The 144,179-nt window shown below is 42.4% G+C and overlaps 5 protein-coding genes across 7 annotated transcripts; 2 read left to right on the top strand and 3 right to left on the bottom strand.

Annotated features, from left to right (window-relative positions):
* The first annotated feature begins 5,532 nt into the window (after positions 1-5,532).
* Positions 5,533-9,100, top strand: tob1a (transducer of ERBB2, 1a). Of its 3 annotated transcripts, XM_068749615.1 has the most exons (3): positions 5,545-5,622; positions 5,703-5,769; positions 6,919-9,100. In XM_068749615.1, the coding sequence occupies exon 3, from the start codon at positions 7,156-7,158 to the stop codon at positions 8,167-8,169; it is 1,014 nt and encodes a 337-aa protein (XP_068605716.1). In that variant the 5' UTR covers positions 5,545-5,622; positions 5,703-5,769; positions 6,919-7,155; the 3' UTR covers positions 8,170-9,100. The 3 variants fall into 3 exon arrangements, with proteins under 3 accessions (XP_068605715.1, XP_068605716.1, XP_068605717.1); XM_068749614.1 differs by having other exon boundaries at positions 5,533-5,769; XM_068749616.1 differs by lacking the exons at positions 5,545-5,622; positions 5,703-5,769 and adding an exon at positions 6,704-6,761.
* Positions 9,101-34,867: 25,767 nt separating this feature from the next.
* wfikkn2a (info WAP, follistatin/kazal, immunoglobulin, kunitz and netrin domain containing 2a) lies at positions 34,868-36,913 on the bottom strand. The gene is made up of 3 exons (XM_068750184.1): positions 36,701-36,913; positions 36,220-36,536; positions 34,868-36,068 (listed from the first exon to the last, which is right to left on the bottom strand). The coding sequence occupies exons 1-3, from the start codon at positions 36,911-36,913 to the stop codon at positions 34,868-34,870; spliced, it is 1,731 nt and encodes a 576-aa protein (XP_068606285.1).
* A 5,789-nt stretch (positions 36,914-42,702) lies between these two features.
* On the bottom strand, positions 42,703-45,078 carry ankrd40 (ankyrin repeat domain 40). The gene is made up of 5 exons (XM_068750333.1): positions 44,945-45,078; positions 44,330-44,478; positions 43,508-44,146; positions 43,014-43,195; positions 42,703-42,846 (listed from the first exon to the last, which is right to left on the bottom strand). Exons 1-5 carry the CDS (start codon positions 45,076-45,078, stop codon positions 42,703-42,705), a joined length of 1,248 nt encoding a protein of 415 aa, XP_068606434.1.
* Positions 45,079-45,903: 825 nt separating this feature from the next.
* On the top strand, positions 45,904-51,570 carry luc7l3 (LUC7-like 3 pre-mRNA splicing factor). Its single transcript, XM_068749805.1, has 11 exons — positions 45,904-46,075; positions 46,593-46,659; positions 46,755-46,794; positions 46,877-47,021; positions 47,113-47,187; positions 47,363-47,467; positions 47,566-47,727; positions 47,940-48,319; positions 48,828-49,066; positions 49,215-49,429; positions 50,929-51,570. Exons 1-10 carry the CDS (start codon positions 45,977-45,979, stop codon positions 49,394-49,396), a joined length of 1,494 nt encoding a protein of 497 aa, XP_068605906.1. The 5' UTR covers positions 45,904-45,976; the 3' UTR covers positions 49,397-49,429; positions 50,929-51,570.
* Positions 51,571-66,035: 14,465 nt separating this feature from the next.
* LOC137905417 (voltage-dependent T-type calcium channel subunit alpha-1I-like) lies at positions 66,036-139,988 on the bottom strand. The gene is given in 38 exon segments (XM_068749655.1): positions 66,036-66,764; positions 67,079-67,244; positions 67,246-67,288; positions 67,757-67,970; positions 69,563-69,697; positions 71,505-71,507; positions 72,063-72,212; positions 74,831-75,283; positions 76,792-76,913; positions 77,587-77,665; positions 79,062-79,132; positions 79,307-79,440; positions 81,541-81,650; positions 82,430-82,581; positions 83,200-83,392; positions 83,533-83,622; positions 83,751-83,876; positions 84,101-84,227; positions 85,095-85,273; positions 86,751-86,819; positions 86,939-87,062; positions 87,980-88,080; positions 89,065-89,805; positions 90,200-90,354; positions 90,861-90,951; positions 91,449-91,604; positions 91,696-91,813; positions 93,012-93,197; positions 93,754-93,905; positions 96,805-97,181; positions 97,372-97,696; positions 100,027-100,119; positions 100,227-100,575; positions 104,113-104,272; positions 108,173-108,270; positions 111,971-112,104; positions 118,164-118,275; positions 139,750-139,988. Coding segments are annotated over 38 exon segments (7,056 nt in total).
* Positions 139,989-144,179: the final 4,191 nt, after the last annotated feature.

The following is a 144,179-nucleotide window of genomic DNA, read 5'->3' as shown; positions in this document are numbered from 1 at the left end:
TCACAAACCCTGATCAATCGCCACTGCCTATCTCCCTCATCAATCCCAGAGGGTCATGTCGCCGACCTCATGCCTTCCTCATAAATCAACAAACGCAAACCAGACAGCAGCTCTCTCAACCTACCCGAGTTCATCTAATCCCTATCCACTTTGTTTCCCTAACAAAAAAATAATAATATTTGATTTGAATATTAATTTTATCGTGCACCGGAAATTACAACATGTACCACTCCTCAATATTAGTGTTGCCCAATGCAAGCCTATATGTTTGCACAAGAGTAACTGACAGATGGACTGTCACTCTCGCTCTGAGGCGATTTAAAGGATCAAAAGAGAAATGATGGAGGGGGGGAGCATGAGAAAGGTTTCCATGGCAACCATGCCATCATCGAGGCTTGTGTATTCTCAATGAGAGTTTTGTTTGTGCGGAGGTGAGGGACAACAACGGTCTTAAGAGAGCAGAAGGCAGCACTTTGTGATATTTAAGAGGCAGACGTGGCTCTCACGGCTTTTGGATGCTGAGGACAATCAAGACTTTTGAGTTTTTTGTGCTTCTGCTGCTCCCCTTCTTCTGCATGTCTCTGTTGTGAACAGCTGCTGTGACAGATCTGTGTTACGTCAACGTGCTACTAACTGCTAATGGTGTGGCTGTGCAGAAGGCGATTCCAGTCTGCTCAGTCATATTTAATTAAGATATTACTCTGAAGGGCAGATAAATAGGACAGGATCGTTAGGACAATAAAAGACTTGTGTGAACGCTAGCATTACTGTTAATGAACCGATGTTAATTAATTAATAATTATTAAATGGATATTAAATTAATTACATTTCAAGGAGCATTAAGGAAAAATTAAAACGAAACAAAAAACTAAAATCCACTTTAACTGTCAGTTACTCAAATTCAATCAAATTCAATTCAAATTCACAAATAAGAATTTACTTCTGAGGGCTTTACAATCTGGCCAGAGTAACACCCTCGACCCTTAGACCCTGAAACCACTATTATACGATAATAATATGTTAATAGCTGCACCACTCACGCACGCTCGCAGATCAAAAGGCGCTGTCTGGGATGTTTCTTTGGCCTGTTCCTGGTGTATGCTGGGATGCATTATTGGGTGCATCTTTTCCAAGCAATCAAGTTAACAGATTGAACAATGTTAGAGCGGCATCATTCAAATCAAATGCATGAGACTTTCCTTTAATTCCACAGAAATCCTGATATGAGTCACATGCTCCCAGCGACCCCCCCCCCCCCCCCCCACACACACACACACACACCAGAGCACCAGTTGTTGTGCAAAGTTGTTATCCTTGGCACCATTACATCAAAATGTGATTTATGAATATGTGTGTGTGTGTGTGTAAAGTAAAAATACATAACACGGCTGTCCTACTGACACGCTTAACCCGGGGGAGGGGTGAAGGCAGTTGCACCACAAACATTTCACGTGGGATCAGGGGTGAATGCAACTGATGCACTACATCATGCACCACCTTCAGCTCTAAACGATGGAAGCAAACGATCAGGTGTGAAGAGCAGCAGCTGGTCACTTCCTGTTAGTAGCTGCAGAGGGGACGTTTAGGGAGAGACGAGTGTTTTGAAGGGTGCTGCTTGGCTTTGACAGCAGCTTTAAATCATTGGAGAAAACAAAGGGTCTGATGGATGGAGGCATTTTGTGAGGCAAGTTTGAGGGCATTGAAAGGTTACGGAGAAGGAACTTGACCAGATGTTGCAGCATTTTCTGGGTCTCAGTCTCGATTCTTTGTCACTTAATTAATCTGAATTGCCAGCAATAAGAGGAAAGACACTTCAATTTGATTCGTGACACAAATCCGGAAAGAGAAGCGCCACTGGTCGGTTTATTTGTTGTGTCTACAGTACACTGACCCTTATGACTTTACAGGTACTACTTCAATTTGTATACAACAATGTGAGAGTACATTATGACCTCATATAATGATTGAAATGCCGCCCATATCTTATTTTGCAGAAATTGTGCAACAGATATTACTCTTCAAGACTTTTATGTGTTCACACTCAATAATGCACACACACGTTTGAAACAGATGTGCATGTACGGTAAGCACAGCGGGCAATGATTACATATTCTGGGAATGTGTGCCTGACATGACCTGCAGAGCGATGTATGAATGTGTGGGGATTTGAACGTACAGATTGAGGATAGTATTTCTCCCCAGTCATGAATACAGAGCAGCCTTATTCCTCTACGAAACAAGAGTGGGGTTATGATCCCTCTTTCTCTCTTTCTTTCACTTTCTTTCTTTCCTCTGTCATCTCGCACTGTCCTTCTCCCCATCTTAGGCACAACTCTTGACAGACGGCCCCTGCTATTTATGTAATACTTCTCTTTTTTGAATTCTAATTGCTTGCCCGTGTCTTTCCAGGGTCAGCTCTAATCTCAATAAATCGCCACGCTGCTGCAACTGCATTTTTTTTTGTAGGCTTTACCGATGCCAAGGTTTGTCCATTTTGCTGACTTTGTTCTTTGAAAGTAAATGAATATGTGTTATTTTATATTATAAATATGGTATTATGTTATTTTATAACATAATGCCATATGTCTCGTCTTTATTAAGCTACGAGGGCTCCACAAGCAAGTTCACGTCCACAAAATCCAGATGAAGGGGGGTTACAATCGATCACATCTAATATGCAGTGTAATCATCAGAACCCCACACCGGATTGTCCCGGGCCTGGGTCATCAATGATTTATAATATTTCTGGTGAGGGAATGAGAGTGGAAGGAGGTAGAGTTTTTGGAGGTGAGTATAGGAACTTTAAATCTTTGCATTATAAAGGAGAAAAGGGAGCGAGCTAGCTGACATGATGAAGAGGAGAAAGTTAAATATTCTGTGTGAACAAGAGACCAAGTGGAAGAAGGGAAATAAGACCACGGAGCAGTGAAGGTGGATTCAAACTGTTTTAATGTGTTGATGGGATGAGAAATTGAAAATGAAAGAATATTTCTGGAGTGAGTTAGATGAAGTGGTTGAGATCCCGCAAGGAAGAAAGATCGGTGGGTGGAGCAAACATCAGGGGGGCATGTAGCTGAAGGGAATAGAGAATAGGTGAAGCTATGACCTCAGGGACGTATACAATATGGTAGATTTTGCAGACAGGGTGGAACTGGCTGTGGTGAATATGTATTTTAAGAAGTGAGACAAGAACAGGGGGACCAATAGGAAGGAAGCTGAGGGTGAACCAAGGAAGGAGGAAGAATATTGCGTGAACTTCAGGAAGAAGTTGAGGCAGGTACTTGGTGTAAGTGAGGAGGAGGTGCTGGATGCCTGGGTGACTGCACAAACACATAAAAGTCTTGAAGAGTAACGTCTGTTGCACAATTTCTGCAAAATAAGACTGAAGGTATTTGACATGACATTTTGGCAGAGGAAGGAAGACAAGGAAACATGGTATGGGAAGCACGGGAAAGTATTAAAATGAACAGGTTGGTGAAAAGCCACAGGGTTGAAGATAGTAGACAGGTATAAAAAGAGATGTGGCACAATGTGAAGAGAGCTGTTAATGGCTAAATAAAAATGGTCTACCACGCGTGAAAGTGACAACAGCCATGAGGAATATTAAGAGTAGCCTGGATTACTGACTGGTGGAGGCATTGAAGTTTTTAACCAGATTGTTGCACAAACTCTTGGAGCGTGAGATGATGCCTGAGGAATGGAGAAGGAGCAGACTGGTACTGATGTCTAAGAGCAAAGTGGACGTGCAGAGCTGCAGCAACCATCCATCCATCCATCATTCATAAATGCATGTATTTTCAAATGAATCCAATTAAAATATTTCTATTTTTTATTTCATAATGCAGTATTTACATATATGTAAGCAAATATTTCTTCATTTCAGTAAAACAAGTTCATGCAGTAATCTAGTGGATGCAGTACAAAAGAAACAAACATGTTATTCTATTTCCTTAGATAATATCATGAGGCTCCAGCGAGAAAACAAGATTCTTTTTTTTCTCCGTAGCAGTAAAAGTCAGAATAAACTGAAAGTCTCAAGCTTGGTAGCGTGACCCCCCCCCCCCCTCTGCCTCATTTACTCTTCAAAGAGAGAAAGCATCTGTTTATTACGAGGAGCTCAGGGCACTCTGCAAAAGTTGTGTTAAGTAATAACAAGCAGTGACGTCAAAGGCTCTCCATCTGAACTGGAAAGGGGGGGGGGGCAGACATATGGATGAACATAAATAACACATTTGTATTTGAAACACTGCTGTGACCTCTGTCCCTGCTCCCTAAAAGGCTGACACATAAATAAAATCGCAATGATTCCCTCCCTCACAAACCCTTTTTTTCCTCAGTGATCGCCGAACCGATCAATTATGTTCTGTCCCACATCTGTCGCTGAGCATGATCGTTTACGTGGCTCTGTAACAGCAGCCTGCATGAACACTCTGTTCATCCTCAGGTTGATAAGTAGAGCTCTTGTGCTTTCATACTAACCTTCCATTTCATTTAGTAATAAATAGAAATGGCTTGGTAAATATTACGTAACCTCAAACCTTAAAGATAATCCATATAAAAGACCTATTTATATAAACGCACGTTTCCCTTTTGAACTCTTCCTGCAAATATATAAATCTGCACTGAATTTGTAGAACTTCAAATCACGCAAATGCACCTTTTTCATGCGTTCGTGCACTTTAAATCTGGGCAACAGCACGTGTTCAGTCGGGCAATGACGTGCGCAGCGCACATCAACGCCATAGATACGGGAACGCCATTCAGCGTCGGGCTCCTGCCCCGTTTTTAACCAATCACGTCGTGTGTTTTCTTACATCCAGCACCACCCACTCCGCTATAGGGAATCTCCTCTCAGGCGATATACATTTCGTCAGGACTCCCACGGAAGGTCACGGAAGGCAATGTCGTATGATGCATTATAAAATGAAGATGTTGTATAGCTGTAAATGAGATTAACACATAAAAGCTCCCTTTTAATGGATGATCTATGTTGCGTGAACGCAGCACGGTCATAAAAAAAGAGAAGCGGTCCTTCGTTTAGTCCGGATATCGTAGATTGACCAGTGGCCACGATTTTGTTAAATAGATCTTTAGTTATTTGTCTAAATTATTCGTAAAGTGAAAGTCTGCAAAAGACCAACAATATGACATTTTCACTTTGTTAAAAAGAAACAGTGATCCTATTTGGTTTGAAACAATTGAAAAACTTTATATAAAGCCCTTTCTGTCGTATCATTAAGTAATTTAGCCTTTTGCTGTCAGCGCAGACCTCGGTTATCTCTGACGCAAACCGCACATCAAACGCGTCTATCCCGTTTCACATAATCCACCGTCACGGCTTGCCAGTGAAGATCAGCCAATGAGCGCGCGACTAGCTCCGCGCTCCGGGGGCGGGACTGACACTTCGTAAGCCAATCGCGTTCGCTCGTATTGTTTTGACCTCTGAAACCGCATCACCGCCTACCTCGTGCCCGTGGCGGAGGAAATCTATAAATAAAGGCAACACTGGATCGCGAGGCGGACGAAGTTGCAAAACTCCCGTGGAGGTGGGAGCGACACGGAAGGGCTGCCGAAAGAGAATAATAAAAAAAAGAGTCGAACCAAACGGAAATCCTCTGAAATGTACCGGAATACTTTTTTGTAATTATGGTAGGATATTGTATGTGACGAAAGTATTTATACTTTTTTTCTATTTGCACTAGCTATCGGTACTTCAGAACTACTGAGAACCTTTGTGTTTGTGTTTTTTTTTTTTTTTTTTTACAAAAAGTAAGTATTTCCATCTGGCTTTTCTTATGTGTTCGTGTATTTAATGGCATTTGTTTAGATGACTGTCGTACTGTAGCTCTATTCATAAGATGATTTGATGCGTCAGTCCGAGTTGGGAGGGGTGCGTCCGTGCGCGTCCAGGCGCGCTGAGCAATAAAAGTGTTAAATGTATGCTTTTGCTCCTTTCTGATTTAAAAATGACCACGCTGTTCTTTTAAATTGGGGAAATTATAAATGTTCTCGTGACATATGGCGTATTTTGAATCCCAAAGCGTCAGTGCGCGCTGAAAGTAATTAAGATGTAAGCCTTTTACCGACGCGCTGCTAGTCTGTGACGCCGCAACAAGATCTATTTTACACTACAAAAGCCTGTATTACATTCATCGTTGTGCGAATTGTGTTCCTTCATAGATTAATGAATTATTTCAATGTCGGCAGGCAATTGAAATACATTGCGCGACTCAATTAATCGCTACTGTTTTCTGTTTTGTTTTTTTTGGGGGGGGGGGTAATAATAACGCAGCTATCTTTGAATCAGATTTTGACGTGTCGATTTTATCCAAGTTAATGTTTTCTAATTAAAACGTGTCCTTAAAATGATCGAACATCGCGTGTCGTAATGTTGGAAGACTAATCGTTGGTGCTTTACGCATATGAGACCGACGCGTTGCCTGATCTGGATCGTCCCGTATCAGCCATTCCTTTTGATATCTTCTCCGGCAGGTATCTTCCGTGTGGCTTTTCCTCTGACGTCGTTAGTCTTCCTGTCTCACGCCGTTTGGAGGCTGCCCGATTATGTAACTGGATTCCCGTTTCACTTTCTGACGCTGACCTTACAATATGTGCCCGATTCTATGCCGGAGAAATTCAGCGTCACGGTCTCTCCGATCTGGTTGCTGTGAATTTATCATTTTTTTTGCTCTGGTTGTGCTCATTGCTGAACTTCTGAGCCCCCCCCCCCCCCCCAGCTGTAAAAACTGCTACGTGCACTGGTAAATAATTTAATGACATTTAACCTGCACTTCCCTTAAAAGCAAACAGACCTGTCTGCTGTGAATATATAGCATGATGCTCATATTTGCCTTTTCCTAAGAATAAATACATATATTAAGGAATTAATGATTTAAAAAAATACTTTTGTTTTTGCAGAAGGACATTATCACACCCTGTGGGAGGACATCATTTCTTTGATTTTTTTTTTTTTTTTACCAAAGCAGCACTTTTGATTTCTATCCTGTTTTGTCCAAGTTCTGGTTGCTTTCCCCCCATCCAACTCGGAGAGCATCTGTGCTGCCAACCACGGATAAATCAAGCAGACAACAGTGGACACATTCAAGGTCAGACACACATAAGCCTAACGCACCTGATAAACTACAGCAGTTCGCTATGCAGCTTGAAATCCAAGTAGCTCTCAACTTCATCATCTCGTACCTGTACAACAAACTGCCAAGGCGGCGGGTCAATATTTTCGGCGAGGAGCTGGAGAGGCAGCTGAAGCAGAAATATGAGGGACACTGGTACCCAGACAAGCCATACAAGGGCTCAGGATTCAGATGCATCCACGTTGGGGAGAAGGTGGACCCTGTGGTGGAGAAGGCAGCCAAAGAGAGCGGGCTGGACATCGAGGACGTCCGCAACAACCTTCCCCAGGACCTCAGCGTGTGGATTGACCCCTTTGAGGTGTCTTATCAGATCGGTGAAAAGGGGCCCATCAAAGTCTTGTATGTGGATGACAGTAATGAAAGTGGAGCCAGTAGTGTGAGTCTTGACCTGGATAAGGAGATCAAGAACAGTTTCAATCCCGACGCACAGGTCTTCATGCCCATCACTGAGCCCGTGAACGGCCCCTCTCCGGGCTCAAGCTCACCCTCTCCTCCTTTTGGCCACTCGGCAGCTGTCAGTCCCACTTTCATGCCCCGCTCCTCACAGCCTTTAACCTTCACAACAGCCACTTTCGCCGCCACCAAGTTTGGCTCCACTAAGATGAAAAGCAACGGACGAGGCGGCAACGGCGGAAATAGTGCTGGGAACAAGGTGGCGCGTTCCTCTCCCACCAACCTGGGCCTGAATGTGAACAATCTCCTGAAACAGAAAGCCATCTCCACGTCCATGCACTCTCTGTACGGGTTGGGCCTCGGAGTGCAGCAGCAGAAGCCCTCAGCCCTGTCCCCCAACGCCAAGGAGTTTGTGTTCCCCAGCCTTCAGGGCCAGGGCAGTCAGAGTGCTGTCTTCCCCGGGGACAGCTCACTCAGCCTCAGCCCGTTGCAGTACAGCAATGCCTTTGACATATTTGCGGCCTATGGCGGCCTTAACGACAAGTCTGTTATGGATGGCTTGAATTTCAGCTTGAACAACATGCAGTATTCTAACCAGCAATTCCAGCCAGTTATGGCCAATTAGTACACATGAAGGTACTACTTAAGATATTACTTCAGACAGAAATGACCAGAGAAAGTGTGTCGGAAGAAAAACAAATGCACATTTTTAAAAAGTTTAATAAAAAAAAAAAAGTGTAAACAAGAACAGAATGTTGAGAATAATAAAAAAAAAGCAATTTGTCAGATGAAAGATCTGTGTCACAAGTCTAACAGCATGAACCCGAGGGTGATCGTCTTTGCCCCCTTGAGTAATACCTTCAGTGCAAGATGTCCAAGCTTGGTTTCCTAAACTTAAAAAGGCATTGCTGTTATTTCTTTTGCCAACCAAGCACAATTTCTTTTTTTTTTTAAATGTGACTGTTATAAGATACAAAAAAAGGACAAAAATACAACCACAAGTCATGGCCTCTTTCAGTATTTAAACATAACTGGACACCGCCAATTTTTCAAGAAATTGGCAAGAATAAGTGGGATTTCCTGGTCTTTTTTCTAATTGTATAATTTAATTTAGTACAGAGTTTGTAAAATATCAGAGTATCTATTGTTTCTACGACATGGTATTGCATTTATATCTTTTTACTACTCCAGTGATCTGTGATGGCTGCAGCAACTTAATGTTTTCTTTTCTTTTTTTTTATTGAATTGTAAAATGAATCCATCTTTAAAAGAAAACCCATTGACTATTCTAAAGCTTGTGTACAGAATATTCCGTAGTGGTGGGATTTAAAAATATTTGCTTTTTTTGGAAAACATAAGAGTTGTATTTTCTGTTAAAAGTTTCAAGATTTTTGCTATATTATGGAGAAAATGTAATCGTATATTAATTTTGTACCTACATTGTGCAATACTTGATAAAGCAAACGGTATAACAAAGTATTTGGATTCAGTGTCTTACATGTCAAGAGGGACTGATAGTTTATTAAGTTTGTATTAAAAAAGCTTGATAATAATTATACCTGTCAGTTTTTTCCTTTCCTCCTATACCCACGTTTATTTTAGCTCAGCTGTTTGTCACTGTGATGAGTCCTTAGATAGTATATAGACATAAATAGCTTGAAGACGAGAGCTGATTGGTTTACACTTTGACATCGGGCGATCCAGATTTCCTTTCGTTTTTTTTCAGTTCTGTGTGAACAAATAATTCCGATCTATTCAAATTCAACTTGAGTCTCAAACATAAGTGGTCCTAGAATGGATCCCATGTCTGATTTGTAGTCATTGAATATGAAGTAATGTCATGAGGCGTATTGTAATTTTGTCTACTTCTATGGAGTGCCGTCACCCAGCCAGCAGCAGTAAAACAAACAAAATGTCATGCAAACTTTGGCTACTAGTGCGTCGATTTTCATTTGAATGCCATGAGGCGTTTCAAAATAAGGCATTTTTGTTGTTTTGTGACGCAGGTGAGCTTATCAATGTGTGTTTTTGGAGACAGATACATACATATAAGGACTGTGAACCATCAAGATGGCCAGTTATGATCTGCGAATGTTATTTGACAGGTGCATTAGTGGTTTTAGATTCCTCAACACGGCTGCCTCTTATGATAAACATAAGTTGCACAGTTTGTTCCATCAAGCTGGCTGGCGGTTGCCCAAGGTCCATGCATCAATACATACCAATATGGGGGGAGTAGTAAATTGTAGATAGATGAATAGAAGAATCTTATCTGATGAAAATGGAAATACTTCAGGAGGTGCCGGTATGTTTACTGAGGAATTACAAATGCTTTCAGTTGTTCTGCCTGCATCACCGGTCCATCAGGCTGTTTGAAAGGTTCGTCTCTGGCGAAACCAAAGACGCATCCGAAGTTCTTCTGTGCTAGATGATGAATCCAGCTCTGGGGCGCTATTCCCCTGCTGTACTGGTAGTTGGGAGACCAGATCAGAAACTCCGAGGAGATCAGCAAAGTGACATATCTGCTTAAATAATGAAATACATTATATAACATTACTTAAGCCTGTTAGGAGAGCTGAACACCGAGCTGGTCACTTACATTTCACCCAGCCTCCTCAAGGATGTGGCCTGTTAATGGATAACTGGCAGCGTGCTCCATGCGAGCTGGAATTAGATACAGGTATGCACACATTCAGATTGAGTTGTAGTTTTACTGGGGCTGAAAATAAATGCCACAGTTTCTAACCAAAGACTACTAAAGAGAATCTTTTACTGTAACTTTGCTGGAATTTCTTCCAACATGTAACATGTTCCAAACCACGACCGGAGGCCTTTCTGCACTTGCATGTCTTCTTCCTGTAGTCGTCCACTGTTCACAAACAAGCAATGCAGGTTAATCTGTAACTCTAAATCACCAAAGGGGTGAAGTTGGGCGTCTGTTGTCCTCTCATGAACCGCGGACCTGTGCAGGGTCTCATACACGGTCAGCAGGGATAGGCTGTGATAGGTAGTGATATGGACAGATGGATAGGAAGGTGTCTGGTCACCGGACAACTTTACGATGTTGCTGCCGTTGCTTGTTAGCTTAAAGCATCCTGAGCCTGATCATATCCCCCCCCCCCCCCCCCCCCCCACCCGGTTGTGGATCATCATCACATGCCTCCTGATGTATACGGGCTTTGATAGGCTGTGTAAAGTTCAGTCTGCGTGGGGTTATCTCTCGTTGATACTGTCGGGACAACAGGCCGTTTTTCTCAGGCCGTTTGCAGGTAAGCACAGTGGTAAAACTGGTCATTCGGGGTGGGGGGCATGGTTAAAACATTTTACACACTCCTGATCCCTCTGCTCATTAATTTCATTAAATATTTTCAACATTACATCTTGGGCAAGAGAGACAGATTGAGGAGGAGGAGGAGGAGGAGGAGTCATGGTCATCGGCGTCATTGTCTGTTGTGCGTAGGGAGCGAATCAGTAAGGCGTTTTAGCAGTAGCTGTAGATGAGTCTTACACTCATTTTAATGATATTGTTATCTTCATATTAAATCTACTTCATTGATCATTAATCTTGTAATGACAGACATGCTTCTTTTTATGAAACGGGAATGTGATTGGGCAATCTGTTTGCAACCAAAGGTCATTTAGAATACAATCAATACAACATTAAAAAAAAAAACATTAACAAGGTGCGGGCAAGTGTTGAAATACAGATTTACTCAAACTGCTCCAAAAAAGCAACAACGATGAGGACTACTGGGTTCTCACAGTTCTGAGGTATATTTACTACCAGGTCCTGCGGAAGTTTAACGAGGAAAGGCCCCAGGCCTCCTCTATGTTCAGACAGTACAGAGTTGTTGTTACCTTTTAATCGACACTTCATAATCCAAAGGAGGGTCTGGGCTAATCAGACATTTGAGTTTTCTTCAGACACACCAACATCGAACAGATGGATATAGTTAAAACACTTGAATTGATTGGGGTATATCAAAGTAAAAAAGGTAACAAGAAGGAAAGTAAAAACACAGACTGGTTTGGACCCACAGCGGGCCTTCATCAGAGCGTGACTGGAAAGAGGAGTGATGAAACAAGCATGCATTATGGATTAGTTACAGTCGGCGAAAGACCCTGCATGCTGGATAAATGCAGAGTTCCTGTCTATGTCTGGGGATGTTATGCTCAATGCATCTAAATGAAGGAGGAGAGCAACTTAGCTGCTCACACGCAGCCTTTGTGTTTAGTGAGAATACTTGTCAGTTTCATTTTTACCAACGTTCCGCTGACCCTTTAAGCACCGGAGACACGAGTCGATAAATGAATACTACATTAAGGAACTTCTTTCACAGACGGTCCTTTGAAATGTTCTAGTAAGCTGCTCTTTCTCGTTTTTGTGAACCCAGTGCTTTTACATCATTTCAGCGCAAATGTGATCTTATTCGGATTCGAAATTACATTTCAAAACTTTAATTGCGTTACAGTTTTTGCAAGTATTTATCAAATCATGATTTGTGCCCTTCACTGTTTACATCCGTGCATGTGCCTGAAACACTGGCAGAAAGAATATGGAGTTAGATAGAGAATATTACCACCATAAAAATACCAACGTGGAAAATACAGGTCCTGCAAGAGAGCAATCAGAAAACAACCAGAGACAGAAGAGGGGAAGAAGGGTGCTGTGTGACTGGGGGGCGGGGTGTGGGTGGGGGGGAGAGAGTGAGAGTGAAACACTGCCAGTACCGTCATGGATGCTAATCTGGTGCCAAGCACACTCCTCACCCCCAGTCCCGGCTTCACCTGTCATAAAAACAGGTGGCGCTCATCTCAGCTGTTAACAGCCTTATGGTGGTGTCGCCCTCCCCAGCAAAAGAAAAATAAAGAAAGAAAGTACATGACACTTGGCATGTCCATAGTCCAATGCCTCACCCTTTGTATTTGAGGGAACACTGGCGCTGACTGAGCATTGATAAGCTGCAGGTAATTGTGCTTCCCTCATCGCATTACTTCTTCACCAGGTCTTATCTCGGGGGGGGGTTAGATCCATCTGCTTTACAGGCGTGCGATAAGTAACTCAACCCGAGCACACATTAACGACAAAGACGACATTTGCTAGCCGCTCTGCCCACCGACCCTGCGGTCAGCGTTGAGGCTGAGACGCACGCAGTTGCTTTGGCCAGTTGCTCACAGGCCCATTTGGAGTGCATGGCTGTTGCATGTAGGCAGAGAAGAGATGTTTTACGTCCAGTCAAATGTATTCTTGTCCTATTCTGCTAAGGCATGTAGCTGCACACTGCTGAATGTTGATTAAAGAAAAATAGGCCAAAGATCCAGAGTGTGGATTATATTATAGCAAGAATATTTTGTGCCTTGATAGATGCATCCCTTAAGTACTTAGCTACATTCCTATGCAAACACACACACACACACACACACAAAGTTATGTTAGAATTTCTGTTGCACAGTGGGAGTTGTCCGGTTTGCTTTGTATGCTGTAGCTATCCCCGGCAGACACTCACACACCCAGCCCTTTAAACCACAGATGCTCTTATCTGCAGAAGGAAGCCAAACAACAAACAGGCTGCGAGGCCTCCCCTCCTTCCCCACACCTCTCCGGGTGACGCACGCTGGCTTGTGGAGCAGTCAACCAGGGCACTCCCATCCCGCCTGATCCCTTTGACACCTCCTGCAGCAGCTAAGGTGCGGAGAGAAGTATCCGCGTTGCACTCGCAGAAACTACGGCTGTGCTATTTACGGCATTTCTAGTCACATGTCATCTGTCTTATCGGACAGAAAATAAAGATTTATCTCATATCTGACCTTGTTTTTTTTATTTTTATTTTATTCTAGACATATCTTTACTGCATATGGTTGTGTAAGATAGTCAGACCAGAGTTCTGCGATAACATGTCAGAGCAGGCCAGATGTAACATTCACAAGTACGACTGAAGCTGCAATCATGGCCTACAGAGTTCCTGCTTTTAAAAAAAACATTCACTGCAAGAAGTGAATAAGGTTCCTTTTGGAGAGAAAATGACGATAATACCAATCCATGAATCTGAATCAGACTATTATTCAGCTCTGCACGTCCGTGGCAACGGTGGTGCTAGAGGTGGAGGTGAAATATGATAGGAGCAAATGTTTCGGTGTCTCTCAGAGGTTTCGTGGTCAGATGAGGAGAGATTTCAGGTCATGCTCGGAAAGAAAGACGACAATAACACATCCACAAAGAAGAAAAGCACGCGCTTTCTGTACATGTTTTCAGGATAACAACAAAACTGCCATTAAGAAGAGAAGAGATGTGAATCATTCCAAACAATATGTTCATGTCAACCACCTAATCCATATTACATTGACACATCACCACAAAGTCTCCTCTGTTGCTGGGGAAACCATTGCTTTCTTAGCACATTTTAATTCTACTTAGAGTCTGTCTGGATTTACCTGAAGTTCACCTCAGAATGCTTTGAACAATTTTATGAATAATATTTACACGTAATAAAGGAAGAGGCCTGATAATGACCGGCTATGCAACTTTTAATCCCGAGAAGTACATTCTGTTCCCTTACATTCTTCGACTGTCTTTGCAGGTCTAAAATATTTTTGCTAATGTGTTCCCAAGCTGTCAGAGCGAGCTCTTTTCCTGTCTTTGACTAAATTCACAAGGATGGGATTGTTGGCAAGCACAGTTTGTATTCGAACTGGGCCAAGAAGTCAAAACGTCCATTGATAACGCCGTCTACGTAGCCTTCACTGACAGCGGAGCAGGACGGTAATTGTGAATGAGAACTCCTGTTTCAATATTGTCCCTTTTGAAAAGGATGAATTTCACAGCAAAGAAAGTAAAAGGTATATTTATAGCTGCCAAAGGAAAGGAAGTAAGACTTGCACTGATGGGAAACTAGAGTGGTAAATGCCACACGTGAAGTTAAGAATGTAATGAGCTCTAAGAATATGCTTTGTCGATGTAACAATGGCAACAATGTTGACTTTGTCAGGCCTCTCTTTTTTTTTGGAGTGAACCTGTTCAGACGTAACCAGGAAATGGAAGCACAGCTGCAGCAGCGTTGACTGACTGGACTCTGGAATTTCAACCATGTTTTTTAATGGGCTAACCTGGGATGCACCCTTACAGGCTTGAACACCCTTTTCTCTCTGACCATGTTTACGCCCGCTGTTACAGGTATCTCGTGTCATGAATCTCAAGCAGATGGCTCTGGTTACAGGTGTGGACGTAGGCATGACGCACAAACTCAGGCCACAATTTGGAGGCAGTCAAAACCACACGAGGACGTCTTTTTCCAGGAGTCTTTGAGAAAACGTATCTTTGGTCCCATGGAAGGACGGCCTAATACGTAATCGCAGGAATGCTCATTTTAACACCGATGGCTGCAAGGAAAAGCCAAACCAACAGGCAAAATATATTCATATATCGAATACAACTTAATCAGAATTGTTGTTCAAGTTTATTGTGTACAAAAGGTTCTCTCCTGGGATCTACCGGTAATCAAAAAGGTCATTCAGGACTCGATATTTTCGATATTTTTTAACAAGTTCCCTTCTTATCAACAAGAGCGACCCTTGATCTTTAAAATTGTAAACACCAAGATGTAGTGTAAGAGTTGTGCAACAGTAGCATGCATAGAAATGAGTCATCATGTCAGCAAACAGGGCAGTTAGTTAGTCTATCCTCAATGCGTGCTAACATTAGCTGTGAGAGAGTCTGGGACAGCAAAACCTTTGAATGAACTAAGATTTTAAGCTTTCACAGGAAAATAAAATACTGTACGTTATGCTATGAACAAAAAAACACAAGTTATTCAGTCTCACTTTAATGTGAGGAGAACTACGTTTGCAGAAAGGGCAGCATCAGAGATCCTCCGGCTGGAACAAGTTTTTTTTCCGGTGTTCTTGACTGTGCATACTTGACTTAGCCTGCTGGGTTGGGCGTGCGCCGCTCTGCAAATGACACAGTTCCCATTCATGTTAATTAACAAGACAATTATGCACCCCCCCCATTGATAGGTTAGAACTCTTAACTTGAACGTACCACAAACGTCACTGTTTATTGTTATCTTTCCATAAAAGCACATTTATTTCACTATTATTTGTGGTTCAATAAACAGAGAATCATTTTTAAGTGACTGTCACAAGATTTCAGAAGATATTAATTAGGATACCATGAAATGCCTTTCCATGATGAAATGCAGTCTGTTTCCAGCTACCGAGTCTGCATGTCTTTGTTTAATACGCACTCAGACTGTCATGCTGAATATGGGGCTGAAAGAAAAAAAAAGTTGTTATTGCTAAACATACATCAAAAAACAAAATAATAGAACAGCCACAGTTTATTTCATTATTTCAAACATATTGTTAGAATATCATTAGTTTCTGTCCTCTGTCCAGGTTCCTGTCAACATTAAATTCATTGCACAGCCTGCGGTTGTTCGGCAAACGTAAAAGTCGTCGGGTGTCATCCGGGCTTTCTGACAACGGCCTCTTCATTAGCTACACTTTTACATTTTCGTGACCCAAATAAAAAGAACGAACGAGTCGGCGGTTGTCATTGTGTCATGGAATCCAGTTTGGGCAGAGGCTGCCTCAGGAATAATGGCTGAATTAATGACTGCGTGGGGGTGACTACTGCTGCTGCTAATTCTTTCCTCTGGGCAATAAACACAGACGCATATGAGAACCGGAGCTGTGGAAGAACCAGTCCCGTGTCACCTCATCGTTAACGTAAAAGACCAGTTCATCAGACACGTGGCCTGAACACACATGCAGTGCGTGTTCACACGCTGAGGAGTGTGTGCTTCTGACGCGGCGCTCAAACATTGCTCATTTCTATAGTTGTTGGATTTTACATACATACATGCGGCGCTGCAGGTGGTTGAACCAGGTTATAGATTGTGGTCCTGAATCCTCATCATCTAGATCCACCTCACAATTAAATAAACTCTTTTAGGCTCAGGATCCACGCTTACACTTCTCATTGGGCCCTCCCACAAACTGACGACTTGTCCAGGGTGTATCCCACCTGTCACCCAAAGTCAGCTGGGATAGGCTCCTGTGTAAACCCATGACCCGGATTCAGATCTTCAAGAAAATGAATGAATGAATGAACCTTTCATGGGGCAGACAAACAAATAGAATCATATAACTTCCTCTAACCTTTAGGAGATAAAGCGATGTCTGCTGCTGTTTATTTCCATGTATAATCGTGTATTTCAAGATGCATTGGGCAAAACTCCTGCTACTCTATTATCTGTGTATATTTTCCACAGACAAGTGCAATTTAATAATTAGTTTATTTGGCAAGAGCAGCAGGCTGTATCCTTCGATCCAAGTCACAGGATGACCTGGTGACTTGTCCACAGTGTTCTGCAATCAGCTCCACTGAACCTGCCAAGAACAAGCTGTTTTAGATGGATGCATATCTTCTTGGAACTTAACTCGGGAATAGTTCAGCATTTTTGGGGGGAACTACAGGAGGCTTGTTTGCTTCCTTATTGAGATGGTAAGCATGTGTTTACATCTGTTAGCCAGTTTGCTTAGTTTAGCACCTGGCTAAGTTTGATTGAAGTATTTGCTGCACAACTCAATCTAAAGTGTTGTTTTTACAGTTTTTGGTCCAGATCAGAGAACTATAGACAGATAATATACATAATATGGCATGATCAGACTACACTGTATTTATGTTGTTTGTTTTGTACACACAGTACAGTTGATGCAAATTATGTCACTCGTCTCCCACACAGAACAAAGATGTTTAAGGCTACTCCTTCAGTGTTGCCTGAATGTGTATATGTGTGTGCGTATGTGTGTGTGTGTGTGTAAGTAAGTGTGGGAGGCACTGATGTTGCTGCATGAAACCATCAGAGCTGGTGTCAGACTGGCTACAGAGTTTTATTTTTTTGGTCCATTTAGTCTCTCTCTCTCTTTCTGTCCCTCACTCTCGCTTCTATCCTGACGCACCATGTCTACAGAACGTTAACCTGCAAACAAATGCATGGTAAAATGCTCAATGTTCATTTTTGGGCCCAACTGAAAGCTTCTTTCTACAAAGTTGGCCTTGAAGTGAGAAGTACTGGCATGATCGCTCAGCAGCATTTAATAAACTGGCTGTGTTCATTTTATTTTGATTAAAAAAAGAAAAAAAAAGAAAAACTGTGCATTTGAGTGTGAAAAGTTGCAGGAGGTGCCCCATTCACTTGTTCTGTCGGGTTTTGTTTCCATGCGATGTGAACAGCTTAAAAAGGGAAATGATTTTGGAAATCCGTTACGTGAAGAATAGTTTATATATTTAGATACATGCTTGTGCTTTTATTTGACCTGCTTTGTGTTCTCTACCAATAAGAGCCGGGAAAAGGTTTTGTGCTCACCCCTGCTAGGTTTTCTGCAAGATATCTTGAGAGGTTCCCAATGGATTTTGATTAAATTTTGTGTCAGAATGGTAGAAGTCTATAGTTCAGACTGGAATTCCCTGGAGTGACTGGTTTCAACAGAAATAACTTCATATCTAATAATTATTCCTAGTGTAGCAAGAATGACTTGTCAGTGATGTTATATAATTACAATCTATAATGTTTTCTATAAACATTTTTCCTGATTAAATGTCAACGAGTTGTTGCATTCTAACTCACATATATGTGGAAATAATAATCACCCTTCCACCGCAAATTACATGATAAAACTTTATTGCCACGGTTACTGAACCTCATTCCGTCTGCCTGCGCAACCTTTTGTTCCACTGTTGTGCTCCCTGCCAACTCCCACGTATGCTGGCATAGCGGCAAACTGAGCTGCACAATCAGCTTGACGAAGGTCGGAAAGAAAGAGTGTTTTTATCTTAAGGAGGATTAAATGATTAGGGTGGGAACTGAGGTGAAGGGAAACAAGCGCGCTTACCTCGTGGTTTATATACCAAATCTTAGGCTTGGTTCAAATGTTTCACTCAAGAGCACTGTTAAGTGGTAGAGTCAGAAGAGAGGAGAATGTTTGTTTGGTAAAGTGCAAACACCTCTTTCCTCCTCCTTCAGGAAGGAGAGCAGTCCACAGCAGGCCTACAGAGCATATCTGCTTCACCATTAGATACGGTGCTATCAGGTGGATAGAATGAGTTCACGCATGCTCATTATGCTAACTCATATATAAATAAATAGTTTCTGAACTTAAAATGTGAATTTGTTTTCTGTTTATGGGTTTGTTTATTGTTGTATTTGAAAGAGTGGCTCAGGTAACACATTTCTGGGCTCAGGGGAAGGGATGCCTGAGAGTGAAACCTAATAGGGAACAGATGGTCTGTCTTCTGTGTACAGTGTTGAAGCCAGAACTAGACAGTCTCCAGATTTCATCAAAGGCAGAAGGTGAGCTGTTCACCCCCAGTTGGAGGCCTTTTGTGGGTTGATAATGCGTCTATATTTAGAAACAGAAATCTGCTTAAATTCTAGGTATCGTGCGTAATGCGATGTTACCAGCAAAGAGACCACCTAACCAAATCTAATTTAAGCAATTACAATCATATGTTATGATGATGTGTTTGTGCTGGTGTATGTGCATGTAGGTGTGTGCTTTTGACAATGTGCCTGTGAAGAACATTGGTGTGTATCTCTGAAATGTTGAGGTTGTTGGCCTGGCACACACATCAGCTCACGTGCGTGTGCGTGTGCGCATTTCATTCGTGATCAGCTTGATTTAAAGCAGTTCTTGGCTGCCCTCCATCGCTTCTGCAGACGTCAGCAGCTCAGCCAGCGAGATGAGAAGGATGGGATGTGTGGCTGAAGAAAGTAGATGACGACAAAGACGGAATGTTAGTGGAAGGAAAGAAAGAATAGTCTAGTGACATGACGAAGAGGTTAGCAATAACATGGAGAAGTGAGAAAACAGGGGGGAGGGGGAGATAAAGGAAGAGGGGATGAAATAGTAGAGTGATGGGTGGAGCTGCTGGAACCCAGAGAGAGAGAGAGAGAGAGTTATGGATGGAAGGAGAACATTTCCTGCAGTGAGGAAACTAGCTGGCCTCCATTTTCACACTATTCTGATTCAGAACCAATGCAGCAATGTAATTAAATGAATATTCCATTTTGATGTTTCAGGAACTAGATTAGGCTTGGTAAAGGAATTACGTATTAGTGCCCGTATAGCAGCAATTTGGTTATCTTAGCTTAGGACAACTTCAGTTCCATTCATTTGTATTTCTATAGCGCCAGATCCTAACAGAAAGTTATCTCAGGGCAGGTGCAGCAGGGAAAGATAGAACCCAACAAAGGCTGGAATGAGGGAGCAGGTAGCCTATCCAAGGCATTCAAGTCTTTGCATTAAGCTAAAAAGCAGCATCATATCTACCGTAAAGTGAAATGACATCATCTTGGTATTGAGATGTTGTTACAGTATTCGCATGGAGGTTAAGTTTGTCTGTCTGTCTGTTTGTTTGTTAGTTTGTTATCAGGATTTCAGAATAACTGCTCACCTTAATGTTGTAATGTTTTTTTTAAATTTGTTGTAGCGGTTTGCACCTCAGGGCAAGCGTAAGAACACCGTGAAACACTCTCTATCCAAATCTTTCATTATCAGAGGCACACTGTGATCACTGCACCCATCATTTTTAACTGCGTGCTCACTAACCCTAACCTTCAACACCATCATGACCGTAATCTAAACCTATTAAACCAGCCATGTTAGCTATGTAATTCGAGATTGGGGAAACAATTGTTTAGGGAGTATATGCATGTTTTTAACACTACAGTCCTCATGACCTACGGACCTGTTGGACACGCGGTGGTCAGCCGATGCCACCAGACACCGGCTGCTGAGTGAGCCCAGCTGCTGCTGTCATCCACCGGAACACTGACGGGATGCATTTGTTCTTTTATTTCAAATGAACCATTGTAATTAAATCCATTGCTATAATAGCATTGAGGTCAATAAATAATATCTATTATCAGATCACAAAATATGTAGTACCGGTATATTATGCACAACTAGCTAGGGGGTGGCGCCCCCCCCCCCCCCCCCCCAGCCCTCCCACCCTGGGAGCATCACCGTCACCATAGTTTGTTTTTGATTACTCATCTATGACAGGCTGTGTGCATTATGTTGCTAAAACGGCATTTTGCTGTTTTAGCAACATAATGCAGAACCAAATCTGACACAAGGGGTTGATATTCTAATGAGCAAATATCGCTATTGAACAGGGGAAATTAGAAATCCAGGCCTGTCCCTTGCATAAACCTGCTTGTAATTGAGGCTGGCTGTGCTCCGGGTAATACAAGCCACTGTCGCTCTTTGAGGGAGCAGTCGAGACGTCCTACTAGCTCGCTTGGCACACAACACCAACTCCACCTCAGTTTTGAAAGCAAAATAAGCCAAATAAGTGGCCCGTGGGTTGGAAGCACCTCACTGTAACACCCTGTGACAGATTGCAGCATCAGAGACGGCGATGAGTCCCCAGCAGGGGAACGGTCTTTATTGAAGCCAATAGTTGGGCTGTCTGAGGAGCAAGGCTTGTTATTAGCATAGGGACCCCTGCCACAGGTAGCTCAGGGGACGAGAGGAGGGAGGGGAAGGTAAGGTGGAAATGTGAAGAACAGATGAATGGGTTTGGGCGTGCAGCGATGCAGATGATGTTATTTAGGATTATAATCTGGTGCCGATGATGGTATTTTAGATCATATACAGCCAAATGGATGTCAACAGTGACAACTGTTGAATGGCGTCCAGGATGCAATCTTCTGACAGGCACTGAGATAAAAGATAAAAAAAAAATATTATTCATGCATTTACATAACTTCTCTTACCTAGTGTTTGGTCATGATCTGTGCTTCCATTTTTAACTTTCTTTTGTTCTTCCTCACTTCTTCCTCTCTTCCCTATTGTGTTCCCCCTGAATGATATTACCTATGTCTCACTATCTCCTCCGCTTCTTTACCCTGCTGCGTCATTTTGTCCATAAAACTGAATAATTTCAGAGAGAGTAATCAAGCATTCTCTTCTTCGTCTCACTTTCAGGCTCGACTTGAGACTTTAAATGCTGTTGTCAAGCCGGAGTTGAAAATATAATATTGTCCCTAAGCCATAAGCTGTTGGCTTGTTCCTTCCACCATGCAATTGAAGCACCAGTTGTGTTCACAGTGGCCACGCACAATAGGCATGGTAATGGTTGGGTACAAACTGATGCACACACACACACACACATAAAATAGAGGCATATACCACAGACTCAGAGAACCACACCACAACATAAAGATCATCATTCAGGCTCTGCCTTTTCCTCCACAGGAAAATGCAGACACTAATTATAGGCCTTTTGTTTGCGTTTGTCCTTTTTGGGTTCAGACCAGACAAGAATTTGTATATTAAATTACTGAGGTAAAAAAAAAAAAAATCGAATGTGTTTGATGTGTTTTCCGTCAATCTCTGTAACACGAAAGATCTATTTAAAGGGGTAATCAGGTAATAAGGTTTGAGAGCCTCAGGTCTTAACCCATAAAGGGATATGGATTTGAGTCAATATTGAGTTAGAGTTTGACTCTGAGAATATAAATCATTATAGATTTTGCTGTGATCAAGTAGCAGAGACCCATGACCAGCAGTCCTTGAAGGGTTTCTCTATTTCGGTTCAGACTCTGCAGAGACAGAGTTGATTTTTCTTCTTCTTCCAGCTGCATACTTGAGTTATGGTTTCTTTTAGATTGATAGATGAATTAAAGGCCTTACACACGACAGGAAGTACCTGTGTCTAATTCAGTATTTTGTTTGTTGTGGAATTTTCAGTGAAAACAATTGGATGTCCAGGTGACACATTTCTGTTGCTGTATCTACCTGCGTACATCAGTTGCTTCTATCTCCCAGCAAAGGCATTTGTAAAACATTCCCTTAAAAAGCAGGTCAGGCTCCTCGAGACCAAACGTCCACCCTGAAGACGCGCTCTGGAGCCTCCCCACTCACACGGCCCTCGTCATGGCTCCTTTCCTCTGGGGTTCAGATCTCCAGCAACCGATCAGATCAGCAGAGCGTATGTTTCAATAAATCTCGTAACACTCCAGCAGATTTATTGTCAGAGATGGTGAAACGCTGGGCCGGGTATAAAAATATGTGGAAGAGAACAGGGATTGGCCAGCTCCCAGGTTCTACACAGTGGACTAAAGTCCACACACACACACACACACACACACTGGAATGTTCTCATGTTCAATGTTCACATTATGAGTCGAGATCCAACAGAAATTAATGGTATGAATTAATGGCAACTATTGATTAAGAATAATGAATCACAATAATCACAAGACACGGCTTTGATTAATCATTGATAATAAACAAGATTAAAATAACAGAATTTCCTTGTACTTTTGGTAAGAATTAAGATTAAGGTTAAAGATTGGGGTTGTGTTATTCTTTTAATAAGTAACTTTTGCCCACATCCGTAATGAATTGCCGACCCAATTAGGAGAAAACCACATAAAGGACACCCAGAATTTACTTTTTTGCAGAAGGAAATCGAGGTCAAACTTGGTGAATTGTGTTAAACAAAAATTAGCGCATTTCCACATTAATTATGTGAACAGGTTAATATAAATATAACCAGACACCTCCTCCGGGCTTGGATGTGGCCTGTTGCTTATGATCAGCCTTATACGAACACACACACACACAAACATCTGTGCATGTGTGTTTGTTTATAATGCATGATCTCATCTTCAGTATCTCAACGATCAGCCTTGTCCCTCAGTGGGGGAGCAGCTGTGTCTCATGTTAAAATGCACTAACAGATCCGTCTCGTGATCAGCTTGACCAACAAGTGTGTGGCGCCTGCAAATGTCATTTTCAGTGTGTCAACTCCATGTATTGAGACAAAGCAGACTCCCTTTGGCAGGTGACCATCATAAGGGCCTGTGTTAGCCAGCAGTCTGTTAGTATGGTGTGGGGCTGCCACAGTAGGGATCATGTGGAATAAACATTAATGGGTTGACTCTTGCTACAATGCAAATGCTTTTTGGCAAGGCACTATCTCAGCCAATCACATTCTGTAGAAGCAAGCATCATTCCTATAGATTGCTTTGCAATGCGAACACTCTGTCTGTAATTGTGCACCTCTTCAGTTCTGCAATGAAAGATAACAGAGATAGCTTTGGTGAATTGTAAAATCCAGCCTGTGCATTTTAGCACCTGAGATACTTTTGGAAAAGGTGTATCAGGTGCTAAAAATCAGCAACTATATCTTTACTTCCTGGTTCATGTCTCATTGTTTCCGTTGTTTCCTTAAACAGCACACACTCACTCTAAAAGGACCCTAAGTTTTAAGTTCATTGCATTTATTTTCAAATTCAGTCTGAAATTCAAAGTCCATCTATATTTTTTCCATCCATCCATCCATCAATTTATGTCAGTTGAGGGTTAGGTAATCTAAGCATTGCTACTCCAAATGTGTTCTAATGAATAAAAAAAACTGTAAAAATAAGTAAATTGATTATTGAATACATATTTGCTCTGAGGAAAAATCCAATGCTGAACACCTGCATCTTTCTATCACATCTTTTCACCTGCTGCTCTCATTAGATTTCCGAGACTCATATTTAACACCTCACTCCTCAATCACGTCTGCCTCCCCTCCTCCTCCTCCCTACCTCAAAAGACACGCTGCACCAAAAGGAGGTTATTTGGCTGACTCACATGCGGTGTGGGTTGCCAATACTACCCTTTTCACTGCACCACATATGCTCTAATACAGTGATAGAATAAAAGTTGAATAGAGCTGATAGGGCGCCGGGTAATAATGATGTTGCAAGTATATATATATATGTACCCTTATTTCAGATGAGTAATCACTCAATATGAAACAAGGGAAAAGGTTAGACATTATATAAACATCCAGTGCACTCGGAAACTTGCCCAAAGTCTTTCCCTTTCATTTCTCGATGCATCTGTTTTTCTTCTGAAACTGCAGCCTGGGAGAAGTACCTACAAATTAACAATTGGCTCCCTGGAGACCACCAGACTGAGTCACTCCGTCAATTACACTGGAATAAAGTCAACACAGGAGCACATAATAGTAGGCAGAGCGCTCCCCTGGGGTGAACCACGGCCCCTTTTTACACAAAGACCTACATATCCATGGCGCCCCACACAGGAACACGCAGCTCGTCCCCATACTCATTATTAGAGAGTCACACTTCTGCCACTGATGGGGGTGGGGGGGGTCACATTGTCACATTTTTAACCTCAATCAAAGCTGTTCTAATAAGCAAAACCTTATTTCATTGTTTTATATTTAAGAAAGGTAATTTGCTGTTCACTAGCACAGCTCATTCGTTCCAGGATGTCTCTTTATTAGTGGTTATAATGCCTGTAGTAGACGACTTAGTACAATATGTGAATCGAGCTATGTTCACTGGTTGCTAGGCTTCATTATCTCCATCGGACAAGTTTGTTACCCCAACATACCCACACACACACACACACACACACACACACACTCTTTATGACCGATGCACATGCGCGGTGTCGAAGGTGATAATGACTCATGTCTATTGTGTAGATGGGGCCATTTAGACTGAGATGACCCAAGGCAATCTGTGGTGTGGTATATGGTGTATCTGCATCACAAACATACAGGCATGTTTAGTGATTATACAGTATGTGTATCCCTTAAATTCAATGATGAAGCTCTGGAAGTCCTGTTTGTCATCTGTTTATCGCCATATGAATGGCTGCATATCTGTAGGTTTCTTCTTCATTTATAGGTGACGGCAGGAACAGACTGAGAGTCGCAAAACTGGCATCTCCTTTGATCGCATGCTTTTTCAATGAGACGACAAAGACCGCAGGAACTCCATGCGTGAACTACCCAGCTCAGCAGGACAGACTCAGACAGCCCGTAAACCACCCATACCAGCCCTAAATTTCACCACCCCCTGATCCACCCAAACCTCCACCTCGCTCGCCCCAGCCCCAGCCCCAAACGCCCACCCCACACACTCCATTTATAATCAGAGTTGCCGAGCTAAGCAAAGTGAAAGCACAGGAAAGACAGTGGGGGCCGATGCTCGCCCCTCATTCAGTAGAGTCAGAGGGCCGTCCAGGGCCCCGAAAGCTCAGATTACAGCCCACATAATGAGAGGCCTGGCTCAGCAGGCTCTGCCTCTCTCTCTCGCTCTCTCTCTCTCTCTCTCTCTCTCCCTCTCGCTCTCTCTTACAGAGACACACAGACAGACCTACTGCAGCATTATTGCTGAAGTCCCGTTCTGTTCTGTTCTCACTGATTACTGCACTGACATTTGCTAGCACAGCTGCTTTACATGTCACCGTGTGTGTGTGTGTGTGTGTGTTCCTAATATTTTTCATGTTTATTTGTATTTGTTTTGCTGCTTTTTTTTAATGGCACAGTTGACTTTCTCCACGCTTATGTGAACAACTGCATCTGTTTTAACTTCTAGCCTCAATCCATATCAACAGGCCAGCAGTGTCCACTCGTTAAAGCAGAAAGCCATTGCAGTAATATAAATTACACAGAAATTAAACAGAAATAAATACACAGTTAGTACAGTACAATAGTAATTGGGGCAGTGGACATAGTCAGCAGGAAATGTGTGTATTGTTTCTATAGTAGAACCATTACTTTTAATTTGTTCCATATTTCTATTCAGAATTTGTAGAATATTGAATTATTTTTATTACTGGATATTCAAATTGTGTGACCTGATGAGGAAGTCAACCATGTACGGTAAGTATGACTCATCCTCATCCTCATCCTCATCCTGATGAACGGTTTATTTGTAGAAATCAACAAGTAGGCCACCCTCCACAATTATTATATGTTTGTATAATTTTGTACCACAAACTCTCTGATAAGGTCACCAAAGGTCACCGATCGCCTGGCAACAGCATCTAAAGATGTTGTGAATTGAACTGCAGTCAAAAGTTGGTCCTCTTTCAACAAGACATATTGATAAATGGCCTTCTCTAGAAGCCCTGTTTGTGGAGTGCTGTGACAAAGCCCAGCTCCTTCGCAAACACACACATACAGAGATCCATTCAGCACACAACCTAAAGCCGACATTGTGTTTTTGCTTTGAGCTTTCAGTGACAATTAGCATTGTAAAAAAATGCATCCGTCCACAGCTTGTGAGCCAGTGCGTGTGTCTCTTGGTGTGTGTCGGTGCATTAACCCATATTTACTGAGGAACATCAGCTTGTGTATGTAAATAGAACAGTAAATCTCCTTTTTTCCCAAAGCTTCCACCTCCATGCGCCTTCCCTCAGTACAGTATTTATGTGTGTGTGTGTGTGTAATAAAAGGAGTGAGTGAGGTCACAGACTTTAGCTACAAAAGCTCCCAGCCCAAGGTCTAGTAGAGTACAAGCAGCCTTTGTAACGGCCGTGTGTGGAGGGCTCTGTGCTGCATCACAATGGATCTGAGAGAGGGAGCAAGGGGGGAAAGATGTTGCAGCAAGTTGTTCCGATTAGCGGGAAATGATTCTGTCTAATGCCCCATCCGATGTCGAGAGCGTGCCTTATCTCTTATAGTTTCACCTGCATACATTGTGACACGATAGCGTGGACGACTTTTGTGCTGCCTCAAAGGGTTAGAAAATTCCCACTTGTTTATACTGTGTGTGTGTGTGTGTGTGTTTGTGCGTGCCCTTGTTTGTATACTGCAGCGGTTACACAAGTTTGTATTTTTGCTTACTTTAACTCCGATTAGTTATTTGTGCGTGTGTGTGTGCTCACGAGAAAGGCTTGCCTTGCTCTCTGTTGCAGCCATGTGACACGACATGAAACAGCCAGCAGTTAACACTATGACGTAGGGTGGTGTGTGTGTGTGTGTGTGTGTGTGTGTGTGTGAAGCCCCAGAGATGATGCGTGAAGACAGTTGTTATCAAACATCTCTGTTAAACCACACTGTTTACCTCAGGGTTCGTGTGCACGCCAATAAAAGAGGCACTTTTTCCACACTAAAGGTGACATTTGGTCGCCTACGTCAATCCAGAGGAGCACGTTTCTAAAATGAATTGTATATTAAATACACAACAATATTAGAGAAATATTAATGCTATAAAAGGAGAAAGGAATGAGTGATCATGTACACTTATTTTATCATAGTAATATTGCTATAGTTAGAAGACCATACAGTTCAATCCCAACACATGTAAGAACACATTGTCCATTCAACCGGGTTTCTCTTTCCTTTCTTCTTACTGCGCAATATCCCTTTAACTGAGCGCCGCGGTGATTGAACGCCATTGTCGACTGGAGGTCCAGGTTGAAGCTAATGGCCTTTCTGGAAAATGATTTAGACTCCGAACAGACGTTAGGAAAGATATTAGAACCAACAAACACCATATGGGTGAATGGCTCAGGTGCCAAGGACAAAATAATGTTTCCTGGCAACCACACACACACACACACACTGTGGGATGGATGCACATACACACTACGGACTGAAAGCATGAGAAACAAATGTGCAAAGTTAACGTGCTGTTTAATATAAGATAACGAGTCGCACTCTGAATCAATTCAATGGGATTTTAGAATAAAATGTTGATGCGGTTATGAAGAATGTTTCACAGTTTAATAGAGCTCAAATAAAAGTTCAGTCAGACAGACCATTGCTTGCACACTTTGGTCCTAGTCTTTCATGATTATTGATATCAGCTGGTCAAGTAGACACGCCTTTATTGTTAGCCAATCATGTCATCTCTCTCTTCATGCTACAGGTATGCATGTAATCCACCTCTGTCAGCATTTGTAGACTCACCTGCTTTATAAGATCAGCATTCTCAGCAGGGTCATCAGCCGCCATCACCACCACCACCACCTGTCTCTGGACCCCAATCAGAGGATTTATCTTGCTGCTGCTTCTTCTCCAGATCTAGATCACAGTCTCACTGGAAAGTCTGAACACAAAATGCTTTATCATCTGCTACAATAAATAACAATCGTTCCTTCATTCACTCGTCTATCCCGATTAGAATATGTTTATGTATATGTAATGAAAATTCATTCTAATAGTGTAACAACTTAACCAAAATGAGGTCAATGATTATGAACAAGCAACATAAATGTGAGTGATTCTGCACCCCCGCTCAAACTGGAGCTCCAGTTATCAGAAGAATAAGCCAGACGGAGTGAAATCCTGCGGCAATTCCTGCAATCTCTCTCTGGCCTGATCCAGTCGATTCACCAGCCCAGCCCATAATGCTCACTGGAGAGGTGTTATTGCCTCTTGGTAGTCATTAAGTGCTGCCATCCTTCAAAGGTAGAGAACTATACTTTCAGTGTGTCTTATTTTAGTGTTTTGTTTCCATATCTCAGTTTTCAGTATTTGACCCCACACACAAACACACACACACGCGCACACACACACATACACACACTGCTGCAGGACGCAACGAGATCAGAGATCAGGTGTCATGTGGTTTAGATGTATAATGCACAACGACATGTTGTCTAAGCTGCTTGTGTCACAGGCATGACGTCTCTCTCTCGCTCTCTCTCTCTCCCTCTCTCTCACACACACACACACACACACACACACCACACATGGTTTGATTAGTTGTGAGCTGCATGGGAGGATTTCAGCTGTATCCAGCTTAGAGGCATTTACGTTGGAACCAACACACACTACACCTTCAGTAAACACTCACTCCTCACGCCCCTACAAACATTCCATCCACACAAACAGCCATCTGTGGGAACCCGGAAATTTATCCGGGTTCTTACCTGTTGATTGCTAATCATCACCACCTCTCTAAATGAATCTGAAAGCACGTATTATTCACCAGTGCAGCCAAGCACTGTCGTGAAGGGATCACTCTGCAGACCACAGACTTTTTATGTTCAAACAGGTCCTCGGCTCTCTTACTGAGAGACGTGTTGTTAGCTCATATGGTAATGCCGCAGAGGGGAAATACAGGTTTGTGCCTTTCCTGCCATTCAAATACTGAGAGACCCTTTCCATAACAAATAATAGAAGCATTGATTAATATTCATGCTCTCTCGTGGCGAAGAAGCAGAAGCTGTGAAGAAAGGAACCTGACTCTCATCCAAAAATAGTCCTGCAGGTCTGTTGTTCTCTGGAAGGCCCAGGCATTCCCTTCTATTTCAAGTGGTGGACGCCTCAGCCTTATATTGTGCACTAAACAGTGTCCACTGAAAACGGTTGGTTCTGCTTTCCATGCAATAATTGTTGAGCACTCTTGTTTCTGAGTATTAAAACTCACACCATGATCAACAATATTGCAGTTATAATCAAAGATGGCCAGAGTGTCGGGTTGGCAGTCTATCACTCCCTCCAGTGTCTGCAAAGAATTACAGCATTTCAGCTGAGCCTCGGGTCCCCTCAGGTGAAGGAACAGTGCTCGTGGTTGAGCTCACCCTCAGCTCAACCTAACAAATGGCACATGCTATGAGAAGGTCATCATCAGCCTCTGATGGCGTCCTTCTCTCCCTTTCATTTTAAATGTAAATCCAGCATGGCTAATAGCGGCTTTACCCTTCCCTTCATCTCCCAGCAGGTTGTTGTTTTTCTTATTGATGCACATCGGAGATAATTCCGAACAGTTACACCCGGAGAAGGACGATGCATCTCGTCAGTAGCAGCTGACGTTCTGTTGCATCACGCTATCACAGCGAGCCTCATCCCTAAATAGAAGCAATGTGAAATCTCTAAGTAGCCCTCTGTGATGCTGCTGCTGTGGGATTAGAACATTTTGTCCCAGGCATCCTTTTATCTGCTCCCCCTCCCCTTTCTGTCTCTTTTTGCCACACCCCCTACTCTTCCCTCTCTTGCTGTGTTGCTTCTATTTGGACTTGTGATTTCTGCGTCTCTTATTCACAAAAGGGCGACTAAAATGACAATTATTATTATTTTTATTTTTTTTGCTTACAGTGTTTACAATTACCTTTGCAAACTAAACAAACGGGCAGTTTAATTAATGCATTGTCTCTGACTTTCTGTTCAAATACAAGCTGTCAGCGCAAAGAAGGGTACAAATGTGCATGTATGGCGTGAATGATAACCAGATTGGCAGCGTGACATCTCATGATTAAAGAGACCGCCCGCCGCCATCATGCATTGACAGCACTGTCTGAATCTTCAAAATCTTCAAATGCATCCTTTTATTCCATGCTTGCAGGCCCCTTTGTGCTTTTGTGTTTGTATGTGCAAGCATTTTTTGTCACTGTGAATTATTCCCTGCAGTCTTTGATCCACACATTTGTGAATGTAATTTTTGATTTGTGTTTAATCTCCACACTGGGATTCAGGGGATTTCCTTTTTTTATATATATATATATGTAAGGATGGATTGTTTTTATAGCAGTTGGGTTGTGGTTTCATTTCCTCCTGACTGTATCTGCACTGTATTTCCATGAAAGTCGTAATATTAGCATAATGTTTTTTGTGCTGAGTTATGGAACGTAAAATTGCGTTTTCAAATCTCAAGACGTGTTTCTGTTCCACATCCGATGTTTAGTGAGCTCAGTGTTTCGTCGGCGCATCACGCCAGGCGGTTCCTCTTCAGTAACTTGGTTTCTGTTCATGCTTGGCGGGTTTGCATGAAGAACTTTGCAAATGGATCTCATTTGTTTAAGACGTTTGTGTAGCAGCATTTGTGTTGTTATTACCTAGTCTAGATAGAATCAAATAAGCATGGCTATAAGAGAGAAATGTGAGCTGTAACAGTGTCCTACTTTCTCCCCACATTGAGGGACTATTTTTAGTAAGCAGGAAGATAACGGGGGGGGAAAGAATCCTCTGGAGTCGACAGCAGCAGTTTTATATTCTGGACAATTTATACCCTCCTTATGTTACAATGACCTTTCTGTTCATCGTTCACTGATCCCAGGCCCCTGATACCCCCCCCCCCCCCCCCCCCCCCCGACTCCTCTCTGTCCCCTTCCATCGCCTCCTTTTTTCCTTGATCCTCCTCTCTTAACCCTAAACCTCTCAATCTTTATCACTCTCTACGAAATTAAATGTACATTTTGTGATCGTAAGAAAAGACATCTTGTGCTCATGCTCCTTAACTCCTAAACATTCATCCACTGCACTCATGGAATTAAGGATGTGATTGCGTTTTCCTTGCATACTCCACGTAATCTCAGTCATTTGTGACTCTCTATTTTTCGGTTCGTCCTTTCTATCCCTTAACATCTGGCACATCTTCATTCAAACCCACCACACAGACCAGCTGTGCATTGAAGAGCTGCTACTCTGCATGTGGTTTCACACATTCAGTTTGAGTACACATCCGTGCACCTCTTGCAATCTTCCAGTCCATCTGGCCGAGGGCTTGTATTTGTTGGGTAGAGCTGTACTGTAAAGGGAAGATAGTTCTCTGAGAGGAAAAACCACCCCAGTACACTTCAATCAAAGAAAGTCTTCTTTTTGTTGTTGTTTGTTTTGGGGGGAGGGGGTTTGTGTTTTTATGTTTTGAAGTATACCCAGAAGTGCTTTTTTTCTTTTATTCTCAGTGTACTGTTATGTGATTATTACCTCAGCCGAGGCGAGGGTTATGTGATCGGCCCACGTTGGTTTGTTTGTCTGTCTCGGCTCAAAAGGTTACCAACGGCTCTCGATGAAATTTTCAATAAATGTTTGGAATGTTACCAGGAACAGTTGATTACATTTTGGTGTTGATCCAGAGGAGATCCTGGATTCTGGATCACTTTGAAATCTTTGTTAACATTGCAGTCAAATGGAGCTTCAACATTTGTTTCTCAATATCTCGGTTGATTATTGACCCGTGGTTATGGAATCTAATGTAGGGTGGCAATCTCTATACACATTAACTCCGATTAACTTTTACTATTCATGGTTTGTGTACAAAGATACCAAGAACAATTTAGAACCCTTTGATGATGATCCAGATCACCATGTCGACAGTGTAAATCTAATTATGAGGGCAATTAGCTGCTTGGTGGATGCCTGTCCTCTCTGAGTGGTTTTCAAGTTTATTATAAATGCAATCATTAGTAGCAGTAGTATATTATTAGTATTATTATTATCGGTGTACAGTTATAAAATATTATTATTCAGTGACAAATAAACTACGGTTGGCCAGTTTACTGGAGGCTCGTGGTTGTCAGTGTTGTTTGGTATTGTGCTGCCATCTACTGGATGACAGAGAACCTTCACAGACATCTAGTGGATGATGAACCATAATGTCGAGCGTTGAAACGGTCATTACAATCTGGCCATGAATTCAGTTGAATTATTGATAGAAATGATCCATTCCTGCATGCATTCTGACTGACGAGGCACTGTGTGAGTTGTCCCAGTGTTTTTGTTGGTATACCTTTAAGCGTGTCTATAACGTGTGACCCGCTGTTTGGACGAAACAGCTCACCGTGGAAAACATCATGATCAACACTGTGTTTCGCTCACAAGATCCATTTTTCTCGCTTTTCCTACTTAAAATGTTTGTAAAAGCTATAAAAATGAACGTTAAGCGGTCCTCAAACACTTGTTTTGTGACGTTACAGAGGCGATGGGACCTCAGCAGACCTCTTTAACATGCATGTGCTTCATCTTTGCTTCGAGCAGTCACCAAGTTCCTGCCTGGTTGTGTCACTGAGGGCATTGTGACCCCCCCCCCCCCCCTTTGCGCCTGTCTGGCTTATTATTACGGTCTGTCTGGCAGGGTGCCTGCCTGGTGGGTCTCTAAGTGAACTTGATACTGAAGTCAGCAGCCGGCTATGAAGTTCAGGGCATCAAGGGGGCCCTGTGAAGCTAGTCTGGAGCTCAGCCAGTCGCTTAACACTTGTCAACCGTTCTAATGAAACTGGCTTTCCCATTGGTGGCCTCTTTTTCATTAGCAGGGTCAGAGGTCGGCTCTGAAGGCTCGCTGGTTGTTGCGTCTGAGGGAGTCGGCAGTGGAGGATGAGGGCTGAGGAAGGAGTTAGGTAAGGGGGGTACAAGGGCAGGAGGGGGAAGGGGGAAAACATTGAGTGCCTGGCTGGCTCCTTATGTTTGGTTTCCTGCCGCTGCTGGTGCCTCATTTTCACCTGCCATTCTAACGGCACGCACCTGCGCACCATTCATGTTTTCATTCTTCGATTGACTTTATTTTGTCCTCACCAAGGTTTATACAAGACTCGTGAAAAATAGGAACTTTCATAGCAGGGTTTGTGATCATTTGAAATAAATGAAAGCATCAAACATGTTTAGTTTAGTTTAACTCAGGGGCTGTGCTTGCTTACGTTCACTTCCTCTGCAATGGCCCTTTAACACAGATGCGGCCCTCTGAGTGAGTGAAAGCGGGGGAACCAGCCATCATCCCTGGCTTCCTCCTCCTCCTCCTCTTCCCCTTCACCCTGGCCTCTCGCACATGAAAGGGGCCGCCACAAGGCCAAGTGACGGCCGGCGGGGTGTATGCTATGTGAGGGCCCCAGACCCAGACACAACACACCATACAGCTCTGCAGGCCACCACAGCTGGGCTGGAATGTGCCCTGCTTCAGACTTCAGTGTGTGTGTGTGTGTGTAACACAAGTTGAAGGAGGTGGACAGGGATGAAGGGGCGTCAACTACAGAACAACACATGTACTGCCTGCATGAGCCTTTTGATAAGCTGCGAGCATGCTGGGTATTTTGGTCTTCAATGCCCGGATCAGCTTTAAAACATCACAAAGCGAGGACATCTGCACTGTTTTCTAAATCATCTTTATTAATTCCGTCATCATGTATGAGAAATAGTTCAAGAAGAAAAAAAAAAAAATACAAAGTACATAAGTCCATATATATATATTCTGTTCTGTAAATTAAAACTTAGCTAAATAGATTCCACCAAATAAAAATGGAACCGAAGAGCTTATTTGATTCTGGTCCTTAAACTGAGGCTTGTGTTTTTTTGCATTGCTTGTAAGCCCAAGTGCTTTGGACTGACATTAAACAATGTCTATATTTAAAAAGAAAACACGATTACAAAAAAAATAAACATGCCAATAATATCAAATCAAACTTCTAGATGACTCACGTTAGTGTGTTCAGTATAACATTAGGAGCAGAGCTCTATAATTCAGTTACAAAGATTAAAAACTTTGTGCATGTTAAATGCTTTTGTTACTAATACTATTCTACCCACCTTTTCCATACAGTCCACCCAAGGTGGGTCCATCAAAACCAGCTAAGCTAGATCTAATAAAAATAAAATAAAGGTTTTGTGGATAGTTTTGAGACAGCAGTAAATCATGAATGAAAACAGCTGAGACCAATAAAAAAAATATGTGGATTTACTTTGCAGGTAACTTCCTGGTTTTGGTGGCAGTGGTTGAGACTTGTGAGGTCACCGTAGCTTAGAAGGACAATCAAACACTGTAAGTGCCTTCGGAAAGCCTCTACTGGGAGGCGGAAAAATCTTTAAGGAAATCACACGTTTTCTTGTCGACAATCTCTCGGAGCTTCCGGCTTTTACGAGTGCTGGAAGAGCCTACGAAGCTGTCGGGTTGCAGGACGGCCATCCCGTTGTGAACGTCCCCCATGATGATGAGCTGCCCATTGGCTGTGGTGATATTCGGGCAGGGGCAGTTCCAGTCCATGTTCAGAAGAGTCACTTCCAGCGGCTCTTTGCCAAAGAACCTCAGACCCATCTTCTCATCCTTCAAGATCTCCTCCACTGTCACCAAAGCGTGGCCGGACTCCTGCTCCTCCGTCAGCTCGGTGACTCTCCCCAGGATCACAAAGTCACTCCTGCAGAAGCTGGTGATCATCTTGCCTCGAGGTTTGCATATTTTGCAGTTGTGGTTCTTTGGAAAGGGGCACATCTCTTCACAAGCCTCCTTGGAGCCAAAGTTGTTCTCGTTGCCGCCGCAGCCTCCAAACACGAAGGACTGGCACTTTTTCAGGCTGTTTCTGTAAGCCCAGCGAGGCTCGTAGGCCTTGCAGGGGCCTTGGAGGCTCGGTAGGCTGCAGGGAGCCGCCAGCTCGGCTCCACATGATAGCATGCAGGCTCCGTAGGTGTTGAAATGGTTTTGATTTTTGTTGCACTGGCTGTAGGTGAAGGTGAAGCAGGTGTTCCTCTTGGGCTCGTAGTACCAGCTCATGCTCTCCTCTCCACAGTCGTCTATGTCCGGACCCTTGAGGCACTCTTCGGCTGGAAATGGCAGGTTGGTGCTGTTCTCCTGCGCGTTCTTACCCTTCGCTTCTCCTTTGATCACCACAAAGGGGAAGTGCAACGACACACTCCCGCCAACGTTTCTGGCTGTGCATGTATAGATGCCGGCGTCATGAAGCTGCGCGTTGTAAATGACCAGCTGGCCAATGTTGGTGACCACAACGTTCCCTCGGACGTGGTTGGGTCTCATAACGGCGTTCTCTTTGCCCTTCAGTTGTTTCTCCCAGGTGATTTCCGGGCGTGGCTTCCCAGATACCTCGCACAGGAAGCTCGCCGTCTCGCCCACAAAAACAGCCTGCTGGGTGGGGCCGCTGTGTATGGCGGGGAGCTGGATGTTAGCTGGGAGGGTGGTCTGGAGCGCAGTGGTGGGATGCAAGGTGGTCTCTACTGGGATTGGACTAGTGTTTGGCCAGGTCAAGTGGTACCTGTAGGTGGGTCAAATAAGAAATGATTTAATCACAGCAAGTGAATCGTTAGAGTGTACACAAAGTGACTCTTAATTTTGAGGACTAAAACAAGACGTTACCTCATAACGCCAATAACAAAAGTAGAGATCTAAAATACTTAACATGTTACCTGCAGGTGACCTCAGAGATAGAGATACCCTTGGAACAGGCCTCCGCATCCATGTAGCACTTGTTATAATAGGTCATGCCGTCAGACGCACACGTGAAGTGGGGTTCTCTCTCACAACGGTCGCGGCACTTACAAACAGGCTGGCCGTCCCAGATGTCACACTCGGACCCTTGCTGAGAGCACATGAACTTGTCGCAGGTGGCGCCCTTAGGCATTCCAATGGGGCCCTTGTTGCCCTTGATGTCTATATAGCGTGCTGCCACACAGCTCTTGTTGCCGCAGACGTTAGGGCAACACTTTTCAAATGATTCACAGTCCTGAAGTGGGAAAAGAAACAAAATGTTTTTGACACTATTTTACAGTTGAGGTGTGATTTGATGGAATGATTCTGTGAAATCCTTATTTGTGTGCCGATGAGTAGATAGATAGATAGATAGATAGATAGATAGATAGATAGATAGATAGATATAAAATGACTCACCTGATCAGATTCACACTCGCGCATGCATGTGCTCATAGCATCCACCCACAGGTTGGGGTTCAGGTCGTTGGGACACATACCTGCGTGAGAGTACACCACTTTAGCCACAGACATAGGCATTGCTCTCACTCGGCAGCTGTCCATGTAAAGAAGAATCGTGTAACAGTGTCCCAGAAGAAACCAGATCCATCGCGGGAAAAGCATCCACCACATGTCCAACGCGTAACAGAGCGGACACCCCCACCCCCCCCCCAAAAAAAAAAATCTAAAGAAGTTGAATGCAACTTATTTGTTCGAAAAATTATTTTCAAACAAGTTAGGAGAAGTTAATTTTTCTATCATAAGATCAGCTCGAGAGCGAAAAGAGCGCAGGATCGGGCTCGTTGCGGAGATCAGCTGCGCTGCAGTGCGCGAACCCGGTTCGGGTTTAATTACATGAATTACAGCGGCTTGTCCAGTCGGAGAGCAAATCCCGGCTGAGTTACAGTTACGATCAACTTAATTAAAGAAAGGAGAAAAAAGAAAAACCCGGTCTCCGACGGACTGTGGGAGCTTTTTCATCCAGAACGGGCGAGACACCTGTGCGTAATACACGATGGATTAACCCTTAACGCGCAAAAGTATGATGATGCCTTTCAGCATGTGATCCAAGCAATAACTTCAATCGTGTAGATATACATTTTAAATGAGTATTGCACAACCTACCGAATAGATCCCTGTGTACGTTACTTTGTGTTTATAGATAGACTTATTCCATTTTATAAATATTTGTCACGGCGAAATATTTCATATTAGGACATGTTTTTGGGCACATCTTTTCTAAAACATCATTATTGTCACACATTCGTCTAAAATACTGCGTCTTAAAAATACTGCGTCTTCTTGTACCGGATGGGCCGGCACCGTTTCGGTATGAATCTGTATCTGTCGCGTCCACCTAAACAAGACGCCATTGTCCAGAAGATGGCACCAAATGTCCGGCTTGACTTTTGCGTCGTCAACAAATAATGTGAGCGCTTTGAACGCGCTGCGCCGTTATGCCGTCTGAACTGAAGTTGAGTGTGTATTATACAGATTATATGTCATTCAGTGATCAAACAGGTCATCCTGGACGGCGATGACGTCACACATCAGGATGACCTGGGAATTAGAAAAATCCTTTTCCCCATTTGATTTCAAATTATAAAACTTTGTCAGAATTGTTAAAGTTTTGCTTTAACATTGAGTATGGAACAAGCAACGCTTTTTTAATTTAATCATAAAGACATGCAAAATCGAATTTCAAATTAAAACTTCTTAAAACTGTTAAGAAGATGAATTAATTATTATTATTATGGGCTGATGATACTAAAATACTTTAATTGTATTGCTTGAATACAGTACAGATTTACAATGGCACCCTAATACACACATGTTTCCACACACACTTGGCTTCAAATGAACAACACAGTCAGGCTGAGTGTTTTCAGTGTCTGCTCACACACTCAGGCAATCCGCCCCCTAACCTTCACCCCTCCAGCCTGCATTCCCAGCATAGCCGACGCTGGGGGGCATGTCCCAAATTGAATAAAGCCACACAGAGGACCCCGTGATCTATAGATCAGCACATACATTGTCTGCACACAGACCTTGACTTTGACCTCCGTGCACCCTCGACATCCTTCCCGACAATACAAAACAATGCAAGTATGTCTCTATCGATGTTCATTTTCTTGCAATATAAAAATCTGCAGTCACTAATATAAAAGTTACAGATGTTGGCGTTGCTTTTATTGTAATAAACTAGTAAAAATAACCTTTATTTGTTTAGCAGTTTTTCCGTGTACCACTATTTTTGAAAAATCTTGACAGTATCCGCAATCCAGATCCGATTCGGATGAAGTTCCTTGGGTCCCCAGCCTTCATGAAATTTTTGTGAAATTCCATAAACATCGGTCAATAATCAACCGAGATATTGAGGAACACATTTCAAAGCTCCGTATATTGCAACAGTGATGAAAATTTTTAAGTAGCCCAGAATCCAGGATTGCATCTGGATCATCACCGAAATGTAATCACCTCTCCCTGCTCCCCTTCCCAACATTTCCTGAAAAGCTAATTAATATCCGTCTGTAACTTTTTGAGTTGTCTTGCTAACAGACAAACAGACAGACAGAGGCAAATCTTAACCTCCTTGGCACATTTTGTTCCCGACAGAGCAAGATTAGCCGTTTCCCTCCTCATGCTAAGATAAACGTAATAACTAATGATTTGAGCCTTGTGCCGAAATTTGATATTGGCTTTAATTATAAAAATAAAAACTTCCGCAAAGAGTGAATAAGCACGTCTTCCCCAAATATTTATCTTCCCCTGCAATCATTCAGTGTGCTTAGTGGCACTTGTGTTGCAAAGCAGTAGCTATCTATGGATTTGTGCAATATTCCTCTTAGAGAGGGGCACAATTTGTACCAAGGGCCAATCGATCAAGGCATGTACTTGTGAGTAACGTCGCCATCGGCCTCCATGCTGGAACGCTATTAGGGGTTCTTGACTACGCAGGTCCACGGCTCGTCTTTGCCCACGGCCGAGGCCTGGGAAGCTGGTGGAACTGGTTCAAACACCGATGCTGTTTACACTAAGCTTATTATGAGTGTCTGCACTCCAGAACAAAGGAGAGAGACACGGCCAGCCACAAGCAGGGCCCTAAGCCGAGTCCTCAGCTCCAGTCTAGACGCACAGCATGACAGGCCAACGCGAGACATGCACGGCTTCCGGCGTGTCCAGTAAGACGCACACATCCTGTTTTACATTCCTTTCCATCGGATATGTCAATTGCACACAGCTAAAAAAACATTGCCCTTTCTGAACGCCGCTCTGCTCAGGTTATGCTGCGTTTGTGCTCCAGACTGTCCCAACATCTGCTCACCACATGAAACACCATTGTATTCATTTCAAAGAAGAGGAAAAGTATCTCACAGATACAAGAGTGTGTCAGAGCAAACGTAAGTTATGGGTTGTTTATGTTCTTTAAATCAGAGGGGGGGACATAACAGAATGTACAATATCGGGCTGTTGCGCAAAAACGGGTCAAAAGTGAATGAATGACAAAACCACAGCTGGCAAGACAACCGAGCCGTCAAAGGGGGGGGGGGGGCAGTTTTTAGTGTTGGAAACACACAATGTTTTATGTAGTGAGAAATGTTTTGAAAATTAATAGATAGATGTGGTGAAGGTTTAAAGGAAACTCAATCTGTGAAAGTGCATGTCTGAGCGGTGAGTAGCGTTCGGTTCTGTTTTTCATTGGTTATGTAAGACTTAGTTTAATTTCTGTTGAGCATAATGTAAAATAAACAGTAAAACATGAGTCAGCACATGATGAACATTTGATGTATCTATGCTTCTGCTCTTCCGTTTAGTTTATATTATACATTTCTTGTCTCTGCGTGTAATGTTTTTATTTACTTATTATATTTCTGTTTTGTTTGTTTTCATCCTTGAAATTGTTTTAGCTTTAACTTCCTCCAGTTTTTCCACAGCGAATTTACAAACGTGTGAATGAGTTAATTCAACACAACTTTTTTACCTGTAATGCGGATAAGGATTGTTGAGATTGGGAATGACAAGGAATTTTTTTTTGTCTTAGCTTGTCTGGTGTTTCTATTGTGTAAAGCACTTTTGTATTACTTTAATGAGCTTCACTAAATCAAAGAAAAGGCCATATTCTCTTCACGAAAGGTGGAGATTTTAATTTGACACTGAGATTATGCAAAGGTTGCACGTCTGCACCCCCTATTGGCTGTGAGCTGAAACTAAGATAATTAGAGCGCTACTTAATAACATACTATTAACAGACACCTTTAGAAACACACGGACAGTTTGACAGAAAAAATAAAGAGGAGCTCAAGTAATTCACCATGCTTTTATCAAAGAACAGATACAGGTCTCGAGAACAAAAAAACAAATCAAAACACTGCTTTAACAAGATTATTCCTATATTTCTACAAGTACACAGGACGTACTTGTATATAAAAATATCACTCTGAATGCATAGGTTAAGTTAAACTGTATTCTGCTTTTTCTAAAACAATGAGCGTCACAGACAGAACCTTCATCATCTCCTTTCCATATAAGGAACTGAAGATCCTATAAAAACCCAATTCAAACATGCAGCTCACACTCGAACCCAGGGCACAAAACGCCTCCATTCATCGTCCCATGTCCTCCATGGCGTTCCTGCCTTGAACAAGTGGCATAACTCAAGAGAACGCTGAACATAGCTTAAAACTGAATATAAGAACTCTTGATCGTCTTGCCGTCTGACTGAAAACATTTTGCAAACATTCTTTATCTTCTTCCATCATACTCTCGGCTTCAACTGTAGCATCGCCGCTCTTCTAATCCCTTTATTGAACTCTTTCTCGCAGACTTTGACACTAACACAACAGGCCTAGCTGGTTTAAAATAAAATAAAACATATCAGAACAAATACAGTAAGACCTCCAGGTGTACATGTGAACAGTAACCACTGGATAATAATATTGTGTAGTGTCCACCTACTGCAAAGCTTCATTTAAACCAGGCCCAGCATTGAGAATTAAAAGGACTCTAAATTGGTGAAAGCAGCATATTATTGTCTGACGCGTCACGGCCCGGCTAAATCCTTAATACACAGTATCAGAATGACATTTCCTGTCAGTTTCCATTCAAGTCAGATGCCGACGTTCTGATTAAGATACCCCAGCAGGAACCTTTTTAAAAATCAAAAAGTATATATGAGCACTAGACCGGCCAACCTGAAGCCACGTCTATTCCCGTTGCTTTTTCGAAGATATTTATTCAACGTACATGAAGTAAATAGCCGACGTTTTGAGGCGAGGCAATGATAATCACAGCAGAGATTACGCTGAAGGAACGAGGAAGCACTAACCAGGGTGTCAGGAACAAACCCTCGCAGCCTTTGCCCTCACTGTGTTTCTTCATTTTTACTCTGCAGCAAATGTTTCAACAGGATAGATTAGTTTTTGGTTTCTCTTCTAACAGTTAAACAGAAGGACGCCGAATGAAGGTGTAACTTCACCAACAACCAAAGTCAAACACAGCAACAGAACCTTCGCTGGCACCCGGAGCCTTGCGGCTATAAAGAGCGATTTATGGCTCCGGTTAGCACAGAAAACGCTAATTAAAAGAAACACTTCACAGTTGTTAATTTGTCTTTATGCTAACACGACACCTTAATGTAAATAAACGGCGATGCATCAAACAAAATAAAAAAAAAGTTTCAAGTTACTGCAAATGAACCTCTAATTAAATCAAACGCAAATAAAGCAAATGATTTTTCCGCGATGTATGACTGATATGGAAACCAGTACTTCTACTCCAACGTGCCCAACCCGTCGATGAAAGCGCACTGCATGTATGTCACAAAAATAAAGTACTCGTAGCCCAGCGATTGCTTCACCCTGTCGGATCACCGCCATCTTTAAGATTTAAGACGATAACGGATTCCCTCCATCCGAAACATTTAGAAATAAAACATGGATGAAAGTGTGTACACCAGCTAGAATCAGGAAACACTCTCGAGGTCGATTTGTTAGAAGTTCACACTGCCGTGTGCGAGTCCTTCCTGCCGTCCTCGGCTCTTTGTTCAGGTCTCCCTCTTCGTTCCATCGTCCGCAAAGGCAGGGATGCCGTGTCCATATAAGGCTATTAAAAGAAACCCAAGTAAATCCAGCCTGCACTGGAACCATGGGAAAAAAGTGCAGGTGGAGAAGGGAGGAGATAAAGAGAGGGGCCCGAACACTTCCGCACATAATCGGGGAGACCATGCATTTGCAATTGCTTAGAACAGGTTGGAAACACCGAAGCTGCGGGGGAGCCAGAGGACAGGAAGAAGGCGATAAGCTAGAGAGCTTGAAAAATCTAATTCCAGTTAGAAAACTGGCAAAACACCAAAGCCAGACGAAGCTGCAACAAGGCCCCGGGCGGGCAGCCGTTTGTAGGGAAGCTCAGGCTCTGTGGCGACTCTAGTAGGTGAGGCGGGAGGCCCTCATGTTGTAACAGGGTCTATCCGTTAGGCTCCCAGACCCAGAGAAAAGGGACAGACCCTCGGCCTTCTCCAACACAACCTCCAGCTCCTGGAAGTCCTGCAGCCGAGCAACATCCTTGTCCTGGGACAGGAGAGGAAGAAATTATATGTGAAACAATCTCACCAGGAAACATGTGAAGAAAGCTGCATGAGATTATTCAAAGGTGCAGCAGCAACGTGTTGTGGAGCTCCAGAGCCTGGATTAGACTCTAAACATCACGACTGGACACTGTGCAGCTCTTTCCATACCTTTCTCAGCATGGTGTTCGGCAGCTTGCGGATCTTCTCCACGTGCTCGGAGCTGATATCTAGCTCACGGCAGCAGACCCTTAGCAGGGAGCGATAGGTGAGCTCCTGGCGGTCCAGTTCTACCTCGATAAAGTCGTTCTCCCGCGCGTTGGGGTTCTGGATACGCACCTTCAACACCAGCTCTGGAAAGGACGCAAAGTAATACTTCTGTTTGAGCTTTTTCCAATGAGTTGATAAAAAAAAAAAATAATGTCCGAGTCTTTTGAAAGACGTCTCATGTATGATTGAGCACGTCTCGTGCACGAAGTCTGTAAAGCAATACAGCAACGGTCCAGGACATAGTCGAGCCCGTTTCACCTCCTTTTAACACATAAATAAAACGCTCGTTTTTCTAATAGCTGCTAGCATGCGGGCAAACAAGAATCATCCCGATCGACTTGAATGCGATGACTGATGTGGCGTGTGAATGTAACAAAACACACGCTCACACTCACCGTGCACGTTGACAGGGAAGGTGCTGGTGAAGAAGAAAGGCTGAAAGGCCGGCACAGCGCCGCCATTCTGGCTGCAGCTCAGCTGCTGTGGGATAGACGGCTGCCTGCTCATAGTCGGGTTGGCGCCGGCAACCGAGGCCGGGACCTGGCCCCCGCCGCCGCCGCCGCCGCCGGGGCTATTTGAGGGCAACGGAGGCGAGCACAGGGTGCCGTTGTGCGCCGCTGCATGTGGGTAGTCTGCATGGTTGACGAGGTGTGGCTCGACCGACACGTCCATGGGCACCCCACGGTTAACAGCAGTATGATTGAGTGATGAGGCCGAGCCGGGCGGCATACCGTTTTGTTCAGTCACAGGAAGGAACTCGCCGGCATGGGCTTGCCGCTGGGTCGGGGGGTTTGGGGGAGAAGGGGTGCAGTCAGAAAGAAGGCTCTGTGATTTTTGGGACTCGTGAGCCGGGGAAAGAGAGGCTGAATCGCTTGGGGTGTCCTCACTGTGCTCTCCAGAACCGTTCTGCGCACGGTGCTGGGTCATCATCAGGACATCCGACTTGTTAGAGTACATGAAGGGTGGGTTAGACAGGTAGTTGGGGATGATTGGCAACTCCGGCTCCTTGACTTCAGGCACTTCCTCCACTTCAACTGTAGCAACGATATTCATAAAAAAAGAGCACATTCTACTTTAATTTTTTTTAATTTTAAATTACAGACTGGGATTTTTTTCTTTATGAACCTCGTGCAGGTTAGAAACTGTCCGCTACATATCAATGCCACCTTGACTGCGGAGCAAACAGGGATCAGGAGGGTGAGAAAGGTTCAGTTTACCTCCTAAAAGTCGTTTGATCTCCGGCTTGGATGTGAGTTGTGAGGCCAGCTCATCTTTAGCCGTCAGGATTTCCTTGTCTGCGCCGCTGGCAAGCAAGTAGGACACTATGTGCTTATGGTTCCTCTTGCATGCCCAGTGCAGGCATGTCCTAGTGGGATAATGGAAGACGAGCCGCAGTTTAACAGACCCAAAATATCTATTATGCTGATAAATATCACATTTATTAGACACTCCATTTATTCCAGGTGTCCAAGATAACATCCATTATAGATACTGCCTCTAAAGCAGAAATCAAATAGTCTTGCTACACTTTTTTCTAGGCCGGACCAACGTTATATTTATTTAAGCTGCATACTTGTAGAACGTTATATCACAGGGAACATTCCTATGACGTAATTCAAATGGATCTCCTCTGTGGATATATTTGTCACGAGTTAATTCCCATGTCATTCACTTTACACTCCGAACCATCCCGCAATTATAGATAGCGCAGCCTTGCTCTGTGTAATTAGATAACAATGGCCGCTTCAAACGCAAACACGCACTGAGCAACACCGAACTTTTCAAGTGAATGAGAAAATGCCGGTTTGATGCGGTCGAAAGTAAACACTCACCATCCGTTTATTTCATTCTGTGAATTGACATTCACTCCACTTTCCACCAGCGTCCGCACTTCGTCGATATCCCCGAGGGCAGACGCCTCTCTGAGTTGCTCCTGCAGTTGCTTATCCAACGAAGTGGTGGACATTTTCGGATGGGCAACTAGCGCTGTGAGGTCATAGGATGAACGGAAGCCGTTCGGATTAAGCTGTCAATGCTAATCAACTAACGACAAATGCCACACAGACCAACTACACATAGAGCTGACAAACCAGCATTAGCTAACCGGAGAATCGAACCTTCCGCCTAGCTTTACGCGGCGCTAGCGATCATTGGTGCTAGCTTGTAGCAACAAACTATTTCGGCTCATGCAACTCCGTGTTGATGGTCAGAGTCTTTGGTTTATAATCTAAAACGTCCGCCTGTCACGTTCTAGCCCCGCTGCGAACACTCATTTAATCTCTCAGTGGTGTCAGAGCTCCGTCGGAACTGGCTTCCAGAAACATCACCGCCTCATCGGGGGGCATCTTAGCGTGTAACACGCAAACATTGGTTCCCACTTGAAAATGACGCCTTGCAGTGATAGCCACTTGTGTTAAGAATGCGTCTGTAAAAATGAAATTTATCGACACATATATGTTTATATGTTAATCCTAAATTTCTGGCGTTTAAAAACAATGACTTTTATTGAACCCATTTTAAAGACTTTTCTCGTCTCCACAATAGGAAACTTTTATAATACCTTGGAATCCCACGTTGAGAGCTGGAGCTAGATTCTGAATATTCTGCCCTAAAAATGGATTCCTGGTGTGACCCTAACCCTTCAGGTAACTTTCTCCATGTTTTACTTAATTTTCTAGTTAAAGTTGCACTTCCGGGTCAGAGGGCAAAGGCGCTGCAGCTACCGCTCCGTGGTTGTTTCTATGCGGGCGTTGTTGTAACTGGCTGCCATTTTGGATAGTACTTACCGCGTAGTGCATGGTTTGAATTTATTATTCAATAGATATTGTGTTGCTTTGACTGTAGGTTACATACTTTCAGGCAAAATGCTCTCGGCAGCCCAACTGCTCGATGAGCTGATGGGCCGAGATAGAAACTTGGCTCCTGATGAGAAACGATGCAATGTGCGATGGGACGACGAGAGCGTAAGTTAGCATTCTAGCTAATGCTATCCTAGCTAATTCAAAAAGCGAAAAGAAGGTTCGCAAAACAAAATGCTTGAGCTAGTAGCGTGGGGTGGTTGATTAGAAATAAAACGTTCAGATAAGTGCTAGATGATTATAACAGATTTTAATCAACAACGTTGAAATTGGTGCCCTGTATAAATGTGACTTGTGTAGTCACTCGTGTTAACGAGTTAGCAGTGGACATTGCTAATGCTAACGTGTTTTTATTAGATAACAGTAAGTAAGACGAGAAATCTCCCTGTATAATGATACGAGCCTAAACTCTGTCTGTCTGGCTGTCATGTGTTCTTATTAGCGTCATATGTTCCTCTTACTGTGTGGCTATAAGGTCACTTGATGTCTTGTTTCATGGCTTTAGCCCTCAATCGAATCTCACCACGAAGTTAAAGCAACGTCAGCGTTTTGGGATTAGGGACTTCGAACCTATTTCTGGAGAAATTAATCGTAATAATATCTGTTTTTTTTTTTCCATCAGGTATGTCGGTACTACCTGTGTGGCTTCTGCCCAGCTGAGCTATTCACGAACACCCGCTCAGATTTGGGTAGGCCATGTGATAGTAGATTTTTAGTTTCAATACAATAAGATGCTTTTTTTTTTAAATATATAATAATACAATTTCTCAATTTTTTTTTACAGGACCCTGTGAGAAAATCCATGATGAAAATCTAAGGACAACGTATGTTCTGATATTTGTTTTGTTTTCTTCAATCATTATTTGAAATATGTCGTCATATATTTACCACTAAAACTATATCCAGGTATGAGAAAAGCTCCCGGTTCATGAAGGAGGGCTATGAGCGCGACTTCTTGCGTTATCTGCAGTCCCTTTTGGCGGAGGTGGAACGGCGCATTCGTAGAGGACATGCTCGTCTTGCACTTTCCCAGGCCCAGCAGAATGCAGGGGTTTGTGCTTCTGTTCTGAGTCATAATGAACTTTAACCTTTGCTTGCCACTGCAGTGATATTCATGGTTCACATAGGGTTTACTTTTGCAGGGCCCTGGTCCATCGGGAAAGAATGATGAAAAAGGTCAGGTGCTGACAGAGAAGATCGAAGACCTGGTCATGCAGGTTTGGGACACTTTCATAACCTCAGTCATTTGATAGCTACTGGGACAAGAGGACATTTTTACTATCTAATGAGACACAACCGAACCATGTTCTCATTGATGCATCAGAAATGTGTTCTGTTTTTGTTGTTTAGACATTAACTGTGATTACTCGAGACTTTACTACTTTTGCTTAGATTGAGGAGCTGGGGTCAGAGGGTCGGGTGGAGGAGGCCCAGGGAATGATGAAGCTGGTGGAGCAGCTGAAAGAAGAAAGAGAGCTGCTTGGCTCCAATCCCTCAGTGAGTCACCTCGCTCCGACTTAACCTTCCTGCCCGTGCTGCTCTTGTAATATTGTCACTTAAGTTAACTGCTTTCTTTTCCTTCTAAATTTACCCAGACGATTGAGAGCTTTGCAGCACAGGAGAAACAAATGGAGGTTTGTGAAGTATGTGGCGCCTTCCTCATTGTGGGTGATGCACAATCTCGCGTTGATGACCACTTGATGGGCAAACAGCACATGGGCTACGCCAAGATCAAATCCACTGTCGAGGAGCTTAAGGTATTGAAATCGTCCGACTAAAACAAGAGATAAAACTTAGTTTTAGTACGAGTTATAGAATCCTCACTGCACCAGAAGGAAATCTTTTTTTTAAATATTTGTCCTCTATTAATATTCAGTCTGAAATATAAAGTTTTGAAATGAGAAACAAATCAAAATTGTTGCTACTTTTTTGACTGTAAAAATGTATTCTGTATTCTTTGAAATCTTAGGAGAAGTTACATCGCCGGCCAGAAGACCCCCCAGGCGAAACCCCAGCTGTCAAGAGGGAGAGAGAAGACCGAGAGCGTGAGAGGGAAGAGAGAGAAAAAAAGCGCAAAGAGGAGGAAGAAAAGGAGAAGGAGCGTGAAAAAGAACGTGAGAAGGAGAAAGAACGGGAGAGGGAGCGCGAGAGGGAGAGAGACAGAGACAGAGAACGGGACAGAGATAGGGACCGGGAGAGGGAGCGGGACAGGAGATCACGTCGCAGCCACTCCAACAGCCGCCATTCCAGTCGAGCATCAGACAGGAAACGGAGCAGATCCCGTGATCGCCGCCGGTCCAGGAGCAGAGACAAGGACAGAGACAGAGACAGGGAGCGCAAACGCAGCAGGTACGGCTGACTCCCATCAAGCCTCTGTACAGAGTAGAGGCACAGTCTGTATCCATTGTACCAGATAGATGGAGTCCTACCTCACTGAATGAAACTTTAGATTACAGGAAGACCATGTTTTCACTTCATGAAGATTGGCCTGTGGCTGACGTTCCGTTCCACTGTTGTTAAAATGTAGCCTTCATGCTGGAGTTATTGGCACAAGTGTGGAACTGTAGAACCTAACTTTTCATGTATTTGGCAAATCGTCTGATGTCGAATTGGAAAATTTGAACATGGTAATTCACCCTTAACTGGTGCTAAATTAATTTTCATCTTACCTACAGGATTGCAATGATTCAACATTAATATTTCAGCTGAAAACCCTTTTTCATGATGCATCCCTACCATGAAACACACAAAACTGAATGCGTACTGCTGTATGAGGGGAATTAATGATCAAGTTTCCTTTTTTAATGCAACTTTCACTGGTTTTCTGATTAAGTGTTTTCCCTCCATCTCTTTAAAGGAGCCGGGACAGGGATCGGGAGAGGGATCGGGAGAGGGACAGGGATCGGGACAGGGACAGGGACAGAGAGAGGGAGAGGAGGCGCAGCCGTGAGCGCTCCGACAGAAAGCGCCGTTCCCGCAGCCGTGATAGGAAGAGGTCGCGCAGCTCCGACCGGAAAGCCCACCATCATCGCAGCCACAGCAGGGACAAGGACAAGGAGAGGGAGAAGGACAGAGAGCGGTCATCAAAAGACAAAGGTCCAAAATGTGTTTTGCTTGAACCACATGCAAAGTCGCTCCCATTGAGTTTAGAGAACAGATGCAATAACATCATAAACCTTACTGTTCATAGTGGAGACGGGACGAGGATACATGTTTACCCTTTGGGTGGGGTGTGCGTTTCCAGATCGTAAGAACACAGAGGAGAGGAGCAGCTCTAAGAAAGACAAGCACTCTGACGACGATGCACCTTCCAGCAAGGTTTTGTCAGAAGCCGAGCCGATGGAGACGGAGGCGGCCGCCTCCTCCCCTCTGCTTAACGGCCAGCAAGAGCTCCTCCATTCTGAAGGTGACACTCAGTCCAATTAAAACTGATCTGATAGGACCTCAGATCAGGCTCAGGTAAGTGTGGCCTCCTCCTTTCTAACCCATGGCTCTCACCCTTCCCCCACCCCATCCCCTCGACCCACTCCCCCAACCCTGTTTACATTCAGTTTGATGCCTATGATTTTGTCTTCTGTACTGCATGCATATATCTTTATCCTGTTTTCGAACAGTGCATCATAAGTATGCACTGAAGCTGAAGGACTAGGCCCGATGAATGAGAAGAAAGTAGAAAACATTCACACAAAGCCAAGAGGGAAAAGCCAGTGTAGCCCTGAGCAAACGTGCCCGGAGGTACTCTTGTTTTGTATCGGCTTAGAACGTAGCATAACATAGTCGTCTTTGTGGACACGATGGCAGAAAGATATTAACCAGTCCAATCAATTTTCCTGCCTGTATTTTACTTGTTTTTTTATATTTTTTTATTTGTAATTATCTTTTAGTTTTTACTTTTGAAGTAGGAAAGTGCCATTTTGAAGGAGAGCGATTCAGCCACATTAATCGCAGGGATTTCTCCTGCTCGCATGTAAACACACAGATATCCGGCCAGCTGTCATCAAAGGTGTGTGTGTGGGGGGAAAAAAAGCAAACATGTCATTTATTTTCAACATGCCATGGATTTGTTGTCCAGCTGACTGTGCCTGATGATGCCATGCAGTGTGTGTTTGGGGGGTGTTAAAGCACCAGGGGCCTTACGTTAACGAACTAACTGGAGGGTAGGGTTTATGGAATGAATTGCAGCTGACTTCCCATACCTCACACAGCGTTGGTGTTTGTGAGCGAGACCACATGAGAACAGAGCAAATTAAAAATCTTGGATACTCTGACTGTCAAACTGTGCAGGTACTCACCCCAGGTACTCCTTTCTCTACCCACATCCATATTCTGAATGCTGTTGCCAGAAAAAACAATTATATATTTCTCCGGAACATTAATTTAAAAGAAACACTAGATTTTTTTTGGGGGTTTGTTTGTTTTTGTTTTATTGCTATTAACTTTGTTTAATATGTTGGTGGGGGGTGTCATTCTATTAAAGATCAGAAGCATATTTTAAATGCCGAGATGCACGACACAGCTTGCTTGATATACCTCTACCAACACTTTATTACAAAATGAGTCCTTTGGTGTTTGTTTCTGTCCCTCATTGGTTATTGAATCTGTAAAAAAAAAATCTCAGACACTCTTTGGTGTTGGTATCAGGAATATCAAACAGGGTTGCAAGTGTTTTTAAAAGATCACAATCTATTTATTGTACAAAGTCGAATAAAAAGAATTTAAGCTCTTGCGTGCAAAATTCTGTACAAGAGTTTAAAAGTAAATCGAAACATGTGATCGATCAGTATGTTCTGGTGAACTCCTCTGTTTGACATTTTGACTAGCATTTGTGCTTTATTGAAAATCTCTTGTGATTTTCCCTTGGCTAAGTTAAGGGATATATTTGACCAGTATTGCTGCTACAAGCACTTGTTGTGGAGCCTTTGCTAAAGTTGTATTTTGTGGACATTTTCACTCGGCAGGGGAAGCTGGGGATATCTGGTGTAGGAAGACGTGGAAGAGCGCCACAGCTCCCATCCTGAACCTGATCCTGAAACCTCGCTGCTTAAAAACAAGGTGAACCACAGATCTGTAGTGGCTTATTTAAAAACATGAACATACATGTGTAAATGAGAACTAATTCATGAATCTTCATGTTCCATTACATGTTTCTATTTTGGCGAGATGAGGGTAGTTGTGGTTCATCTGATGTACTTCTTGGTCTAGAGTTCGGCCGGGCATCACATTTATATACCAAACTTAGAAAACGTCATTATGGGTTTTTGTGTTCTTACTTTGAAAATCTTAACACATCCTCCTTGTTTCCTGGCATTTAGTGAAAATGAAATATAAACCGTGCTTGTGGTTTGTTTTGGTTTGTCAGGTCCACTTCGCTTCCTGACTTTTTTTTTTATTATTTTTTAGCCAGTTGAACGTATATTATGTACATTGCTTGTCCCGTGACGGGGCATGTCTCCTCTCCTCCACTTAGATTTCACATTGTAAGAAAAAAAAGTAATAAATCTTGAACAAGTACGTTTTGAAGACTGAAGATTTGTTTAATTTTACCCTGATTTTAGTCTCAATGTTGTCTTGATGAATAAAAAAATTGTCTTGAACTTGAATGCTTGATTTATTTCCCAAACCACACTTATCCATGCATGGGTGACTTGTTGCAGGTTGTCTAATTTCTAGTTATCGGATTATTATTTTGAATTGATTGCATACAAACACAGAAATTATATAAAAAAAATACTGCTGCTGTTAGATTTGTATTAAATTGTTGACCTCAACAAGGGCTTAGCACACTGCTGCATGACTGGAAAAGAAATCCGTGCTGGCGAGGATCTAGTTCCAACCACACACGGCTTTTGTTTAAGATTAACAAAAGAGTTTACCACAATCAAGTCCATCGAAAACCTGGGGCCTTTCCAAACGAGCTGGTTTGGCCAGTTTGAGATTTAATGAGAGCATTCCTGTGATAACCAGAAGGGAAAACATGAGTCACTAATCTTACATTTGTGTGACGGTAACTTTCTAACAGCAACCAGACGTGCTCCTAGATAAATAGCTTATTGTCATGTCCATTATAAGGAAAATTCTCTCCGGGCAACCAGGTTGCTGCCAAACTGACGGCATCCCACCTGGATGTGCAGTAAAGGCACATTTTAATTTATCTCAAATGGCGAGAGCTTCTTGCTCAAGTGACTGCTGAGCGTGCTTATCTTGCTGAAAGTCGAAGGTCACCGCTTTATTATGCTTGACCTTCAAAACCGTCGATTTCCTGTTAAATGATTAATAGAGAGGCCTTTAATGGGACCAGTATAAGGCATTAAAAAAGGTTCTATCTTGAACAATATGAAAAAGCTGCAATGATGTTCTGCTGTTCATTGGCCCAACATCCACCCCAACACAAAGTCTGTCACTCTTTTTGAGATATCTTGCAAAGGAATACTTTCCACATCTATTTTCTGCTGGATTTGTATCGCAGGCTTACGTCTCACAATTTACGCAAAGATTGTCCGGCTAGAGTCAAGCCGGCCTCTCAAACGCTGCAGTATTTTGCAAGTTAGGGATGCCTTTTTATTTTCTGCAAGCTTTGAGATACCTTGCATGCAGCTGATCACAAAGCGCACAAAGATGGTTAAGAAGAAGAAACAATGGGAAGATTTGATCTTAAATTTGTTTTTGGAAGATGCTTTCAATTGAGATGGATTTGGACAAAGTAAAGTCGATCTGCTCAGACATAATTCCTCTCTGAAGTGTTTTGAAGGAGCTAAAACTGCAGCACACAGTGACCAACAAAGCCCTGGTCTAAGCAGCATTCTCTGATATTTTGGGTCAGGGCCCAGATTCTTACTCCATGGAGCATCTGCGGGTGCTTATGAATCCCAAAAGGGTTGACTGAACATTTGAGGTCACTGACCATCTGTTGGGAGCTGTCAGAGATGAATAGAACACCATTCAAGTGGCCTGACAGCCTGTCCAAACAGCTGCACACAGAGTTATGAGATCTGTATAACATTGCAGCTTAACGTATAAAGATTTATAATAACTTGTGTTTGCCCTTTGCACTGATCTGTCTTGGATGCCTCTGAAGCCCACTACAAAAGTAGTGGGCTTCATTTATTTGTCTCAAATATGGAACAATTACCGTAACGCACGAGGAGAAATCGATTTCCACCCAGCAGCTGCAGATATACACGGCGAACAGCTGGATTCACGGGGCAGGTGGCGATGAGAGACTCACTTTGGGCGTTAATGCAGATCCAGGAAGCGTCTTCCTGTTTCTGAACAGCAGGGGACAGTGTCCACCTATTTTTCAGTGAGCGCGTACAGAAGCACAGATGCAGCATTTACTGTATTAGACATGGAGTGCAGTAAAGCATGTGGATTCATAGACATGAGCATGGGGGAATCCTTACTCCAGTGTCCCCTGCAGTACATTGGACCCCCCCGGGGTAGGAGATGGAGCCGTCCTGGAAGAACTGGAGGAAGCTGTAGCAAGAGCAGTGAAAGATGTGATAGAGCAGAAAACGAGGGGAGAGATGTGAGGCTAAATAACCAGGGTGAAAAGGATAATGGAGATGGATTGTCTCTTCCTTTCTTTACTTTCACTCTTTCGTCTCACAGACAGTCAATCTCAAGTGAAGGTCGGGAGGGAACGCAGCATGTAGATTATGCAGTGGAGGAGGCAATTCATCAGGGCTGTCGCCGTGCTGTCTGATTCATCATCCACACACACACACACACGCAGATTATGTCAGCTGTCAGTCAGCTCTGAAAGGGGGGGGGGGGGTAACTTCAGCCCCCAGAGCTGTTTGTGCTGAGCTTGTGGAAGCTACTCATTAATAGTGTTCTAAACATGTCTATTATGCTGACTTACTTACTGAACTGCTGAACTTCCTTTGTTCTCGATACGCCCACTGCCGAGGACACACAGAGACAACCGCACCCGACACCACAGGCCTCTCCAAGGGTGGCAGACGGTAACACATCTGCCCTTTCCAACGGCAGTAGACAGCATCGCATCCTCTTATCATCCGTTCCACACACAAACACTGCGCCCAACACAATAGAAGGATCACACGTTTCCTTCCCACTTTGCGCACTCATTACAAGTTTCACCAAAATGAAACACCCAAATCCCCCCGAACCCAATGCAGCAGGTGTGACTACACCATCGAGGACCATGTGCAACGTTTAGGTAGGATCCATGTTCCCAAATCTCAGAACAAATTCCCTCTCTGACTTGCATGCTGCCCGGAACAACGGCTGAAGCTCATAAAATCACCGTCGAGTCGTCTCTGCAAAAGCTCAGCGTGAATTTATTTATCGCTTTCGCGAAGGTAGGTTTGATTCTACTGGGTTTGAAGGTTTGGGCTGTAAGGCTTCTGTCAGGCTTTCAATGGTTTCCCCCGCACACTTTAACATTGTCATTATTAACAATGGATCATGTTTCAGTGTTTGCACTGCGCTTCGTCTCTCTCCTTGTCTCGGCAGATGGCTCCACCATAGGAATGGGCTCCCGATCAATGGATAACAGCTCTTCTCTTATTTCTGCCTCTCTCTCTATGACAGTCTCTTCCTTCATGTGCTGTCTTTCTTTGCATTTTTTTTTTTTTTTTAATTCCTATGTTGCTTGCAGTTTGGCCCAAATCGAGCCACCTCATGCCAAGAGCCAAGGTGGCAGCCAGTGAGATCTCCCTCCTCTGAAAGCTCAAGAAAGAATAGTTGGAAAGAGAGAGTGACAAGAGCAAAAACAAAAAAACAAAGCACTAACAAAACGGCTTCTGTGTTTCTGCCGATATGGGTGGGAGAGAAACCTTTGGGAGAAGAAAATTCCTGCCAAAGTCTTGCTGCCTAATGTAAAGCAATGAAAAGAGAAAAGAGCTGCTTTCATGAAGCTGACAATAACAAAGGGGCCAAATCAAATGCACTGTGTTTTAGGTGCACCAACATGATGGCGACTTCCTCGCCCACTGATGAGTTCAGCATCCCAACGTCTAGTTATTGATTTCACACAGTGGCAGCCAAAGGCTTCCCATGAATCCAAGACGCTCCTTTTTAATCCTTGTCAGCCATGAGCGATCATTGTTCTCAAGGTCCGTTGGTATTGACTGAACCATTGTCTGTATATTGCCATTAGATCGACATTCATTTCCCACTTGTATGAAAGCAAGATTGATTGCACTCCTATGTGTAGCAGAAAGATGCACTATTGATTATTTCATGATTTGTGCTTTTATTGTCTAAGAGGGAGTTACTTCAATCATGGATTAGTCACCTTTGATTTGAACTGACTCTCATCTTCTACAGCCGCTTTATCTGCCTCGCGGGTCACGGGTCTGCCGGAGCCTATCCCAGCTGGGCGAGGGGCGGGGTACACCCCGGATGAGACGCCAGCTCATTGAGAAAAACATTTCATTATTTAAAACAATGCCTCATCCATAATGATCTGTTGTATTAAAATGTTCTTCTAGCAAACCCACAGTATGTTTGACAAACATGAATACCCACTCCAGTGTTCTCCTTCTAGCTTCACCTATCCAGAAGAACGCTGATGGTGCATTCTCGTCTTCTCCCTTTCCCACCCCTCCTCCTTTACAGCTCACTTCTCCAAGACATGAATTATGTATCAGATTAATTAGGCACGTCATTAGGCAATGTGATCAACTGCAAATCCCCCTCTGTTCTAGTTCAAACATAAAAAGGACCTTTCCCCCCCCGCCCCCCCTTCCTCCCTTCCTATACAGTCCTTTTGTCAGTTGTGTTGTGGATGACAGGGAGGGTCCTGGGTGTTTGTTAGACCCCTCAGGGTGCTGTGTGGCATCGCACATGGGAATACAATGAGATAACCAAATAAAAGCTTGTCGTTTGGCTTCAAAGTGGAACCTTTTCTTGAATAGAAGCACCATTTTCACTGTGGTGATTTCAAAAGAACACGTCTGCCTTTGTGGAGGGGAGGGGCTTGAACAATCTATGAAGACATGGGATGTTGCATAGTGACACAAGGATGGCGTGAAGATACAAACGCCGAAGTCACATCAAATAAAGGCAGCCTGCCTCTCGGCACTGATGTCATTTGCACGTTAATATGGTGCTTCATCTTATCCCAATGTAAACCATAATAATCCCAGCCCGTAAATGTATTGTGGTTCTGACATTACCCGTTTCCTTTACACACCATAAAAATCATTTGCCTGTTTAGCAAATTAGCACCAAGTACCCTAAATGTGTAAATCCCTCAGGAACGTGTAATTCCTGGTAGGCCACTGCTTCCCCAGCCTAAGGTGCTGTCTGAGCAATACATTATCTTAGCAGGTATTGATCCACACTGCGCTCACAAAGGTTGGCTGTCCTGTCAGTAACGCATGCGTGTTCCTCCTCTCCGGATGTAGGCAGGGGATATTCAGCGATATAATCCTGCAGGTGCCACAAGCATAGCTTACTTTTTACTTTGTCAAAATACGCATGCCCACATTCTGGTTTGTGTTTTATAAGCTTTAATGTACTGCTCTCACACGACAAAGTAATTGGGAGGTGGCCTCCGCATTGTGAGGACGCCCCTTGGCCTTTCACCGATCCCGGGCTTCAATAGCTCTCTATTGATCGTTTTGAGATCAATCATATTCATGCCCACTAATGCTTTGAGGCCAGCTGCGCTGCCGCCTATGCTAATCTATCTGTGAGATTATACCGATGGATTAGTGACAGGTCAAATGTAACATGCTAAATTCTTATTCAAATTAACAATCTGGTCCTCGAGCACAAGCTTTAAAGCCTTATGAGATAATGCATGCGACTGTGACCCAGTGTGTGCCCATCGTCCTTGTTCAGCTGCAAAATAGAGCCTGATGGCTTCATTGTGATGAACAGTATTTGAATGCGAGTGGGTGTGTAGGTGGTTACACCTGCGTTTATACGTGTGTGTCTTCCCTCACTCTCCGTTAATCACCCTGTGCGCGTTTGACGTGAGAAATGAAGCACCGACGGTCTGGTTGATGCTGTGCAATCATGTAAATCAGCATCCAGCGAGGATATTGCAGGCGATGTTGGACACTGAGCAGAGAGGACCTCCTCCGGGCTGATTTACTCAGCACTGCTTCGCCTTTCCTTTGAAATTTTGCTGCAACACTGGCGTCAAGGATGACAGGAAAGGAGAAAGACACGGGGGAAGAAATTAGACACACACAAAAAAATCTCAGCAGTTAAAGAAAAATAGGGCTGGATTGCTTCATTACATAATAAGTGCAACATTTGTTTTTCGAATGTTGACATCTGAATGAAATAAAATTAATGCCAAGACGATATCAGTATTTGTGTATGTGTGCATACGTGGGAGTTGTGCGTGTTGTTCTGTGCATGTTTGGTGATGAAGCCGATGAGAACTGACATTTGCAGTGATGCGCTTTGACATGGAAACACCGTGCAGAACACCTGATTCTCATCTCAAAACGTGGCATGCCTGCTTTCAAGCTCTAAACACAAGTCCACATAACATATGCACCCAGACACAGTGGGCTTGCACTGGTTGTAAGAACGCATTCATTTAATACAGCCAATCCAGTTCAAATTTTAAGTTGACAATGGTCAAAATAAATTTGACAGTTCGGCCTTTGGCTGCACCGGAACATCTTTGATGTCAATCGGACGTCGAACGTGAATCCATACCCCATGCGGATCACGCAGCTTCCTACTTACATGGTGTTATTACACCATGTAAGAAATATTCCTCATTTTCCCTAATAGTCAGGTCTGCATTTCCCCCTGTCTGACAATCTGTCACTATTTATCTCATCTTCCTCTGCTCTTTCCTTCCTCAACCTCGACACATTTTCTGGCGTGCCTCTTTATCAACATTTCTCCACATTGTGCTTGTCTCCGTTCTCAGATCTAATCTCATTTCTTTAGTTATATCCTCAAGTCTTGCCCTGTTTGTCAGGGCAGACATCGGTGAGTGTGATTTATGTATGGATATGTCCTGTTGGCGTCAGTGCCACTTGTATTCCTTTAACTGTCCAGCATATGCTCAAATGCTAAATATGAACATTTATTAATCCAGTGCTGGAATTTTTAGCAATGCAGCACAATCTGCGTCTCCTTCCTCGTTTTATGGATGCTTTCTTGAATGTTTTTGGCTTGTTTTTCCTGTGCTTTCTCCATTTATTGCCAAGCTCATTCAACCTTCTACCTTTTTCCTTTACATTCTTTTGTTTACGGTGCTGTGTGTGTGTGTGTGTGTGCCTCTTTCTGTATCTCTCCTTCTGTTTTTCTCTTCTTCTCTAAGCCAGGTCTGTCTGTCAGTGATATTGTCGCCGTATACGAGTACAGACACACACGGCAAGGACAAAAGACAACATTTCCTGCAAAGGAAGCCCTGCTTGTTTGTTCATCTAGGCTGCAACAAAAGACAAGAGCAGTCAAACCGCATTTAGAGTGAGTCTCTTTCTTTCTGTCTCTCAACATACACACACACTCACCAAAGAAGAATAAATCCACAGAGATATTAATACACACATTCAGCACATGAGGTAGAAAAATGGGCAAAGAGAAATAGCCCAAAATATGACCTTTAAACGTGCACAGGCAAGCTTACAAGGACCAGTCCTCACACTTTTAATGTACCGGTATGAATCTTATGAATCTCTAAACAGCCAGAGGTGAAGACAGTGGTTGCAGCCAGGAACCTTGGAATACATTATTGTCATGCTGTAAAAAACTAATAGACTCAGTTTAAATAATAAGGTCATGCTGATATTACTTCTCTCACCGATGTAACATGCAGGACTTGTTTTAAAGCGTTTCTGCCTCTCTTTAGTGTCTTTGTTTGCATTTAACTGTTAACCTGCGTGAGAAAACCCCTGAAATGTACACGTAAGATCGTCGAGTCACTGTTCAATCATCTGTGCCATGGCTAAAAATAGCTGTTGTAACCTTTGGCATGCAGTTTTCTTTAAAGATAAGTAGAGGTTGCGGCATCTCAGTTTTGAATAGATATGCTTCATGGAAACTTTAATGATTGTTTGTGTTTGGAGTTTCTGACCTCATGGCAGTGAGGCTATAATTAGGCTCTAACAAGGCTAGGATAGGCTCGCACTGCATTTGGTAGCATGCTTCTGACGTGTGGAGCTGGTACTATCAGTGTACGTAATAAAATCTGTTCACTTCAGATGACAGAGGCTGACCGGAGGTTGCTTCATTATTCATAGAGCAGTCGAGTAGCAGAGGGAAAGGAAAAGCAGAATAATAGAGATGTATGCATGCAGATAAACTGTTAGAATGATGAAAGGATATTTTAACTTATAGGGGAAAGGCCAAATATATAGGAGCTTGAGGTGAATAATAGAGCTATAAACAAATACATAAAATAACAATATCTTCATAGACACCCAAGAATCTGATGGCAATGAGTTCATGCCTTTGAACTGAGGTCATAATTTGGATTAAATTTCAGACACGTAAACACACAAGGTCTTTGAAATTCGTTACAGTTTGCAGTTCCCAACCGTCCTTGGCATGCATAATGTCATGTCAGGTGATTCTATTCAACCAATGACAGAGATTTGTGTGTGTGTATTTATATAATACAATTAGTATGAACAACAGCAGTAAAAAAATGTAATAACGTAAAAAGAAATGTACACAAATGCATCACTATATAAGTGGAATACCAACAAAGCTGAAACCAGCACTCTGTTTGTGCTCGACACGACTGTGAATTAACTTTCATGTAAAAATGCTTTGAAGTGCGAGAGGATTTTACAAGATTAGCTTAATTATAGATCCAACTCATTGTAAAACAATTAAATTGGATGACTAAAATCCTGCTGCCTTTGTTGCTCTGCATGCTCCCTGATTTGGAAGCCAATAGATAAAACTTTGTCCTGTAATTTCACAGCAGAGCAAACTTTATTACAGATTCAGCAAATCCTGCGTAATGAGTACCCGGTAGCCTTATGTAACTTTTTTTTGTGTGGAGGACAATGATTTATGTTTTGTACTACCAAATCTTCCACTTCTGCATTGTGAAAATCTTTATTAAATGTTTGAATGTTCCTTTGCTTGCATGCAGCGGCTGAATAATTTCATGTGAACTGTGCCGTTAACAACAGTTGTTAAGAGTTGCTGACTTGTGAAGGTGAGCTACAGTCTGTCTTCATGTTAATATTACAATGTTAAATTTGTTGTGAAACAAATGTATCCATCCGGCACATCTGGATCAGTCATATTAATAAAAAAAATGTTTTTGTTTGTCCAGCTGTATTGTCTTAACTCTTTTTTGCTTTTACCAATTCCAGAGAGAAATAGTCCTGCATCCCTTAACACTTAACTATATTTACTAAACCGAGTGTCTAGAAAGTACGGTCACTTTTTTGGAGCTTCAATTTATTTCGCTGTTAGGGGACTGGACTTGTTTCATATTTGCACTGAAAATACCTCAGTATGTGACTGCCCTCCCAAATATCACTTCAAATACATCTGTTGAATGATAAACAGTTGCTCAGCATTGCTACTGTATTATTTTTCACTATTATCTGAAACAGCAGGACGGGTGTTTAGAAAACTCGTCAGTCATCCATTGTGATAAGTGCAGTGAGGCTGAAATAAGCCATGTCAGCATTGCTTCAATCTCACGGTTTCAGCTGGCTTTATGTTGCAGAGGTAAAGCGGCAGAAACAGGTAGAGAGATAGCGAGGGGAAAGCCGTGCGCTGGGGGGCAAGAATGCTACCCGGCAGATTCACCCTGGCCGCTGCAGGGGAATGGATGTGCATGAAGGTTTCGGTGTGTGTAAGTGTCTGTATATGTGCATTAATGTCTGTGTGGAATTCAAATGATCTGAGCTTCCCACTGGAATTAGAGTGGCGATGGAGAATTAACTCATCACCTTCTGAAGTTATAAAGAGATTAGTTCTCTGGCTGGGGGGAGAGAGAAAGAGAGAGACCAGGAGTTTATTGGATGCAGAGAGGGCACAAACAATAAAAGAGACAATGAAATGAGGGACAAATCCTTAGAAAGTAGATATCATCTGATTGACAGCTATTTTCTCTGACACTTAATAGTCGGATCATTGCACTGGCTCCTCATTCATTCTTTTGTTGAACCACCTTCATAACCTGCCTTTATCTGCTCGTCTCCCTGGAGCCCAGGATACAATTGATGGGTCTGTAGAACTCCCCCGACAGATAGCCTTGACGGCTGGCAGCAGCTGGTTCCCAGACACGGGCTTGATAAATGAAACTCTGTCATGGGGTTTTACAGAGTGATATGATTAAATAAAACAAAGGAAAAGAGACCCTGAGGAACAGATGTTGTAAGAAATTGTTAAAAGGTTAATTCCTTCAAATATGATCCCATAAAATGGAATTAAAAATTAGAATATTTAACACTCACTGAAGAATGGAGCTCGCTAGTCCTTTCTCTCTCAGCATGACACAAGGTTGAGTTCTACATGGTCCACGTTCCTCATTTGAAGTGGCATCCAGGTCACATGACCATGTATCAAAGAGAGCATGTCAGCATAAGCTGCCATTGGGTGACATAGCACCAAAAACACACTCTTGATGTTCTCCCCGTTTTAATAAAGACACGATTCTTCTGGGAGGAAGCTATTAAAGCAACACACCTATGACAAGTTGTTACTGTTGGAAGTTTCCAGTTGAGCACAACTCAAAAAGAGACACGACAGTTCGGACTCGATCAGACATGTTTGACAAAACGTTTGTGTCGGGGTTCCTTTTTACAGTAGTGTTTTTTATTGATTTTTCAATCACCTTCTGAACCAGACATTAGTATTTTTTATCTGCATTGAAAGGAATATTGCATGAAGTTGACTGGCTTTGCCAACAATGGTGCCGTAAAATATCAACCTGTTTTAATGCTATATAATTAGCAGTGTGTAGGTTATACTTGAGCGGGTCTCCAGGGGAGGTTTTCAAATTATCTTGCATCCACACTGCAAAAAAGAGCAGCTAAAGTGTGACCAACAAACAAACACTGAGCTGAAGAAGAAAATGGCTCAATACTTATGAAATTATCATCCATGCAGCGAGATAATTTCACTCAAAATAAGTTAGTCTGGAAATAAGTAGGCTAAAATGATAAAGCAAAAACCTTGTGAATAACCTTTAAACAAGATTAATGAATCCAGTTTCCAGATCCGGACACAAAATGTTTAAAGCTTTGCAAGCACACAACTGTTTTCACTGCAACAGGACTTAGAGTCTGATTTTTTGTCCTGCCATGGAAAGACATCAGTCAGATTAGCACACAGGAGCCCAGGAAGCCTACCGCATGCTCACCTTTAGAGTTAGAGGCAATGTAAAATGAATAAAGCAAAAACTTAGATAACAGGACGGTTAATTTATAGACGTCATAGAAAACCCAAGCAAAGACATCTCAAGTCCACACAGCCTCAGAGACACATGCACCCTTCCAGGGTGATATTTGAAGGACGGGCGGTGGGGGCGCAGGGAGCGCTTGTTTTGAGAGGTTAGGTGAGGTTAAGGGCTGCTTGAAGGCGCGAGGTAAACAACACTTCAGAGTTCGGCGTGCATGCCTAATGTGCTCTCTAGGACTGGCGGCTCCGCCGGGCAAGGCTGTCGATTACAAGACGTGTGAAGTCTCCTGCTTCAGAAGCATCTCACGACCTCAGTTGCTCAAGCTGTTTATACATTTTGCTTTGTCCAACTGCTTTTGTCTTCATATACTGTCACTATAGCTATCTCCTCCCTGCTTTAGGGCGTCACGTGCCTTTTCCAATCGTCTCAGACTAAACACTTTATCATTTAAGCGTAAATAATGAGTATAAAGGTGAAGACTCAACAGCAGTGTTTACTTGCGCCAAATTGTAATTTTTTAAATATTTTTATTATCATGTGACGCATGTGTTGGAAGAAAGAGGTTTTTTTGTGTGTGGCTCAGGCTGATTATTTTTTCATCATAATAGCAGCAGTCACAAAACACTGGGGTCAGTCGCTTAATACAATTTTATGAAATGCATACTAATGATATATTAGTCAGATTTGTACACATGCAATTTAAAATGCAAAAATACGCACACATATATGAATTGTACACTCTTAAGGTGTGTTCAGACTGAAATGAAAGCACATTTCTTGGGCAATGTGATTGCATACAAAGGGAAGGTTTTTTTCATGGTAGTGTAGACGGACAGAAAAATTATCTGCCAGTGCAATGATCTGACTATTAAAAGAATAACAGAAACGAGTTTGAAAGCCGTCTGAGCTACAGCAAACATGTACTGTACAAAGGCACACTATGCTAATGCTAACACACACAGTTTGCATTGTTAGGTATCTACAGCCAACACTGAGATTGTTGGTGCATGTGATTATTTTTAGGGCATAAACCCTCCAGCAGTAAAATGTGTGCATCTTATTTCAGTCTGAGCACACCTTTACAGCCGTCTTTCATTTTTCTCTAGTGGTTTTTACCCCCTGACCTGAGTTCAACAAACTGATTTGTCCATGTTGTCCAATTGCAGCCCATCTCTCTGCTGATTGGCCACCAAGAGGGCAGATGCTCTATCTGATTGGTTGTTACTTTATGCGAGTAGAAGCAACACAGACAGTAATAAACACTTCTCTATTCTGAGGAGATAAAAATCACATTGACATCATTTACTCGGGGCATACACGTAGAACATTTATTGCTGCGAAAATCAGGCTTTAACCCTTTGATGTCAATTTCAGTGACACAAGGATTTGTCTAAAAAAAAATAGGAGGACACATCTTTGAAGCTAAAACAGCCCTTGGTTGCATCGTGTTTTCCGTCTTCATCTCATATTCTCAGCTATCCTCACTGAAAAACAGGACACTTCAGGAAAAGGCAATCGCTTCACCTGAAGTCATAATTACACACACACACACACACACACCTACACAAACTTTCTTTCCTATTACCCAACACATTGTGATTAAAAGATAGTCCTCGGAGTGATTTTGCATGAGTTAAAAAAGATCGCACCCTCAGATTTTCTCAAATCCCCTCATTCCTTTTGAGAAATTAAAGATCAAAGTAGTGACCACGTCCAGAAACAAGGCTTTAAGATGAATATCCCCCCTGTTGAATGGAGTAATGAAACAAGTGGCAGAAGTCAAAAATACGTTTGCATTAAAAGATGCAAAGCTATCTTTGTTATTACAGTGTCAGCTTTGATGTCAGTGGTATGGGGTAAGGGTTTGCTACAACACACATGATGTGCAAAGAGATGGGGAAGGGAAGGCGAGTGCATCAGGGTGTCATTTCAAGAATACACATATTGTATTGCAGTCCCAGAACCATGCTTGAGGAATGTGTCCATAATATCAATTATGATATGTTGTTGGTGTAACTCTCAAATTAAAGCTTTCGTAGAGATGCTTCATGCTGTTCGTTGTTTTTAGGATAGGAGGCTGAAAGCAAACACGTTTCCCACCGTGCAGCCAGGGATGTCTATGAGGTTGAATGATCCTGATATGCTGAGTGAATATGGCTGCTCCTATGTCTGGTTGTCCACTGGGATTCCAATCTTCAGGACCCCCCCCCCCCCCCCCCAAAAAAAAAAAGAAAAAAAAAAAGGATCCACGAGCAACCAGCGTTCCCAAAGAAAAATGTACCAGAGGGAACAATCACTTCAGCACACAGAGTTTGTTTGACATTTTTTGCTTTGTTGATCATATAAATGTTAAAAAATTGGAAGCCACTGTCAGACAAAATGTCCAAGACAACAAGTCAAAGAGATCGCATGGATTGAATTCAATGAAGACAAATGATGGTAACACTTACACGTGCCTATTCTCTTTTCTACAAAAATAGTGGAATAGAAATCACATCGTTACCACCCGACACTGACATCTTGATACACTTCTCTACACAGATAAAAAATAATAATCTTGGTTAAATGCAATTCCATCATGCAGTCAAAGTTTTTTTTTTGCAAGTCTTGCGGAAATCTTGTCCATTTCATCGCAAATCCATCGGCGGGGTCAGAGGAAGGGTCATCAAGAAGTCAATCTCACTTTACTGAGTAGCTGTGAACACAAGCATACGTTTTTCTTCTGATCAGGTTTATAAAGCTCTATCCACCCTGGTTTTCTTTGAAACTGATTCCATCTCTTGCTGGAGATAGAAAGAAAAAAAAATCACAAATCACTCCATGCACGGTTACACCGCTTCGATGTGACAATTCCTTTTCACTTTCCGTTGCCACTCAAGGCTACGTTGACAGAGGCACAAAGCTTTGATCAGTCGATACCCACCTTCAAAAATACAGCAGTATAGTCAAGTAGAAAGGACAATTTAGAAAAAGCCTTGGATTGCAGAGGCAGTGCTCTCACACACAAACATGCAATAAGCACGCCTTCTTAAACTCTCCACCTTTTCTTTGACTCAGCAGAAGGTCCTGTCCCAGAATGAGCAGGACCTGTTGTTTCCATCTGCCAGACCAGATGGACATTACATCCGCTTTCTGCTTACCCAGTCCAACGAATGGCCTGCTTCCTCCGTTCTAGCCACCTCGATATATTCTAGCCATCCTCCCCCTTGCTTCCGCAGGGGGAGGAAAGCAGTTTCTGTTGCCATTGATGGCAATTTCAATTTGGGTACTTGCCATTTCCATTCTCAGCAAACATCAGACATTGACAAAAGGAAACTGCAGTAGAGAAGCAACAATACTCTCTCTTTGAGTTTAAGCTGTCCTGTCTCCGCTTCAGCCGATTCTCTGATATCATTCGGGGTTTCCAGGTTTTCCAATGTCAGCACAATCATCCATGGCCTCTTACATGTGCATCACCTAAGAGCATCGTAGGACCTATCTTCAGCCCTGGGTCCTTATCTCTGCAGGCCACTTTCTCACCAGCAGGCTAAAACCAAGACCACTCCCCTCGGCAGATCAAAGTAGCACATGGGCTGGTCTAAAATGTATAGAAAGGGGTTGATTGGGACAAGATGAGGGTTTGGTTCCGGAGTACATCATGTGTCATCAAACCTCTCTCTCGCTGATGAGAGCAGAAAGACTGAGAGGGACAACAATGGGTTTAGATCCAATGAATGGAGAGGTGTAGAAATTGAAAAACAGTAGGCTTCACCTGTTTTCCCGACAAGGCCCTACTGTTGTCTGGCTTGAGCTCTTGCCCCATCCTTGCTCACCATCTGCTCTCTCCCCTCGTATTTCTTCTCTTCTTGTATCTGCTAGTACCTCCGTCCAGGGGTCGGCCAAGAAGCCTTGGGGGTTTCTAAGTTCTAAGCCCATAATCTCTCTTCGGCCTTCCCTTCCTCGTGAAGACAACAGCATCCCTCCTTGTTCTAGGCTGCCTGTGCTGTTGCATTTCTTCACTGCCCCTTTTGGGTATGCCAGTGAGCTGGGCAATAGCAGTGAGGTCAGCGACAAGCTGCTCAGCGTCTCTGATAAATGTTCACTGTTGCCTGCTTGGCTGGAGCCACACCCACCAATTGATGATCCAATGCCGATGCCCAGATCTTCATCTGAGGGGTCAATTGAGTCATCACGGGTGTAACCCGGGCTAGTGCTGCCTCGTCCACTGCTTTGGCTCCGCTGGTGCCCTCTGGTGGCCTGGAGGGTTAGGGATGATGAAGGGGTTGGCCTTGGTCTCAGTGTCTGGACTGGGGAGGAAATGGCCGTGTTGTCATCTGGCAATCGGAGAGGGCACATGTGTGTCAAGGGGGATGTCTGCAAAGGCAACTCCAAGTTCTGAGGTGGAGAGATGCTGAAGCTCAGTGCCTCTTCCAGGGTGGTCTGGAGGCTGCCCTCAGAGCTGCCTGTAGCAAGGGATGAGTCACTGTGGGATGGGTACTGAAGCCAGGAGGAAGGGGAGTGGAGAAAAAAGTGGAGCACATGAATCCAACTTTTGTTTAAACTATAATGTCTTTTTTTTAAATTTCGATTGGACATGCACCATTATATTACACCTTAAACACTGAGTACAAATCAGCATTCAAATGATAATTTCAATTGTGATAATCTTTTGTTTTGTCCCGTATGAAAAGTGATGTCACTTTTCATATAGGACAAAACTAACCTTTGACTTGCTCAAGATTCTATTCCAAGTTAACCTTTACTACTATATTCTGCTTTTACCTAGTTTGTGTTGTGCCACTCTCCCCTACCTGTGCACACAGCATCTTGCTATGGGCTCCTGGGGAACGTAGCGAAGCCCAGGAGGCTGGGGATGTCAATCGAAGGCCCCTTGACAAACAAAGGCTCCTCCTGCGGCGAGGTGCTGGAACGGTCGCTCCTGCAGGTATTTGGAAAAGAGAAGAAATGCCACTGGCTTCCTTCACTGGCTGTTGCTTTATTTCTGGTACTGCACACATCACCTTGAGGATGGAATGGACTCCCTCTAGTTTTATAATTTTGTCAATTTATTTACTGTTTCTACTATTCAACCGAGAATCCTTTGCATGAAAATGATTCAATTATGATCCACTAATGCTGTATATTGCCAACCATTTTTCCAAACAACGATTTAATGGCCAGCAAGGCAGCGAGCTAAACAGAAGATAGCAGGTGGATGTCTTCAGGGAATACCTGAGATGCCTGTTGTGTAATTGAGACTGTTTTTTCCTCCACCGGGCATGTTTTCATTATGTATTGTTTGCTAAGCTATTTTGGTTTGTTCACATGGCTTCTGATGGCCATGTGACAGCTCTGGGTTTTATATATATTCACTAGTCAAAACTCAGTTTTTACATATATAACTGGTATTTTTTAAAAGCATTAATAAATAAACACCCTTGAAAATGTGCCTTGTTGCACAGCAATTAAGTCAATCTGGTTTTCCTCACCAGGACTATGGTGAGGTGAACACGCATGAGGTTGGTGTGGTTGCATCTCTTCCTGTAGCGCCGTCTCCGTCTCACTGTCAGAGCTCAGGGCTAGACAGGGTCGGCCAAATCCCTGTACCTGGCTCTTCGCCACAGTTTGTGTCTGGTGGGCTCTTGGGTGACTACCCCCGCCTCCAGCTTCTTCTGAGCTGCGGGAGTCACTGCTACACCTTCCCTGGAAGGGATAGATGATGTGGCATTAAGGAGAAAGTCCTTCTCACTGAACCTGCAGAATAGATTAATCAAGTAAGTGTGCAGCTTGTTCCCAAACCACTTTTAATAAAACATAAATTAGAGAGGAAGGAATAGGTTCCATATAAAAATAAATACATTTTGAGGGATGAAAATCGGTGATTAACCCTGCCCCTTTGTTAGCCGCCGCAACTCTGTCAAGCTGTCAACGCTTGCACAGTGCTCACATGCTTATTAATTGCACTCCCGGTAGAAATATTGCATAACGTTTTAAAACAGAAATAAGGACAGAAGCGGACCGTAGGCTTTGTAATATGTGTTTGAAGGAAATACCCAAGATGCTGACTCAAAAGTGGAAACATATTAATATGATAAGCTAAAGCCCACGAATCAAACTGCAAAAACAAACTACTACATTACCTGCCACAAATATTTTCCTCTTCAACATAGATGCAAGTCTATGGGGATGCTTTCTATTATGACACCAAGAACAACAGCTTGAGCCTTGTAACAAAATATTTTGCCAGTAAAAAGTCAAATATTAATACTCTTATTAATAATTTTACATATGCAAAATACATCTTTGAAGTTTCTTGCCTAGAACCGCTTTCATAACATCTCATACAGGAAGCTGATGTACCCCCCTGTGCCTGTGTGAGTCTACATACAAATACAAATGAGTCAAAGTTGGCCACATCCCTTTTTGAAGTGGGTGTGGCTTGGGAACGCTTGTTTTGCTCTAGGGCAGAGCAAACTCTGACTACCTGCAGCTGACTGTGACATCATAGTTAGCTTCAAATCTGAGCAGTGGAAAGAGATTTTATAACCATCATCTGTTTTGTGCTCTTTGAAATTAATATTTTTTTAAATGACCAATCGGCCTCTGCTATTGTTTAACCTCATCGGGGAGCAGGACGAAGCGCTGTATATTGTGCATGTACAGCACAAAGTAGTGAGCATACTTTGAATTAGCAGCTGTGAATTGCAGATGCTGAAGTGGCGATTGTTGTATCTTTTACTTTCACTAAAGCTAATATGAGTTTATGCTGACGCGAAGCTTCATCTGGTTCGGCTTAAAAGCCTGTTTATAGATGACAAGCAAGCGGCCAGCCGAGTTCACATCCCAAAAAAGAGGCGCAACACTCTTTCTACTGCCGAGGAGGCCGTTTTCATCTCTGCTCGTTAGTTAGTTAGCAGAATATTCTTTAAATATTTTCCAGACATTTGGTAAGGAGGTATCCCTTAGAATGGGGAAGCGTTCGCAGAGTGCTGAGTGTCCTTGTTCCATTTTGCCGTTATGGTTTTTCACTATACTGCCGTTATGACTGGGTAGTGTTACCCAGTGTGACGTGAAATCTGAAAACATCGTCAATCATTGCCGCTGGCTAAATCTCAGACCAACCTTTCTTTACCAGTAAAATCTGTGTTTAAAAAAATAATAACAATCAGCAAATCAGAGCAGATATCACGAAATTATAATTTCGTGATATCTATACTTTCAAGGTTTTCAACAGCAGATTTAATTTTTTTTACGTTTGATAATATATGAACCTGGCTCGATTTGCTTACACCCACCTTGCCCTCTCGGATCGCCAGCTGGTAGACAGTATGTTCACCCAGGCTGAGGTCATCTGGCAGAGCAGGGGAGGAGGATTTGTCTGACAGCTGCTCTGATTTCAGTGATGCTTGCTCAATCTCTGCCATTCTGATCTGCAGCAAAAAATAAATTTTAATATGTTATTCATGTCTTAAGATGGGAAATCAAAGAAGACAGCAATATTTCACATTTTGAGACAAAGAAATCAGCATAATATGTATAATATAGTATGACTCATATTAGGGTGTCGTGACAGCCTTTACTTCAGTTTGCCACATTTATTTATTGTCATCAGTTGAAAAACTGTTTCCCAAGCAATATAATATTTTTGTTCGCATGAAAACCAGTGTTGAGGCGCCAACATTTCAAGACTCCTGCCCAACAGAAATGACCACTAATGCTTTTAATCTCACACCAACATGGCAATACTGAAAATGCACATAACCAAATAGTGAATAATAGGGTTATCGGGAAGTAATGGTTAACTGTTAAAACCTCTTTTCCTAATTTGTCCCACAAACGGCTCCTTTCATCAGGACTGCAGCTGACTCAGTCTATTTGGACACTGGATTGGTTTTAAATTCTTGCTGGATGGGCCTCCTGTGAGTTCAAGCTTCTCGGCTAACACTCCTCTTCATTCCTCCCCTTGCAGCACTTGTGTCACCATTTCAAAATCCACTGCAAACTGTAAGCTGGAATGGAATTTCACGCCATGATATGCCCAAACAGCGTGTCTTTATAGAGACAAAGTAATAAACAGCCAGAGAGAAGCATTTAATGCGGCACTTAGAAAGGGCCAAGTTAAATCCAATGGAGTGAGGCCATTTAGTGACATCTTAAGCATGTGCCTGTAGGTGAGAAAGATATGGGGGTTCAAAGAGAACGATTCATGGATGATATTCAAGAGTTAATTACCATCGCCCATGTTTCCGAGGAAAGAGAGAGAGCGAGAGGATAATAGGTAGTGACAAAACAATGAATCTCATGAATTTGAAAGACCACTTTGTAGTGTTTGTGTTTTATCCACACATATCCCCCCCCCCCTCACTAATGCTACCATGTGAGAATACCACATCTGCTGGACGTGCGCTGTGTGTCAGAATCGGCTTCAAAAAGCTCCCTGCAACTCATTGGCTGGGACAGTTATCCGCAGGTAATGGAAACCACAGCCTTCATCGTCCCGTAGTCTGCACTGTGCCTCCACGCTGGGTGAAAATAGGGGCATGATGTGCACAGGAAGTCTCGGTTCTACGGTGGGCAAAGTCTCAGGCTAAATCACACGACCCATGTCATGACAGTTTAAGCGTATGTAAAATCAGTAATGCTTCTCAGGACTCAAGTGTTTTTGATGGCCATTAACAACATGCACAACATGCAGCACCAGGCAACAGGCATATATCAGTATCCATTGTTCAGATTTATACTTTTAATATCGCTACAGAAACCCCAATACCATCTTTCAAGATTTAGACGCCGCGCTCTAATGTATGTCTGAGAGGCGTCTCTTCATGCTAATCTGAATACATGGCAAAAATCTTCACTGCCTCATTGAACTGTTCTCTGCAGATTCCAGCCTCAAGCTGGGGTGATCTCAGGTCCTTATTTGCTGATGAATATTTCTACTGTCACACACACTGAGTCCCACTGTGCCTTCCTGTCTCCTTAAACACAATAACACGGTGTGTAACTCCCTGCAGTGAAAGACTCGTCTGAAAATGGCACAAAGCCCACTCACTCTTTCATGCACAAACAATACTGTAGAAGTCTGATGATTAAAGAAGTGGGGGAAGTCGATAGAAACAGGACATATGAGGAGGAGAGAGAGCAAAGATTGATGGTTTGACTGTCTGCAGACAGGCAGAAAGCAGGGATGACAAGTGGAGATGTGTAGAGTCCGGTTAATGCTTCGTCTGAGCTGACCTGCTGCGCTTTGCCACCGTGACATACAACACAGGACAGAGTGTGAATGTGTCTTTTATACACAACCCGAGTGTGCACAAAATTCTTCAAAATGCAAAGGAAAATGAAGCTTGTATGCATCCATATCAGAAAGTGTTGCTTGTGCATGTGCATGCAAATGAGCCTCATTATGTGTGTGTGTGTGTGTGTGCACAGTTCACAGCAATAACTTGCCGATGAAACATGTTTGACAGATGCAGTTTTGCATATGTGTATACAGACAGTATGTATGCTTTAGTCTTCTATGAAACTATAAATCTGTTTAAGATTAAATCATGAATTTATTTTCTTTGATGGGCATTTACACAAAGTAACTGCAAGTGTAACAGCAAAAACCTGGGTTAATCACATCTGCACCCCTTATGAGTTTAGATTCTTAAACATGGAACTCCAGGTTGGTCCTGCAAAGCTCAGTGGTAATGAGTCACTATCAGTACTAAGAAAGACACTGTAGTTTAGTACGTGTGTGTGTGTGTGTGTGTGTGTGTGTGTGGGTGTTATGAGTGTTCTGGGAGGTACCTCTTGCGGGTGGCTCTTGCAATCTTTGCAGATTTGTGGAGGAGATGAGTAGTGGTGGAAGACGGAACCGGACAGGTTGTCGATCATCAGCATCTCCCCCTCCAACGTGTCCTTGATCAGGAGGGACACGCTGTCCAGCCATTGGCTCTCCTGGAAGACATACGCACACGGACACATACACACGGGACGCAGGCGGGCAGACAGGTATTGCACGCAGGCGCAAACGTGCACATGTGGACATGCGAGGACAGAGAACACGCAGGGAAATGCATACACCATTGTAAGGGTTATAATAATGCCATTCTGTGCACGCAGGTTATGCTTTTACACTATAAATACTTACATACAAATACACACACTGACATATGTGTATGCAGATTTCATTCTAGACAAGACTTAAGTTTTAAATTCCCCTCCAAAACTGAAAAAAGAACTCTGTGTCAGAGATGATGTACAAATAAGCCTGAACAAATGGTATACTGTCGGCCTTTAGGGATAAACACTGTTGTCTTTGAAGAAAAGACAGGCTGACTCCAAACCCTAATTAGCGAAGTAACGCATAATTTTATTATCAAAGCCATGAGCACTGCGAGTAGTGCAATTACATTTGATGTATCGCCTCAATTAGGTCGTTCAATACCTTGTTGAAACAATTTTAGATTTGCTTTGTGTTCTGGGTATTATTAGGTTTAAAGCAATTTGGGCTGAATCAGTCAGGGCCTTTTCTTCGACTTAAATTATCCCGCCTTGCTAGATTCCCATCCCCCAGATTGGTTTTCCAAAGACCAATTTGGCAGAAAAAGGGAAGGTACTGACGGAACAAACTACTTTATAGAATAATTCCTGTGTTTCTTTGCAGAGCGCTCAATTTCACAATGGATTGGACACATTGTGCCTGTAAGCGCATTCGCAACAAAAAAAACAACCGCATTATAGCAGCAGATATTTTCCAAAAAGATGCTGCGAAATAAGGTCACTCCTCTTCAATCCCCACCCAAATGCATTTCTGTAATGCTGCTCTGAGATCTGTTATGCAAAAGAGTAATTTCTGACTCACGCTGCTAAATTACAATCACTTTATGCCATATGCTGAAATGATGGGGGGTAAGAATTCCAGAAGAGATATTGCTGTACTTCAAGACTCGATAAGCGCCTGTAAGATGCTGGTTTATGAAACAGCCACATTTTGGCACAAAAGCTGACTGAAAGCGAGGCCGACTCCGCCATAACCAGCTCTCTGTATAAATGCATGTATAAAAATACTCTCTCTCAGACGGTCCCAAGATAGTGCGTTCTGTGTAGGTGGAGAGCGCGATATAAAAACACTGTTTGATTGACTGTGGTGGCCTGTGTGCTGGCTTCCATTAATAACGGTATTAGGGGGCAACAATAGGGCCCATCTAGAGGGAATAGAAGTTGTGTGTGTGTGTTAGAGAGAGAGAGAGAAAAGAGCTGAAATTAATTACTGCATCTATCTGACTGTCACCGTCTGTTATTATCTTGCCTCTCTTATCCCTTTACTTCCTGTCCCTCTGGGTGTGTCGGTTTTCTACAGAGTCCCCTCTTGTCCCTGTGAAATATATTACTACTGTTTCACCGTAGTGCCTGAAATGTATTTCCCAGTGATTATTATGGCACATTATGCTCGATTGCTACATCAAATCTCAATACTGTTCCATCACTCATTGAGCACACATATATAACGTATTTTGACATCTTAGAAACCCATATTTCTGTAAAAAAAATATAGTGTATTATGGAAAAATGTTTTGTTTTGCTGGAGAAACAAATGGAAATATTATGAAAATATCAAAATGAAAATGATGAATTATGCAAATATTGAAACACTAGTTATTACACACACACACACACACCAGGTCCTGCTCACAGACTAAACTGCACACAGAGACATGGGATCAAAACAACGCAACCTGGATGTGTACATCTACAAACTCACATTCTCATGTGGGCTTTTAAAAGCTAATAAAGCTTATATGAGAAACGTAACTGAGAGAAGGATTAAAATTGCCTTTGTCTCTTTGCTGACATTGTGGGTTGCTATCAGAACAGTCGCCGAAAGATAAAATGAAACTATACGGTCCGGCTTCACCCACCTGATATTAATTTGTCAGTTTAGTTTAGTTTGGGGAAAATGTAAAGAAGAAGTAGCTGCCATGCTGTTCTGCTGCTTGAGAATCCAATTTATTATTTTCTCTGTATGAACTAAGGCACTAATACTGTGTAAAGAAACACAAGCCGTCAGGCAGCTAGAGAAAGAAAAAGGAATCTCTATTAAAGTTTTGCTCCAGATACTGATCCAAATTCGTTTTATCAAGCGTCTGCTGAGATCCATGATTTGAAATGCACATTTCCCAGCATTCATATTTTCCCACATAATAGAGCTGTGAGGTGAAAGTATAGCCTCTATTTAAGCTATTAAAGCAGGCGTTAGAGATATTTACACGTGATACCGAGCCCCTTTACGGTAAGAACAGATCCAGAAATTAATAATGATTGCTGTTGATTCTTCTGCTGTTTTGAAAATTGGAGGGAGGCTTTTATAGACGTCGCTTCTTTTTATCCTCTCACACAAAACACGGGTGTCATTCACATGGTTAATCAGTTAATGTCAATATAATCAGTTAATGTCACACTCCAGTTTGCAGTTCCGCTGTTTTAAAGGATGCACCCACAGACATACAAAGACGATGCTAACAAAGCAGGACTTTAACACCATCGGGAACAGAAGAACAATCGCTCACACTCACTTGTGCTGCCGAGTACAAGGTCTGGCTGGAGCCACTGGAGTTGTAGACCCCTGGGTGGACGCTAGCTGCTTGTCGCATCCTCCTCACCCCTTCTCCCCTCTCTCCCCTGGCGCTTCCTCTCTCCTTCCCCCCCACTTTGCCGCCGGGAAGAGATCCCGTAGCGGCGAGTCCTTTGTCCATCCTTGCACCCCCACAGCTGGGGGCGCCCATGCAACAGAGGGTGCCCTGGGCTAACTCCAGCTCAATTTCTGCATCCATCTCCGCCTCCTCTTGGGCCTCCTTGTTGGAGTCGTCCAGGTGCTTCATCAGCACGGCCACCACCACATTGATGAGCACAAACTGGGCGGTGAGCACAAAGGAGACAAAGTACAAGGGCGAGATAAACTGAAGGCTAGGGTTGCAGGCATAGTCCACATCGGGGCTGTGGTCTGGTGGGCACTCCCGCAATGTGTCCTAAACAGATGACAAGAAGACGAGGAGAAGAGTCAGGTGTGGAGGAGAAAAATCACAGAATCAAAGAAGATGAATTGTCATGCTGAGAAGTTACAAGGAGGTGGAGCTAATTATTGGGGGCTTTGACATTTATGAAATCTATTATAGCAGCACACAGCTTTTAAAGTCCCATGCAGTATTTAGCTTGATCGTATACTCTAAGAAATGTAAAGTGAGACGTCACATTGCTCGAGTTATAGTGGAATAATTAAGTACCGTAAGTCGAGGTTAGGTAATAATGGAATGTACCCAGCTCATGTTAACAAAGCCCTTTGTATTCATGACAATTTGTATAATCGTCAAACTTAATTGTTTTGCCGCTACGCAAAACAACAAGAGTTTGTTTTGCCTTGTCGACGTCATTCTGGTGGTTTTCCACTCCAGCTCACATGTACACAGAGGATTCATTCAAAGCAGAACCAAAGTGACACATTTTTTCTGGAGGAAGAACACACGTCTCACCCCTGCTGTGACCACACACACAACAATTGTAGCCTTCTGAGCTGAGGCTGGTCTTTTCGATCTAATTTGCCGTGACATTTACACACTGCGCTCCTTTTGTGCCTTAGCTGCCTTTCCATCTCCTTTCTTTGCATATTTTTGATCTGTTTCTAGATCTCTTCTGGTTTTTGCTTTCCTTTAAAGTCGCTCTTTTTTTTTCTAACCTCATTTTCTCATCTCTCCTCTTATCATAATCGAAACGCACCTCCAATTCTCCTCACTGTGCTCCTACCTGCCTTTCTACTTTCTACTCATTTACATACTGTATGTACATATGACTTGCCTACTACTAAACCAAAGCAGGTCTCCGCTTCTCACGGCCCAGGTCATCATCTGACAAAAGCTAAAATGGCTTTTCCTTTTGACAGGCTGCAGCATCTGCTGCCCGCTGGTTTGCTGCACGGCTTGCTATCGTAAGCGCCGCCTGCATTCAGTGTTTGCTTAATGGCCCACCACCGACATGCTTCAGCCTAAACTCTATTCCCTTTGTAGCCGTGGTGTGTTGAAGAGCACTCATAGACGCTGGTGGTATTAGGTGTGCGTTCAGGACAAATTACTGTTTGAGTGTGTGCACTGAGGCACAGTCAGTCACTCCCCTGCCACCCTGTAAGGAAATCTGTTTCCGTGGTGCTGAGCAAGCACATTTCCTTTACATCAGTAAGCATCACGAGAGTGAAAGAGAAGAGGAGAGGAATAGCGGAGGAGTTTCTGTCTTGTTTTCTAGGTTTCTTTGTTTCTCTTCTTTCTATAAAAAAAGAAAAAAAAAAAGAAATCGAACTCCTGGAATGCTGCATACATGTTCCTATTTCCTCTGTTTTGTAGGGTCAGGCCCAATCCCCGTTCTTCCTCTTAACCCTAGCACATGCCCCTGGGAGTGAAGTAACCTTACTGTTGTATTTGTTCCTGTACTCTGTTTTGAGGGGCAAACTCACAAAGGTTTATTCTATGTTTTGAAATCAATTTTGTACCTTCATTATGCCATTCCAGTTGTCGCCCGTGGAGACTTGAAATAAGGTAAGAAAGGCCATGCCAAAGTTCTCGAAGGTAGCGTGACGACTCATACCCTCACATGGGTAGTCTGCATTGCAAACTGCGGATGAGAGTGAGGCGGGTGGATAGAGGGAGTTAGTGGGTGACAGGTAAGAAAGAGGATACCAAAAAAACGAATACATCGAAGAGGAAGTGAGCAAGAATTATTTTAGATCAACACATAACATGTCACTACTCCCAAAAACTAAAGAAGCACATGCCACTTATTATTGGCTCTCAAAATAAAGACAATGTGCAAATCTCCTCATAACGGAGGTCTAGTTATTTACAGGCAGGGAAGGAGCTCTGTTTTCAGCTGCAGGTCCTTCTGTTTCAAGGAAGCAAGGAAGGTGTTATGCCTTCAGTCATAGATCTTCCAGTCCAGTACTATTTCCCAAACAATTACTTCAGCCTAAATATATATATATATATATATTTATAAAACAATGTGATACAAAACAATGTGATACATTGTTTTATGAAAAAAAAAATGGAATTTAATTGTCTATGGTATTGTCCATTTTGCCTTCATTGCTCCTCTTAAGTTTCAAGAAGTCTCTTGGTTATAAATGAATAACGATCATGCAATTAATTCATGGTTTCTATTCTTATAGTAAAAAAAACCCCCAAAACACACCCATCAGATATTCTCATCATTATTAATACTTTAATTTCACAGGTGGAGCAAAAATTCTGTTTTGTGTGATTTAATCCCTTCTGGCATTATAACTTACCAAGTTCTCCAAAAAGCTCTACTCCTAAGGCGGCGTAGATGAAAAACAGCAGCATGAAGAGCAGACCCAGGTTACCCACCTGCAACACACACACACACTGCACACGTTACAAACCATCTGACCATATTTTAATATTTATAACTACCTAAGCAGCATCATGGAACTAATTGGCCAGTGCTGATTATAACTACACAGCACCGGATGGCCACATGTCATTTCATCCTTTCAGGTTCAAACTTCGCCAAAGACAAGTATAAGATATTTGCACCCATAAAATTGTAGAACCATCAACATCAGAAAGTTCATTTTTGGTTTCTTGCATTATGTGTAGAACAGCCTGAGTAATACCTGAGGGTGTAATATAATAGAGAGACCATTAGATCCTTCATTACGTCTCTATGTCCTCTCACGCCCTCTGAAATATATTTCTCAAGCTTTCCTATCCTAGCATGTATTTATCCCCAAGTGCCTTTTTTTAATGTACCGGTATTTGTCTATTTCTTCATTATAGCATTAAGACTTTGGTGAAATGTCAATACTGTCTCAGCGTCGTGCGTTATGTAATGAAGAAATGTGTCAGCTTGCCGTTTCATTTTCACAGTGAAGTATAGCATCGCCTCAGGTTAATCTCTCACCAGGTGGAACACTTTCTCTCTCGCCCTACGTACCTCCACATGCGCACACACCCATATAGAGTTCTACTGAAATCGTTTAATTAGGCCTAGTCTTAATTACCTCCCCTGCTGCCCGAGGGATGGAGCGGGGAGCTCAGTGTTAATGAGAGGGATCAATAGGGAAAGAATGACAAAGAAGCTGTTCTCCCTCACCTCTGCTTGCCCTTCACCTGTTTCTCTGCTTGCTCCTTCGTACTTGATGGTCAGCGGGTCAGATCGTGTGCATGTGTGAATGAAGCCTTACACCAACACTATCTGTCTCCCTTTCTTCTACGGGACACTATAACATGTTGGGACTTGCTTTCTTCCCTTGATTATATGGACACAGCAGGTTAAATTAGCATACTATATATCCAACAAAATGCAGCATAGGTGAGTGTTATGGAGGTGACTGTGTTACCACTGTTAGATAAAGCCAACGAGCTCTTCAAACGATTTGAAGTCTTGAGCCAAGCCAAGCCAATGGGCTGCCAGCTCGAGTTGCAAATGCATTCTGGGTCCTAAACAGTGATGGCCTACAAATTGCCTGACTCCTTGGAGGGCCACATGAACTACGAACTGGTTTAAGAGGCTCCAACTGTTTACAGCACACTGTGGGAGTCTAGGCGCTCTCCATGGTGCTGAACTGGAAATCAAGACAAAGCCTGTGTGTGTGTGTGTGTGTGTGTGTGTGTGTGCCTGCACTTTGAATGAATCATCTATTAGAGATGAGCACAGGCCAGCAGAGAGGTAACGGGGGTTTGACCCGCCGTGGTTATTGACACGGTGGGTCAAGCCGAGCTAATGTGAGTGTGTGTGTACCTGAGGCAGGGCTTGGACCACCGTATCCAATAGGGCTCTCATTCCTGTCGCCATCTTCAGCAGCTTCAGCACTGAGAGAGAAAGAGAGTATAAGTGTGGCCATGAAGGAGGAAATCCCTCAAGTTCAATTACAGACTAATTGGTAAACATTAAAATCCTGTATCCGCATGTAAGCGCCGCACAACAGTAAACGCACATATAAAAAACAAGCCATATGAGTGAAATGAGCTTCTATGCTACAGTACCTCGCGCTATCCTCAGAACTCTCATGATCCTGATGATGGTGGGGTTGATGGGTAAGGCAGCGCTGATCTCGATCTCTTCCAGGATGATTCCCATTACTGACAGAAGCACGATAGCCAAGTCTAACTGGTTCCACCTAGTGAGAACACACATACACACACAGACACACACAGACACACACACATACATACACACGTCTATTGGTAGATAAAAGATGATGTCACAGTTAACTTGTCACCTCAAAGCATTTTAGTCCAATTAAAGATCCTTGTCAGTAATGCTCAGCAGTTTCAAAAGCCGGCAGAAGTCAAGTGTAGCAAGATGCTTGTTAGATCATTAATTTGAGACAGGTGGGAAATGGGTGTGAATAATATTAATGTGGTAGGGAATTAATCTGAAGTCACCACAGTCACCAACACTATATACAGCAGCACTATGCCATGCTTTCCTTTATCCTCCTTCTTTTGTCATTATCATGCATCTCAAAAAAAAAAAAGAAGATAGTCAACAAATAATAATTTTGTTCAAACAATGTTGATGTTTCCCTCTGCTGTCATCACCAGAGTGACTGGGTCTACTCTTTGGTGTTATATATTTACGCTATTAAAGATAGTGAGTTGGAATATACACATAGCTAGTATATAAACACACACACAAACTCACAGGCTGCATATAAGGCAGTGGGTTTGTGGGCTACCCGCTACTATATTGACCCAGTTCTAGAGCCGGCCTGCACGTCGCCCCAACCTATAAATCACGCCACGCACAATGACTGCTCACGGCTGTGGCACTACATTAAAAGAGACAAAGTGCCTGCTGTTAAGAGCATGAACAATTTTCTCTATATTCACACATTTTTCATTTCATCACACATTTGTGCTTTCTCTTTTATGTCTTTGATCAGTCCAGCTTCCCCCTGATGCATTACTGTTGGCGCTTCCTCTGCCACCTCTTAACTGTTTCTTCTCATTCTCACCATCTCCTTTCTCTTCACCCACTAACGGCAAACGGCATTCAAAGGCCATCGGTGCAATAGAAAGACCTAAATCTGTTTCTGCTGGTCTTTAGACACAACATATATTTCACCGTGCACAATAATTAGTCTTTGCTCTGAGAGGTAATTGGAGTAAACAGATGGGTGAAAAAGACTGTAGTTACAATTTAATATTGCCAAGATAAAAATGGATTTCTTATTTAACAGCAACAGAATGTATAATTTTAGCATATTAATGATAATAAGAATGAAAAACATTCACCCTGTCCATTTATAAGGCTTTATTAAGTGAACATGTTTTACAGTCTCTATACTTACTTCAAGAAATAATCCCCTAAAAACAAAAACAACTCATAATTAAACAGACCATTCCTCAGGCCAAACTGTTTTATATGTATTTCCCAAAACTGATTCCATTAGATTATCTGACCAGCCATATTCTTTATTCTTTATTATTCATTCTGAGATTTTCTTCAAACAATAGAAAGATCAGATCTTATTTAATACAAATAATTTAACTAAATTGACAAAAACAAAATATGGTTTTGATCGACTAGACTGACAAAAAAAACTGGATGAGGGCAAACAAAAAGCAAGATTAGATAAACGTTAGCTGACAAAAGTAACAGTAGAATGAAATAAGGAAAGGAAAACTAAATACACATCACTATTTAGGAAAATGTATATACTTCTTTATGATAATACATTTGTGACAATTGACAGGAAGTATGAAGAGTATTTGCACCATTCTGTTGTTAAGTAAACTCCAAGCAGAAAGTCTTAGAGTCAGCTCATTTATTTTGAAATAAATAAATCCTAATCCTCCTCACTGTCAGAGGAAGTTTTCCCTGTTCCATTTATGATGATCAAAGCAAAAGACAGATTTGTTCATCACACTTTGAACTAAATAACAGTTTATTATGATGCTGTATATTTTGCATGCCAGTTCCAGAGACATGCCGCAGCTGTCTAGAGCTCTGGAAGCTGCTTCAGTGTCTCATTTTTAAACCAAACATGTCATATGTAACTGATCTGAACACACAAATACATGGAGTGATTTTCGTCAACACTAAATCTCCAGCTCTATTGAAATCATAAACTCATTTCGCAGTAGTTTATCCCAAAGGGCGTACACAGAGCAGCATATAAGCACATAGCCATGCTTGCACACAAGTAGAATGGGAAACAACTGCATGCAAAATCACATTGAGAACAAGCCAGGTAAAAACACACACACTCTACCTTTCTTTGAAGAAGCGGCGGAAGCCAAAGGCGATGAGCTTGAGCACTGATTCCAGCACAAAGGTGGAGGTGAAGAAATAGTTGCAGTACTTCAGAGCAAGATCCAGAGACTGGAAAAGGAGAATAAAAAGGGGGATGTGTGTGTTTGTGATTGCATGTGTGTGTGTATGTGTGTGTGCAGTGGGATATCAGAAATATCAGAAGACTGGAATTGTTCCCACTAATTGTTAATTAAAATCAAGCATACCAGAGGCAAAAACAGAGCACCTTCCATTCATAGCATCACACTTTCATGCATACAGTACATTAATGTGAAGATTATATTAGCAAAGTATTCAAACTCATCCAGTGCAGCTTCACACAACTTCACAGCCTGTGGATTATTCTTTCGACTGTTATTTCTTTCACACAAACTGCAGGTCACATCAAAGCAGGAGTGCAATCACTGCTGTGTGGGCTGCCACTACCCACAAGCCAGGCAGCAAAGTCTGGAGATAGTTCCGTGGCGGTCCACCAGGCAGCGGCGTCACTTTTTAAGCTTAAGATACTGTCACTTGAGCAAGGGAAGGCTTTATGCAAGAGTTGCAGTGTGGTGTACGACAACAGCCACAAAGATTTGACAGACGTTAATATTCTGCATAAAGCCAGCATAAGCTCTTCTGGCTGAGTCGCAGATTGTGGGAATCGTTCAGTTTCTGTTCACATTTTGTGGAACAGAAAATTACCTTAAAGAAAGTCAATAAAAAATCTCTAGTAATGTATTTTAATACGTTAATTTACTTCATTTTTTGTTGCTGCACAGCTGCAGCACCGGACATGACACACTGATGAGTTTGGACACTCCACAAAACCACCAAAAATATATATATACACACGTCAATTCCCTTACACGAGGTTGGCTGTAGTGCTCTAAGGACATGGTGATGACGTTGATGCAGATGATGAAGGTGATGGTGAGGTCCAGGTAATGGTTTGTGCACAGTGTGTGGATCATCAGACGTATTTGGCCATAGCTAGAATAGTAGGGCAGCTTTTGGGCTTCTGTTGGTAGAAAAATGTTATGTAAATTTAAAACATTACATTTGCATTTTTATTCTCATCATATACAGTGAACAGTCAATGTTTCGAGGCAAATCCCAAAAGGCTGCTGCTGTTACAACTTAAAATACGCGACAGATCTTTTGCACATCAATTAGCTTGGAAATACTAAATGTAGAAGCTTTGATCGAGTCGGAAACGACCGCGAACAGATGAAAAGCTCTAATAGCAGAGCACAGTAATGGTGCCACGTGCAGATTGTGTGTTTATTATCTGTCTGTCTCTATTTCCATCTCTTTTACTCGACACAGCACACATCTTGATTTGTGTTGATCAGGGCGCTGCATGCTAATAGAAAGAGATTATTGTAATATCTTTGCAACAATGGAGGAAGAAAGAGCTTTTCAAGCTCTTTGGTGCTTTCATGACATTAGATCTGCTTGTTTAACGACTGTTTTAATGACTTTTTATCTGCTTGTACTCATTGATTTTCTACAAATCTCTTCTCCTCACCTCTTTTCTACTGTAACCCTCTGTGTCTATTTGTCTTCCAGCTTCTACCCTATCCTATGCTCCCTTGATTCCTCTTCTGCATCCACCTCCTGAATCTTTCTCTCTTACTTCTCCTCTTCTTTTCCATGCGTCGCTGACGCTTCTCCTCCCGCCTTTTTGCCTCCTCCACCTCCTGGTGCTGGCGGCACTTGTGGAAGTTTTCCACCACCACGCCGACAAACATATTAAGGACGAAGAAGCTGACGATGAGGAGGAAGGAGATAAAATACAGCAGCATCCATGGGTTGTTGTTGGTCACCGGCTGAGGTTGAAGTGGTGTGTTTGTTTGTAACGCAAAGATAAAGATAAAAACAAGATAAAAAAACATATGTGAAAGACAGAGTTTAGTCACATGCGATACATCTCACACCATTGTGAAATGTCTATTTTTGATGTTCTTACCTGTTGGTCCACACCAACTGCATCCAGGCCGTGATACATAATGTTGACCCAGCCGTCCTTGGAGGCGAGTACAAACAGGGACATCAGAGCCTGAACAGAGAGAAGATATTTGTGTTTATTGCGTAAAATTAATGAGTTAAACACGCGACACATTCTTGCATAAACATATAATCGACATATTTGATAGGAAACATAGGAAGTGTATATGGTATACTGACCTGTCCCAGGTTGTCAAAGTTGTATTTGTGGTGGACCCACTTGTAGTTGGCTTGCAAACAGTCAGACTTGTTGGTTACGTTCTTGACATCAGGACCAAGGCAGTGGAAAAACTTGCCTTTAAAGAGCTATGTGAGAGAGAGAGAGAGAGAGAGACAGTTGTGACACAAGCAGGACGATAATGAAAGTTTACTTGCAAATGAAGGAAAGTGAGTGAGGGATGGTAACACAAATAAATCATAAAGGCAGGCAAATCGCGCACACAAAACAGCTGGACTATTTCAACATGTGCATCTCATATAGAGAATGTGTTTTGGGTATATTAGGAAAACGGACCTTCCTTTTTCCCTACCTGTACTCCGAGAATACCAAAGATGATGAAGAACGCACAGCAGATGAGGACTATATTGCCAATGGGTTTGAGGGAGGTGATGAGGGTTTCCACCACCAGCTTCAGACCTGGAGCTCTGCTGATCACCCTGAAGAGGGAAGAGGGATAAAAGGAAAATAAGAAAAAGACAAAGTGAAGAGAAGAGAAGGCAGGAGGGAAAAAACAGGACATTTATTTTAAATACATATTCCCTAAAATGGTTCTTTAATTTCTGTATATGATGGACAACCTCTCAGCTGGAGATGTGATGCATGCTATTGTTCCATTGTTCCATCTTTAAACAGACTCAGACACTGTGAGTCAGATTTATCTAGAAGATGTTAATCATCATGCTGTTTTCTGCTGTCTGTCTGCTGCTGCATTTGGGAACGTCCTTTTGTTTTAGAATATGACCCCCCCAAAAAACCCTCTCAAAACATATTGCAGCAACCTTCATGATTTCTTCCTTGGCATTTGTCCCACTCACCCCCCACAGTTCACTGTAATTATACTGGAGTGTGTTTTGTGCTATATACCCTCTTGGTGCACCCAACAGATGTGCATGCCCTTTCACCTCAAACAATTAGTTTACAATTTGGGCTATACCCATCCCATGATATAGGATCCCGAAGATGTCCGTGTCATTTTGAAGGCTGCATCTGCGGAGGTTCATCTTCTACAGTAGTAATGTCATCCACTGTGACATTTGACGTCAAGAAAAGTGTGTTCAAATAAAGGCTATGACCTTGCTTTTAAATAGGCTTTCGTTGCTGTATCTATAGTTGTTCAGCTGACAAACTGGCAACAAAGAGATCCACATTCTTCCATGGCCCATGCCCAACGCTCTGACAAAGATTGAAGTATATCTAAGATTTTCTTGTAGTAGAGCAAACCAAAAAAACAGACGGATTTAATATCCGTATTTAATAAACATAGCCTCCTTGGAGAAAGTGAAAATGAAAGTCGCAAATCATACCTGAGGGGACGCAGCGTTCTGAGAAGCCTGAGAACTCTGAGCACACCCAGGATTTTGGCCCCACCCGCCATGGACACGACTATGTCAATCAGAGACACAAATACCAGGAAACCATCCAGAACATTCCAGCTGCTTCGGAGATAAGCCTGTTCTCCCACATACAGACCCATGGAAACCACCTGAGGAAAAAGGAGGGGCCGAGGTGACAAAGCCTATCAGCACATAAACTACAGTCACATGGCAACTCAAAGAACATTTAGATTTTGTATGTTTCTGGACTGAGCCTTGGAAGTTAACTGTCAAAGACTGAAAAGTAAAAAAAAAAGAAAGTATAACATAAATTAAAATAAGGTGATACGAAAAAAGACAGAGTGTGAAAGATGAGAAAGAGACAATAAAATATATCAATAGCTGGAGGACAAGAGGCCACAGACTGACAGACTTTATGCACACTCACACTTCAGAGAATTAAAGAAAATCTGAATAAAATTCACTTAGTAATTCACATTTTTGAAATAAGGAGATTCCATTTGTCACAGTGAAGAGTGCACAGGTAACCCTTTATCTATTCAGCAAACTTCACTTCCTCTGACTTTGCTGTTAAAAATGGATTTTGAGGCCACTTTGTGTTGTCGCTTTACTTCTCTATGACTTTGGCTGGTTGTCGGTCAGATATTACATTACATATGCACAGCTGGATTTGGCGTCTTGCTAAGCAGCGGTGCGACTATCATGCATGCATCTGCACCAATCTGCAAATGTCATTTGAAGCCGTTTGCTACATATCCATTTAGCTGCAATGCCAAAATGAAAAAAATGCCGATGAATATATTCCACAAAGTCTACAATTTACATCAATGTGAAAATACAAATTTTTATTATCTACCGTGAAAATATTAAAGCTCTTTTCTTTGCGAGGGCTAAATTTGGTCTGGAGCTGCCTCTTAAAATAGCACTCCAAAAGGTTTGGCAACATGCTGACCATTTCCTCAGCCCTGCTGCGTGGTGCTTCTTTATGTGGCTGCATCTTGTAGACAGCATAAAACAGAGCACCGCGGTCCTACAGAAAGCTTAATGCCACACAAAAACACACATGACAGAGCTACGTAAGGATCAGACTGAAGCACAGAGGGAGATGTGTACGGCTCGGGGGGGCCCATGGTGGGGGGGCTGACAAGATTGTAGGTCCATGACAGGCTGTGATGGGTTAATAATTGATTGTGGCCGTGCATAATTGATGACCCACTTGTGCCAGAGCTTTTCACAGAGGATGCAGACAGCAGTAAAGGAGGGAGAAAGTCAGGGGGGGATGTGTAAATAAAAATATATATACAGATGAGAACAGCGTTCTGCTGCAAGAGGAAACGCTGAACAAATTAAAAATGACTCAGGCAAGTTTGGAGAGGTCATGTGGAAGGACAGAGCGAGAGGAAGTGCTGGAGTTGGACTAGCCACGCATTAATGATATTGCCTATATGCTCAGTTACAGAAAGAACTTCCGGAGAAGGGTAGGAAAGTGGTTAGACTGTGGAACTGAGGCCAAGTCAACCCTGTAAAAGAGATAAACGGGAAGCTATAGATAGAGACCAACATAAAAGTGCTTGTACCTGCTACACTCAAGGCCTAGTGGTGGAAGGAAGACTCGTAAAGTGTTACCTTCAGTGTCATCTCGCTCACAAAGATGGCAGTAAAGATGTAGTTTGAGACGGTGAGAAGGACCCTTTCCTGTGCAGGCAAATGGAAGAGGGGGTAAAGGTGTTTACAACCAAAAGGAGGATGTAAATCTTTACTTGTTGCAATTTTTAGATTTAATAGTTGCCGATAGGAGATGCACAAAGACTTACCAAGCTGCCCTGCAGTATCTTGGGCCTCTCCAGAGCGACCGTGATGCAGTTGGAGAAGATGAAGACCAACACCACGTAGTCGAACAGCTTGTGGGCTATGATAGACTGGCACATCTGCCTGAACCTGCAGGAAGGGAAGAGTAGCTGTAGATGAAGAGGGGAAGGCAGAAAGCTAAAGGAGAAGTTTCAACAGGCACTAACATTATTATTGAGCCGAAAAGGGGGCTGTAAAAACCAGGGTATCCATATATATAGGTATGGTTACACTCAAAGATGATTTATAAACCCCTTCCAGTAAGAATGGAGCCAAGCTCCTGAATAGTGTATGGGAGCTCCCTCACATGGGTAAATAAATAGCCTAATTCAGCCATTCAGTTTGTATCAGTCCGAATTAAAAACAAGTTTCATTAACAACATTCTCTGGAGCAAAAGACTCCAGAGCATAGCAGTCTGCAAGGAGATGAGAGTACAAAAATTCAAGAAGAATAGGAAAGATGGTGTGCGATATGAAAGAATAGAAAATATGCAATTCAAAACTTGCTGCCAAAAAGCCATTAAATATCGCGTCTGCTGTGTTTTTTTGGAAGGGATGGTGAGAAACACTGGCTAGAAGACCCAAGTCCAGATTTATTTTTAAGTGTCCAGACATTTAAATGACATTTTATTTAAATAACATTTTTTACTAATTTAAACTGTCTCTCTCTGCGACAAATAAATACAGGATTTAAAGGTATTTACCAACTGTTTCTGGCTCTCTAACAGGAGGCTAGAACATATAAATACTGTTATTTGGAAGGCAAGCTGTTCTCCTTATTGACGAGCCGACGACCAGAATCGCGCACCCTCCATTGATATTGTTTGGATGAGATTCATCTGGCGGCCAAGCATTGATTTTTGTGTGAGCAGCAGTCTCCAAAACAACTAATAATTTCAGTCAACACCCGTTTTGATGCAATCGCCCTGACTAGATGCACTGCAGTCCCACATATTTGACTGAAAAACAAAGATGAAACTGTGGAGACCGCGATAAAAGCAACTCACTTGTTCTGTGGGGAGAACAAGAAGACAGACCAGTCCTCCCTGCTCTCACACCACTCCGGTCTGTACACTTCTAGCATCTTCTGGATGCGGAAGCACAAGCTCTGCATCAAAGAACACATGCATGTATCAATACGTGTGATATCTGGAGTACACTGGAGCAGAGCCCTCATGCAATGCACAAGAGAAACATGAAGTAAACACAAAAAAGGAAGAAAAAGCCTGTTGAAAATTCCTTTTCTAAATTATTAAAGTGGAAATGCTTTTGTAGCAACAGCTGACAGGGCATCTTCCAACACTAACATCTGTATCCCTCACTCTCTGGCTGTCTAAGCAGCCCTTTTTAATTAACCTTGTTTCTCTTGTACAAAGACTTGTTTACACTGAAAACAATGGAACTCCCAGGAGGCCCGGGTGATAGGGAGTGCATGCTTTATACAAAGCACTTGAAAAGCCTACACAAGAGGGCAGGAGATTAGTGTAAGTGTAACATTTTGTACTTGTTAACACACAAGATGATGGTTTGGATATTGAAAACTACAATGATAGATAATGATTGCTGGTTCTGATGAAAGGCTGCTGCATCGAGATGCATATCTCCACCTGTAGAATTGGATTCTGCAAGTTATATGAATACACAAGCTTACTTTACTGAATCCTCAGTATTATTACTACTATTATACTAAATTACTTAAAGGTCCCATATTGTGCAAAATACACTTTTTTGTGGTTGATATATGTCCCTGGCTTGTCTTTCGATGAGGCAAACTATAATATCATTATAGGCTGACCACACTACTGGTGGTCAGCGTTAGCGCCACACACACTGAAACAAAGCACTGGCAAGCCTAAGCCACACCCACTGCAAGAAGGGGCGTGGTTATCTTAACTTAATTTACATTTTAAGTCACAGTCATACACAGACGATCGTTGGCCAAAGGGCTGAAACAGCGGCTTAACGTGCATCCTATGATACATGATCTACGTGGCGTTTTGGGGAAGAAACCTCAAACACAAATTTTGAAGACTTCAGGGCAAAGTATAAAACTGTTAGCAAGTCTATAGTGTTGAACCTTTAACACACTTACATAGTCAATGTCATCATCCAGGTCCTCCCGATCCTTGCTGCGAGTGTTAACCTGGGGGAAGATGTGAGCCATCACCTGGCTCTGGGGGGTTGCCCCTCCAGCCTGCTCATTTTGGTGTCTAGGAGGTGACTGGAGAAGTTGAGACAGAGGAGTCTTCCCATTACAGTCTTGGTGTACCCCTCCTAAGACACCCAGACTATTCATCTTACCGCCACCACCTCGACTGATTAGCATTCCCCCAGAGAAGCTGTTCTTCCTGTGGTGAGCCTGCAGCATCACGGGGGACAGCTGGGGTTGTGGTGGCAGTGGAGGGTGTGGCAGTCCTGGCACCGGCAGCTGATGGGGCAATTCTAATGATAGAGCTCTACGGTCTCTCTTGGGTACAAAGTGGTCCGTGAGCATAGGATGGGGAAGGTGGGGAGATTGCAGAGCAAGAGCGGGAGGGGAGAGGAGAGCCTTCTCCTCATCTGGGTGGGTATAGTCATGGTGGCGGAGTGGGGATGTCGATGCACGGGGACCCCTGATTCGAAGACTTCCACCAACCACTCCACCGAGACCCCCCAGGCCATAGCCATAGAAGGGCCTTGAAGAGGTAGGGGTGAAAGCTGGACTTGCTGAGGGTGATGAGGAAGCGCAGGGGCGGCAACTGCCCAGGTTGTTCCAGCTGGAACGACGGGCCCACAAAGCCTGGGGATGGGGAGGCAGTGGACGGCCCCAGTTGTGATAGCCTCGGCCTGGATACTGGGGGGAAACAAACAGAGACGGTTTCTCCCACTTAAGGTGATCCTGAGCTGTTCTGTCTGAGCCACTAACAAAAACGAAGAGATCCAATGACCCAAATCATCCCAACTTCATTGTTATTCATGTAAAAGTAATAGGTAACGAAATGTACAAAAGAGTTGCAGTTGTTTATTGTTGTTGATTATATAAAACACATTCCATACTTAAACCTTTAAAAACCACAACAAGCTATGAGTTTATCAAATAATCTGCTATATAAAATTCATTTTTACAACTTTTTAAAATGAACTGTAGTATTATTTCCACACTTTGACTGGTCAATTAATAACGAACAGATATAAGCGATGCACTTTATTTCTATCGCCACTCTTGGCAGTGTTGGAATTCCACTCACCACAGCCTTCTGCTCCAGATTGGCCCGGCCAAGAGAAATTACACTGTTTTTTCTGGAGCTGAGAGCAAAGGTCAACCTCTCTGATGGAGTCAGACCAGAGGCCAGTGGGGTCAGGTCAAGGTGTCCGTTTGGGGTTAACGTACAAATCTTTGGGTCTACAGGGAGGATACAGTGGAGAGGAGAAGATCGTGGAAAGAAGAAAGAAAAAAAAAAGATGAATACAGCAATTTCAAGACCTTCCCTTTTTCTGTTGTTTCTTCTCTTTTACAACAGAGATTCCTATTTTCTATTGCTTTTACATGTCCTAAAATTATTATTGCCGGCTCAAAAGGTAAAGGATGCTATAATATACTTTTTTTGTTTGAAAATCAAACTGCAGTCAATGGTTTTGATGCCTGGTGCAATAAAACAGCTGATAGTTCTGTGGAGTATTCAATCGTTGGGGGGCTGGACATGTTATGGCCCGAGAGCACAGATGGTGCACCTTTTGCAGATCATAATGACGTGTGGAAAAGCAATTGTAATGGCAGTTTTCCACGTTTGCACTTCTGCTATAATATAGACAAGAAAAAATGTTGAATGACCTCTGATAACACAATTTTAACTAAACCTGCTTCCACGGAGCGCCCAATATTTATGAAACCGTATAAATTTATAATACCTGACAGATGAACATTTTCTTTGTGTTTATCATTCTCCTCAAAATTGCAGGAAGACCTATCATCGTCCGAGTATGAGCGATTTGCATCACCCTGTAGAGTCAGAGAAGATGAATAGCTGAGAGAGGAGAGGGGCTCGGGGTGTGGTGGTGGGGTGGGGGTGCGTGGTGAGGAGAACCGAATGGCAGCATGGCAAGAGAGGTGACAGCAGATGCAGCGGGTACAAGTAAGAAACAGCGAGTGAAAAGTGTAGAAATAATGATCAATCGCAAGCTGATTTAACTTGGAGCTCTCAAGATCACTTTCCGTTTTCATAGTAGCAATTTATCTGAGGGGCAAACTGGTTTACTTTTACTCATCATACCTAGATTGATGTTGGAAAAAATAGTAGACATACAATATATTCAGCATTTAATAAAAAAAAACGAGAAAGGCCATCGTTTTTTTTATTGACATTCATGTAGTTCTTTAAATTGCACAGCAAAATAAAAAAATAATAATTGCAAAACAGTCTAACAATTTCATAATTTGTATCTATTATTATTTATCTAATTGGCTGCTCCCCAGTGCCCCAAACAGAAATGTCCTACCTCAGCTTGGAAGCCCTCGACCAAGATGGCGACCAATAAATTGAAGAGCACATAGTTTCCAAATGTCATGAGAGCTACGAAGTAGAGAGCAGCAAACGACGAGGTGGACGCCATTCCGTTGTACAGCACCATGTTCCAGTCCTCCTGAGTCAGAATCTACAGGGAAAGGAAAGTAGGGACGCGTTCAATGGCGCATTCGTGATTCTTGCAAGGCCACAGTGTTGAGAGAAGCGTGTGTTGAAAGGACCTGGAAGACAGTAACGATGGCCCAGAGCAGGGAGTCAAAGTTCTTCCTGTCGGGAACGGTGTCTCCTGCCTCCGTCCTCAGACTGAACTTACAACCAAAGATGTGCATCCCCAAGATACTGCAACACACAAGAGGGTTCATCCAATCATTCAGTCACACATGCTGTCACAGAGGAAGGATATTCGTTAAAGGTCCATCGAGGGTGAGAGAAATCACACACACAGTAAACTAACATCGATGAACATATATTTTTTACTCTCTTTTCCTTCCACCTCCACTAAACGAAAGCTTCCTCTCGTCACTGTGATCCTGAAACAATGTCATTCATATCACAATTCCTGGAGACTTTTATAAAGGAGATGTCTTAACTGAGTGGTGCGATACATTAAGTGCTGACTAAAAGCTGCAATGGCTGGATTTACAGGCCAAAGGCCGCCAACTCACTCAGGCATTAGCTGGCTAAAAGCTCTCATGGCCTCTGTCGTGGTACACTGTTGCTTGATTGCTGCTCCAAAGGGCTAACAAATAGTGGGCAGGAAACGCAAACACAGGAAGTCACTAACGTACACACAAAAATAAAGAGAACAGCAGGACTGGGCTATATAAATTAAGAAATGTGTGTGTGCATGTATGTGTGTGTGTGTGTGTGTGTGTTATATTAGTTAACATGATAAACATGTTATTATGCAAATTGTAAAAAAAAAAATTGTGGAGAGCTGTGAATTGGCAAATATTAGGTGGGAGTACAATAACTAGAAGGTTTTAACTTATTATACCGCAGAAACCGCGTTCAGGCATTTCTTTTTCCTTCATGCTGAACTATTACATTTTGATTTAAACTGCTGCATTTCCATCACAGCTTTAATTTTCTGAACAAATATTTGGAGTGGAAACAAATCAACCTGCCTTAGGCTGTTCAACAATCAGGCGGCATCCGCGCATACATAAATAAAAATGCACCCAAATAAAGTATAGGACTATTCTGCACTCAAAGCATGTCCTGTCTGTCTGTCCTAAGAGGAGGAGCCTATGGGTCGAGGGTCTAGGGATCCTGGGTATTTTGTACTCTCCCAATTGTAAAACACCTTGAGATAAACCTTGAGGTAAACGCTGTAAATAAAACTGGCCTGACATTCAATATTTCACACTCAGGTTACACTCTGGGACACACACAGAGACATACAAACACACATCTGAACACAACAACAAGCAGCGCTCTCTTATTTACACTCTAGCCTCCTCTGCGTCTTTGCCCTTTTTCTTGTCTCCGAGTCATATTCCACATTTAAGCATGTCTCTGTGTGTCCCTCTGTTACCTGAAGATGAAGATGAAAAGCATGAGCAGCATGCAAAAAGTGGCCACGTTGTCCATGGTCTTCATCAGCACCACCAGCTGTCGTCTCAGCGCCGGCATGAACCTCACCAGCTTAATGACCCTTAGCAGCCTGAAGGTCCTCAGCACTGACAGACCGCCGTCTGCCTGTCCGATGATCTCACACACACTGTGTGTGGGTGCGTATGTGTGTGTTCAAAAGGGACAGAGATAAAGTGAGAATCTAAATCATGCAGATCATTTCATATAAACGTGCAGACACCGCATAATAAAATGTATGTTTTTACGATTGGGGAATATGTTGAGAGGTCGATTTTAGTGAGGAAACCACAGATAAGAGACAATCAGATAAGGGGGCCCTTTATACTAAATAAAAACAGGCTACTGCACATTTTTCAAGATACAAAACAAAATCCACACAAGTGCGATAAGGAATGCTGTTATATTTTACCTATTTTAGCCCCAGCCTGCTTAGATATGTCACATTAAAGGAATAAGCGACTTAAATATAAAGGCGATGCACAGAGAATGATAGCTTTGGTTGTTTTTCAAATGTTTCTGTGGATGTCATCATATGTTTAAGCAAAGATTTTCCCATTTTCCAGTGGAGTGAATTAAAGCATAAATGTTTAGAACGGTAACTATTAACTTTCAGGATATTCAATCTGCCAACCAAGTGAACACCCCAACTTAACAATCAAACGAATCAATTTGTAGTGGCAGACCTGATGATGACAATGATGCCATCAAAAATGTTATACGGGTTCCTTAGGTACTCGAAGAAACCAAAAGCCGTCAGCTTCAGGATCATCTCCAGGGTGAACATGCTGGTGAAGACGATGTTGCAAATCTCCAGAACGTTGGTCAGCTCGTCGGGCTGGGTGGAGAGGCGAGAGAAACACATATGCATCATGTGATGACAAATAAGATGGCAATGTGCAGATAAAATGTGCAACTGCTTGAGTTGCAAGGATTCCATGTTAACAACAAAGCAGTAGGAGACACCAAGAGGCAGGTACAGAGAAAAAAAATCTGAAGAAAAAGAAAACTGAGGGAGCCAAAGAAAACAACAGCACACACATCTGCACTTGCATTTATAAGGCTGCCGCTCAAACTGCCAGTCTCATGAAAGGAGCATTCTCTCTCACCTGACAAATAACATTAGCACATTAGACCTTATCTCAGACCGAGGTAGAGGAGTAAGAGACTGAAAAACAGGGAAACAAACTGGTATTGTTTTGTTTTTTTAATCACAGCCATGAAAATGTGAAGGGAAACATCGTATCAGCAATAAGAGCCAAGTGAAAGTGTGTGTTCCCTGTGTCGCATATGGTGTCACACGCTGCCTCGAGCCGAGATAGGAACACATACACACACAAACACGGTATTAATTCCGGGTTTATTCCCATTTGTATGTGTGTGCGAACGGCAAGGCTCGCTTCATGTAAGATTGTTCTGGGTGTGTGTGTGTGTGAGATTAATGTGTGTTATGCAAGATATGGATCAGATGTGTTCTGATACCCCCCTGTGAATTTGTTTCAAAGCCAGCAGAGAAATAGTCAGCTAGCCCTGTCAAAGTTAGCAAACCATGTCAGAGGAAAACACACTCTCAGCCCCCCGCCCCACTCAGCTAATCCGCTTTTCCTCTCAATCTATCTTTGTACCCCCGGTTCTCCATCCTTTTTTCTTTTTCTTTCTGAGTCTCATTATCAGGCAGACCCATCTCTTCCAAATCAATATCCTCCTGTCGATCAGAGAGGGGAGAACGGCAGCACTGGGGCTCTAGTATAAGGGAAGGCAAATGAGAGGAGAGGATTTTTTAGGAAATGATGGCATGATGGAGGAGAGGGGGAGGAGAAAAACACACTTGAACAGAGATGAGAAGAATGATAAAAGTGATAAGAGAAAGGGAATAAAGGCACAAAGCCCAGATCTCGTAGTCAAGTTCTGGCTACAATATTGTAGCTCATTTCAGTTTGATTCCAGAATAATGACAAACCTTACCTCAGAAAATAAAAAAACAAAAACAAATATGTTGAAAGAGATTCAGCTACACGGCGAGTTACAGTAGGACATACAGGAAGGACATAAAGGAAGAAGCACAAACATATCAAACCTGGACGGTCTGACCTTGGCTTGTGTTCCAGAAATCACTTACTTGTCATAAGTCCAAACACACAATATGAGGGTTATTGATAGACAGAACCGTCACAGCTACCGACACCAGTTTACCTCAGACAAACCCCAGCCGCTCTTCATTCCTTGCTTTTTAGCTCCGCTCTGCTTTTTGGCATCTTGATCCATTATCTTTCATTCAATCGCCATTTGTCTCCTCAAATCTTTCTGTGTCCCGCCTACATTCTCTCACCCCGAATTTCTCATGCCCCAAATAATATTTCATTTGTTGTTATTCAATTAAATCACCCTTTCTCTGTTTCCCTCTTGATATATGCCCTCAGTCTGCATGGGACCGCTGTCTTGAATATGAGTGAATGAGCTAAAGCTTCCAAGCCTGAATTCCAGTTTGCCACTTTCTTTTCCTTGCTGATAAATCCTCATGTGAACTCATGTAACATGAACGCAAACGCATTGGCTCAACTGTAACAAACATCTATTTTTTTTTCACAATTTATGGTCACCGATCCCCCCCCCCCCCCCCCCCAAGTCAGCTCATCAGTTTCAAACTTCCTGTTTTAGAGATTACATGAGGTAAGACATCTCTGCTGCAGAGCAAAAACAAACATTTCTGTCGTCGCTTCTGTTTCAGCCTGTGGAAACTGTGGAGGAAAAACTCAGGAGACAGAAGCACAAACTGCGAGTGTGCACGCTGCACACGCACATGCGTATTTCTGCATGCATGCCCACTCTGACACACATACACTGCAAAGTATTACACAAGGAATTGAGCTGAAAACTGCTGTGTAACCAGCGTCTGCCTCCTCCTTCCCCTCGCTCGTCTCCTTCTCTTCCTTCCCCCTCAACCTTCGTTTATTTTTAGAGTCTTCAGAGATGAGAGAAAGCATCTACTCTGTACGCTGTCAAAGAGTGAGTGGGTGGATGAAAGTGAGAGAGTGGGGAGACAGCGGGTGAAACTGAGGGAGGGAACAGAGACACTTGGGGTAAAACAGGAAGGGCAGACGGAAGGAAGGAAGATAGCAAGGCTAAACGTGTGTGTGTGTGGGGGGGGGGGGGGATTTGCACCCAGGGATTTGTGGAGTCTATATGGGGAGAGGAGTGGAAGTAAAATTAACGAGCGCGGGAATCGGCGAGAGACAAAGACAAAACAGTGAGGGGATAAAGCAGAGTAGCATGAGATGAGAGGGAGATGAGAAAGTTGTTTTATGTAGCAGCTTGTGAGTGCATTACCGGTGTGCATTTCTGCTTGTCCACGCATACAAGTAAAAAAGAATATTTGTTTATGTGCAGGCACACACTGGACACAAATTGATATGTGCTGCATGAGTGCACACCTGCAGTTCCTGGAGCTGGTTGTGATTGTGTGCATCCGTGCATCTGTGTGTTCTCGGCAGGCTTTTCCCATTCTCACCTGCCCTGTCTCCTTCTGAGGAGCCTGGCCAATATTAAAAGCCAGCTCTGTTTTGTCTACGGCTGCTCTGGTGTTTACACCCTCTGTCAGGAAAGTGCACGGCTGTTCCCACCGTCAGCAAGCTTCACATTCTTTTGACACTTTACAAAATAAACATTTACATATATAAATTGTAAAACTAATCGGTGCATTGAATGTGGCGGACATTAATTTGACAGTATTATCATACCTGATTGTGATGCTCAATGCCCATGCTGATGGTGTTGATGAGAATAGCAATCATGATGCCTCTGCTGAAGTACTTGCTCTCCACGATGCCCCAGAGTTTCCGCCTCAAATCTTTCCAAAGGTCTTTACAGTGCCCGAAGCATGTCCTCCTCAGCGCTCCATCTTCCCTCTCCTCCAGGTGTTTGTCCTTCTCACCAGTCTCTTTGACTCCATCCTCCTCATCTTCCCCACTTTTGGCAGAGTCTTCTTCAGCCCTCTCTTTCAGTGACAGAGCACATTGTGGACAGTCCTCAGAATCCCGAGGGATAGCCAGACTGATGGAGTTGGCCAGCGGCTGGGAGTCGTGGTCTTGCTTGCTCTGGTGTGGACAATGAGATGCTAGACAGATGATGAGGTGAATAAAACAAATATATAGTTAGTTGAAATGGTTGCAGTTTCAAACATCACAAATGTATTTTAAACAGAACAGTATAAATGTATCATTGACGAATCATTATTATAACATAGCCTAGTTAGGGGCCTGATCAAGACAGATTTCAAAAGCCGTTGCTCGGTCCGCCTTACTCACATCTTGGATGCCTGGAGTGATGCCGTTTTCCATTCCCATTGCCTCCACCACGCCTGTTGCCTTTCCCACCACCAGCGGGTGGGGGTTTCCCCCTCAGTGTGTAGTAAAGAGCTGCCGATCTCCTCTTGGCCTTTCGTAGGACATGGCAGACAAGCTGGAAGATCTCCTCATAGCAATTTCCTGGCTCAGCCATGCTGGCCAGGGTGGAGGAGGACAAGCACTGCGCCCTCTGCTCCTGCATCAGCTGGTGCTCCCGCTGTTTGGTCTCGGAGAACTGGGTGGCAATAACCACGAGGCACAGGTTGATCATGAAGAATGAACCAATCTGGATGGATGTCGTAGAGAAAGATCATGTAAGGATGTGGAACTTCTTGGGAGAGTTGGGATGAGTGCAAATAGTCAAAAATAGTGTCAAAGTATCAAATATGAACTTAAAGGCAGAAATGCATTCTCTATGAAAATTAATGGGGTGAAGGGTTTATACAGCAACCAAGGCTGAATAAGCCAAAATGAGAGACAACTTAAACTACAGTAAAAACTTGTTTTTTTCTTGTCTTGTTTAAATATGTGGCTCATGGTTTAGATGCCGCTCACTTTAGAGACATTAAATATGTGAATGACAACCACTGACTTTGTTTAACATCAAGTTCACACTGATTCTAATAATATTTGCAAATCCCTCTGAAAATATATTAGCTGAAGTGCTAAAGGTCTCTGAGGACTTTCTTCTTACTGAACCAGGGCTGATTGGAGCCGTCAGAAAAAGCCAGTGTGCCCAAAGTAAGGTTTTATATTTTCTCTTGCTCTCTTTATCTCGTTTGACTCTAGCCTAACATAAATTTGCCTCCAATTTCATGTCTGTCTTTACTTTTGTCACAAGCCACCCTCTCATCACAAGTGAACGTTGCTGTTGGGGGGGGGGGGGTAGTTGTCGATCGAGGATGCAGTGTGTTGTGAATGCTATGCGCTTGACTGACTCTTTCAGTGGCAGTAATGGGAATCTCTATAGCGTCGCTGAAATGACTTGTATTGGACTCCTCCAAAGTGGTTACGGAACAACGATTAGATCAATGCAAGCTGATGCTGAACAACTCGAAAACCAAGCAGCTGCATGGATTTAACATCTGAAACATGGTCTGGGGTTTGTCAGTTACAGACCTGAACATGTTACCCTATTTCTGTTTTCCAAGAGATCAATACACACATACAAGAAGAAATAATTTCCCTTTCATCCAGAGTCATAAAATGTGCAATGGAAGGAGTTTAAAGAGGAAAACTCCAGAGAGAGAAATATATAGGAAGTAAGGTGTGTGTGGCGAAAAGGAGGAGAGATGTCCATCTGTGGCCTGTGGGTCAAAGCAGGTCTGCAGGTGTGAAGCTTTGATTTCCCTCCAGGCTTGGATGTGTGTGTGTGTGTGTGTGTGTGTGTGTGTGTGTGTGTTTGTTTGTCCATTCTGTAATTCTAATTAGTAGACAGCTTTGCGCATAATCAGGGAGGGCAGTCAAATAACACACGTTCAGATGATCTCTGCATTATGCTGACACACACGTAACCGTATACCTCTGCGACGTGTGATCATACACACACACACTCACACACACACACAAATTGAGATGAGGAGCCTTGCAGGTGTGCTTCTGTGCAGCAGCTGCATTTATTTGTTTATACTGTATACACACACAAACACACACACACACACACTACTTAATTGGTATGAGTATTAATATAAAGATGAGGCTCTGATACATGATAAAATACCACACAGAGACACAAGTAGACGAGTAAAAGTGAATCAGGGCACAGACGACTGAATGAAAGCATGGGGGGGGGGGGGTGTAAAGGCCACTCTCAAAGCGAATATGACGTCTGGGAAGTGTCCCATTGAAAACTATGGTGTGAGCAACAAGCATGAACTTTGAAGTAAAAGAGCTCGTTTTATTTTGGGAGCTCTCCAAGCCCAATTATAGCATCACTTTGACCTCAGATCAGTTGTTCGCTTCAGCTTTGAGCGCGGTGCTGGATGTTGTGTAGCGCGGGCCTACGTAATCCACGCAGCACAAAATTGCAATCGATGTATCAGAATAAACCAGGCCCAAGTTCCACCCGTCAACTATAATTGGGTGTCAAAAGTGCTTACACTGACAACTCCTCAGGTCAGATGAGCCAAAAAGAGGCTGGGATTTTCAGCTGCACCCAAGTTGTCAATAATCAGGTCGGCTTAATGGGGCCAGCGTTGTGAGGGGAGAACTTATTAGACAGGTCTCACACTCCTGTTTTTCGGCTTCTCAGAACAGTGTACAGCGGAAATTGTAAAATGTGTTAGAGGCTTATTGGTGTCTTTGTAATCCTTCTCCAGTATTTTGTCTCCTTTGCTCAACAAGAGCATTGAATACAACAAAGTAAGGCTGAGCATTTTCCAAAGGAGGCTCTTACATTATATTCAGCACCTGCTTTGAGTTTATTTTAATAACAAATTGAAATAATCTCAAAGCAGGTGCAAGTGCAATAAAGGAATTTGATCTTCAGTGTGGACATATGCAATTCTTTCTCTTTTTTTTTACGGCCATTAGAACGCATCGTAAATTATAGGTTGCAGTTGGTGGAGATGTGACGTATAATAATATATTAAAATGTGTAGTGCTGAATTTACTTACAATGATGAGCAAAATGAAGTAGATGAAGTTGTAAAAGGAGTGGGCATCCATCACGTAATACATGATCTCCACCCAGCCCTCCAGAGTGATCACCTAGGAGGAAACACTGTTTTATATGTGACAGGTAACAAGCTTGCATAGCAGAATGCAAAAAAACAAACAAACTGTGCTTTTATCTCATCGGCCCGTATGGATCATACCTGAAAAATTACAATCCAGGCGTAGACAATGTTGTCAAAATTGATGGCACCTTTGTGGGGATTACTATTTCCCGTGAAGCATCGAGTGTAATACTGGTTCCAGTTGATGCAAAGACCTATTGCTTCACCGGCGCCACTACTGTTAGCCAGTGGCTCTGGACTCAGGCCCAGAGCCTGTCTGTGGAGCGCATCCTCCTTGTCCATGCAGCAAGTGCGACCTCCTTGCCGCCGCAGTGGTACATCAGAACACGACATGATGCCATTATCAGAAGCCAGGGAGCAAATGAAGGGGCGCTCATCATCCTCCTCTGGCTGGTAGTATGGTGGAGGCAGGGCCATACCTGCAGAGCTGTGGAGGGGCAGGGTGGGTAGTAATTTACGTTAGTTGGTTATGAAATAGACTGCATGAATAATATAGTACGGTATCAATTCTTATCCCGTTTGACTACTACCTCTGAGAATTTCATGAGGATTTAAATAAGAAGGAAAGTCAAGAGTGAGCATGAGGGCAGAAAGAGGAGTACAATCACTGAAGTTAATATTAAGGGCTAAGACTTTGAGACGACTGCGCCATTGAAGGAAAAGGATGAATTAAGAAATGCAAATAGCCCTGCTGAACAGGGAGTTGGGTGCTTTTTCTACCAGTACAATATCCTGTGACATCATAAAGCACGAGACATGGACATGGATGCACACACTTTACTTTTCCATGTTTTCATTCAATAAAAAAAGATATTCTCCATTTCAATTAGACCTGATTCCTCTGGAAAGAAGCTGTTGAACACACTAGATGAAGAATACCTTGTTCTCCATATGAGTCTGTATGGAGCTCTAAGTCTTCCATGCAATATCTGTCTATGGCACAAAACCTGACCCAGTCCTGGACTAGTGAAGATCACTGCAGGAAACCAAAGGCATGCAGACAGGTGTGGTAAATAAGGGAGGGCTCATGCATTGGCCACAGGCATGAGGAGAAATAGAGCAGCACCTATGACGTTAAATTCAATCAAACATTCAGACAGAAACGTAGATGAGGGTAAAAAAAGACATTTCAAAGTAACTCTGAGGGAGTGAAAGAATTTGAAGCAGTTGGAAGTCCATGCATTTTTTTTCTCCCGAGTTGTTGGAACAATGCATTCATTTCAAAGACCCAAAGCGGTGTTAGAGATAACACTTCCAACAACCATCAACGCACCAAAAGATTAATTTTGCACCTGTAATGTTTATTTCAATATTTGCAGTCAATGTTCTCTCTGAACTTCACTTCTCCTTGTTGTCTCTTATGTCTGTGGAGATTGTTTATTACTGTCACCTGTCTTCAGTCCTCACCTGTTCCCCATCTGGCTTCGTTATCCTTCTGTATTTAGTTTGTGTTTTCTGGCTTTATTTGTCAGACCGTCTGGGCTCCCTGTCTTTATTTTCCTAATTTTCTTAGTAGTTCACTTGTTTTATCTATGCTACAGTGTCTCATCGGGCATTTGTATCGAACTTTAAGGCAAAACAAAAATAAACAATTTATTTACTAAACCAACTAACCAAATGAGTATATATCCAAAGGGTTAGATATGTACAACTGATTGATGGTGAAATTGTGTGAGACATTCTGTGTGCCTGCCGCTGATTTCACATCATCATGCACTTTCATCTATTGCACTCCATAAATAAACCTATTCCTTCCCAGTGTGCCCCTCCTGAGGCAATGGCTGCAACAATGACACAAATCTTTAAATTCAGAATCCAAATCGCTGGCCCCATCTAAAGCAGCTCTTTTCCTGCGGCGTATCTCATGCCGCTCAATTTTAAAGGAATGATTCCAAAAGGGTCTGATCCCCTTTGATTCTGGAAAACTTATATATGTTAAATGGGCTTATATTTATCAAAGTATCGAAAACAATAGTGGCATCTGTGTGGCTGGAAGTGCAATCAAAGAACGCAAAGGCAGCAGAAAACGACTGCCGAGTACTAAGTGAACGAAAATGGCATAAATGCAAAAGTTAGGGAAATCAAGAGGAAGGGTTCAATGCTAAGAGGTGTGTGTGTGTGTGTGTGTGCATAAATGAGGGCTGGTTATGGATTTGCATACTAATGTCTGGACCTGAGGAAGACAAAGACAGACCCTCGTGAGTCATTAGTGAACTCGCATTCAGGGTCAACCAAACTACACTTCAGGTTTTATCCCCTTTTCTCTAAATTAGTTTTCTGCATGGCGACAACTTATCACCACAAGACAAGACCCATTTCTTCCAGTGTCATTAATAGGATGGATGCTGATGACATTCAACGGAGGATAATATGCACCCTGATTCCAGGATCGATGTCAACAATGGCCATATTTGGCAATTACACCCTCCACCGAGACCCATCCGAAAACCATGCATTGATTTGATGGCAATGTTTATAGACTAAACTGCATACTAGAGATTACACAATAAAGGAGCACATAATAGATGGACCACAATAATTATCTTGAAGAATTATAGAAAGAGGTTGTGAAATTGGTAGCATCCAATTGTGTTATTTGCTCACAATGCTAAAGTTGATGACGAGACACAAACAGAAGGGAAAAAATAGGGGGCTTTTAAAAGTACTGGAGCATAGATGAAGGCTGCTTCCCCCCTGCTGTTGACTTGGCATTACAGCATGGCACAGAAAACACGGTCCCACACTGAGAGCACACCTGGGATAGCTGGGAAGGAAATAATTCATGGGAAAGTCATGGAGGAAAGGAAACTAGAAAACTCTGCATTACAATAAGAGCGGTTTCCTGACATGTTCTCTGTGGATGCTGGTAAAAGATGTTTCACAAAACAAGCAAACATGTCTGAACTGGAAGAATAAAGAAGGGTTAAAGGATTGCAGGTGGGCTTGGAAAAACGGACACAAGAATAAGGCAGAATACCGCGTGAGCAGGGAAAGATAGGAATCAAGAGAGGGAGAGGGCGTTAAATGGCAAAGTGAACGCTACACTTGACTGCAGCGCTTAACCTCTCCGGGAGTTAATGTTAGGTCTTCATTGAGCATAAAAGTCCTCAAGTGTTAACTCCCAGCAACCTCTCGAATCAAGTACGATGGCAAACCTGTGTAATATGTGAGCACAATGCTTAAAATAATCTCTGATTAAATGAAGGCACATAGAGTTCAGCGTGTGTTTAGTTCACAGGAAAATGTTCAGTAAGGCTGGCGGATAATCTGCTGGTCCCCCCAGGATCTACTTTTTTCACTTTGGCCATTGTAGAGAAGTAAAAGTGTCTCCATAGTCTTTCCTGCTAATCACACGATTTTAGGAAAACACAGAGGAAACATTAGTTAGAGCCGGGAATAGGACATTATTCCCAAAGAATATTGTGCAGGCAGGACTGGGCGATCTGTCCCTTTTCATCTGACCAGACGATTTGTCGACTGTGTTCGTTGTGTCAGCATAACCAGAGATGGAGCACAGAGGCACAGAGCTGCCTAAGTGACTTGAAAAATATTACAACGGACACAACGGGGGTTCATCCTCCTCGTCAGCTGATGCCAGCATTATGAAGAAATCCCAAGAAATCAAACACTCCTGAATACTGAAATACTGGGAAATACTGTTGTAGGCTCGCAAATATGGCGACGTGCAGCCTGAATCTAATCAGAATCATAGTAGGAAATGGAAATAGATGCACTGTTAATGCATGAAAGAGTAGAACAGGTGCAAATGTTGGAAGAGACAATTATAAAGTAACACAAAGCTTTGTTTAGAACCAATATGTGACTAAATCAATTATGACTTAATATAGTATGAACACGGTTGATGGTTAGGTGGGAAGTGGACACGCTGCCTCAACATCACTTTCAGACCTTGTGCAGAACACACACACACACACACACACAGTGTACTCAGCAGTTCACTCACAGGGTGAAGTTCTCCTCCAGGTAGCATCGGTTCCTCAGGAGCCCCGCCCACAGCTGCACGCCAATGATTCCGAAAATGAAGAAGACGAAGAAGCAGAGCAGCAGCACGTTGCCCAGCATCGGTAGAGTGTCTAGCAGCAGGTTCACCAGGATACGCATACCTGTGAACGACAGATCACAAGGTCACACCATCGACAGCTGACACCATCGCTGATTACAGGAGGTGGTCATTCTATTGCCCACAGGTACCAAGGAGGCACTTAAAAGGGATGGTGGGTAATGTAGTCCGAGGCCAATGTCCTCTGTTATCCTGAACAGGCCTACAGAACATTTCAGCCATGCTTTAATCAAAAAAGTGTGTTTTTGTGAATATTAAGGAGTGTCTTAAATTAACTTTAGAAAATTCCTGCTGTCATTGTTTAACAGTAATTGAACATGGAGAATAATTTCTCAAAAGCACGAACCCCAGCCACCATCAGTCCCCAGGAACAAAGAGGTCAAATCAGGCTACACGAGGTCTCAATCATGATTGGATGAAACTTAATTGCAAAAACCACAAGTATGTCCCCCTGTAAAACAATGATGACCTTACCTGCCCTGCAGTGATGACATATTGAGAAGTGAACAGGGAAAGATAATGACAGCTGATTAGACCAAGAAATGAGAGAGAGATGTGAGACCCTCTGATTGTGTGTGATGAAGCGGTGCGTGTTGCAGGTCTCTTTTAATCACGTGCATCTTTTAGTGGTCATATTGGGATTTGTGAATAGCAGTTTAACAGTCGGCTAATTTGCCATGAACACAACAGTGTTTCAAAACTGCCAGCTGACTGAGTAACAGGAAAACGCAAAAAATAAGTAAAGCGAGAGGAGATAGAGAGAGAGCAGCACTTGTGATGTACACACACATAGACAATATCTGCAAATGTAGTTCAAGCCGTGTACGAAAACACAAAGCCATGTCAAAGCAGTAGGTAGCTGTAAAAAAACTGTTCAGTGATTGCACTGGTAATTATGTGCCAATTTAATGCGTGTTTGTGTTTACATGTTTGTTTATCCAAACAACCGTCTGTGTGTTCATGTGTGGAGTTAATCGGTTTTGATTAGTTTGCATGTTGTTCTTAAACAGTTTTCTGGCAGCACTAAGAACAATCAAAGAACAATATACCAGTCATTAAAATATTGTTTTCAAATGAATGTCAGAGATGGGATATTCACGTTTTGATTTTGAATGTTAAAAATAATAATAATTAAATGAGACTTTAGGAGTCGTGAACGTTTTGAGTGCTTTTTTAGTCTGTCTCATGAAGTGGTATTAAACGGAGAGCAGTGGTGGCGCTGGGGTGTACGTGTCTCTGGTGGCGAGTCTAAATGTGTTTGTTCCCCGGGGTCCTTGTCATTAGGCCACTATTCCATTAGGCCTAATTGGGCGAAGAGAGTGAGAGACGAATGGAGGGAGAGTGATGATAAACCAGACACGGCCTGCGGATGTGCCGTAAAATAGATTGAGCCAAAATAGGAAAAAAAAGCAGGAAATATCATAACAAAACCCCCAAAAAAGGCAAATGAGACAAGAGTATTAAAGGAAATAAACAGCGTGGCATCACATAAATAGGCCTCTCCTCATTTTCTTCTCCTCCTCCACCTCTCTCCCCCCTGGTGGCTGTACCAGTTCCTCTCCTCTAATTCAGACACTCCGTCTATCACACCAATTCCAAAAATAATTCTCTCTCACAGACAGAAAGCAGGCACACACACACACACACACACACACACACACACACACACACAGGATGACTATCTGCTACTTTGGTGGAGGGTTACAAATTGAGGTGTGTGAGGGGTCAGTCTGTGCTCATGCACCCCATCTATCTGAGGGCAAAATAACAATCAAACAAAAAAGTGACAAATAATTTAGTCTCCATGCTTCCTCACCTCGAAAGGGGTTACGGATAAGTGACAAAATCTGGCTAGCACTTATTCGTGCAGCTTGCTGATAACAGCGTTAGCGATAATGCATACACACATTAACCCAAACACACATGCACACAAACAAATAAGAGAAGGCTCATACACACATCTGTGATACGTACACCCAAAACAAACAACATCTGCTACATCTAATCAGACCCAGGGGTCTGGACATTCATTCTATGATTTATAGACTGCGCCTGTGAATGTGTGCGCCACTGATTGTCTTTGTCAGGACACTTTCGATTTTTAATCTCAATGAGACTGTCCTGGGAAAATACAGGTGAAATAAAATAAACAAATGAATAAATATTCAGTGGCACATATTAGTGGTGAGCAGGTGTACAAGCACTGTAGAATGCATGACGTGCTTAAACAAGAAGCAGTTTTGCATACTACCAACATGTACTGTACAACGGACAGATAAATGACTTGACTAAGGTGTGACTATCGGTACCCGAAACGGTGAAGTGGCCCCGGCAAATCCTCCATGCTGTGGAAGATGGGACGAGGGGAAGACGATTGTGGCATCTGAACATGAAACTCTAGTCAATCGTGGAATTTAAAACTGCATCATTCCCAAAAATGTGTTGGCATTGGTGGATTAGCATATTGCATTTTCTGCAAACCGCCCATACAACTGAAACTACACTCAGTAAGCCGATCGCATAGTCCCGCACTGGGAGGCATTTACTGATTTCATTGTGAAGTTAATAAGGTTTTATTTATGGAAAAGGGGCAGTAAATAGAACAGAACAATTAAAGAAGGTATGTGCTGAGGAATAAATATATGCATACGTATGATAATCTTCAGAATAGCAGATTTCTTTACTTTTGTCCGAACATAAGGTGCACTTAGTCGCATACAGTATCTCCTAATCAAAACAATTCATATTCATGCTGTCTGAGTCCTGCCGTGTGTCTGAAAAACGGAATAAGTTGGCTGCTGTTGGGCTTTTCCTACAAGGAAACTCTGAAGTGTGTGGATACCCGAAATCAGCTGAGGATGTGCTGCTTTTTCAGGTAATTACACCTGATGAGAGAAATCTGCCATGATTGGACACGCAAGTGGTGAGTAAAAATCTGTAAGAATTTGCTGTGGGTAGGGAAGAAAAGAGACGAACACATTTCAGAATAGTGCTTCTGTGGCTGTTCCAGAGGTCTGATAAAAAAAGCAGCGGGGGAAGAGAAATGAGACAATACATACGCTGAAAATGTTTGTGGACAGAAGGAGATGGAGCCGCTTTAGTTCATGGCATAGAGAACACATAACAGCTCCTCTCTCTCTCTCATGTAAAACCCTCCTCAGAAGAAAGACATCTTTTCACGACAGCGTCGTTACCCAAGGTCCAAACTGAATTAGGCATCAAGGCTTTCCTGCAATCACCTCCATCTGCTGTGAACTCATTTTATGAATATTTAAAGAAAATCTAAGTAGAATATCTTGAAGTCTCTCTCAGCGGCCCCCAGATATTGAGGGAAAACTTTGCTTCTGTAAGTTTATACTTTGCTTATCCAAGATTTTCTGAATTCTGGGCCACTCGATGAGGACTGATTATTAATTAAATTATATTATATTTTGTAACATGACAACCTGCAGCTGAAAAAATATTGAACTATTTCAGGGGCTATTTTAATAATCCTATTTAAGATTTGATGCGCATATTAACAGAGCAAGAAATAATTAGGATTTCCCATAAGGTAAAATTAGGTATTTGCGATAAGCAGCAGCTGCTAGTGCTCTAACTGCTGGGACTACGTGGTGAGGCAAGCCGAAGCCTAGCACAGGCAGGCTAATTGCTGCTTACAATGATTAAGAGCTGCTTATTCAGGCTGCAGGACAAAGAAATCAATAGGAGTTTAAAAGTTTGGCCAAGAAATGAATTTTAGATGAGAGCAACAGGATTATGGTCACGGACCACTCAGTGAAGCAGCATTTATGGATGGCTTGAAAATCTGATACAGCCGTGACTCCTGACTCCGAGGGCTGTAAGATTAAGCATAAGATAAATGTTTAATGACCCCCTCGTGGGAAGCAGGTGGCAGAAGGGTGCACAAAGATTTCACACATGCACAGGATACACTTCTTACTTGGCACTCTGTTGATGGCTTTTAGGGGCCGGAGGACCCGCACCGTCCGGATGGCTGACAGGTTGATGTTCTGCAGGTCCAGCGAGTACTCCACCATTCTGGATAAAGAGACAGATAAGATAAGCACAGTGAGAGGCAAACTTTTACCTCTCTGTAGGTTCCACGGGTAAGCTGATGACTCAGATCCAGCTGGATCACCAGTCAGTGGTCGCTCTTTGATCTTGTCTCGCCTGTCACCTTTGCGAGCTGCGTGAGCCTCGGCAGTGTGAGGAATTTGTAAAGCACAGCACTTTATGCACTTCAGAGAAAGTGATGAGGGGAAACAGTGACTAAGCATCAAAAGGGAAGAATAACATGAAAAGAAGGTGAAGAAGTGAAAGAGTGGGGAAAGAGATTAATTCTAGTCTAAGTGTTGCCTGTAGGATGCTGTGGCTCAGTCAGTGCCTGGCATCTGTTAGCAAGTCATTTCCACAGCATGGCTAAGCTGTTTGTGCCCCGACAGCCCCAAACCACTTTCACAGGGGAAAGGCTCGGTTTGCCGTGTGTCTGTATGTGCAAAAGCAGTGCTGAATGCACACAATCGTTCTATAGGAGTCAACAATGCAGTGTACAGATAGTGCACATAGTGTAATAGCTGTTAAGGCTGTTTGTGCACAGAATTGAAATGCCAGGGGCGTTTGTCGGCGTTAGGCCAACGTGACCCCAGTGGCAGCACCACCACGGGCTAATAGCACCCAGAGCGCATCCACTGGCTTTCACAAAACAAGCCAGGCTCTCCGTCGCTCACACAGACAGACACATTGCAATAATGTGATTTTAATCCCACAGACTTCCCATTTGCAGTCACCGACAGAGAAGCACCCCAACTCGCATCGGAAGAGGATTAGTTGCTCTAACAAGGTTTTGAACCGCTGTACAGCTGACAGGCAGCTGCTTTAATAATAACTTTTTCAGCTGAAATGAAATGTATAAAGCTACACTTGCAGAGCTATGTGGAGGCTTTAGACCACTCTCAGCAGGGAACGGCTGGCTCCTTTCTGACTCGTGGCACCAGTATAATTCTTTCGCTTTCACCACAGAGCTCATGAGAATTAACATTGAGAGAGTTTTTAAGAGGATGCAGAGGCAATGCTCTTAACTGGTCCAGAAATGCCATCCTGCAGCTTGATGAAAATGTCACACATAGTGAAGGGCATTACAGTTGTTTTGGGGCCAGGCTTTACCGGCATGGCAGTTATTACACCCTGCCTCTAACATTAGTGTCTGCCTTGGCTGTAACGATCCGATTGTGGGCTGCTGAGGAGCGAAACGGAGGGATGGAAATGTCAAAACTGAATTTTGAAACATAAATATCATTCTCGTCCTCTTAGCGAATCGCAGATATAAAGGCAGTGCCTTTTATGTTGCTTGATAAGGTTGCAGGGCGAGTAATAATCCATCAGAGAAATAACTCCCATTAAAGAAATGTACTGATTTGTTCGTGATCCAATTGCATCTGGAGGAGAGCAACAAATACAGTGAAAGAGAGAATGAATATCACAGACGTGTGTCTTTGTAAGCATCTGTGTGTCTGTGTGCGCCATAGAAGTGTCTCCTCCTGTACATATCAATCAGGCCGCTGTGTTTAGAAGGGTAATTAGCGGACTGCCGGAAGCTCCCTTTTTATGATTATTCTCTATTTTTCACATTGCTTTTCTGCTCATGATGCCTTCATCTCAATCATGCTTTTATGTGCTAGTGTGCATGTGTGTGTGCGTGTTTATATCAAGACTCAGAGCTTAAAGGTACACCTAGAGTAGAGCAAGTGAGACAGGTTCAGAGGCACCTTTAATATTTGAATATGCAAGGAATAATGTAGGATTGAAACAGAATTGCAGTCACTTAACTATCACGATATCGTGAAAGTTACCATTGACGTCGAGCTTCTGTGTCAAGAAAGTCGTTTTTCGGCATTACTTACACAAAGACACAACATTCTTGCATTTGACAGTTGAAAAAAAATGTTCAATGCAGAGGAGGGTAATTATATTCCTGAACTACAGCTGTCCTGCACTTGTTTTGTCCTGTTTAATTATGAATTGAAGTGAAGCTACTAAAGGGGAAAATGGTCCGTTCAAAAAACTGAATCAGGCTTTTCGGCTTACCAGTACTGTGTCTATCTGGGGGGGGGGGGGGGGGGGGGGGGGGTAATAGTTGTATATCCACTATGCAATGACCATTGCATAGGCTTTCTAGTTAGGCTTAGGGTTAGAAAATCCAAAAATATATTTCACTTGGTATAATTTTTCAAACTCATCTTATTATTATTCTTATGTCATTGCAATAAATGTGGAGGGTAGTACAGACTTCTTGTAAAAAGAGTCACGCTCCATCCTTGTATCTGGAGACTCAGTGGATAAACACAAGGAGACTCTCTGGGTAATGCTAAAATAAAATAAAAACCCAGGAGCGACTTTGCTTGTGGCTGGGTTACATTGCAAAGGCATGAAACCCCCTTTAGAGCCTGCGTGGATGAAAGCCTGGTGCGTACGGGGCGTGAAGGGTGGAGGACAAGGGAGGATGGTTCATCCAAGCATTTGAGAAAACAGAGAAATGGATAGCGGCAGGGAGGAGGGTGGGAGAATTAGGTGGTGCCCAGGGGAAAATGATATGGAGCTGAAAGCAGACTGTCAGCTGGGATTTGTCTGGCAACTTGGGCAATGCCCTGTGCAATTAGCCTAAGCGCTAATCTAATGGTTGCTGCCCAGAGGAAAGTAAAGACAGAGGCTGTCATAAAAATTAATGCACAGACACAGACACATGGACAGACTAAGCAGAGTTAAAAGGGATATTTGTGTGTACTCATGTAATACACACACACACACGACCCAGACTGTGAGCATCCTCTGGGCATCTGCAAATGAAGATGAACGATCTTCCAATCACTGCTCTACCTTTCTACTCCCCCTCCGCCTCCCCCACACACACATACACACACATAGTCTTTCCCTCTCTCACACACACGCTTTTCTGAGACACACATTTGACGTCCCTCATCGCAGGTGTGTTTGCTGTTGCTGTATGCACATACTTCATCCAGAGTGTGCATGTGTCTTGTGGTAACATTGTGTATCAAGGACAACCGATGCAACAATGCACACAGTTCGACAACGGATTCTGATTTTCCTGTGGGAGGGTGTTATAAATGTTTCAGCATGAGTGTATCTGTTTGGATTCCTGGTTTCCTTCCTCACTCTCTTTCTTCCATTTTCCCTTCTGTCCTTTCTTTCCTGCTGGCATCCTTTTACTTCCACTAAACATATCTGCCTGTCCAAAACGCCAAACGGCATCTTTGTGCCATCGACTGCAAAAATTTAAAGTATTTATATGAATATTAAAGTGTAGGAATCTTTAAAATCAGCAGTACGGCAGCGTACCAGATATTACTGCTAGACTTAACCACCGGCATATTCTCATTTACAGAGCTATTCCAAGTTTGCTTCTAGCTTATAATAATAAAAATGTGTTGGTTTTATATAGCGCTTTTCTGGACACTCAAAGACACTTTACATTGTGCATTATTCATTCACTCCACACTTGGTGGTGGTGAAGCTACTATTGTAACCACAGCTGCCCTGGGGCAGACTGACAGGAACGAGGCTGCAAATCTTTGCCATCAGCCCTCCTGACCACCACCGACATTCACACTGGATCACTGCGGCCACTTTATCAGGACTGGAAGTACAAGTGAACTAATTCAGCAAAGGCTGAACTTCCTGAAAAACATATAGTATGTTCCAAGAAGTCGTATTTGCTTACCCAGTCATGACGATGAAGAAGTCCAACCTGTTCCAGGTGTCTCCCAGGTAACAACGACGACCAAAGATCCCAAGAGCCACCATTTTTACTACCATCTCCAAAGCGAAGAAGATGTAGATGAATGCATCAAAGGCCTGCAAGATGAAGGAGACCAGTGAGAAGGAGAAAGCTGCATTTCCCTTTAAAAACTTAAGCCAACCGCTTTGTGCAAAAAAAAAAAAAAAAAACAGGAATAGCAACGTGAGGTAGATCAATGTCTACATCACAGGAGAAAAGAGGAGGTACAGGGACAGTAAAATATGGAAACCAATGCGCTCATACTTCAGCCACGTCCTGCTTATGTTATTATGTAAGATAATGCGGAGCTCCTTTTGTATTTTCAATATTTTCTCTTGCCCTGTGTTTTGCCCGAGGCTATATGGCTGCGTTTGCTGCAATGAAGATGAATGGTTGTTTGTGGGGAAACTCATTAGTGAACATTTTAATTTTAGGTGATGGCAAATCTTTCCGTTTGTTCCATCTGTCCAAATCCAGATGAGCACAAAAGCACGCAGCATAAACCCAAACCAGATTGCAACAACAGTAATCTCAAATTTGCTTACACACCTCCTGCTGTCATCGTCCTACATGTTGAAATTCAAGGATGTTAGAATTTACATGAAAAACAAACAAGCTGAAATTTATTAAATTTGAGAGCAATGCAAACAAATTATGTTTTTGTTTTTAAGCTATTAGCTGATAAATATAAAGGGGACATATGAATACCAAAAACAGAAGTTATTAATGATCTTTTCAGAACTTTCCAGATAGATTCTGCTCTGTGCTGCTGAAGAACAGGATGATTTTTGTTTTGTTTCACTCATCAAATCAGTTGGCAAAAAAATCGACGCAAATGCTGCAAACAGAAAACAATTGTTTCCAAGGTTATTACATTTTAAGGGCTTCTGGCCGAGTTAAATTAGAAACTAGAGCCTCAACAGTAACCCACAGCAGTGAAGGAAACTGATAGGTGGCGCATTTGGAGAAATAAAGGGCATACCAGGACTAATGTGGTTCAGATTGTATTTTTTCACTCAGCAATGATGAACAACTGTAGGATGGTGGTTGTGGCCATGGACCACAGTGAATGAGATATATGGTGTTTGGAAGGTTTGGGGTTTATTCATCGTGTAGCCACGGACAGTGGCAGGGGATCTCCGGCAGAAACAGCCCCAGTGAAAGATGGAATAATCACCCATCTATGTCTTTGCCATGTATTATTTATGGTATAAAAAATATCCAAAAGACAGAAAGAGAAGTAGCTGGCCTACATTTCAAGCTTGTGCAAGCACAGTTTTGCATACGTGTGCCTTGAAACACAAAGCCAACATGTGTGTTTCAGTTCTTCACATTCACTCACACACATGCGGTACGGACACAAAACCGGTGGCTTGCAATGGGAAAGATGAGAAGAGGTCTCGCACGCTGTTTAAATGATGTTTTCATAAATAATGCAGTCTGCACGCTTCACATGTAATCCGACATTGGCTGCACCAGTCGGATCCCTGTCGCGTTCCGCTCAGAGTGAAAGGGGAATTGATTCATCATCGTTATTTGTTCACTGCCGCCCGCTTCCTCTTCAGTCAGCCTATCAGGTTCTATCGTCAACTGTACGATTTGTAAAGAGGTGGAGGCCTTGTGATGGGCTCGGTCATGATTTGCAATAGGAGCTGGTGCAGAAGCTGCTTCACTTGCTGTCAATGCGCATCTTATTTGGCAGGAGCAGCAGACGTGGAAAGTAGGTCATCAAGATTGTGAGGGTGGACTATTCCAAATGGAATATGAATGTGTGTCTTATTCCTTGTGCAATAGTCGGATGAAGAGCGTAATCAGTGCCTGAATCCAAAAGTTCCATTTCACAAACTCTGATAAGAAGGAAACAAATGACCACGAAAGAGTCATCCTACAAACTGTTCCTACTTTCATCACCAGTTGCTGCTTCTTTTGTGAGCTTGTTAACTTAAACTGGAGCGACCCATTAAAAACCCAAAGCATTATTGACATTTCATTAGGCCCGAGCGCCTATTCTAGGCGTAAGGGGCTATTGCTTTTGCAACGCAGAAGACAAGTTGACGAGCGTAGCGAGTCAACCCTCGACAAAGTTGACGAGCGCAGCTCGTCAACCCTCGGCAAAGTTGACGAGCGCAGCTCGTCAACCCTCAGCATCCAACACACTCACGCACACACACACCGACACTCAACAGCACACACACACACACCCCGACACTCAACAACACACACGCACACACACAGACATCGACAAACACAGTTGACGAGCGCAGCGAGTCAACTGTGTTTGTAACTGTCTTCCGATGGTTGACGAGCGCAGCGAGTCAACCATCGGGCGACCAACACACCCACGCCCACACACACGACACTCAACAGCACACACACACACACCCCGACACTAAACAACACACACGCACACACACAGACATCGACAAACACAGTTGACGAGCGCAGCGAGTCAACTGTGTTTGTAACTGTCTTCCGATGGTTGACGAGCGCAGCGAGTCAACCATCGGGCGACCAACACACCCACGCCCACACACACGACACTCAACAGCACACACACACTCACCCTGACACTAAACAACACACAGACAGACACACACAAACACGAGTTGACGAGCGCAGCGAGTCAACTCGTGTTTGTGTGTGTCTGTGTGCCCCCACAGACGGATAGCCCTCGTCGAGACCATTCCAAAAATGTATTTTGTTTAGAAATCGCATACTCAGAAAAAAAGTTATATTGTTTTTGCAAAAATTCTTTATTCTTTCTTTCTTTCTTTCTTTCTTTCTTTGTTCTGCTGTTTAAACGGCAATTTGACCCCCTGAACATGCTCGAAAACTCACCAAACTTTGAACCAAGCTCAGAACCGGCGAAAAATTAATTATTTTATGTGTTTCAAAATTGGGCATGAAAAAGTGGCGCGCCAGCGCCACCTACAAAAATCAAAATGCATTGGGCCTATGGAGAGGGGTCTGACGCCAACTTTGTCGGACAGCCCCGAAATCCGGTACAGACATGCGTCATGTCAGGGCATAAAAAAAATATTATTATGGCCACGCCCCCAGACACACAGGAAGGCGGCCATATTGGATTGAAATTTAAAAACTGCTGAGTCAGCATTAATGCTGACCGTGCATTTGAACGAACTCCTCCTCGGGGGTTTCACCAAATGAGCTGAAATTCAGTGTACACCATCTAGAGACTTGGGGCATCAAAAGTTATCCAAATTATTTTTATACATTTCACGGTTTCCGTGCGGCAAAGCTCCAAACTTGAGGTAGAATTTTGAGCGTTTTCGTACACCAAAAATTGCTCCCGTTCGCACACACACACTCCAATCCAAACCAAATTTTAAACACTTATCGACCCTTCCTACCTGGACACTTTAAAAGTGAAATTTTGACAATCGGCCTTACAGCGCCCCCTAGAGAACGATAACAAAATTTGAATGGGAATTAAAATATATAGTTTGCCAGAAATTATTGAAACTTACCAGAAAATTTCCTCATGTGGTCCCGATGAAAAAACCCAATCGTAACCATGTTGTTGTTTTTACGGTGTTACTATGGTAATGGCCAAAGTTCCCCATGTTAGTCTATGACAAACGACACGATATTATCCCATTATATTTAAAAAGACATATTACCATGGAAACGTCCCAAATTTGCCACATACAATCTAACCCGCATGCCGGTCGGAAAACTCAATCGTAACCATGTTGTTCTTTTGACGGTGTTGCCGTGGCAATGGCCGGCATTCCCCATGTTAATCAAATGAGTGCGACACAAAACAATCACCAATCTTATGAAAATGGCATATTAGCATGGAAATGTCCCAAATTTGCCACATACATTCTCACACACATGCTGGTTGAAAAGGCAATGACACCCAGGCTGCATTTGTTACACTGTTGCCATGACGATGGCAACCCCTCCTACGGGGAGGGGTCCGACGCCAACTTTGTCGGACAGCCACAAAATTCGGTACAGACATGCGTCATGTCAGGGCAAAAAAAAAATGTATTTTGGCCACGCCCCCAGACACACAGGAAGGCGGCCATATTGGATTGAAACTCCTGATGGCAGATGGCCATATAATCCAAATAACGATTTGACTAAACTGTGAGCTACTCATGCAGCTCAAATCTAAACACTTGCGAAGCACTCAGGACAAAAGCGGCGTGCGTCGGCGGGTCAGCTCAACGGCCTGTCGGCCGGCGAGGGCCTACAACGCCGCTTGCGGCTTTAATTTTCATTTTGTTGTTCTTTATCTCATGCAATCAAATATAATTAAAACCTTGCAGTGAATGTGATAAGTCTGGCTAGTCAGATTTTGGTTTTGGTATGTTATTAGTGTTAGTACTAGTGATTACTCTAGCAGATTTCTTTTTATGTTGAGGTTCTGAGGTTCTAGGATGTTTCTAAAAACACCGTGTAAAACCAGCTTGACTCTTACTCGCCTATTTTCCACTTGCAAAAAAATCACCTGGCATTCCTTTTTTTTTTGCATCTACTCAGTTCAAAAAGTTAACCTAAACAGTTGATGAGAGGATCATGAGAGGTAGAGAAAAAGTGTGGAATATAGCATTCAGTTAGCTTAGCATGGTACAGATGCTGGAAACTGGGACAAAGAGCTACCACCCTGCTTTGTTCACCTCCTAACAATAAAATGTATTTAATTCACCTAATAGATCACACTTAATTGAATGAATCCAAAGGAGCTTGTATAATGGCTACAAAAACAGAACAACAAAGTCTATTGGTGAAACATTTAGGTATTTCATCAGATTGGATAGAGCGCTGCCATCCGTCTCTTGTTACTGTGCTGAGATCAACTAAGATAACCCAACTATTTCCCTATTAGGCTGTCGCTTGCTTCTCTGGAAGCGAGCTTGGGATACTGCATTTATACATACAGAGGGCCAGAGGAGCATGATAGGGCCACCCTAACAATCAATGCTCCGTCAGCAAAAATCACTGCTGTTACCATTAACAACCATCAGAACAGAACCCATGAGACTATACCTAGGGAGAAAATGTGCTCGTTAGAGAGGAAAAGAATAGAGGAGATACGGGGAGTGTGTAGGATGGGGGAAATGGCTACAAGGGGAGGAGTACTGGATGGAGAAGAGGAAGATGTGTCAGTTTTAAAATAGCAGTGAATCTTTGCTTGAAATCTCCACAAACTCCAGTGAGATAAATAAACGCATTACAGTTTGGTCTGCGGGGTTTTATTTGATATGATAATCCACCATGATGTGATGTGAGCAAGTGAGACGTGGCAGTACAGTTGCACAGCAGCAGCACAAGCCACAAAGCAGCCACAGCTCAATGAGAGTTAATGCACAGCGGCTTTAAAAGTCGATGAAGATTCAATCAACACGAAGCATGTGAGGCAGAATTAGACTGTCCTTGTCGTACCTGAAATTAAGTCTGCCTACCCTGCATTGAAAAGTAATTAAAATACCAGAGGGACGCTCCGAGTCTGCAGCCAGATGGCTAATTACAGACAAGTAACCAAAATACAGTAAAACTGCTGCGCTAACAAATTCCAAGATATCAGCCAACCTATTACTCATTCGTTCAATGATGACCTGCAAATAGATCAATCAATCTACGGGCAATAAAGGCAATGAAATTAAACCATCAATCAAGACACCAACGTGAAAATCTAATCAATCCAAGTCTTCCTAATAATGAAGTGCCCTGATATATGAATATGGAATAAATTCATCACATGAGACTAGCTTTAGATGTATAAGCAGTGCAGTGGTGTATCTAAACAAAAGTTAAAAGTCTCATCAATACACACTGATTGAGTCGATACATTTGATCATACTTAGAATTCAAGCCTGTGAGTGAAACGCTACAATTTCACTAGATTGTACAAATGTACACCTTTTGTGTGGTCAAAAAATGTTTACCCCATGATGCATTGGCGACACTTCCTGTTTATAACCCGCCTCTGGTCCATAGAAAAGCTGGGATAGGCTCCAGCAACACCCCCGACCCACAAGGCTGATTAAACAGATATGGAAATTAAAGAATGAATGATTTTTATTACGTTTTTTTGCATACGTATATATACTGAGGATTAATCGATCGCTGACATGTAAGCGCACATACACAGGGTCCACCTTACCTGTAGTATCTGGCAGCGGTCCGAGGTACAGTCGATGTTCTCACAGGGTTGGTACATGCCAAGTGTCACACAGTTAAGCAAGATCACCATAATGCTAATCCTCTCGAACCATGTATGAGCAGGACTGGGGTTAAGGAGCATAGCGGCTGAGGAGGAAGTCACAACTATACACAGATTGCAATTGTTTCAAGCTCGCCTGTAGGATAAAAACACGAAAGAAATATCATAATTTGGTCCTAGTCTCGTTGTATATCCACTATGCAATGACAATAAAGGCTTTCTATTTCTATTTCTGGTCCTAGAGCCACTAACGGGTTCATTTTACTCCTTGAAAACTGATTTTTAATGCTGCCCTAAACATTTACGCAATGCCCTTGTTCAGAATTCATTTTGATTCACATGACACAAACTGATGCGGAAGAATGATGGCACCCTTGCTCTAGGAGATGAGAGAAGAATGAGAGAATGTAGGATAAAAAAAAAAGTCAGAGATCAAAAACCCTTTTTCACCTGAGGAGAACCTGAGGATGAGGAGGAGATAAAGTCCCAGCCTTCAGGTAGAAAAAAATTCTCAACATAATTCAGCTCTTCCACAATCATATTCACAAGTGACAAATGAATGCAAATGTCATCATTAAGTCTTACTCAGTTCATTATTCTATATCATCATTATGCAAATATAGATCAGCTTATGAAGTTGTATAATCATTTCATTAAAATAGAATGGTTTTGTTTTTTCCTGTATCTTTCTGTTACAAATGCTCATTATACAATATTTTATTAATATAAAATAAACATATTAATAATTTGTTTATGTAGTGTGTGTTCTCTTTGTACAATCTCCATTTAGGGCGATTTCTCTCATGCTGGTGTTTCATGTTTTAGCTAAAGACAACACAAGCCATGAAATGATGTGTCTCTAAATACAGTGCTGTCTATCCTGACTGTTTAACAGTCCAGGGACATTTGATTCTGCACCATTTCCTCTATTCACCATAGTAAAGCCAACTATAGAGGATTTATATAAAACACATTTCATCATGTGCATAACTTATTCAGAGCATGTACGTAGCACCGTGTGTGAGCGAAGCAGTCACACAGCAACTAAGAAATTCATCAATGAAAATGGAAATGAGGTTTTTCCAGCCGACCTATTCTTTTTACACGACTAGAGTGAGTCATAAAGTCCGACCAGGCGAACCGGCTGAAGCTCAGAATACATTTTCTGACATTTATGTAACATGATGAAAGATTCAGCCACCTAGTCACCTTGCAGAGTGACACCACTGACCTCATTTATACCTGCACCATATCTGCCGACACAGCCTGCAGCCGACAGCACAGGCCTTGAAGTATTCATGCAACATAATTATGGGGTGCTTTAAAATGCAAACATGAATAAAACAGAGACGGAAAATGTATACTGAATGAATATGGTACAAGTGTGTGTGTCCTGATATCATTATGGAATAAATGAGCACTGAGTGCAAAATGTTTTGCAAGGTACAAATGGGCTGTATTTAGTCCATTGATTAGTGATAACTGTGCATCATGAATTTAATACAGTGAAGCATCTATTCCATTTAATTTAATTCCACCTGTCTGCACCTGGTGCAAAAACAGAGACAGTTTCACACAAAAGCGTTTGACTGCTGCACATGTAACTGCTTTTCATTATTCTGATTTCATGACATGCCAACAGGATTGGCTTACCAACCTTAATTAAATGTTCTGGGTTCCTCTTCAAAACCAAAAGGGCACCGTTCAGGCACATGCAGCAAAACAAAGTGTGGAATAAAGCAATTCTTGCTTCATGAGAAATGTCACACACAAAAATTCAGTCACAGGCAAAAGGTTTAATTATGTCTCCACTGGGGAGTTTCCTCTGTCTTGTCATCTTCATAAGTATGGCTTTTGTCTTTTCTGCTTTAAAGCCCCCTAATGGCTGCTGCAGTGACATTAGAGCTTGCATAAGTACACACACTGCGAACATGGTTGAGTCCGCAGTCATCTGAGTAATGCAATTCTACATGAATAGCTGCTAAAAATGTTAAGCTAGCAGAGACAAAAATGCTCTCAAACTCTCACAAGTGACAGTGAAAGTCTCTTTGCAATTAAACTGGGTTCAAAAAACTATAAACACAGAATTTGAACAGGGTAACTTAAATGTGGGTTGCTCGTCTCCTGAAACACACTCCCTGCTTTCCTTTGCTCTGAATGCCTCCCCATCATGCTGGCTCCTCTCTGCTGTTTGGCACCTCTCTCTGGAGGAAATACAGTCAAATGAGTATTTATAATGTGTGGAATGAAATATCATCAAGGGCTCTGTGTATTTTCTTTCAAGTTTCCTCACCTAACAGCCATCCTTTTCTTAGAAATAAGTCGTTGTCGTCGTCCCCCCTTTGGGTTATGTCATCATTCTAGAACTCCTCGCCCTCAAAATCCTTCCAATTTTCCCATCCGTTTCCCCTCTCCATTTTCCTTCCATGCCTCACTTGGCTCAACTTCTCATTCATTCCCGGGTGTGACAGAGCAAACGACATTGTTGCCCTCCAAGCAAAAGAAGAAAAAAAAGCACTTTGAGACATATGATACCTTGACAGGCAATGAAAAATCAATCAGGCCAGCGTGTGGATAAACAATGTGCGGTGCTCCCATAGTACAACTAAACAACTTGCCCCGAGGTTTAGTGTTTGCCAAGTGAGAGCCAAGAAGGGAGGCACGCTATGAACGAGTAGCGAGACAGACAGCCTGAGAAGATAAATAACGCATTTATACAAAACGCATGGGAGAACACAAGACAGGAGACATGGGACAGAAGTTATTCCAGTGTGTTTCAATACTTCTCTCCCAATGCCCATAGTTCAGCATTTAAGTATACACACGCCAGCAGAGGAGTCATTCATTACATGCAAGAACCAAGAACATCAGGCCTCACAGATACTCACTCCTGAGCTGTATCAGCAGCCTTCGCATCGCCACGTTAAGTGACTCAGCGCCGTTATGACTTTTTTGTGTCGCACCATCCCCAGATTTCTCCCTCCCCGGGGAAATGAAGCAGTAGTCGGCTGACTTACGCCCAGCTGATTCTGGAGCAGCAGCTGATGGCTGGTATGTCACTCCCTAATCATGTTTGGGGGGGCCCTCACTAAGACTGACACCAGGGGTGCTTTGAGGATGGAGGACGGGAGGCATGTTGTTATTGAGCTTCAGCGGTTAATTTGATTGTCTTGAAGTTATCACTTGTGGCGTATTTTCCTTATAATGGTTTAGAATCCTCCCAGAGAGAGACCATGCATGTGAGGCTGGGTATGTCCAAACAGTTTTTTTTTCACATCATCCCTCCTTCTCTTCTCTTCCTATACACCTAATCTTTGTATGCACATAGGTTCCCTCCTCTCTGATTTTATTTGCTTTTCGTCTTTTCCAGATCCTCCTCGTCTAGCTGTCTCAGCACAGATTTGTCATGCATTTTCCTTTTTTTTATAGTTGGAGCTTCCCAACTTTGTCAAGTTCTCTGTCTCTCCTTGACAAAACAATTCAGGATCCTCAGTGTGAAGCTGATTCTGCATTGGTCTCTCCATCTGCCAGTGGAATGTATTCAAGTGTCAAAAAGGCAGAAGTAAGGAGACCCTATTTTCTCAGCCTTTACTGGGAAAACATTCAGAAAAAATATATATAATCATTGAGATGTAAAAAAATGGAAGGTTCCGGTACGTGTGAAAATATAATTTATTACGTTAAAGCAGTTCTTGTTTATTCTGAACCAATTTTTCCTCTTGCATTTATCTTTGTTTCTTAGTCCTCTTCGTCCTTTATCTTTATTTCAAAGATTTACGCACCACACTTATTAGAATTCCAGACCTACGCTTGCTGAGATAAATACACAATAGCCATTTAATTTGAATTAGCACTTCTTGTAATAACAATATGATATTGCTGGAGACCTGAATAAATCAAATTATATATTAAGACCATTAAAATGTTGACATTAGAATAACAGCAATGCCAATTTTGTGCACCAGTGACGTTTTCTGTCATGACTGCACAGACATAGATTAAGTAAAGACTTTGAATAAATGGAAATTATTGCAATTTGAAGAGTATGGAGAGGATCTCAAGCGTTACATGCATTATCAATACAGTTCTGTCCAATTTAAATTTGGGTCAAACCTGCCTGCACATCCATTGATATACGCCATTGTATAATAGTGTGACAATATAAGAATTCGGTGGTTGCACAGACAAGTACAAGAGGGCAGTTGGCCCTAAAACACAAGGCCTGTGGCTGCAGCTAATGAATAAGTATTAAGAATCAAAAAGCCTCAGCTTTGTTTCATTTCTGTTTTACTGACATGCATGCTGCAAAGTGAAGGACAGGAAAAAGACAACTACGTGTTAATAATTTGTTTTCCTGATCAAACAATAATTAAATGTATGTGCGTGTGCATGCGTGCGTGCGTGCTGCCCTGAGGATCAGCCTCATTCAGATGGAATCAACATGACATTCTGTTTCTCTCCGTGACACTGACGCATGTGCCTGTCTCATCTCCCAAAGGTAAAGCAGCATGATAGGTCACTCACTGTGAAATACACACTGACATGAGTGTGCGCACACACACACAAATACACGCAAATACGAGTTGAGCGCCAGTAAGCCAAAACATCCTGCAGTCCTGCTTTTAACAAAACAGTCACAAACACATCCTTCTCCACCGCAGTTTTTGTGGCCACCGCTGTCCTTTGTGAACCATCATGCCATTACAACAACACGGTTGTGACTCATGTCACCAGATCCTCTTTGGGATGTGACACAGTCCCAGCTCCTGGAGGAAGAATCCGTCAGCGCAAAGTAATGTCCAGAACTACCAGTGTTCACGCTGATAAAGTCTCTGCCCGCTGTCCTTATCTTCAGAAAGTTGCCTGATTGTTTTGACTCTGTAAATGCTGCATCGTGCTCTTCCTGTCGTATCTGCCTCTCTCTGTACGTCTTCCTCACCACGATGAAGCAGTAAGACATGCCTTACTAATACTGTTACTCGCTTTCATCGGAAATTCGACAAATGAGATCTTCTACTGTATGTGTACATCAGATTGGATCACCACCTTGACCCTTCCGATGCTTGACCTCATAGCTGCTTGCCTATTTGTGTAAAAATAATTCAATACCCAACTTATACTGTTTGAGTCGACTTTTGTGCCTCAATATTTCTTGCTTAGTCTTGAAATGTGCAATTACATTTTAACCATTAAAAATGACAAAGGGCTATGCATCTTTCCCACCAGAGATGCACACCATATGCACAGCAGAGTACATTGAAGAAGAGAAAACACATTAAAAGCCTCAAGCTTCAGTATTCAGTACATGTTCAGTATGTGCTGCTTGTCTCTGGAAACAAAACTCCCACTTTGCAATCTGTTAAAAAAAAAAAAAAAAGGTTCTGCCCCTCCTGTTCAAAATACTATTTAAACTTTAAATATTTGCATATTCACCCCACACTAAAAAATGATGCATCTTCGCTCGATAACAATGTTGACAAGACCGTCCTAAAAAAAATAGGTTTTTAACAGTGTGTCTCATAGAATTAAAGGAATTTGGTCCAAAAAAATACAGCTATACCTTCCTGCTCTGTGAAGAAACAGTAGGATATAAAGGAGTTTGCTTTAAATGCCGAGTATCGTGTCGTGCAGTTTAACAGGGCTTAGTATGGAGTACACAGCTTGAGCTTAATATCATCGCCCTTTCCCTTATTCAAGGTACCAGACTGGATGAATATAAGTCAAGTCATGTTTAATGATTTAACGTGATCAAGGATGAACCTATAGAAGATATAAACAGGCACATAAAAACTCTGTAGACCTTGAAAAGTAGATATATTGTACTAAAACAGTTGTACTTAAATTTACAGAAATAAAAATTGAAGTAAGAATGACTTGTAATGAACTGTAACTGTAAAGATGTATATTTGGCAAAAACTTTTGCCAAATATACTATTGACTATGACTATTTTAAGCTCATGCGATTTCAAAAAAGCACAGTTAACGTGGGACATGCAATATGCAGCTTTAGCCTGCGCAAACAATGGATAATATAGAGTAAATGTTGACAGCACAGTGAAACGGAAAATAATTCAATCAGGCCCGTTTTAGGCCTTTACTGATCGCTCTTTATGATGATGAATATATTTATTAGATAGAGCTGGGGTGTCAAACTAATTTTCTCCAAGGGCCACATTAGCATTATGTTTGCCCTCCAAAGGCCAAATGTAAACCGTAACACAGTAAAAAATGTAAAATAAATGTAACTACTCCTTAACATGCTGTTAAATAACTATTTATTTTTTTATTTAACAATTTAGCCGCCACAGCAATTACAATAAAATATTCAGTTTTAATATCACTTTTTTAATAGGTTGTAACTTAACGCCACACTTTAAATGAGAACGATCATAAGTATGAACCAAAGTTTGTGATGGGAATAAAATAACATCTAATAATGTGGAAGAGTTTCATTCAAATGCAATCATCACGCAGGAACAAAGATAACCGATACAAAATCAAAGAAAAACCAAACAGCCACCACCTTGTCTTGTCATGAACATGCGCAAACCAAAAAAACCAACCGAAGTGGGAAAGATAAAGAACATTCCCCGAGTCAATGCCGTGGAAAAGACGGCACTTTCAGAATCAGCACTGGACAGCTCCATAGCTGGCTACATATGGAGCTGTCTTGTTCTGATCCTGAGCGCCATATGTAGCTAGCTACATATGGAGCTGTTCAGTGCTGAAGTTCGCCTTCAGGATCAGCACTGGACAGCTCCATATATATAGCCTACTACCTATGGAGCTGTCCTCTGATGATCCTGAGCACCATATGTAGCTGGCTTGTTTCCGTTGAAAGTCCTTCGTACATAATTCATCGACGTGTAACAATACATTATCAAAACATAGTTTAGATGACTCAACTTCCCTCAACTGTTTGTGAAATTGGTGAGGACATGCTTCACTGATTAGCAAATAATGTTGGAAAAGCAACATCACCGACTGTGCTGAATTAGAAAATGATAACCCTTTCACGCGTATAAGCACTAGGGTTCTCTCTCGTCCAGCAAATTGCGAAGACATTGTCTGCCAGTTTTGCAGGGTAATAAGCCATTATGAAACAGTAACATAAGGGTGGGGACTCATTACAGGCTCCAACTAACTCAAATCTAATTCAATTGCTGCACTGACTCGTTTGCTGCCGGTGAAATAATGTGTTGAGCTCTCTCAGGTGCTGCTAGAAGGTACATACACTCAGATCTATACGGCAACCTGTCACACACGTGCGCGTACAAACTCACACATGGCAAATCAAAAAAGCACGTCATGGCTGGCTGAGACTTGGAGCAACTCTTCAAGACAAGACTATGACTTGTAACCACGGCAACGGGAGCAGAATAGTGACAGATTGTGTCTGCCTATATTCATGTATGAGTGTCTTATACATGTTTTTTGTTTTCCCTTTCCAAGTACACTTTTGTCTAGAGGCAAATGTTTAAAAAAATTCTAATTGTGTACGAAGTTCTAGTCTGCATTCTCATACAGAGGGCGATTATTTTTCATCTGGATTTGAACATTTTACAGCTCGTGGGGTGTGCACATTCTCAATATTTGCCAACTGCGTATCTGTCTTTCTCCTCATATCAGCTGAGTACAGCAGGTGCCTGGCTCCATCACATTGCTGCTGCTAGTGAAGCTGAATGTATTGTAGATGCCATGGGAAATATAAGCCAATACGTTTTTTTTTGTTTTTTTTGCCCTTTCTGTGAGATGGAAATGAGGAAACAGACAGATGGAAGGAGTCCAACGTAAAGCTAAAGTATAGAGGCCGATCGGGGTGAGAAACAATGATGGAAAGCATAGTAGACAAAAGAGGCATGCACAGGGAATGACTAACAGTAGAAAGAGTAGGGAAATAAAAAAAAAAAAAGTGTAAACCATGGGTCAATTAATAGTACCTCCTGCTGTATGCTTAAAAGCCAATAGTTTGAATTTTACACAGGTTAAGAGTATTAGAAACACATCCAATAACATGACGACAGTGATCCGGACATCTAGACGGAATACCAGTGGTGGGAAAGAAACACAGGAATGTAGCACATTTCTGCCCAAATTCGGGGGGAAATGAATATTTAAATAAAGAACTACTTGGAATCATTTCCATGAGTAGGATTTCTGTATCAGGATTGTTAACAGCTCATATTAGAGGGAAGAGGTATTCTGGATTCAATTGTTTATTGGTGACATTTTGAATCATTTATTTTAAAATGCCCAGGTCTCATTTTAGGATTTACCTGCTATCTAGTCAGTTAGCTTTCAAACAATCCAAAAATAATCAATCAATGCGAAAAGGACTATTTTTTGTCATTTTAAATTAAGCGATAACTCTCGTGGTAATGGCTATTATTTAGCGGTTTTATTTAGAATATTCATTTTAACTTAAATAAAAACACGACAGTCATGTGTGCATCTGGATAAATACAGCCATTTCAACTCTTGTCACACGTGGTGAATTCATCTGCACTCTGATCTCTCCTCCAACCTCTTCACCACCAATCTGTTGGAGCTGCAGTGGCGTTGTCAGCTCCTCTCTGGCATGCAGAGATCAGAAGCACCTGTTTGTCTTTGTACTATCCATGCAAAAAACAAACTGAAAGAGTATTTCCAGCTGGTAAATTAGCATCGCAGATTGATGCTTTGAAATGGAAAGTTTAAAGATTATCTCAAAGCCTGTGTTCCAATTTAGGTATTGGATCCTCCTTTGTTTGAGAAGCAAATACATCATGAAGTAGCAGGAATACCCCTGTCTCCTGAGAGCTTTTGGAATACACAATACATATGCATGAATTCAGTAAATATTACACGGTGGTACTGATTAAATATATAATGTATATATTCAATGCAAATAATACGACTGACAGTGTAACCCTTTGTCCAAGATGTTATGTTCATATGGAATTAATTTATAACAATTATTATAAATTAATCATTTAGAATTATTAATTTAGAATAATAATTATTGTAAATTGGCCTACACAATTTACAGGGAGGTGGTTGTGGCGGATGGTGGCGGATGGTGGAGATCCACTGGCGGTGTGGATGGAGAACGATGGTTTTAGGGAATTTACATTTTTTTGACACAGAAAGTGCTGCACCTGCAAGCACTATGTTGCAAGGTTAAGTGACCTTTATGCCTTGTAGCTTACATAGCTCCTAAGGGGCCACATAGTGAGACACATGATTATGTCACAATGGGCCCATATGGTCTCATAATACATCATCTTAGATGTGAAAACTGTAATTGATTCACTGGTCTATGTTCTGTCAGTAAACGCCTGCAACAAAAGGCATTTCTACTTCAAACTAATTGGAACTAAGATTTTAATTCAAAAATCCTGAACAGATACTCTGTTGGATTTTTGGTGAGAGATGATTTTAAAAAAAAAGGCATGTGGATGTACATTAAGTGTCAAAGGAATTAGGGGCATTTTCTTGAAGAATGCATAGCACCCGTAAATTGTATTGAATTTCAGGCCGTCTTCTCAGTAATGCTCACACATTAGCACCTGTCTTTCCGAGTGGACGGAGGATAACGGATATCAGAAGGAGGAGATGGGGATGAAGGGGATCTAGTCGAGAGGGGAACAGTAAGCCCTCATCGCTCTCATCTCTTCATCCATATTTCAACAGGGTCTAATAGGCTGACATGACCCCTTGTTACAAACACGGCGAGAAAAATGGCCGAGACATCAGCGAGAGGAAGCAGTGAGAGATAACCGCCGATGCTAAAAGAAGAACTCCTCTATGATTTAAGGTTTTGCTCATTTCTTAAGCATTTGATTCCGTTTCATTTTGATTTTGATGAACATGCATGTTGGAAAGAAACAAATAATCTCAAAGCTGTTTGGTTATTCCTCTTGGTTTGTTTTAAGACTCATTCGGCATAATTTATTTTTACTGAATAGGAATAACTAGAAATTGATCTGTACTCATAGATGCATCTTTCCTGCAACCGATTTGCTTGTGATTTGTTAAACTAAGCTAATTATATGAGATATACAGACATATACTGCACCTCCAAGCATTGTCTCTCATCTTAAAATACATCTTTGAAACTTCCGAACTTCATATGCAAACACATGTGCAATCCTCCATAACCTGAATTACCATAAGCCACAATTTTCTATTATATTTCTCTCAGATTGTTCACTTCAAAAGATCCTGATTGCTTGTGTTGCAGCAAGCGTGAAACAAACCCTGCAGGTCCAGTGGTTAGTTCCCCAGGGCGTGCAGAATCTAGCAAAGACCCACTAAGTGCTTTTGACTTGACTTTGATATTTGTTTGCAAGTAACGTGAAAAAAAAAAAAACTTGTTGCGAAGCGCTCATAGGATAAATAAAGTACTTAAACGCAACGGGTCATTTTTGGCAAGTATCAAAGTTTTGAAAAGATCTTTGATAAAAAAACATGTATTTCTTATGTACCCCTCCTCTCGCCCGTAGTGTCCTATTGATACGCAACAACCGCCATCCTCAAGGCGGATAAAGCGGCTGCAGACGATTGATGTCGTCTCTTCTACAAGGAAATGGGTGGATGGATTAACCTAGTTTAGCTACGGCAATAGCTAATGCATACTGTTTCCAACTCTCATAACTTATATTTATTGTGCTTCCAACCTTCTCCGCAATTGCCAACCTTGATGCTCATTTTCATCCCAACAGTCAAATGGCCACCCCTTTCATTTTAACGGGTCTAATAATCAGTCTACTTGTGAAGGGCATGATGAGAGCAGCGGCCAAATCCATCTGCCAGAGTGCTAAGTAAAACAAACTGGTCTTAAAAAACGTGGGCTTGCCTCCCAAAATATAAGACTGCACATTATGGATCGGTACATTTATCGATATAGTGACAGGTGGGGGACACGAGGCCGTGATGTAGGAATTCAGCAAGTTGCTTTCCTCAGCCATCAATCTGGGTGGTAATTAACCTCAAAGAGAAGGACTATATGAAGCAGAGTAGCTGAACTGGAAAACACAGCAGAAAACTAGAAACGGGCCTACGTCACTACACTAATAATTATTAAATGGCATGTTCATAATGGATAGTGGGCCTGATCAAATAATGTCAACATAAAAGGTATGTAATTATTATTTTATTGTCAATATGATGCTGTCTGCTTAAAGAACATTTAAACAAATCAAGGAACTCCAAGATAGAAATAAACGCAGAGGCGTGTTCACCATTTGCCACTCATTTCCCATGAAAACAACACAGGGTTCCTCTTTAATCTTACAGTCTATTTTCAGAAATGGCAATACGGAGTGTCAAAAAACTCATAACACTGTGACACAAAACGGAGGATGGAGGAACAAGGGAACTTTCTCCTCTCCTTAAATAGCAGCAATGTCATTCTTGGAATAAACCTAATCCATTTTTCTACATCCTCCCTTCACACGAGTTTAACGCCGGGGCAGCTGAGAGACAGGCCGTGCTTATAACTTTCATTATCATCAAATATTGTTAACACAATACAGAATTTAAAAAGCAGTCATTTGTGGGCCATCATGTTTGAATAATCCGATGCAGGTGGGGGGGGGGGATAAACAGATATTTTAACAAGCTTTATAGATTTAAAGTTAACTAAACGCCACAGTCGCAAAAACGTTTTCACCAAAATATTGTGTTTAACTTTGAATTGGTGGTGTAACCTAATGCATATTAGAAAAATGGAAATAATACTTTTAAAGGCATGGAAAGCCAGAAAGCCACAGAAGAGACAGCTTCATAAAATACAGGCTACATCCAGCTAACCAAGGTCAGTCATTGCAGCTCAACTGGTTCCATGATATTAATAGGCACTGGCAGTGGCTGCACCCTGTGGGATCACATCTCTGCAGGTTGGCACGCTCAGGGATGGACACGCATAATATATACAAGAACACGCTAGGACACAAAGACGACTGATCACAAAGACACACAGAAGGGAAGACATGCAGCAAATGAGAAAAACTAAGGAGAAGAAAACAAATTCCAATCTTTCCTTATTTCTGTCACAGATAATCCCAGTTTGTATATATAAGCAACACGTCACCACTCAGAGCTACCTGCCTGTCAGCCTCGCTAATACTTATTATATTAAACTAACCACTAAATCAGAAGATGATGAGAGAAGAAGGGAAGGTGCGAGAGAGGGCGAGAAACACAATTGGTTAAGCAATGATGAAAGTGAGAGAGACAAGGACCCTGTCCACACCTGGCAAGGACGCAACTTCAGCACATTCCTAGGAGTTACTCATGCACCAGCAGCAAGTCTGTCCTCTATCCAAGTATTTGCTTTAATGTTTCATTATGGGATACATATTGATTACACAATTTAAAGGCTGAAGAACAATGAGAACATCAGCAATAAGACAGGATTCCGATAAACCTTCCTTTCAGTAGCAGTTTTATTTGCCAATAATCGTATATGAGCGAGAGAGAGGTCCGTATTAGTAGCTTTTGCTAACTAACTCTAGTTGGACAGGACAGAGGTAGATATAAAAATGATTATCTAAATACTTCAAATATCTGATCATGTTCTTGGTAAATGTCATTCAAACTTTGAAGACTGATGACCAATGGAACGGATTAGAGGTGATGAGATACCGAGTTGTTTCCAGACCAAAATGCAGATGCAGGATTACCCCCCCCCCCCCCCCCCTCTCTCTCTCTGATATGATATGATATGATTTGATTTGAGCTTGTTGCAGTGACTCAGGCTCTGACTCAGTGACATGACAGCTGTAGAGTCTTAGCAGAAACCTACCAACTCAGCTACTATATGCAGTCTATGTGCGCGTAATAAGATGGACTTTACTGACCTAAATCCCAAAGCTCATTTGAACTGGAGATACCAGCAGTCAACCAATGTTGAAACGTGAGTGGTCACACTCTTTCAGTCTCAGTTCTTATTAATATATTAATATAATATTAAAACATCATCAAGCTTTATTCGCTCAGTCATGCTGCTTCTGTGACATCAGACCTAGTTTGTATGTGATCTCTGTTATTTGTCAGAGACTTCTGCAGACTGTCTGTTGACACATCATTCAGTCCCTCTTCCTTTTACGAAGACCTTTTGTCTTTTTTTAATCCCATCTCAGAGTTACTCCCTCTCCCCGTGGAAGAGGTCTGAAGTTGCATTCACCAGAGCAATTAGAGACTCCATGTTCCTTCTCACTGTCGAGAGGTGACAACACACACACACACACACATACACATTTATATAATATGCACATAACTCGTGGACACACACTACCCGTCCTCTGTCTTCCTCTGTACTGACAGGGACCGGGCAAAAGTTCACTCTGCCACTGAGCTAACAATCTTCTCTCTCGTCTTCAAACCATCTCCGCCTCACGCACTTGTCTTTTTAAGAAAGCTGTCAAGCATCAGTCTCACACCATCCTCTCCCCCCCTTCTCTCCAAGGGCTATCGTCCTTCTCTCTTGGTTTATCCTTTTTACTCTTCTATCTCTTTCAGAGAGATGTTACAAGCTTCTCCTTCACCTTAATGCTCATCTAAAAAAAATTCCACAAAATTGGCGGTCTTAAAATGATCAAAGAGCCCCGAACAAATGACATTTCACCATGTGTTGCCCATGTGAAATGGGATTTGAGGTGTCCCAGGTGAACACCGGCTTGGCTGTAAGCCTCCTTTTCTTCAGCAGACAAGCATTGGATGGCAGTCTTCCATCGCAACCACTGTGGCGCCACCATCTGTAACATCATTCACTTTCTATTGAATGCAATGAGGGCACTGATACTGGTGGCATAGAGAGACGTTCACTGATTTATCTCTGTGAAACCTGCCAGGCCTCCATTCATGTATCCCTACCAGGAAAAGATGCATACATGAGAGACCGGTTTGATACCTTGAACATAGGGCTAACAACAGCCAGGACACGCACAGCTCAAAGGTCGGCGTGATCGGCTGGTGTCCTTGATATTGTAATGAGTCTCTTTTTCTGCTAATGTGCTCATAAGTAATCATTACTGAAGGGCAAACCTTGAAGCCTGCAAGGAAAGAGGGTGAGCTGTTGCTCAAACCTACTGATGATCAATCAAACTGAATGCTGTCCTCACATTTCTTTTAAAAAACATGTAAAATTGGACTGGAATCACTGCCAAGTCAAAATAGTAGTTTGCTCTCCTTTTTAAAAACGTAATAATGTCGCCCTGCTTTTAAACCTCCACCGTCAGGCAGAGGTTATTTAACCTATTTAAAGTGCAGTTGGTTTTAGTCACTCATTCACTTTTAAAATGAAAGTAACTGGTTTGAATGTTATGGTTTGTGTGGTTTGAGGTGCTGCTTTGCATGTTTGCAATTAAAAAATATATACATATACAGCAACACTTTATACAGACCAACATGTCTAAGTGTGTTTTAGAGCATGTTAGTCATTGCTTTTATTACATTGGCCACAGGCAACACTTGGCTGAATGTATTCTGAAAAGGCAAAATGTATTCTACACAGAACAGACTGTGAGCTGTCACATTTGATTTATTAGTAATTCTTGTCTGCTGGCAGTTTAGCTCTCTACAAGACAAGAATATTTGGAGTAGAATAATTATTGCTTTTCTTATCTGTGGCTGTCTTTACTGCTGCCTCTGGTAATAACTGCAGAATTCATATTCATACTAATAATATGTAAGACTCTGTTGCTTTTGTTCTAGTCCAGTTTTCCGGGATGATGCCAGACAGGGTTGCTCCCTCTGTTCTGAGGGAGCAAATGAAGCCAAATGCAAGTTGCAGCATCTATTTCTTTTTTTTTTTTAATCTTTGGCCCCAGGCTAAGAGCTGGCCTGGCTCCATATTGCAATTAATAAATGTCAGCATCGCATCCAAAGAAAAAGTTTGAATGAGCTATCCAGAATTTTCAGAGCAGTGCACGGAGTAGTACGGAAGATTAGCAACACAGATATTTAAAATTATTATTTATTTATTTTATCTTATAAGATTAGGCATTGTTACTCATGTGGACGATGCGGCAGTAACTAGAAGAAAACAGAATCTGTGGGTAACACTGTTGCCTCAGCAAGAAGGTCCTTGGTTCGATTCCACCTGAGTGTCTTTCTGTGATGAACCGGTGACTTGTCCAGGGTGTGCCCCGCCTTTCACACAGCCGAGCATGAACCTGTGACCCGGATTTGGATAAGCAGCTGAAGATCAGACGATTACAATCGTCGATCGATAGATTAATGATAACCAAATTGTTTCAGTGGGGAGGAGGGAGAGGTCTTATCCTTCACTTTATTTAACGTTTTTATGCTACTTATTTGTAACTCCCATCCTTGAGCTGAAATAAAAAAAAAAATGCAATCCCGGGCGGGGCACAGTCTGCAGCTCACTGGCTGCTGAAGTGCTGCAACACTGCAAGACTTGTCCCTGCCCCACAATTAGCCTTGACATAACTGTATATTAACCGAAGTTAAACGCTGCTGTCGCCTGATATGCATGAAATCCAATATTGGGGTGTCTAACTCTAATTAAACACGATGCCAAGTTCCAAGTCCGGTTCCGTTGGAGATGGTTCATTGAGGCAGCTATTCAATGGGAGCAGGTAAATATAAAGGTTAAATATCACCTCCTTCCATTGATGGATGATGAGTTAAACATTGTTTTGCCTTCATACAAGTATCCGGTTCTCTACTAGGAACAGGCCTGTCCCTGCGGTAAGTTATTCAGGCAGCTGGTCAGTTGTTCACGGCTCATTATTGTGATCCACTCATGCACCCATATTTTTTTGAGGAAAGATACATTTGAAAATCTCAAATCTGTTCAGGGGATTTTTTTGGGGGGGTCAGAGACAAAGAACGACTCACTGCAGTGCCGAATGACTCACACAATTTACATAGCACTTGTGGATAATAGATGAGAAATAGCAAACTACAAAGCACTCACTTGGATAAAATGTACCCTGCAGTTAGTGGTGATGGAGCCATTAAATGACTTATTAAATTCTTTCAGGAGCCCCAGTTTGTGTAAAGCAATACATCTGAGTTGAGCCGACATTAAAAGGAAGACATGATTCTTTTATGAGTTAAAAAAAAAATAAAGCAGGACGAATGTAATGATGACAGGCAGAAAACAAAAAAGAGAGATTAAAGCTTGTTTTTATGTAAGAGGAAGCATGCCGTGCGTGTGTGTGTGTGTGCGTGTATACTTCTGACATTTATCTGTGGAGTTTATCCAAAAGCAATCTACCCCGCTCTGACTTAATTCAGACAAATAGGATTAGGAGAGGAGATATCCTGTACAGTTGAGTATACAGCCAAACACGGAGCCAGCAGTTAGGTGGATAATGTCTCTCCTCCAGAATGTGACACTGTGCTAACCAATAACCTCATCATGCGTGCAATTCAAGAACAGTGTCTGCATTAATTCAATCGAGGAGGACCGTGGCAGCGCTGGATCCTGATTGTGTTCGTGCACATAATACGTGAACGTATTGTAGAAAAGGACGGCGAAAGCATTTAAAACATATAAGTCATCAAATACCCTGATTTGTTCCAGCATGAACGATAAAATATCACTCATGAGAAATAAGGTCTGTCCAGGACCGCATAGTCTGACTGTTGAGACCACAATTGTTTATACCACAATAAATGTCATTTCTGATCAATCTAAATACGGTAGATAATAAGCATATCTTGGGCAGAGGGTGGTTTCTGATTGACCATTTCCATGACGGAATTGGTGCTAAGCTGCTTGCCAGTGAAGACGAATTGGATGAAGCTTCCTTCGAAATTCACATGATATCATATTCATGATATGAAAAATCATTTGATGATGGATGGGCAGGAAAACTTCCCTCTACTTGCCCGATGAGAAGAGATGACTCACAATGGTCATTGAACAAGTCTTTGGAAATGGCTGAAATTTGGTGTAAACAAAAACGAATGGACATGCAGAAAGTAACATAATGTAGCATCCCTATTTTTATTTTAACAATTGCAAACCGTGCGCTTCAAGCTGCCGTGTTATAACAACACATGCTCAGCACAGAATAGCTACTATAAAGAGAAATGCATGTGAAAACAGGTCAGACATTTGCGCTGAGGGTACTACAGTAGTCATTAAAGTCATTTTAAGTCCTTCATCTCTTCTCAACTGTTCCCCTCTCATCTCCTTCTCCTCTCTCATACTATAAGCACTAATGGAGTTTAGAATAGACCTGAGGGAGAAGAAGAGAGGGGGAGAAAGGAAGATGTAGGAGCAACAACTGGTGATTAGAGAGTGATAATCATCAGAATCATTACTAGTGTTAACATTAGCAATGGGACTAATTTTAGAAGCATTCACATTAGTCTTTAATATAGTTTATTTTTCCTTAACAGGGGGGTTCGGAAAATGAAAATTAAGGCTTGTACCTCTTTTTAAATGGAGACTTCCCCCAGGGTAAAAGGACAGCAGTTCATATTTGAAGCAGAGGCTCATTAAAATAAGCGTAACACTCCTGTTATCGCACAAGATGAAGGCATTAATGGTAATTTGGGGAGAGACAACATCTTAAGGAGAGAGGGGGGAGGGGGGGGGGGGGGGGGGTTCGGTGATGCACAGAGGAAGTGATTTCATTTGTGAGTAATAAAGAAACAAAAAAAACAGAAATGACAGAAAACTGACAGGAGAACAAGAAGAGGCAAGACAGAGCGTCGCGTTGAATTTAAGACAGACTTTTGATCTTCTTGAACACAATGTCAGTCGACAACCAATCAGCAAACATCATGTGGCATACCTCACAGCAAATGCCATTACAAAAGAAAAATCAATCAATCCACTATGCGCCCCCGCTGAAAGTTTCCCCAACTACAGAAAATGAAAGGACAAGCAAAAGTTAAGTGTGAGAAAAATAAAAGGGAATGGCAGAAGGAAGGAGCAAAGGGAAAGAGAGTCGCTGATGTGTCCCAGGTGTGTGCTCTATCCCCAGCAGTAGTTAAGAACAAGGCACGGCAACGCCTCAGCCATCTGTCACCATAGCGATAACAAGCTGTCGGGGCCAGAGAGGATCATGGGCCACAGAGGCTGGTCACTCTGCTTGAACACAACAGGAGCCAATCAGGGGAGAAGAGGAAAAGGCGAGATGATGTGAAGAGAAGGTTACATGCCGGCCTTGAGCTCTTCGTAGGAAAAAGGAGGGAGAACGTTTCAAAAATGGTGCAACTGACAGCAGAACTGACAGGGGGAGGATCATGGAAGAGTGGTGAGACCAAGCTAATTTCAAGGGAAGAAAACGTAGCAGGGGAGAAGGAGCTGGGAAATACAGTAAAATGCATGCAGTTGTAATGATTACAGGGAAAGACAAAGGAGGGCGCCCAGAAGCATACATCACTCAGCGCTCTTCCTCTAACAACTCACATGCAAGCACATTTTCTTTCTAGAACGCTGCGTATTGCAAGTAATTATCCTGCATTTCCCCACTGAAAATATGGTTCATATCTAAAGGGTAAAGAATGACCTTCCATTTTTAAACAGCAGAAAACACATCCTCATAAATCAATGGACAGGATTCAATCACATTTCACACAAATTAGGGGAAAGATGAGCATCAAATAATTGATTTCTTAATGGGATACTGCTCCTGCAGTGGCCATTTTAAATGTACCTCAACCATGACAGTAACATCATATTCAGTCAGCAGCAGCAGTCAATGTGCTGCAATGCGTCGCTTGCATGTGGCGTTTCCACTGCTCTTATGTTAGCTTTACATTCATACCGCATTTATGTATAAAAACAGATATATCCGTATGAAACGCTGTGGCACTGGAACGTCAAAAAACACAGGTTAAAAAACGAATGTAGAAATATATATATAGGTTGTGATTATCGCCATAAGAAATATAAAGCAGCAGAAGAAGAGGTAATCATGAGTAGAGTAATTGGCTCTGTGATTTTCCTTGAGTGTAAATACTGGATTTTGTTGTAAAGCACTTTGATTGGCCATTCAAAAAGCAAAAAAGTAAAAGAGGAGTCTATTGTCCAGTTTAGAGTAACATTATTTTAAATGCTCATTAATTACAGGATGCATACCTTTAAAATATATATATAACAAGAACACGTTAATGAGCTGTATATTTATCCTTTGTAATATATTGTAATTTTTCAAATGCAGTATGAGTAAAAAAAAAATGCTGAAACTGCAGCCGATGATGTGCATATGTTGAAACAGTTAACTGTGATACTTCATCCACGTGAATGAGGTGAACTGTGTTTGTAAAGAATGAGAGGGTTTAACTATTATATTGACTCCATAGAGTACGAATGTGTTCCTTGCAGACCAAGAACAATAAGAAGAGTAAGAACAAGTGTGTGGGGTGTAATATAGACAAGTGCTCCAGGTGCTCTGCTGCAGGCAGGCGTGGGAGTCCATCACCGGGTGCATTTTCGTGTGTGTCTGTGTGTGTGTGTGTGTGTTGCACAGCTGCTGTGCGCAGAACAGGATTATTAACCTTCAACGAAATGTTGAAACAACCGCACATGCTGCAACGACCACCAGCAAAGCGCTTTTCAACGGTGGAGAAACGTTGCGATGGTTCCGTACTTTATCAACTCAAGTCTTCATAAAAAAAGTGATGAGTTAATTTATTTGGCACAGAAGCACTCTGTCATATATATATAGTAGTCTACTGCGATCAATACACAATGAAATGGGCACAATATGTTGTGACACCACAACTCTAAGCCCCACACACGCGCATACAAAACCTGCCATCCCACTCTCTTTTCTCACAGTCGCTTCATATTTTTTCTCCCACCACCTCTCATGCACACACACACACACACACACAGAGAGAGACAGACACACGACCACTTGCAATAGAAGCTCTGGCGATGTGAATTAGGATCCAGAGCGTGTTTTCAGTGTGCACTCCACAGGACAGGTTTTTACCCTGTGGAGTGGGGCCTTTAGAGAGCAGCAGCGCTGAGCCATTAGCAAATGCTGCAAAGCCTTCAAACGCTTCCTTCAAAGAGCAAGGAAGATGGAGTCTGAAAGGCAAACAGAAGATCTCACTGCCCACTGGCCGTCTGACGTCCTGCCCTCTCTCCATCCGTCTTCCCGATTCTCTGGTCCCTCTGTTTGTTTCTCTCTAATACAGTTGTTTCACACCGAGTTGAACACAAAGTCAAACTCCTCATTTACAAGACGTTTCAGCGATGTTTTCGCGCTTCACGAGCTTCCTGTCAGGAAAAAAAATCTGTCTTTGCGTTTGCATTCAGAGTCGATTCATTTAGCGCAGCCGCAACCTGACTTCATTCATCATTCTCTTTCATGCTCATATTTCTCTGCAATCCGTCTTGCTCTGGTATTTCAAGTTTTAAACTTTGATTTTGTCAATTCATAACATTCAATTCTCTTCAAAGGATTTGTTTAAGTACTTACTCAACTCAATTTCTAAGTTTTATTTAAACACGAATTTCCCTTTCAGTTCTTTGAGCGAACAGATGCCCGATCAGCTGTGAACCGCATGGGTGCTGAGATCATGATTAATTGTTGAGAGAGCTCCCGTCATGCTTGTCGTTGTTGCAAAATGTTATATCAGCTCCCAAAATATGATAATTTTAAAGCACATTGCAGAGATCATTTGCAGAATGATTGTCATTAGAACAGATTATCTGCTCTACTTTATCATTCAGAGCGATTTAAAGTTAAATATATATATATATATATATTGTAAACATATAAAATGTTATGACGTATATCACCTGAACAACAGGATGAGAGAGATTTAGAATCTAATACCACTGAACACCTGACATCAACTGACCAATCAGACGTTTTACATGATTTAAAGCCTCATTTTCAGGCCAATGGAGTAAACACACACACCTACACACACAGACACACTCACACACACACACACAAACAGTCCACTGTGGTTTTGTCTGCCTAATTAGAAAAGATCTTCTTTCGTTCCACAGCCACCCTCAGCGTAGGTAGCAGCATGAACACAAGCAGATACAAATGCAGAACTGTTCAATCCGTACAATGCTCATCACTGCAGTTGTAGTTGTGTTGCGTAGACAAGTCAAACGCACTTACTATAGGATGATTCTTGGAGGTCTGATCGACTGTGCTGGCAAAGCCTCAAGACAAAGGGGGTGAGGGTGGATTGGAGGGTGGGGAGACAGGATGGATGAGAGTGTATCCGGAGAATACAAATTCCAAAAAAAAGACAGAAGGTACCCCGAGGAAGATAAACTGTGACAAAAGCAACTGATTGAAAACAAGAGAGAAGGCTCTGAATGGATCAAAGGTTGGCGAAATGACAGGGACTGAATGATGCCTGAAGCGCGTTGAGTGAAATGGTGGCGCAGATGTTAAACAGTTGTCATCTAAAACGGATCGCATCAGGGCAGTTTCATCTTTGAAATTGAACTTGCATTTTGAGGCGACACGATAAAGCTGGATAATAAGGGTTAGAGAGGATGGAAAAGGTGGCGTGGTGAAGAATAGGTTATCTTAAAGGTTAAGGGAGTCCGTCCTGCCGGTGAATAAAAGGATATGGGCTGGAAACCATCCGGATGCACAGGTTGCGAGGGAAGGTAGTCTGCTTAAGGCAGAAGAAGACCACAGGCGCCAGCTCTGGGAACGGCACCACAAGGGTGCTCAGGTCACTGCCGATACTGACGCCATCACCTTGACCCGCTTCCTCAATGATGTCATCAATATGCGGCGAACCGTATTCCTCAGTCCCTGCTGTGGAAATGCTCCCCAGCGGCACAGGACACTCCTCACTCGTCATGGTAACCCGGCCGAAATCTGAAAGACAATGAGATCAGACTGGAATTAGGGGAATCAAATATCTACACATGATTTATTACACGTCTCAGAGGTTTTGTGCAAATTATCATTTAATTAACAAACAGTATTTTGCACTGCAGCAAAATCTTTATAATTGCATGCATTTATTTCATTAAAGTCTGATTGGACTCGATGGACTTTATGCTGCAGCATCTCCCACAGAGCTTATAAGTAACATAACATCACGAGATGTGTTCTCCACAACCCAGAAGGGTTTGGTAGTTCTTTGCCCTGCAAATCATCTCTCACAATCAAAGAAACACAAAGAATAAATCAGCAGAGCGTAATTCACTGTCATTTACCAATGACTCATTTAGCTTTGTTACAGTAGAGTGTTGTGCTTTTATATGAAGAAAATATACATAGAATGGTCTTTCCATATAGGGATTTATGTAAAACCACATTTCGAAACCAACCAAAAGTATAATATTTGATCAAAGAAGAGCAAGAGAAAGTCAGAATGACAAAACATGCATCCAAGCATCTCGCAAGCAAGTCAACCGTTAGCAGCCAAAGCGCGTTTGGAATAACATACTGGGCTAGTAACTTAACTGGCAGCCATAAGAAGCATGCATCACTAAAGAGTTATCATTCTGGCCGTACTGGCTCTCAGTAATGCATGGATTTATGTGAGGAGACAGCCCCATGCTTATTTTAAAAGGTGCAATGAGAAGTGAATGCTAATCTTCACTAACGGAATATTTACGTACGTGAATCACGCACAGGTTACATTTATTTTATGCTTCATGTGTGCATGTGTATATGAGTAAACACGTTTGCTTACAATGCATTCTACAGTAGGATTAGGTACCAGTGGGAGAGCCGACTTTGTTTTCATCGGATAATGATATTAAAGGCTATTCATTACAAGAGACCAAAATAGGACAATGGCAATTTGGTAGCTGGTGTTTCTCACAGCTCCAAAGCTAATCCTCTGATGAGATGTTAAAAACGGGAGATTCTAGAAATCAGAGGCACGCTGGCATATTGGCTTAGTCTTTAAGACACAATAATAATCCATTCCTGTCCACGTCCTGTATTGATGCATACAAACTCCCAAAGAGGGTTCAAGTTTTGCCTTTGGAAAACAGTCTTTTAAATCACTTGTGCCACGGTGACGGCCGCTTCCCATGGAGGCTGGAAGTTCATAGTTACTCTGCCGTTTCATTCCCCTAGGTTCTGACGCTCCCTGCAGCTGCTACCAGCAGCTAAACATGAGCAGGAGGCGTCTTTGGAGAGCACATAGGAAGCTGTGTGGTGCGGCATTACTCACAAGTTTTCTCTGTATGCTCAAACTTTTCCTGGCCATAATATTTCTGTTTCATCAGTCCCATTTGTGTGAAGCAGAGAAACAGAGAGAGAGAGAGAAACAGAGGGGAATTTCTGGCATTCACACACACACACAAATGAATTCACACATTCTCAGCATACACACTCTAACACATTAACACCCTTAATTGGGGTAGCGGATACAGTCACCCATTTAGCTGCACTATGAGCTGAAGGCTGTGATGAGCCATGGAAAATCTAGCTTTCCCCCCTCCCACATACAATCACTGCGACAGACACACAAAGTGCCTGGATGGAAAACAACAGCAGAAAACATAGTGTGCATCCGTGAGGGGTCTGGCCAACATATTCTTCATTTCATATTGCCAATTTGAAAATAAGAAAAGCTGTGAAGCTCTATATTCAGTCCTCGCTGTGTGTTTGCACAGAGATCAAAAATCTGATGTGTAATAATACCCAAGGAACACACTTAATGACTACAATTCACAGAGAGTGGTTGATTTTGCTCCAAAACTGAAGCCTCGAGATGAAGAACCAGTGTCTTAGAAAATAAATGATGTGTGGTTCCAGTGTTGTCTAATCATTATCAAGGCTTATAAGCTAATGTATCAATCTGTGACACCATTCGTTTCAAAGATTTCACTGGCTGATCAGTTCAAATAAATGTCATCATCAAGAAGCCATTTTTCTGACTGCACATTTACCAGAGTGCGATCCAAAAAAAGCCCATAATTTCTGTAAATATCTAAATGTAATACAAATACACGTTCTTAAAGTCTTAAAATCCAAACCAATTTTCACATTTCGAATCATCCCAAAACACATGGAGAATCTCCATTAATCTCAAACTAGTACACGACGCAAGATTTAATAACGTCAGACATTAGGAATTCATAATATTATTTTTTAAATGTGCAAGCCGCTCTGAGATGCAGTAAGGACATAATTATCTAGATTGCAATTTCAGCATATCTGAACATAGCTAGGACTCCTATGATAAGTCTGAGAAAATTAAAAACACATAACTCTGTGATTCTGGATGTGATATTGGTGATGTAAGGATGTATGAAGAGTGCACCGTTCCTCCAGCCATAGGGCGGCTGTGGCTCAGTTTCCAGTGTGTCCAGTGATTGGTAAGTCAGTGGTTCAAATCCCAGCTCTGACTGTCCACATGTCGAAGTGTCCTTGAGTAAGGCACTAAATCCCAAATTGCTCCCAGTGGGTCTGGCAGCGCCTTGCATGGCAGCAGTTGCCCACTGGAGTGCGAGTGAATGGAGAGGCCAAAATGCTTTGGGCACTGCAAAATGTGGAAAAGCGCTACAAGTGCAGTCCATTCACCAAAAACATGCAAATTGGTTACACTACAGTAGTCGATCCCATGAACCGGATTTTAGATTAAGCGACCTCTTTCTTTACCAGACTGCTATATGCCCAAAATGTTCGGCTCAAATGAGCTTACGTCTGCTGCCTTTTTTAATTTTCTAATGTGATTTGTGAGCCGTTTATAGCAAAATATATCATGTTGACATGCAGCTTATCATTGGTTCAGTTCATTTGGAGAATTAACTATCGATTAAAATATAGCTTGCATCCATCGGCTGCAAGAAAAATCAGGACATCTGGGAAAGATGTGACGCTGTATTTGACATTGCAGCACGTAATCCTCAGTTTCAAGCTATTAAAATATTCCTCCCTATAATGTTGCATCGTCGTTTCATAAAGAGAGGGTGCGGAAAAGTTGCAGGAGTTTTTTTTCCTTAAGTGAAAAACGTGTGTGCACGCGTGTGTGTGTGTGTGTTTGAGTCAAGAGAAACAATGCAAAGCAAATGCTTTTAAAGTCTCCTTCCTGTGAGAACACAACTTAGGCTCCAAACATCAAGCGCGCCACGTGTCTCACCAGGGGTGACGGGTCACGCGTCATCACGTGACCTGAGACAAACCCAACTTGACAAGTCTTGCTGACTGATCAAACCAGCACATCACTTTACCAATATATTCAATGTGATTGTATATTTAAATTATGGAGCCGACACCGACGGCTCGCTTTTTGACAGCGCTATAAAATAACTTTTTATACTATGATAAATTTGACTCTTGCAAAGCAGAGAAGAACATAACTCCCACTCAACAATTTCCATCCTGCCAAGTAAACCTGAAGTTGAGTGCCATTGTAATATTTAAATATGGTGGAATAAATGGACTTCACCGCATTATGCAGCTGCTTTACGGCACATTCCAAACTGGTTTTGATAAATGCAACAGGACAGCTCAAAAATAATCACTGCCTTGCGGTTGAAGTTCATTGCTCATTTTCGTTTCTGCATCATTGTTTTTCATTTTGGCTGTGTCACTTGTCCACTTTCCACATTATGCAAACATGGATTCACAGCACTCAGGAAATGAGGAGTCTCGTATGTTGCTAAGAATAACCCTTCACATCTGAAGGGTGGGGAGCTAAACTAAATTAGTGTAACAGTCTGGCTCAGCCGTTGTTCACTGGAGCAGAGAACCTAGAATATCTCTCCTATAAGAAAGTGACTGAGGCGGAGAACATGCCGAATCATCTTTATCTGTGACAGGCTGTCACCAGGCAGCTTGCATGAGCTTCAGTCTTTTAAAAGCCGTGTGGTCTGTCAGGTTGTAGCTACAATGACTGACAGGCAGCACCTCCAGCACAGAGAGCAGGACACAGTGTCCATTTACTGGTCAATTTGAGCAATAAATGAGATGGTAATTAGAAATAAATAGGAGCTTAACTGAAGACAAAATTGTATTTTTAAATTGATTTTGGGGGATTCAACTGAGTTTTGTTGCAAACATTCAATGAAGCAAAACTGAGATT

The sequence above is a fragment of the Brachionichthys hirsutus genome, chromosome 16 (genome assembly GCF_040956055.1).
Source record: "Brachionichthys hirsutus isolate HB-005 chromosome 16, CSIRO-AGI_Bhir_v1, whole genome shotgun sequence".
Classification (NCBI taxonomy): domain Eukaryota; kingdom Metazoa; phylum Chordata; class Actinopteri; order Lophiiformes; family Brachionichthyidae; genus Brachionichthys; species Brachionichthys hirsutus.
Note: the sequence above shows the minus strand (reverse complement) of the source record. Positions and strands in the feature narration are given on the sequence as shown.

Bases quoted from the DNA above. Each gene is read 5' to 3' on its own strand.
- ankrd40 (XM_068750333.1), bottom strand. From the start codon at position 45,078: ATGTCCACCACTTCGTTGGATAAGCAACTGCAGGAGCAACTCAGAGAG. The intron at 43,196-43,507 runs GTGAGTGTGAGC...CGTCCTTTCCAG, and splicing joins CTTCCCTGTCAACGTGCACG to AGCTGGTGTTGAAGGTGCGT. The intron at 42,847-43,013 runs GTATGGAAAGAG...CTCCTGTCCCAG, and splicing joins CGAACACCATGCTGAGAAAG to GACAAGGATGTTGCTCGGCT.
- wfikkn2a (XM_068750184.1), bottom strand. From the start codon at position 36,913: ATGTGGTGGATGCTTTTCCCGCGATGGATCTGGTTTCTTCTGGGACAC. The intron at 36,537-36,700 runs GTGAGTCATTTT...TTCCCACTTCAG, and splicing joins GCGAGTGTGAATCTGATCAG to GACTGTGAATCATTTGAAAA. The intron at 36,069-36,219 runs GTAACATGTTAA...ACCCACCTACAG, and splicing joins ATCTCTGAGGTCACCTGCAG to GTACCACTTGACCTGGCCAA.
- tob1a (XM_068749614.1), top strand. From the start codon at position 7,156: ATGCAGCTTGAAATCCAAGTAGCTCTCAACTTCATCATCTCGTACCTG.
- luc7l3 (XM_068749805.1), top strand. From the start codon at position 45,977: ATGCTCTCGGCAGCCCAACTGCTCGATGAGCTGATGGGCCGAGATAGA. The intron at 46,795-46,876 runs GTATGTTCTGAT...AACTATATCCAG, and splicing joins GATGAAAATCTAAGGACAAC to GTATGAGAAAAGCTCCCGGT. The intron at 47,728-47,939 runs GTATTGAAATCG...TTGAAATCTTAG, and splicing joins CCACTGTCGAGGAGCTTAAG to GAGAAGTTACATCGCCGGCC.